The sequence below is a fragment of the Chlamydotis macqueenii genome, chromosome 3, assembly GCF_036417535.1.
Source record: "Chlamydotis macqueenii isolate bChlMac1 chromosome 3, bChlMac1.mat, whole genome shotgun sequence".
Lineage (NCBI taxonomy): Eukaryota > Metazoa > Chordata > Aves > Otidiformes > Otididae > Chlamydotis > Chlamydotis macqueenii.
The window spans coordinates 20190184-20334362 of NC_141558.1; the positions used below are offsets into that span (position 1 = coordinate 20190184).

General features: G+C 37.5%; 1 protein-coding gene across 2 annotated transcripts; it reads left to right on the forward strand.

The window, feature by feature from the left end:
* The first annotated feature begins 12476 nt into the window (after positions 1-12476).
* Positions 12477-102890, forward strand: PXDN (peroxidasin). Of its 2 annotated transcripts, XM_086744056.1 has the most exons (23): positions 12477-12801; positions 42819-42890; positions 44538-44609; positions 51112-51183; positions 57798-57869; positions 58440-58511; positions 60494-60663; positions 61973-62090; positions 64207-64376; positions 65333-65605; positions 66953-67069; positions 68285-68443; positions 70699-70811; positions 71810-71966; positions 75566-75674; positions 76089-76246; positions 80705-82208; positions 83054-83188; positions 85292-85500; positions 97715-97835; positions 100086-100218; positions 101453-101566; positions 102231-102890. In XM_086744056.1, the coding sequence occupies exons 1-23, from the start codon at positions 12572-12574 to the stop codon at positions 102351-102353; spliced, it is 4473 nt and encodes a 1490-aa protein (XP_086600182.1). In that variant the 5' UTR covers positions 12477-12571; the 3' UTR covers positions 102354-102890. The 2 variants fall into 2 exon arrangements, with proteins under 2 accessions (XP_086600182.1, XP_086600183.1); XM_086744057.1 differs by lacking the exon at positions 51112-51183.
* The last annotated feature ends 41289 nt before the right edge of the window (positions 102891-144179 follow it).

Sequence of the window (144179 nt, forward strand, 5' to 3'; positions counted from 1 at the left end):
TAACCCTGCCAACAGTGATTTTCTAGGCTACCTGTCACGGACTGTTAGGAATAATTTGTGGATTCTCTGGAGTTCACTGACTGTACGTTGACAATCACTCCTCTTGCAAATTCTTCCAAAGACCATGATCAGCCAAACTGTCTGTGGAAGGGATCAAAACAGAAGAATAAAAAGCTGCAGAACAAGTGCATAGGATCACTAAAAAGTAAAAGAAACAGGACAGAATCAGACCATAAAAAAACACAGGCATATAAACTGGAAAAGTAAGAAAAAAAATAGGAACAATTGTGCTATGGTATCACAGCTATTCTAAGAAGAAAAAGGATGCACAATATGGTGGAGCTGGAGGATGCAGGCATGCCCAGGGGAAGTTGTACAGAAGCCATTTTGTTTTTCTGAAATTCACATATTAGCACTTGCACTTATTACTTGCTTTGCTCTGCCCTGTCTGAAAATGATGCTCCTTTAGCTATATGATTTAGGCTGAGAAGCTTTAATCTTAACTTAGCTTCAAGTATGTCTTGCTTTTATGATCTGAAAATAAGAGATTCTTAACACTGAAAAATCAAGCAATGCTTCACTGAAAAAAAAAGAAAATTCTGTTTCCTACTGCTCACCAAATGTTAGGGCTGCACACACTTACTACTGAGCACATGTCTGAGGAGCAACCTACTGTACTGTTGGGATTACTGATCAACTTTCTTTCTCCAGCCCCAAAACACTGTGTGTTGCATGACCTATATTTGTGGGCACTTGTAATTTTGCTCAGGCATTCAATTTCCATTTGACAGTTTAAAAGTGAGTATCCCCCAGGTTATCTTCTTTGTCAGATCTTGTAGCATCACATGAGCATGTCGCTCGCTCCTGACTCCTCTGGTGCTGCTTGTCCTACTGTGCCTCAGCAGCAGCTCTGGGGCTGCAGGCACTGAGCGGTGCCAGGGTCTTCAGGGACACCAGCAGCTTCAGCAAAGATGTCACTGGGGTGACCACAACTCTAACTGTTTCAAATTATGCTTTAGATAACACTTTTAGTTTATGTCCTTTCTGTGGTTATTTGTCTTGAAAATGTGGCATCAATTTAAATGCAGTGATTACTTACAATGGGAACAGTACAAGTAGCTGCATGTTTTTTCCATTTCTGTGGTAATCTTGAGCTGGCTATGTTTGTTTTTAAATGTTTTTTCACTTGAATTAATATAAGTAAACGTGTTATATTCAATAGGATCTGAGAAGTGTCCTGTTAGTAAATACTATAGTTTATTTACAATGAGCTATTCAGTGACTCTCCTAACATATGGAACTACTTCTATTTCATTCTTCACTGACCACAGCTTTTATAAGAAGAGAACAGAAGTGCGCAAGTCATTACTGGATTTACATATTAAGGAGATGTAGCAAAATGAAAGCAGATTTTGAGATTTTTAACAATTTAAATCTTTCTCTGTATGGACCATGTTGTCCTTGCCTGATGCATTGTTCCTAAAGAGATTTATTCTTTGCATGCATGAAACTTTAGATTTAATTTTTTTTCTTGTAACATTAGCACAAAAGACTAGTGTGTGCATATGTGCACGTAACCTTAAATTGTGAAGTGTGCTGTCTCACAAAATCCCTGGCCATGCCCCAGAGCCCTCAGACTCTGCCTAGATGGATGCCCAAGATGTGTGAGCCTCATTCATATTTCATCAGATCAATATCAACACCTCCACCAAAAGACATGTTTAAGCCTAGGTAGAAGTAAGGTCTCCGCTCTCATATGAGTAGTATCTAACCCTTATTGTCAAAATAGACATTTCATCTCTTCTGACTACACATGACACAACACCTATTCACCTCTCATGTCTATACACCCAGACACATTTTTAGAGTTAATCTCCTCTGATTAAAAATGCTGATACCCCCAAACTTCATGTTTCTGAAGAAAAGATGGATCCTGAGAGCCTTTCTGTGGTATGCCTCTTGGACCAAGAAAGAATTTATCTTTTAGCTCATATTTCACTAACGCTTTCAGTAAACTGCAAAAAAAAAAGTTCACAGTAAAATCTAATTTTGCTGCTCCATCCAGGAAACTAGCATGACAACAGTAATAGCAGCAAGTTTAACTATTTCAAGCCTGTTCAGGAGACACTTATTTCTATCAGGTGTCTATTTTTCTTATTCTCACCTCCTTAGTTACATGCTACTTTCTTAAAAAAAAAAAAAAAGTTTTAATCTTTTGAAGTTCACTTCCAGTTATTCCACTCTTTCTCATTTGCACCAGCTATGGTTATTAGAATACCTGTAAAAACAACTTCTGAATATAACTTAAACTGAATTTCCATCCCAGCAGGCAGGTCTGGAACACACTGTTTGGAAGAATAATTCATTCCAGGAGAAAGAAAGGAGTGATCTTTTTAAGCAATTGAATTTACTGTAGAACAGCTGATGCAAAATATTTAAAATTAAGAGCAAAACTGTGGTATGTCTAAAACCAGATACTGCACGATCAGCTGAACTACTAAGTTTTTGTAGTCATAACTTACGTGACTGTGTATGATTATAAGCCATTTTGAACTGACTGCCACAAAAAGACAATCTTTTTCGGGTCAGGTGGGTAAATAAGCAAGAAGCGACAGCAACATTCATGGCAAAGGCTGAGCCTCTAATCGCACGTCCTGCTTCAGGTGAGGCTGCCAGCATTGCACATGGTGTGATCTTATCTGTAGATAGGGATTGGGCAAACCGTCCTGTGGCACATCTTGTCTCCACATGATCAGAAGCTGTCTGAACAGAGGTGTTCAGCACCCTGGGAAATCATTGTTCTTACATGCTTCAGTTTGAAAATCCTGGCTAAACCTTGATTTTCCAAACTGCAATTTGAATTCACCCACTATTTCACTGATAAACATAGTTAAATGCTGAATACAAACAAATCCGCAGATAAAAGATATATGCTACCTGTTATTAATAATACTTGCCTATGAAATGATCTGTTTTAAACATTCCAGCCATGTTCCCTCAAAATCTCACTGAAGCCAAGAGAAGCTATGACTTTAATGAGCAAGACTTCAAAATGTGAGTGCAACAAGGTCCTGAGCTGGCTTTGAAGAGGATCTGCTGAGGTGTTCTCCTCACAGTAAGCTCTGCAAAGAAGACCAAAACCATTTTAAATACCAAAAGGCAGGTTTTGAACAAAAGTAGGAGTTGTATTTTTATTTTCAGAGCAACTAGAAGAGAAATAAAAAAGATTGTAGAGATGTTCCCATGTGCTCCTTGCAAGCATGTCCTCACTTCCAAGCTAACCAGTGACTTTCTGAGTCACTGACTCAGCCCTTGCTTTGGCCCCTTGGTCCCAGGAGGATCTTTGAACCCTCTCTGAGATGTGACTCCCAGCTCCCTGCTATGACTCTCTTAACCCTGAAATGCTCCAGGCCCCAGCGTTCACACGAAGGAGCAACCCTTCTTCTTCTGTACCACTGGTTTCACCTTCCTTGATATTTTTTTTTTTTAACACCACAAATTTGTAACAATCAAATAAAATGAACACCGTGACTCAAAAATAGAAAATGGAATTAGGAATCACTCAAGCATCTTCTAATGTTCTGGTTTTTAAAACTAAGACCTAAAAACTTTGTGCCTTGGAGATAAAGGGCAGGGAAAACATTAAGAAGAAAAATGAAAAAGAAAGTCTGAAATGAAGAACTAATGACTGTGTCCTTTTAATTCTGGTGCCTCTGCAAAAGTTACAAACTAAAATACTAAAAGTATGTTGGTCATTACGATCTTACAAATGATACTTATTTAATACTTATTAAAATGATTTTTTTTAAATTTTAAGTGTTAATATTTTGTACTAAAATGCCAGTCAGCTGTTGGTTTGCTAATAGATTGCTGTTAAAGAGGATAAGGTCTTTACTTGTCTATTTATTCTCCACAAAATTCTCAATTAGATTTGGGCTGCTTGAATTTAAATGTAACTATATTTCAACACAATTGAAAAAATACTGTGCAAATTATAATATACCATTTTGCTACTGGTTCAAAACATATTTGTCAGGTAAGAGACATTTGGTGCATATTTACAGTAAAAAATATTTTTTTTTTCAATGGGAAGAGAAGACATAAGTTAAAGTTTCAGATTGAAATATGATATATCTTTACTACAAACTTTTTCAAATTAATGGATCATTTTAATTGCATTGGATTTTAAAAAGTATTTGCTTTTTTGATGAAACAAAAATTAAATTAAAAAAAAAAAACTTTCTCCCTCACCCTCATTACTTCCTGACAGCTTCTTTTGGCTGTTGTTGTTCTGCTAGAAAAAAAAAGAGATAGTGAGAAGAACAGAATGAGAACTAATAATGAAAGAAAACCAAAGAAAATTTGCAAAATCAACAGGAAAAAATCTAAAATTTGCTAATTTTCTAAAATTCCCACAACTAACTAAAGTTTCAAATTATAAGGATAAATAATAGAACCCTAACTCATGTAACACAGCTATATTGTAAAGATCTCATCACTTCCAGTCAGAAGCGGACGGGAATAATTTTGCTTTCCACAGGCTATGCAAAAGGAAACAAAGACCAAACCAGCCAAATGTCCATTTTGTGGATGACTGTAGGATAGAATGATTTGTGGAGGATGTACAGTAAGAATTGCTGAGGATCTAATTACTTTCCATGCAGCTGAAGGGAATTGCATATTACGTTGATTTGCATGCAAAATGAACCAGTATTGCTGCAGGTTTTATTAGTGTTTTTTTTCTCCATTTGTTTCTTAAGCAGGTTGTGTATTTTGCTTACTCTTATCTAAGCCTTGCATCTGAGAAGACTGTTTTGCTCTCTGGTGGGTCACTTTAATATTCAAGGGCTAATAAGAAAAGAACATAGACAGTGGACATGAAATTTTAGTCATGAAACAATAATCTGAATTACAACTCAAGACCTCTGATTTCTCTGCTACTGTAACTCAGATGTGATAATTCAGGGTTGGCCACCTGGAGCAAAGAACACATTTTTGTTTTGTTCTCTTTTTAGTACTTATTTGTCTGTATTCCCCTTTCACGGGGTTGTCTTACTGTCTAAAATGACTTAATCCTAACCAGAGATCCTGTAACAAACAACAGAACATCAAAGGTGACTAAATGAGAAAGATCAAACAGGAATTAGGCAATCCAGGGAGCAATTAGAGGACATCAAAACTACCCTGAGGGTAGGACTGAGGTAGCCCACCCTAGCTGAACAGTCCTATTGACTTTGATCAGCCAGGAAAATATGGATGAGCTGAGGGAGGTCTGTTGATACCCCAAATCTCAGACAACCTAGCTGAACACATCCTCTTGCCTCTTCTTGTACTTTGGTATCTGACCTGAAAGTTTGAGGAACTGTATCTTTCTGGTTTATTACTTTAAAATACAAAAATCTATGTGGAAAAAAAATATTTTTTCTTCTGAACGTGCTGTTAAAGTATCACATTACTTCTCGTCTTTCCAGGACCTCTGTTTAAATATTACTCTGATCAAACCAAATGGTAAGTTGATTTTGTTTTAGAAGAACTGTTGCATTTCACAGGAAGCTAAGGCCATGATGACTAGAGCAGACCATTCCTGTTCCAGATTGTATCATACTGGTAAAGTTGCTAATGACTAATCGTTTAGACTTGTGAGGCATCTTACCCAAGCCAGTCACGTAGGCTCACGGTATTGTTAACAGCAAGATGGGCATTTCCAAAGGGCAAGTCAGCTGATGACACAACCACAGAAATGTTTGCTGGAGGGGATGTCTGAAGGCCTCTTGGCCAGCCTCCTGCTCAGACAAGGACTATTGCCAGCACTATCTCAGATGAGCCACAGCTTTGTCTAACTCAGTCTTGAGAATCTCTTAGCATGAGGATTCCCAGCATTTCTGGGTTACACATGCCAGTGCCACTCTACCATCCTAGTGAAAAATACTTTTACCTGATGTCCAATTTAAACTTTTCAAGTCAAAGTTTACAACCATTACACCTTGTGCTGTATATATCATCTGCCACCGCACAGATTTGTTTCACTTTATTGTTTTTCTTAGTTTCTCTTCAAAGTGTCATAAGTTGCTGTTGGATCACACCTTGCTGCCACTTCACCAGATGAAACAAGCCTAGATCCCTCAGCCTATGCTCATAGATCATGTACTCAAGGCTCTTGGGCATCCTGCTGGTCATCTGGTGGGCTCCTTCCAGTTTCTCATCATCCTCTTTGATCTGGAGAGCCCAGAACGGCATGTGTCCTTCCAGGCACGACCTCACATGCACCAGCAGAGGAGGAAAGCAGCTTCCCTTGATCTGCTGACTACATGTCTCCTGGTGATGCTCATTCTTTTAAAATTAAGAACAGAAAACATTTACAGCACTCTGGAGAGTTCAACAAGGCTTGTCCAACACTGTCCATAGGACCCTTCCTAGGGTTTGGTATCCCCATGGCTGGGAGTGGCGGGAGCTCCCCAGGGTGGCAGGGCAGGGCCTGGCAGCCAGGGCCTGTCCCACTCCTCAGCCAGGAGCTGGGCACCAGGACAGCCCCCGTCCCCGACATCAGGCACCTCCCTGGGGACAGGGACAGGCCAAGGCTGGGCTGTTGACCCTGCCTTGGGGTTGAGATTAGGCCCACTGCAGGGAACCAAGGTCTGACACAGCCCCAGGATGGCTGGACAGGGCCATGGGGATGGGGCTGGGCTGAGGTTGGGCTGGAAATGGCAGTTAGCTTAAAAGAGGGGCTAGGGGGCCCTAGCTTTCCCCACAGCATCTCCCTCTCCTCAGGGACTGGCTCTGCTTTTCCCAGGCTACTCCTGCACCCCAGTAGCCAGGCCCCCAGGCTCAGAGCACCCAGAACCCCAATGGTACCCATCTGGGAAATGGGTACAGCCCTACCACATTTGTCTGTCTTCAGAGAAGGCACTGGTTTTTATGTCTGTAAAACATATGGCTGGGTGGCTCTGATCCTGGCTGAGGCCTCCAGGCGCAGCTGTAGTACAAACAATAGCCTGGAATCTCTTCTGGGTGAGGTATGTCCTCAGTGTAGGCAAGGGATTAAACTAATAACACTCAATTTCCCCTTATACTGATATTAAGGAAAATTACTCTGTGGGAAACCAGGAGCTCACTGGTTCGAGTACACTTTCCTTTAGGAAAGTCTCTTCAGGGAGTTTTCTTTTTTTCCTTCACCATTACAGGCTAACTGTTCCACTAGGTATGTCAACTGATTGTTGAGCAAGGACCTTTGGTTTTGTACATTTTAAACATCTCGCCAAAGCTGGGATTAATATTATTTTTTTATTTTTATTTAATATCCTTTTTCTAGCATGTAGTTTATAAAGCTAGAAAGATAAAAGGTGGGTTATCCTGTTGTGCTATCTACTTTTCAAACCTGGCTTCACTAGCAAATGCAGGTTGCTAAATGTTTGACTCTTACTGTGTTGTCTGTGACAGTTGCGTGGGATAAAAAAAAAAGTGGAAAAAAAAAAAAGAAAGAAAGCAAATAGATCTAACTAATAGATCCATATTGCACAGTTATTAAAAAAAGTAACTTAGAAGATTTTCCCTAAGTATCAGATGACAGGTTAGCAAGGTCTGTTTTTCTATAGCTACACCTAACAAACTCCCTCTTTGAAAGCGAGGACACATTAAAACACATTATCCAAAAGAACAGAAATATCTGGCAAATTATACTGGCTGATTTAAGATATGATAAGCGTCTTTCCTTGGACACATACACTAGCATCAGGTAGCCTGGCTAACGTGAAGACTGAAAGATACTTCAGAGAAGCTTTTCTTTTTTTTTTGCCAGTTTATACAGAACCTATTCCAGGAATTTCTTATTATAAAGAAACTAACATTTTTGTTCAGGTGATCTGCAAGATGTGAGGCAATTAAAAATACCCTAGCATGTTCTAGAGAACAGTATACTCTTGTTTGAACTTGGAAGGAATGTTTTTCATAATGCAATCAGTGAAGGAGTAATTTTCCCTGAAATTCATATTATATTCAGGAAACAAGAATGGCAGCTTTTAAAGACATCAACAACATCACTTTCCCAGCTGAGAGGAAGAAGGCTATGTGAGTCTGGATTCTGTGGAGACAATACCCTCACTCTTTGCTGGGCCAGCAGATTTCATGAACTCCTGATTGCCCATGGTCAGAGAAGAAGTTACATTGCCTCTGACTGATCTGACTATGAAAAAGCATGAGGTATTTTAAGAAGTATGTATCTGAGGCATAAGCTTTCCCGGATAGTTGAGAAAAGCTTATGAACAAGCATTTACAAATTTAAATAATTTATTTAGCTGGAACCTTGAGTTTAGCACACTTGTTGACATGCCATCCAGCTACCCCATGACATTCACTTTGCATATATAATAAAAATAAAAGGCACACTTATATGCATTCAAAACCAGTCTGAGTTTTGCTTCTGCCTTTAAAAATTAAAGATCAGATGTGTTTATGCTTTAGAGTCTTGTGCTGGTGTAGTATAATAAAAACATTTTAAATACAAGTTTTTACAGTGCTTTTTCATCAGTTACTTTGACAATCTGTTCCTCTTAACTGTTGCTGTTATTGTTGACCAAAATGGTCCTAAATAACAAACTGAGTCATGATTCCGCGTCTGCCAAAGTCAATGCAAAGCATTTCCATTGTCAGGTATCTGAAGACATATTGAAATGTCTTGAATGCCTCATTTTATATCCAGAGATAGAATGTTAACATGGAGGTATAAAATAAACTGAAGAGGAATTTGAGCTTATATTTCTTGTATCTGAATTTTTAGCAAAACAAAAGTATTAACTATTTGATCTTTTAGAATTTTTTTCTTTATTACTTCAGCAAAGCAAAACCCATAGAAGTAAATTACTGGTATGGAATAAAACCAGCAAGTGGCAGTATTTGACAAAAATCTCAGAGGTAAGAAGCAAACTTAAAAGCCAGTGGAGATTTACACTATATCTAACTATAAGGTAAGCACTTCTCCTAGCATTCAGAAAGAAAGATCTCTCACTTCCAACATAAATATCTTAATATTTTTTTTGTTAGGTCAAATCCTCAACTAAAGAAATTGGAAACAGAAGACAAATTTCCCATGGATATTTATATGCAGGGTCAACAAGAATAACCCTACACATTTTAGAATAATTCTTCTATGCAAACTGGCTAAGAATAGAAAGATATATCAAAACCATTTGGAAGTCTTATTCGTCAGAAGCCTTTCCTGCCAGCAATTTAGAATAGCATGCAATCAATACTAAAATCATTATACAGTCCTTTTTTTGTAGTGCATTTAATAAAAGAAAATAAGACCTAGATAAACCAGGAAAAAAAAAAGGCACCTGTAATTTTAAATCATATCAGAGGTGCCAGAAGCTAAAAAGGATGCCTGCATTATTGCAAAGTACAATTATGGAATGATGTCTGTATTTTCAGCACCAAAAACATGCACGGACCAGAAGACCAAGAGTTAAATTAAATTAGTAGCAGAAGTTTTTCTCCAGTCTTTAAAAACTACAGTGTCATGAATACCACAAAAGATCACCCAGAAGCTTTTGGGCCTGACTTTCTACTTACTGAAGTCACTGAACTGTTTGTCATTGTTTTGAGCTACAGCAGCCCTGAATAGTTTGTGGCTCAAGTTTGCTCAAGACAAACTTCTTACTCCTGTTATTTTATTACACAAAAACACTTCGTGGAATAAAAATAAAGAAACAGAAAAATTTTGAGGTTGTAAAATAAAACAATAAAAAACTTAAGAAACACCAGAAATTTGCCTTCTCCCTTGTGCAATTGCATTAAAATCGTTTTCAGTTACTTTATAAAAGACATTTTTCCACAAGTTTCCTACTTGATTTAGTTCAAAGAATAAATCATAATCTGGGGATGAAAACTCTCTTATTCCAGAAAGTTTGTGAAGAATAGTTAAGAATTTGTGAGGACTTCTAAAAGTTAGCTTAACTTACAACACATAATAACCTAAATATCTTTCCTATGCAGCTTTAAGTAAAATGGATTTCCTTTTTAACCCACTCTCTAAGCATCCTTTTAAACTCCTGTACTACTGGAGAAAATCTCTTGAAAGCTTTTTTGGATCTTCTTATTCACCTCTGCAAATACTTCGCAGTCTGCTCATATTTCTCTCTTTGCTTCCCTGTCAAACTACCATTTTATAGGCTGAAAACAAGCTGCAGTTCCTGGCCTCAGAAAATGTAGCCTTGAATCTTTAATCAGTGCACTGACAAGGAAAGAACTGACTGCTGTCTCAACATCTCAGTGAATGTCAAGTTGATCTGCATTATATTTTAATTAGAAGCACTAATATTCCATCCAGTGTCTAGTGCTGAGCTAATTGCATACTCTACCGGATTCCACAGGGCATGAAAAAAGTCTAACTTAAATAACTTATGAGGCATTAATAAGCCTGGAGGTTACATGTAACTGAAAGTAAATGGCCAGAATGCTATATAGCAGGTTAAGGCTAAATTGCCTAATTAGAGTGAGAATATCTATGCGCTTTTAATCTCACTCTGGGAATTATGTGTGTATAGAATAAATACTTCTAATGTATAGTACAACAATCTAGGAAGTCCTCAAATGCTAAAATAAATTCAGAACCATTTTAATTTTCTATAGAAAACACCATCAATTATTTTTTAAAAGAATCATCATAAAGTACCAAAATGCCACAAACAAACTGTCACCGTATTTTCCTAAATGCTATGAACATCCTAATTCAGTGATACCTCTATATTACTGTGTTTAATTGTCTAACCTCAGATGTTCTGCTGCTTTTAGTACGGGCACTGCAGGATGACAGATTTACAACCGCCAGCATTCTCTGACATGAGTGGCATTTCCGAGACAAAAACTTACTTGGGCCAACACTTGCACTTTGCAGGTCAAAAGTGCCTGAGCTTTTCCTGGACCAGGAAACAAACATAATTTTCAGATTAAGACACGCATATATGCCAACACTGATTGCTAATGCAGAGGAGGATACACATAGAAGCTGCTTGCCGAAGCGACATTAAGGTGACAGACATTTTAACCTGCTGCTTCTGAAAACTCTCACAAGTCTCTCCAGGCTCCCAGTTTGCCAGCCTCCAGCTCACTGGGAGGCTGAAGGATGTTTTAAAGGACTCAGGACTCCTTAGAACAAGCAAAACACTTCTATGCTTCCATTAGCTAACTGCTTTTGAAGATATATGCAGTCATGTCTGGCTTTAGAGAAGAGAGACATAGTGACTCGGGAAAAACGTAGTCAAAGAGTACTTTTGCAGAAAGAAAGTTACAGATAACGACTCATCTTAGCTTATTTTGATTCTGGGCCCATCAATAATTTCTAGCACTTGTAATACACTCCCAGGCTCTAATTTCCTACATGAGGTGTTTGACTTGGTATTAAAAAAAAAAGTAATTTTCTGACTCACACGCTAAAACTAAGTCTTCACAGTGAGGTTCAGAGTAAGAATTACTATAGTTAAGTTTTAGCACACATTGTTCCTTGAAGAAAAAGGCACCCAGGCATCCCTGGAGAAGTGCCATGCCTTATGTCTTGGGTGGAACTGGGGGTGCTGGCACCCATCATTTGTAAGAGAATGTGTTGTTGTTACACTGAAGAGGTTAGTTATGATCCCTGTTATTGTCATCACAGAAATGACATTACAATGTTTTCACCTGGGATAGTCAAAGCATGGAGAGGGTTGGAGAAAAGGTATCAATCTACTTTGGATCTGACACCAGAGAATGACAATACATTCAGGGCAATGTTAGAAATCTCAAAGGTAATCTAGTTCTGTGTTCTCATGCAAGATCTGTTTTGAGAAAGTGTTGCGATCACGGGAGCTAAGGCTGCAACCATCGTTCTTTTAAGTACAGTTACGTTCTGGTGGTCCTCTTACACCTCCCTGCCAGGGTACGCACCTACCCAAAACCATCAACTGAGTATAATTCAGGGCAAATCCGACAGATTTTCCTGGCTCAGCAGTAAAAGTTGCAGCACTAAGAGGGAACAGTCCGGAGACTCAGGTCTGAAGTGAGCCTTTCAGACCAAAGCAGAAATGGGAATTAGTTTGTTGAACCTGCTTCTTCCCGTCAGGGTTTCTCTTTTCTTTTTCCCTCATCTCTGCTCTTTGCTTTCTCTCTCTTTTCCTCTCCTTTCTGTCTCTTCCTTTTCCCGTCTCCACTTCTCTCACTTCCCTTCATCGTCCCTTCCTCCTCTCTTCTCTCGGGGTTCACGCACTCCTCCGCCTCTGGGGGTGCCTTCACTCCCTCCCTTCCCGGGGCGGGAGGCGAGGCCCGGGGAGCGGCAGTCCGGTCCCCTCCGCTCGGGTTGCGCGGCGCGCCGCTGTCCCCGCGGTGCGTGCGCGGGGCGGCGCGGAGCCCCCGCCGCAGGGCGGCCGCCCAGCCCGCTGCCGGCCGGGGCGGGCCCACCGCCGTCCCCTCCTCCAGCCTGCGCGGGGGGACGGGATCGCCCCGCCGCCGAGCAGAGCGGCAGCCGCGGCCGGGCAGCGGGCGCGACGCGGACGTGCCGGAGCCCCTCTCTTCCTCCTCTTCGTCCTCCTCCTCCGCGCCCGGCAGCATGGCCTGGCGCGAAGCGGCGGCCGCTCCCGGCCTCTGCCTGCTGCTCCTGCTGCTGCTCCGCAGCGGGGGGCTCGCTCCCCCCGCCGCCGCGCAGCCTCCCCCGCCACAGCAGCAGCAGCGCGGGAGCGTGTGGTGCCCCAGCCGCTGCCTCTGCTTCCGCACGACGGTGCGCTGCATGCATCTGATGCTGGAGAGCGTCCCCGCCGTGTCCCCCCAAACCACCATCCTGTGAGTAGCCGGGGGGGGACGGGGGGGACGGCCGGCAGGGAGAGGGGCGGAGGGAGGGCAGCGGTGGAGGAGGGGATACCTGGGGTGGGAGGCACTTTGGATGGCGGTGGAGCCTCAGTTCTTTGTCTGCGGTCGGGGGAGGACCCGCGGCTGTGGCTCTCCCCGGGCGGCCTCGGCCCCCTCGGCACTTTCGCCTCACTGCTGGCGGGGCTCGTCGGTGAGCGGCTCGGCTCGGCAGGGCAGGGCAGGGCTGGGCTGGGCACCCCTCGCCCCGCTGCCCGCTCGGCCCCGCGGCCGGTCCCAGGGGGCGGCGGGGCCCCGGCGCGCTCCTGCCCGGCCCTGGTGGCGCAGGGGGCGCGGGCGAAGGGGGGTGTCTGACCGGTGCCCCGGGCTTTGCGGGGGCGGGTGGAGGTGGGAATTCTGGTTAACCTGCGGGCAGTGTGTCTGCAGCTGTACTCCTCTCTAGAAGCATTTCGCTGGTTCCTCAGCACCCTGCCTAAAGGCGTAGGGCTCAGTGTGGCACTGCCTGCCCGGTTCTGAGACGCGGTGAGGGTCTGTGAGCAAATTGAGACCCCTGGGCTCATCCAAGACCAACCTGGCTCAGCCTCCTGCCAAGGACTGAGGATATGCGAACTTAAAGAGTTCCCTGTCCAGTTTTGTAATTCAGGCATTGGTGTGTCAGCTGAAGTGTCCGGCCATTCCTCCACAGGGTCTGCTTGCTATTTTGGGTGGGATTGCGTTGGTAATAAAATTCAGTATTGACAAGGATTAACATTTATTCTGTTCACATTGATTTGACTGAGAAGGTGACCCTTCCAGCCATATTTGCCCGTAATAAACGCAGAGATCTAAAGGAACATCTCACGCTATTTTGTGCCAAGGCTTACTGGGAGGAACGGATTTGTTCCACTGACCCGCTTATACGCTGCCTGGGCTCCGGCGGCTCTTGGCACCGGCCCTGGCCTTCCCCTACACACATGCAGCCGTGGAAGCTGAGCAGAGCTTGGCCCTGGGAATTTTCTGCGGGGCCTCCTGTAATAAATGGACTTGTGACTTCGTCAGATATTTTCAAACGGGATCTATAAAGCCCTGGTGTGTTTTAGCTTCCAAGTATTATTTAATGTGAAGAGTGCAGTCATTTAACGTTCACCGAGTCCCTCTTTGGCAAGAAGCGCAGGCTTTTGGCAGAATGGGATTAGTCCTGCAGCACTTGTAAACCTTTTAGGGAACAATACAGGAAGTGGGTGGTTAATGTTTCTTACATTTGAAACAAAGTACATTTGCAGAACACCTCTTGCTTTGAGATTACAGGAAACTGTGTAAAGCTGGTTTTGTGAATCCTCTTAAATGTGAAAAAAAAAAAAAGAAAAGAAAATCTTCAGAGTATGGAGTCAAGTCGTAATGGCTTGATTTCTTGTTAAAGGTAGAAGGGCCTCTTGCAAGAGTAGAAAGCAGTAGATTAAACCTAACTGGAGTGGAGCTCCCCTTACAGTGGGTATTTAAAATCCTGCAGCGAGTCTGAGGAAAGTGTGTGAACAATGCGAGCATTGTACTTGTCTAACCCCACCAATATATCAAATTGTCTAGTATCCCAAATCTGAATTATCATTCTGATATAATGCAAGCTGCAGTCCAGCAAAAGTAATGAGAAGGAAGTTAAAAACATTTTTTTTTTTCAGCTTGACAAAGAATAGTAATTCTCAGAATATGCCTGCAGATGACCAGCATTCTTCAAAACGTAATTGTGGCCTTGCTTGTCATCTGGTAATGGGTATTATCCTTTTTCACTAACCAGCTAGGGGACTGTTATAATACTTACTACATCTGTAAATGCACAATTACTCCTTCTGCTGCAGTTCTGCTGAATGGACGTGAATGGGGAGGAGAGGGGCCAGAAGACAGTCAGGGAATGTGAATCTCTGGGACAAAGAATGATGGTACAAATTATTTAGTAATCAGTAGTCTGAAGGTGCCAATTATACATAAATAGCTTCCCTATTGTATATAAATTGCCTGCCTTTACCTGTAGGACATACTGTCAGAATAATTATTACATGTCTGAAGTACTCTTTGAATTACCAGATGGTTTACCGCTCGTTTTTACCCTACTCTTACACAGAAGTGCAGTTCTACACAGCAGTTTTATGATTCATGGAGGTAGCCCATCACCCACAGAGAACTGTCTGCACTCAAGAATAGTCTATTTTTTAAGCATGAAAATAAAAAGCAGTTACTTCATGTCTAGTTTGACTCTTACAGTTTGTCTTTCCTGTGGAGTCTGTATATTAAATGTAGTTTCTTTAGCAGTTATGTTGATAGCTAGATAATTAGAAATAATGAATTAATTAATGGACCTATTGGAGCGAGTCCAGAGGAGGGCCACGAAGATGATCAGAGGGCTGGAGCACCTCTCCTATGAGGACAGGCTGAGAGAGTTGGCGTTGTTCAGCCTGGAGAAGAGAAGGCTCTGGGGGGACCTTCTAGTGGCCTTCCAGTACCTCAAGGGGGCCTATGGGAAAAATGGGGAGAAACTCTTCAGCAGGGCCTGTTGTGAAAGAATGAGGGGTAATGGTTTTAAAATAGAGGGAGGTAGATTTAGATTAGATATTAGGAAAAAAATTTTTACGATGCAAGTTGTAGAACACTGGCACAAGTTGCCCAGAGAGGTGGTAGATGCTCCACCCCTGGAAACATTCAAGGCCAGGTTGGATGAGGCTCTGAGCAACCTGATCTAGTTGAGGATGTCCCTGCTCCTTGCAGGGGGGTCGGACTAGATGACCTTTGAAGGTCCCTCCCAATCTTAACTATTCTATAATTCTATGAATTTCAATTGAACACCTTCTCCTTTAAAACATGGACTTACAAAATCCTGCAAAGTGTGTTGCTGATGAGTTAAACCCATTTTTACTGGCATTAGTAAATTCCATGTTCACGTGTGTTTTATTTCTTTCTTAGGACATAGATTGACCGTGCAAAGTAATTTTGTAAAAAAACATCACCATAAGTTTTTTGTCATTTATAAGTATGTAGTTATATTGGTTTTTACTGAGCACTGGTTCTGAAAACTGCCCCATTTTGGAAACTGAGTTAACTTTGCTCTACTTCACATATAATTTGTAATATGGATTAAAACAGCATGGGGCCCAGACCAACAGTGCAGCCAAATGTTTTTCTGCACATATCAAAAATGTCTACTCCTAATCTCAGTCTCCCTGTTGGAAACTGTTCATAATGTTACTATTTGCTGACCTTGCCAGTGCTACTTCTGGCTGTACATTTTCTCACTCTCTCCTGCTTCCCCCACTTTCTGGCAATTCCCCCTTCCCTGCTGCAGGCTGGGATCCACGGCTTAGATTTCTTCTTCAGGGTGGATTCTGCCAGCTTCGAAAGTGCTCGTGGAGCCTTGAGTGAGCATGTGGTTTCACCCAGGATGAGATGATTGCCAGGCTGTTTGTAGGACTAGGGCCAGCATCCCAGTCAGTTGGTCCTGTGCTGACTTCCCTTAAGAATGGAGACCCACCTCCAAAGCCGTTTGCAAAACTGCTTCATGTCTTAAGTACAGTCTTGGAAGTTTCCTTTCATCTCTGACTAAATATAGAGTGCTTATGTATTCATGGAAATTGCTGAAGTGTATTTATATTAGACCATTTAAGTGGTGAAGGAATGTAAAATTCTGGATACAGTACAATTGTCGTGCTCTCTTCCCAGAATTGTATCCTATCTTACATTTATTTAGGAAATTTCTGTGTTTTCCAGTCATTTCTAGTTCATGGTGTTTGTAATTCTGACAAGTCCTTTGAGTATTGACGCAATATGTTACTATTAGTGTCTTGCCTAAACATGACCAAGCTCCAAACCTGTCTACAGGACTAGTTACACACACTTAGACCAATATTACAATTTGTTCACAGTTTTTCTTGGCAGCACATGGATGCTCTCTGATTTTTTGGTGGCTGTGCAAGTGTAATTGGATTCACTACAGTTAGGTCTCAAAGACAGAACACGAATAGAAACTAATGTTCTGTTGTAAGCAGAAAAGGTAAAAATTGACAAAAAATAATTGTCAGAAAAGAAAGTGAACTTGATTTGCACTAAGAATGACATTCAAATTATTGAGGAGAAAATTTTATTTGGAAATAAGTCACTCGTAATAATATTTGCTATGGGAAATTATTACTTTGGCTTGCCTGCATGACTGTTATGAATAAAACACCTTTTCAGTATGCGAGTATAATTTTAAGTGATCAGACCTTAATAGGACCTTTAAAGTTGCAGTCATTGCAGGTGAGTAGCTGTTGAAGGTAGTAATTGTAATTAAATTGAAAGCAATGTCTCAGTGTTGCTTGTTACTGCTTTTGTTTACATGATTCCAACATATTCTACAAATTGGATAGTTTACAGCACAAAGCTTTTTATTTATATATTTATTTTAGTTTCTAGTTTGTAGTATAAATGTCAAGAACCCATCCGAAGGGAAAGGGGAAAGTATTAATTGTGTAATTGTATGGTGAGTTTCAAGACAGCTGTATAAGAAGTACTTACACTTTTTCCATAGCTCCATGAGAATTTTTGTGGAATCTGCTGTACACTCAAAATGCCAGTGAAAAGCATGACTGATGCTTTTCAACAGCACCTATCTTAATATAGTTTAAAAAAAACCCGCATGAATTACACAAATCACACAACTATTTGTATTTCACATGAATTATCAAAGAGATAGGGATAATGGAAATGTAATGCCATTTTTCATTTTGGTGTTGATTTGTGATAACACTATGCCTCTCAACAGAGGCATGTAGGGAAAATAAACGGGTGATACATATGAATTCTGTCCATGCAGGAGTCTCTGGTCTATCATAGCAGAATGATGCATGCTATTTGCAGATCTGCTGTTTGCAAATAACGCATTATGAATCAGCACCATTCTCATCTGAAAAATGCAGGATGCTTGCTTTCGATCAGATCTCTGAAACCCTCTTAGAAAACTTCCAGTAGATTAAGCAGTTAAGACAGCAAATAAATACACCTCAACACTGTGAAGGACAAAGGATTGTAGTCTCAAATTTGGACTGTGAGTAAGCTCGATCACTGCTGAGCATCAATTTACAGATAGGCAGTAGTTGAGAGAGATGACACTGGTATACAATTTTAGTTAAGGCAGAGATTTGTATATACTTAGTGTTCAAAAAAGAACAGATACTGAAGGTTTACTTGAAGTGTTTGAGAATAATGGAATACAGAAACAGATCTTAACAGACTCATGGCTGGGCAGCAAACTGCCTTAGATGCCAATGATTTGCTTGAATTACGCAAAGCAGGGGGAAAGTATAAGATTATTTCTATAAAAATTATTTTAGGTCTTCCAAATGAAGAGGAAGACCAAGACCTTCTTTTATGACCAAGTGCACAATTCAACTTGAGATTAAAATGCCTACATTTAGATCTCTGTACACAGGAGTCTACAGCCATCTTTGGTGTCTGAGCTTCCCTTCCAGTGAGTAGCAACTTAAGCCAGTACAGTACATAGTGCCTGGAGCAGAACTCAGCTCACCTGAAAGGGAACACCTAGATCTTGATTCATTTGCTAACTATGGTATCTAGCACCATTTGCTTTCCCTTGAGAAAATAATTTCTAGCCTCCAGCTGCCTCTCCAAAAAGGACACAGGTCTCCCACTGGACCTGTGTCAAGCCTGCTTGCTCCCAGCAGATGTCTCAGATAGCCTAGGACATCTAAACTGACAACAGGCACCACTGTTCAGACAACTGAATTAAACTGCTGCTGTCTGGGCAGTTTATTCATTCTCCAGCCTTCTCCACCATGACTGTGTTGAGTAATCTTCTGTTGACAATAAAAGGAGTTTAAACATCTGTATGTAGATGTTGATATTTATTTGTCTAAATAAAAGCTTAATGTATTTTTCAGAAGAGATTATTTTTTTTAGTATTCATGGCAGAAAGAAACTACTTGCCAAAATTGGGCTAAAGAGTCATGCACAATACAGGAAGTAACTTACTTGGAGTATGTTAGTTGTTGCTAAAAGGAGAGTGTTTGTCATCCATTAAGCCCTGTTCTCTGAGTACCAACAACTCACATGGATACAGCAAGAGATACCAAACCTCCCCAGCCAAGTGGGAAAGTATTTTTTTGTCACCTCAGTGGCACGTTAATCCTCATCAAATTTTTTGTTGAAGAATGGGAAAACATGTGGAGCAAAATCATACCCATTGTTTCCTGAAAGTATCTTACTGTATAGTTAACACAGTGTCATCAGACGAATGCATTGTCTTGTATTACAGTTAACAAATATAATTTCTGGGTTTCATATTTTTTTACTAAGATGTATTTTTCACCAGTAAATACTTATCATTTGAGTGTTAAAATGCTAAATATGTATTTATTTACATAAATATGTCCATAGTGAGTAAAATCAAACATCCATGTGACCTAGTATCTGTTCTTTGAGGGTGACTGAAAGGGCAGCTTATGAACAGTATATAATGTTTCATCCCTATAATAATTTGCAGCTTAGGGATTTTCTGAGCTAAAGATTATTTCCATATTATATATAAATCTTGATGGATTTCTCCTTCACAAATTGCTCAATCTCTTTTTTTTTTTTTTTTTTTTTTTTTTTCCCCCTCAACTAATTTAACTGTTACTTACACTGATAACTTTTGGTCACAAGGATTACTACACAAACTACGTGGTGAAAATTGCTCTCTTCTGTTGTTTGAAGCCTGCAAGTTGCTAACTTCACTTGCTGTCCCTTCCATTTCTTCTGTTGGAGGAGATAGTGAATACTCAATCCCTCTCTGTCCTCTCAATGCCAGCCGTGATTTTACGACCTTTGACTGTAAGCTGCTCCATTCATTTCTTTTTAAAGTTGAGGAGCCTTCTCATTGTAAGGTTGATGTTCTTAACTTCTCATTATCTCAATTGCTCCTTCCCTGCTCTGCTGTGTTTTTAGGTGAGGGAATTATAACTTTCCCCAGTATTTACCTGGACAGATCTGGTATGTGGGCTAACTGGGGATTTATACAGCAGCATTACACTTGGGGATGTTGGTCGATGAGAAGCTCAACATGAGCAGGCAATGTGCGTTTGCAGCCCAGAAAGCCAACTGCATCCTGGGCTGCATCAAAAGAAGTGTGGCCAGCAGGTTAATAGAGGTGATTCTCCTCCTCTACTCCACTCTTGTAAGACCTCACCTGGAGTACTGCATCCACCTCTGGAGCCCCCAACATAAGAAGGACATGGACCTGTTGGAGTGAGTCCAGAGGAGGACCACAAAGATGATCAGAGGGCTGGAGCACCTCTCCTATGAGGACAGGCTGAGAGAGTTGAGGCTGTTCACCCTGGAGAGGAGAAGGCTCCAGGGAGACCTTCTAGCAGCCTTCCAGTACCTAAAGGGGGCTTATAAGAAAGATGGGGAAGGACTTTTGACAGGGACATGTAGTGACAAGACAAGGGATAATGGCTTTAAACTGAAGGAGGTTAGGTTTAGATAAGATAAAAGGAAGAAATTCTTCACTGTGAGGGTGGTGAGAGATTGGAACAGCTTACCCAGAGAGGTGGTGGATGCCCCATCCCTGGAAGTGTTCAAGGCCGTGCTGGATGGGGCTTTGAGCGACCTGGTCTTGTAGAAGGTGTCCCTGCCCAGGGCAGGGGGGTTGGGACTAGGTGATCTCTAAGGTCCCTTCTAACCCAAACCATTTTATGATTCTATGATCAGGATCATCTCTGTTTTTATTTTCTGTTCCTTTCCTAATAATTCCCAGCATCGTATTTCCTTCTCTTGAACTGTTGTTTTCATGGAATTATCAAGGGTAGCTTAAGGTCGTGTCCATTAGTAGTATTCATCAGTTCTAGGCCCACCATTTTGTTTTTAAAGTTTGTTTTTCTCCATATACATTACTTTGTATTAATATGCATTAATTCTGCATTTTAATAGCCATGCATGGACTGTTGACAGGTCCTTCTGCTGCTCTTCCTGGTCAGACTTTGTTAAAATAGATGAACATCATAAGCAAAACATTGTTCTCTCTGTTGTTCATCCCTCTTCTGCTTATGAATAAATTGAACAATGCAGAACCCATCACAGCTCTCCGTGAAACTCTACTGATGACCTTCCCCCATTATGAAAATTCACCATTTACTACCCACATCTCTTCATATGCTCATCTGGACCGTGTAGGATATTTGCTTCCTGGCTGTTTCAAAAGATTGTGTTCTAATTCCCAAAGCTTTGGGAGTTTGGACTGTGGGCAGCACAAGATTTTTTCATTTGTTCTACTGAAATGTTTTAGAAAGCCGTGAAGATTATATAAATCAGTGGGTCACTTGGTAGTGTTGTGTAGGTCTTCAGTGGAAAATCACAGTTTTAAACATTTTTCTGTCTTCCTGATTCTGCTAACAGCTTCAGTGCCTCTGCTGTTACTCAGTTTTCCCAAACAACAGCAAAACTAAGTGACGAGTTATGTCAATTTTCATCATTACTTTGGGGAATTTAGGGACATGAGAGACATTGAATAAGAGATTTTTGAGTAGCAGAGACAAACAAGGGATTACTCACTGGAAAGAGTAAGCAATGGATGCTTGGACGTGAGTAAATATACTCTTTCTCTCCTAATTCCCAAAGAAGGCTGATGAAGAAATAACGGGGAGATGCCTATCCCTTGCATCATCAGGAGGTTCTGCTGCTGAGACACAAGGAGGGGAGTGACCGTCTCGTCTAACATTGTGGTAAACACATGACTAAGAGAAAAACATAACTAATAAATATTCCAGCCTCCTGTTTTTCTGCCTAGCTCTTACTGACTTCTTTCCCAGGTGAGGTCATCCTCATGAAGAGATGAGATGGAGATGTCATTAACCAGCAGAAAACTTGGTCATTCAGTTATTAAATAAATGTTAGGCTGCTCACCTATGCTTATGGATTGGCTTGTAAGTGAAAGTCCAGCAGGAAAGAAAAATAGAAAGTATAGCCAGTGAACAAGAGAACAGAGCTCAGGGTAAAGACAGAAGGAAGCTGTGGGGTGAAAACAACATAATATAATAGAAGAAATTGGTATTGCTATTATGACATGAAAAAATATCAGACAACTATTCAGAAAATAACAAAAGAAGAAGAGAAATATTGCGTTACATGTAAAATTGTGTAATATTTTATTTTTTAAATTACAAAATATCCTTTTACTGGAATATTTTACTATGTGTAATGGGTAAAATGAAAATGCTAGATTAATGTTTTCAGGCCCCAATTTTGTTTTGTGCAATTGAAAAACAAACTGTAAATTTTCACCCGTCCTTATTCATCCCTCAAAAGGGTATTTTTTCCAATTACTTCTTTTTGGATTTATGTTTCTGAGACTGTCAAAGCTTATTGTAGTTTGTTTACAGTATTTTTCCCCACTTCATGTATTATTTTGTGATCGGATATTTCATGCACTCTAGATCCTATCTCACAAACGTGAACTTATGCTTAACTTTATGCTTAACTTTGTATACGTGAGTAATCCTCAGGCTTCTAATTCTTCCTGGGCTTGGGCATTTGCTGAGTTTCTTTCCAGCAAGCCAAAATGTTTACAGCCTTAGAGGCTAAGGCTTCACTTACAGAAAAGGTCTATTTATAAAGGTGACATTTAAAATCTATATCACACAAGCTAAATATTTATAGTTGCTTGTCTTTCCGGAGAAGATTATGTATAAATATAAGTTAGTATTTTGAATACTTGTGTGTATGTCTCTGTTTTGATATATATATACACACACACATGCTATATATATTGCGTGTATGTGTGTGTATATATATAGTAAAATGGAAACAACTGAGCCAAATTGTCTTTATCATTTCTTCCATTTGGATTTGATGAAGAAAAAAAAAAAACAAAACTAAAACAAAAATAGCTTTACAGGCTTTATTATTACAAACATGGGCAGAGTTTCAAGACGATCCAAAGAGATGGTGCAATGAGAGCTGGCTAAGCTGTAATGGAGTCACTAAAATATTTCCTTTTCCTTCCTTTACTTATCAGGCTGCCAAATTGTATTTCTTTTTAGTATGGAGTTATTACTGTTGCTAATGTGAGTCAAGTGATTATTTTAAAAAGAAAATTAAATGTATGTTTAATTTATTGCAAATAACGAAGATTCTCAAACTTCTTGAGAAAGACACGCGAGGGAGAGACCAGTGTGGGCTCTCAGCTTCACATCTTTTAGTTTCATCTGTATTTATGCAGGTTCGCAAAGATTAGGACATTGAAGAGTTTGTGCAGTGCCTGGCATGGTTTCTTGAACCTTGTGAAAGTTCGTAGTATCAAAGCTATGAAGTTCATTACCGTGTAGTGTTTTCTCTTGTGTTTTTCTGAGTTTTTTTCTGTTTTACTAAGCAAAATGATGAACATACATATTTAACTCTAAAATTAGTTTTAACATTTAACTAACGTCTGTGACATTGCTCCCTTTCTGTTATGCTGTGGTGTTGTTCAGATTTTCAGATCTTTTATTCTCTTTCCAATTGCCACTCCCCAGATCTTTCAGAAACATTTTCTTTCAGCATTCTTTCCTCTTAAATCACTTATTACAACAGTCTGCTCATTGCCTGGCTGGTCTAAAAAAGGAAAAGATTATAACTTCATACACATTACCTTAACTAATGACTGTTTTTGGTAAGCAGGATGATGGCTGCTCTGTGTCAAGTTACTTGCATTGTGTTAGCCAGACTGATGTATTGAATAACCTTTTATTAGCCATATGGCTGCCTGTTTCCTTCATAGGAGAAAAAAATATAGAAGAAGTGAGTCCATGCTTGTTTTGACTTATCTCCAGACAGTGTGAGGCATAGCTGGGGCAGCATGAAATTCAGTGCAGACTTCTCAAAAGAGTTGAATTCAGAGGCTTACAGCCTCTGTCCAAGGTCCACCGTGCTCTACAGAAAGTAAATATTTTGTTTTTACATGGTTTTGATCGGATACTTCGATATAAAATCTCACTCTGATATCCTGTGGTGGCTTCTATTTAATGACTGATTATCATGCTAGTGAGATAAATTTCATGATAATCAGATGAAATCTGTCATCAGTATTCAAATCTTTAAAATGTGTCTGAATCAAAGTCTTGTAATGCTTTATTATGGTGAGGAAACTTTTTTTTTTTTTTTCAATAATATTTTGGAAAATATGTGAGGTAATGTGTGGTCTGGTGCACAGATAACTAGTGAGCCTTCCAAAACTGAAAATAAATACAAGTATATGCCATATTACATTGTCTGCTAAGATAATGTAAAAATCTGGAGCAGCAGTGTGATGGTGTGACATATGTATATAAAAAATAAACAGTGATTTATTTGCTATTGGGAAGCTGCCTATCAAAGCAGGATGCCTTTAAAGGGATATTTTGTTGCTCTTTACAATAATAACTAATTTGGGTTCAAGAAAAAGTTTTTGAAGGCATTTTGATAAACTCTCTGAGAAATTTGAGAAGTGACAGTATTTAAAGTTATTTTTTTAAAGACATAAACTGAATCATAAAATTCAGATCTTTGACTTAGGTAGCATTCTCTGTCTCCAATAAAAAAGGCCCAGGCATTTGGTTTAAAGTGCCAGAGAAAGGACAGACTTCCGTCCGGCAGGAAGAGCTGCAGAGCTGTGACAGGGCTGTAAGAGCAAATGAGAGCAATCTGACGATGTGAGGAGGTCGTTTGCTCTGGCCAGATTCAAGTCATTAACTTTCTGATTGAATTTTATTGGCCTGGGCAATGCTTAAGTAAGTGTAATAGCACCTATGTGTAGGGGGTAGAATCAGCTAAAGTAAATAAATTGAAATGTTCGCTCATTAGACTTGTATGCATAGATAAAGCATGTTTTATGTGTAGATTGAAGACATAGCTGTCAGGAGTGTAAATAATTACTACCAAGCAATTATTAAAAGTCAGTAAAGAGCTTTGTTAGTATGGAAACACCTCCTATACTTTATTTAAAGCAATTCTTAAAACTCAGGCTATTTTTTTTCTGAGTCCTCTCTGAATAAGCTAAATCACTTGAAATTTCTAAAATTTTGAGGCATGCTGAAACATCTTTCTTGATTCAGTGAACTACAGTTTTGAAAACTTTACCAGAAAATCTACCAGTCTTCCCATTAGGACAGGAGTATTTTCTGACATATTTTATACTGTATCAGCTTCATGTTCTTTCTGAAGCAGATTTTTTCTTTTTGACGTCTTCTATTTTCCTTATACATTTTGGATACATCTTGCATGTGAAGATTTGCATAACAGTAGTGGAAATAGAAGAAATATTGTCTAAAATATAAAAATAGTTTGAGACACAATATTCTTTGGAGATTTCTAACTGAACAGTTTAGCAAAGTAATTTAACTGTCAGAAAGCGAGATTTATAATAAAAAAATATCAACCAGCAATCTTTATACCGGTCATATCTGTATAAAATATATCTATGCATCAATGACTGCAAGATATGACTGTCTGTCAAAGAAATGTACTTCAGATAGTACATGGGAAGCTTTAAATTTTCAATGAACTTGCAATGTGAACAACTCTTAGAGAAAAGACATCAGAGGTAAGTAAATAACTTGTGTACAGCCCACACGCTCAGGTACTCAGGTGTATTATGTAAGTCTGTTTTGTAAGTCCATGGCTTGTGTTTATAATCCCTTTTTCATCAAAGCAAGAAATAAGAACTAGTTGTGGTTTGCCACTCACCCTTCAAGAATATCAAGTTGAATTCAAACTGGTTTTGTCTTTTCAATATTGGTAAAATTCTGAATTCCCACTATATATATAAAACCAATAATTTCTGTGCAACACAGATTCCTCAGGTAACAGTTTTACATTACCTTTAATTTACATTTTTTTTTCTGTGGATATCCATGAAGAATTGTTTTGTAATAGCATTAGCATAGAAGAAGTACCTGTCTTGCTTGTCATACATTATTTATGACAGAATTTGTATCCTGGTGGGTTTTTTTATTTGTTTTGTTTCAGTCTTTGCCATAACTACCTTCCCAAACTCTTTTTCTGAAAATCAGAAAAAGTATGTATCTGATTATTAGTCTACAATAATAAAAACATCTTAGTCTGTTCCTTGAAGTAGAATTTGCATTTATAGGTTCCTTAAATATTAAAATATATTTTATTTACTTATTGGCCTTTGTAGGTTGACTTTGCTTTGAAAATATCCTTATTTTTCTGAAGGAATATTTCATGTTTCAGGAGCCAATCTTTTGGACACTATAAAAAAAAAACCGTGCTTTTGAAAGAAGCTGATGATTGGGTTGGAATTTATTTTTATTTTATTTCTTTAAGTTTGAGCTTTGGAGATAATTGGACATAATGATAGATGCCTGTAAAATACATTATTTTTAAGATCTGGACCCACGTGTAAGAAATTTTTGATAGCATCAGGATTTGAAAAACTTGTTGAATGTCTTTGTTGATTTAAAATTTGGGGTTTTTTCCCTCTTGGTTGGTGTCTCTTTCATTCCATAAATCTGCTGGTTTTAACTGCATAGTGACAAAGCTTCAGTGGGTGGGAAATAAAATGTCCATTCAGCTCAGCCTTATCGCTAGCCCTGTGGTTCGGACATGGGAAGGATTTGTGCCTCCAGAGACCAGAGCAAGCGTATAAGCTCTCAGGAGAGATTTCAGCAACGACACTACTGTAGTCGCACAACCTCTGATGATGCCTGAGGAAACTTTACCAGTAGAAATTTATGCGCTCAAGAGGTTAAGTGCTAGGTTTGTGGCTTGCACTCCTCCGCATCTTAAATTCTACTTAAGGCGTCTTAAGTATTTGTGGAAATCCCAACCATAAATTGGCATTTGTATGCCTCTGGACCAGAGGCTATATTTGCACTTCTGACCAGTCATACAGCAATGATAGTTTGACTGTGGGTCCAAGAGGATTCTGTTTCAGGTGAATTTAAAATTGGGTGAATAATATTTGTGGGAAATAGTTTTTCCACTGGCTTTTAAGCCATATGTATGGCAGTGTTCTTAGTCAAGTGGAGTATTAGTAGCTTATACATTTCCAAGACATCTAAATATGTATTTTTGGGTAGTATAAACATTCTAAGAATCTATTATTCAAAGCTGAAAAGTAATTGGTAGATATATCTGCTTATTGAAACTAATATTTTTTTTTTTAACTTTTGGCTGAAGGTACTACACAAACTTTTTTTTTTTTTGAGATGACTATTTATACTCTATATTAAAATAAAATAATAAGTAATGTTTTTAAGTAGCTGGTCTATTTATTTGGTATTAATGCTAGTATGTACCTACTTGTTTTGTTTAAATTTTCTGTTTTAATTTACAAAACAGAGATTGTACCCCTTTGCAGTTAAAAAAACCCAACACAGAAACACCCTGTGAGCAGTACCTGGGTTTCTTTTGGCCCTTGGGTGGCAACAGTAGTGGCTTGTTCCCGCCCTTGACCTTCTCAGCCAGTTCTCAGAGTTAGCTGAAAAATAAACAAGGGAAAAACATTTGGTTTCACTTGAATCATTTCCTTGGTTTTGTGGCCTGGGATGTCCATGGCCATCGTGAAAAGGCCTGTGATGTCCAGGCCACTCGTGAAAAGGTGGCCTGGCAGGTGGCAGGAGGGGAGGAACTGTTTCCTGAGGCAACCTGTTAACCGGCCCCTGGGGCCTCACCCGAATAGGCCTGCCCTCCCAGAAAACCTTAAAAATAACCCCAATTTGTGATACAACTTGAAGAGCCAGGTTCTGCACACACAGAGGACTGTAAATGCCCCTGCTGAGACCTCCTTGCAGAAAAAGTCCACTTCCACTTTCCTTGTTGGGGAAGCAAGAGCCACCTGATCCTGCTCCATGCTTCCCCAAGCGTGCTGCTCCCACCCAGCAGCAAAAGCAAATGTTCTTCTTTGAAAACGTTTAGAATTTTGGCTTTCCTGAATTAATTTTTAATTAATCTTCCATGCATTGAATTGTCATGCTAGGTATTTATTTTAAAACATTTGATTTTCCTAAAAGGCAGATTTGTATTTCATTTAATGTTTTAGAGATATTTCTAGAGGTTTTTTTTATTCATTCTACTTTGGCAAGACTCATCAAGTGTTTTAACCTTTACCCATTTTTTGCACATACACATAGTTGAAAGCATTTTCCTTTCTGTTGGAACAGTAGGAAAGGCTCCTTAAAAGGCGATGTTAGCCATAATGTGTTAATGGGAAGCCGGTGAAGTAGCTCTCCACGTGGCCCAAATGGTACTCAGATGGCCTGAGTGGCAGCTAGTTTGTAACTGATAAGGGGTGATGAAAACAAGAATGTAAGTTGCAACATGCTCAAAATACAATAATCAGATTGAATTATTACTGTAAAAATGGCATTAAACTGTGAAGACTGAAGTAGTACAAAATTGACTTTGTTTATACTCAGGAATGAACTTTTTGGGCCTTAGGAACAACATGTGAGTGTGTAAAAACATCTTCAGTCTAAAAGTGTTTCATGCTTTTTCTGGTATTTTTAGTACTTTGTTAATATGCTGAAATAATTACAAACATATTAAAAAGTACTTTCTAATTAATTGTTGACTTAATACTGCCAATATTAGAACTGCTAGGAAGAGGATGCAAAAATAAAGAAAAAAAAAAAAGCAAAAAATTAAAGCAAAATAGATGTCCTGAGGCTACTGGAGTTCTAAATAACTAATAAACACACACAAGACTAGTAACACTTATCTGAAAATTTCAGACACATCTGTAATTCGCAGCAGTCTAGTTGTCAACATCTTTTTAATCTGGTCAATCCGGATTTACTTTGAGTAGAGAAAGAACAAAAGAACTGTGCAGGGGAACAAGTTGTAGGCATTGTAGTTCATGTAGTTCACGTAGTTCAGTCCTAATTAGTTCATTAATACATTAGTTCATGTGGTTCAATCCTAATTTTGGCATGTGAGGTAAAATGAAATGGGTGTTGATTGATTCTACGTGTTGTCGGATATGATTAAAATATACTTTATATTAATATATATTCTATTTATTCTTTTGATGTGTTCTGTAAGATAAATTTTTCCCTAATGAGTCAGAAGCGGGAGTGCGAAATGAGTAGTATCTAAAATGGCTTTAATTGTTTTTGTTTATAATTTTGATATTGATGTTAGGATGAACATAGCAAGAAGCAAAAGGAAGGAATAATGTCTGTTCCCAGAGATTTCCTTCACTGAAAGTCATTCAGTCATTTGAAGTCGAATGTCATCTTCTAGTACCCATTGGTCTTTGTAGGCAGAAAGCAGCTTCACTTCTCCCAAAGACCAGAATGTGCAGATGCCTGTGCTGAGGCTGTCTGTGCTGATGAGGAATGAGGAGATAAATATCAGAGGAGTCCCAATGCAGCCCTGTCACTCCCAGTTCTTGTTCTGGGTTTCCTTTGCCAGAAGCAGGAGGAGCTGGAGACAGAGCAAGGCTCTGGCAGCCTGTCGTTAACCTCAGGAAGCAGAAAATACAGTTCCAAGACCTGCAGCCTTTCCAGTGAGGTGACCTGGGATTTTCCGTAAAGTGGAAGCCGTGACTTTGTCCAAAACTGGGAAGTTGATCTGCAGCCAAATGATAGAATACCTGGATTTTTGTTTTTACTTTCTGTGCAAGCCAATAGCGCTTTCCATATTAATAGGAGAATGCCCTTGGCGTTCTACAAGAACAAGTATTCAGATAAATTCTAACAACACCTCTGAGTCTGTTTGAATCTAATATGGCAATCTCTGTACTGGAAATAATTGGAAAGTGCATAACGGTTGGAAATACGTTCCGATAAAATCCGCCTAGTAGAGGGGGAAGTGTGACGCATAGATTTACAATGAATAAAGGCTTTTGAGTCAAATTTAGATGTTATTTTTAGATTCAGTAATTCCTTCAATTTTCCACATCCTTTGGCTTCATGTTGATCTTGTATTGCAAGACTTCTTTTTGAATTGAAAGAGACAAAATGGGCTTTCTTTAGTAAGGTCACTGGCATTGCAGATGCTGGATGTTATTTATTGGTATAATAAATATAATGCAGGCTCACATGCACTGCATCAATGAGGCTTCCTGCCCTGAGGAAAGAAAAGACCCCAAAACCACACTGATGGGGAAATCACACTTCCATACTGGTGTATTAGTTTATCTGCCCAGTCTGTTACTTCTTCCCCAGCCCTCACTTACATCCCTGTTTTCAACTGTAGGATCTTCTGCTGCTGAGGGCTTATTGCCCCCAGCTGTGCGCTGATACTCGCCCAGTGTGGGCTGTACGCTGCTCCCACACTCCTGTAGGACAGAGACTGAAGTGTCAGAGCTAGAAGGCGGCTGAAGAAGCCATCTGACCTCTTTCACTTTGGTAAAATGCAGGTGACTCTTCCACATCAGTGCATATTTTCTTTTATGAATATACATACTCATTTGCTTGCATTGCGCCTGCATCCGTTGTCCTGACAGTAAAGAAAGAAAGAACTAATCTGCTGTAGAACAAAAGCAGGAAAACTACAGAGAATTGAGAGTGTATTTTCCTGCCCACCTGTATTTGAAGTGTTAGGATTTTATTTATTTATTTATTTATAAATCTTTAAGACCTTCCGTAAAAAAAAAATTCAAGTATGAACTTCAGTGCTTAACTCCTGCGGACCCATTTTTAAGCAAAATGGTTAATGCTGCTCCTCACTTACAGCTGTTTACTTCTAGTGAGCAGAAGCTGAGCACACTCAAGCTGGAAGCAGGATGAGACTATATTCTTAACAGTGAATATAGTTATCTGCTAGAATGACTAGCAAGTCATTAGGTTTCGCTTGAATCATGGTCTTTTTTGAATCACAGTTTTGTATTTTTCTCAAAGGGATGGTTCAGCCCTGACAGCCGTAATTGCCTCAGGACAGGAACTTCTGTCCTGTTGTGTGACTTGTCCTGTGTGGGAGGTGAGGGGATGATAATGTTTCTTTCTGGCTTTCAGTTCGTTCTTCTGAGAATATCAATATTTCATGGATATAGAGTTTAAACTTAAGCATCCCTGTGAGACAGAAAAGTGCAGAAACATTATTTATTTTGCAAAATGGTAGACTAATTTATGACTATAGCATAAAAGCAGTATTTCTGTGGGATTTTTCACAGTAGTAATTCACACAACCATTAACTACAGAACCAAAGGAAACTGTTACTGCCTCTGTTTCAGTGGTTCACAATATGCCATAAACTAGTCAGCTTCCCTTTTTGGTGTCTTCTTTAGCCTATTATAGAGGAGAAACTTTTTTTTTTTTAATTGAAAAGTACAGTTGAAACAATAAATATTGAGAAGGAAACTGAGAAGAGATTGCACCTCCAATGTAACTAATCCTCTTAAAAATATTTCAGTGTCTCAGTAGCTCTTTGCAATAGAGACTGTGCCAACCATTAGTGCACTCTTTGCTTTGTCCAAGACGTCAACCATCACGTATTTGTGTTAGCACAGCACTCAGGAGCAGCTGTCGTGCCCAGTTTTACTGGGCGTGGCACAAATGCAGGACAAGAAAGCAGCCCTTTCCCAAGGTTATTTCTGTTGAAAATAATCAGTAATGAATCATATGGCTGTACTGTCAACAACCTTTTCATTGTTTGGTTTTAGAATTACATCCCTCTGAGAGGAATAAAGACCTATTTCGCCTTTTCTTGATATTTCTTCACACTGCAGAAATAGCATTACATCTCTTTGAATTCTACCCATACTGTTAAAAGGAGGAGGGTTTGGTTGTGGGTTTTGGTTTGGTTTTGGGTTGCTGTTGTTGTTTGGTTGGTTTTTTTTTTTTTAAATAACATGAGAATTAGAAACAATTATAAAATAAAATTTCTGATTTCAAAATACAGTATTTCTGTAGTGGAGAGATTTTGGAATGTCAGTGTGGATGAGACAAAGAGCCATGATCATGCCAAAGTAAAACTTCCATGTATAATTCTTGACAATTAAGCCTGTATGCCTGAAACTTTGAACCAGCAAATCCCGCTTGAGTCCTAGTAATGGCACTGCACAGCTGGTTGGAAAAATTGGCAACAAGGGCAGCAGAGGGATCTACAGACTTAGTAAGACAATACTGTATTGCTTTTCAGTGAGTTCACATTTAAATGTTTTCCTTTCAACTCTAATGGCAAAATAATTGTTAGTTAAAACAAATCCTTAGCTTTTGGGCAAGGCTATATCATAAGCTCTCCATTCACCAAAGCAGTACCTGATAAATGTATTTTTTAAGGCTCATAAACTCAAAATCCCTTTCAACAAATCTTAGATATTTGTGTAAATCAGGTATTATTTTAATTACGTAGTTGACAGATCATCCAGATTTAAGTCTTTATATTTTTGTAAGCTTGGTTTTATGATCAAAGTGAGTACTGCCGAATGTTCTACAGATTTAAATATTTTTGTGATCTACCGTTTACTTTTGTTACTAAAATTATGGCAGACTAAATATTATTGACTATGATACCCACTCACCCAGTAAGAATTATGTTTTAGTTTCCCAGCTAAAAATGCAGTGTATTCTCGATGTAAATTAGAGAAAATCACATATTGTACCTAGTATTTAGACTGGGGAAGAATTAATCCAGAAAATGAATTACCAAGGAAAAGGAGAACGATGTAATTTTGTTTGTAAAAGAATCACTAGGGCTAAATCTTAAAACCAGGCCAAAAAAAAAAAAAAAAAAAAATATCTTGGTTCCTCTGGTGCTCTAGAAAATGTTACGCTGCGAGCAGTGAGGATTGCTATAAGTAGTGCTATAGCTGAAAGTGGGGTTTGGTTTTATTTTTTTAAAGTGGTGGCCTTCTCTTTGTTTGTACAACAAAGTGACACATTTTTTTACAGGGCAGTAGTTAAAGCAGCATTAAAGTGCCGTTGACATCATCCAGTTACTGCACTGACTTGATTATATAACCTCTTTGTGCAATTTTCATGCTCTGCTCTGTTTGAATGTTTTTACTATGCTGATGGCTGTTTTTCATTTCCTGCTGGGATGACCTTGAATAAAAAAAGAATAAGAATAAAGTAGACGTAAGCAATGTAGTCTTGCTGGCATTTGCAGATCTTTTGTTCTGTGTTGAGAAACATAGTAGTTTGGCATTTATGGTATAGGTTATTTCTGCTGGGTAGTAATTAATCTTCAACAGTTAAAAAAATAAGATTTTTGTCTTATTTTGTTCTTTTGAATTTGCCGATGGCAAAGTGATCCAATTATGACAATTCCTACCTTATTAAAACATCTGAAGAGAGATAAACAACTGATAAATGCAATCATAATTCTTTAACTTAATTATTAATGTAACCTATTGAATCTAATAGATATATGAATCTAATATTTATCTGTAAAATTGCACTCTCTTTTTTTTAAGGGAAAAGGAGATTAACTAGTTTGTACTTTTTTCCAGATTCAATATATATCACACAGCTGAAGGAATTGTTATTTTTCTTTTTTGTCACTTCTTGTTGCCAATCAACATGCCATAACTAGCCTTACAGATGAATAAGATGAATGAGAGTGCATTGTCTGTCACATATACATCTTTTTCAGACTTTTTATATCTCTCACTGTCAGAAAGTTACAACAATGAGAAATTCGTCCTTTGAAAGTAATTTGCATTATTCTTTCTGATTCTTACCAAACCAAAGCCGCTACCTCCTTTTAATTTGTCAAATTAAAGTAATAGAGATTGTATTACCATAAAGTTTGCAATCACATGTAGAGGAAGAGTTTTAGCTTTAACTAGTTTTTATTAGACCTTTTAAAAGTGTCTACCTTTGAGGCAGGGAGTTGGTCAGGGGCTTGTTCTTTTATGATCCACACTTAGCATTTGAGAACCTTTCAGTTTTTAAGATACTCAATACAATAGTATACTTTCAGATATTTCCATTTTGCTGCTGTGGTGATTTTGCTTATCTGAGAAAATATCTCTGAATTTGAATTCATTTGTGTCCTAAATCAATACTGAAGTACTGGTTAACCCTTGAAATAAGGTAGTGAGATACTTACCTTCTTGATAAAAAATCAAGATTTGATTTAATTGGTAAAGGCTTCAGTATTTTTCTTTTTAATGAAGATTGATAATAGAAGTCGTGAATGTGTCAACGTAATGTTTCAAACTTCAGTGTCTTATGTAACTGTGTTGATTTTGTCCCTTTTTCTTGTCCAAGTATTTTCAATATAAAGTATGAAATCAAATGCTTTCAATATGATAGATTAATACAAACTCAGATCTTCTGAATTTGAGTTTAAATGCATTGTTCTAGTTTGCCAATGGTAAATCTGATACTTTGGCTTTATTCTGTCTTGATGGATGCTGGTTTTGGAGAAACTTGGAAGTCCTACTTTTTAAAAAAATTATTTTTGTTTCTTTCACTTAGTCTGATTTTCATGTAGCGTTTCTTAGCATGAACGTATGAGTGGGATTATAATCTATCATATCTGAGAGCAGAACACTGGAAAATAGTTCTCCAGAGCACATTTAATAATTGTAAGTGTAACATGGTGGTTAGTTTATTCTCTTGATTGCATCTAACATTATTAATCGAAGTAACAGAATATTTTCTTTTTTGGACAAGAAAACCTTATGACAAATGCTGTGAGATTATAAAATGATTAAAGGGATCTTCTAAAGTTTGGAAATGTAGGTGATATGAAACAGTAGGTCTACCTAAAAAGTACTAAGACATAGTATAATTTCACAGAATTATTTGAGGTTAGTACAAGCAATGAATGCTTGGTTAGAGTAGCTGCTTGTCCTCCTTAGCCTCAACAGAGAAAACAGTAACAAATATATGTGTTATTTAAAATTTATTCTTTAATCTGAGAAGGAAATAGAACCAATAGCCTATTTTTACATTGATCCTTCTCAAAATCAGGAGAGCTATAAACAGAAGATGAAATTACACAGTATGCCTAAAATTTGCCATTTGCATATAAAGTTCTCCTCTCAAAGATTTTTTAGTAATAGAACAAAAAGTGTCCCAAGCAAACTAAGTTATCTCCCTTACTTTAGTTTAAGATTTTGCAGATATCATTATTTGGGAGGTGTGTTGGTGATTCTAGCTGTTAAAGTAGGAAACTATTTCCTCATATTACATTTCGTAAATCTTATTGTTACACCCTAGCAAACGAGCCTTCAGTTTTATTTTTGCTTTCATGTCTATCCTGCAGCCAGGAAGATAGCAGATGGATAACCAAAATTCTGAATGTTTTCCACTGTCTTTGCTCTTACAAAATATTTTGTTTGAAGTTAATGTTCTGAAAGCTTTTGCATTCGGATTTAAGTGCTTTAGAATTAATTCATAGAAGACTGTGTGTAATAAAAAACTGGTGTAACCTTTAAAAATGGCAAGAATATTTGTCGTACTAGATTTGAAATCTCTGTAATTGCAGCATTTCTGTCAGATGTGTAACATGTAGGGTTCTTAGTTAATGCCCTGATGGTATGCTTTGCACATGTACATTGTGTAACAAGATAAATGTTTTTTAATTAAATCATCACATTATGCAGTGTTTCTGTATCCATGTTAGAATTGGCTAATTATATGTGTATGTATAAAGAGAAATGGCTATGAATGAAGCAGTAGCTTAACATGTTATTTTTTGGTTTTTCTTTTTTTTTCACTAAATATTTTAGTATAATGGGTTTGTGTCATGATTTTTTTTCTGACACAAACTAAAATTGAAAAAATGGAAAGCCATTTCCTATATACTCTGTCGGTAACAATGAAGGGATCTCAGGGAAATCCTCCAAGCCTAATAAGTGACAGGGTACCCAGTCTGCAGGCAGAGAGGAGAAGGGCATGGTTGGGATGGAGCAAGTGGAGGAGAAGCCCAGGTGTTCCTGCTGCTGCAGCAATTTTTCTTGAAGAATTTGCCCATTTGCCCCGCTTAGGACAACACCTTTTCTATTAGCTGCTGATTAGTGAGTGCTTATTACTTGGCATCAAATAGGTTATCGTCAGTGGGGCGATGACTGGGGGACAGCTTGTTTTGGTAATGAGTATCCACAACTTGATCTGCAGGCTGCCACCTTTTGAGGTGCATGACAGGGGTACATGGTGTTATCTTGGCAGCCCTGCTTTAAATCAGTTTGATTTAGAACAGTTAATTATTTTTCTTAGTTTAATGAAGCAACAGAATCTTGAAAAGTCAAACATTTGTAAAAAGGAATCTGAATTAAGAGTATTAAAGTACAGAAAGTCTAATTTTTTGTAAGAGTAATGAAATGTAAAGCCTTAACTCTCTGTATGTTGTTTTGCAATTAGAAAACAAAAGAATAAGGGCAAACTGCGCTTCATGTATTTTTAATAAAAAAGTTACAGTTTTCATTTCAGTGCATGGTTTGTTCTGAGTAAAAACAGTCCCTTCTCTGAAAAGGTTTCCTGTAGTTCAAACAGAGAATGATATGAAACTTATTTGATTGACTTACAAATCCTTGTTCTTTGGTTGACTTATAAATCCATCTGAATAGAGGGATATAGATTTAGATTAGATATTAGGAAAAAATTTTTTACACTGAGGGTGGTGTTACACTGGAACAGGTTGCCCAGAGAGGTGGTGGATGCCCCATCCCTGGAAAAGTTCAAGGCCAGGTTGGATGAGGCTCTGAGCAACCTGATCTAGTGGGGGATGTCCCTGCTCCTTGCAGGAGGGTTGGACTAGGTGACCTTTGAAGGTCCTTTCCAACTCTAACCATTCTATGATTCTATGATTCTACGACTTCTTTTAAGTTGCTTGATGTTTAAGGTCAATGCATTTGACAGCTGTCTTGTTTGCTGTGTATCCTGTGTGATTTTCGTATCCTGAATATTTATTAATGCCTTTTAGAATTTATTGCATTATTTATTTTATAAACTACTATTTTATAAAGTTGCAATGAATTTATATGCCCAAATGTTGCCTTGCCCCATCAGGATGTGTTAACAGAGAACCCCCAGGTTTCATGACTGTGTGCTGTCAGTGCAAATTTTAAATGGGGTGTTCTGGTGTGCCAGGAGCTGCCATGGGAGCATTGGGTTGTACGGAGCAGTAACAGCTGCGTAATGTTTTTTAATATTTATATATTTAGCAGTTTTCACTGTGTTTAATTAGATAAAAGTATTGTTAAAAGTTAATTTTCATTGCTAAATTGGAAATAGTTTACTGTTGTTAAGAACGGGCAGTCTAAGCAGGGGAGACAAATGGATGCAGTTAGTTCAGATAAAGAATTTATTAGGAACAGAATTAGGTTTTGTCCAGACAAAAAGTGTCTGCAGCACAGTTCTCATTTGCTTTGTCACAGAAAAGAAAACATACAAATATTGTGTTTATTTATATGGTGTACATCTAGATCTTACAGCTTTTTATAAAACCTCATTCACATAACCCTGCGTAGGAAGCCTGCTAAGCAACTGTGTATGTGCACCCCGTTTACCACATACTGCTTGGCACACGTCCTGACCCATGGCTGATCACGGTGCTGTGGGACCTCGACCGGTCCCAGGCGCTGGAATGCGACTCTCAGTGGTGTTCAATTTCTAAATTGTCAGCGTGCTCCCTGGCACGTTCTTGGCCCACGCAGCCTCACGCCCTGCCGAACATTTCCTGGTTGCATTCCATGAATTAGCACAGAGCAGATAACACAGGGCCAGGAAAATAATCCTGAGAGTATTCAGTTTCCTAGGCATCTTCAACATGTTGTTTTGTTTGTGTTATTCAGGGGAGATGGAATGCTTCAAAGTGATAGCCTTAGCTTCTGTGGAAGTTTGTGTGGCTGAAGTGTATTTTTACAATTTAAATCATTAAGCTGTGGAGGGTTGCAAGGAGGTGGAAAATGGTAACCATTAGTATTTAGGATGTTTTCGTGAATTGACGGAAAGACAAATTTTAGGACTTTATGTAGAAGGTAAATTTCATTTTCGTTGTAATGACTCTTCATTTTTTACATATGTATATATATGTGGCTGTGTTTGAGAGCTAAGAGATAACGCTGTTAGCAAAGTGTTTTGGGAGGTCAGGCAGAATTCTCTGAAGGAAGATGCTTAGGTAGAGGAGCCCCAGCTAAGAGAATTCAATACAAGAAAGCAGCAGTAGCATACTCTTCCCTAAAAGTATTATTGTGTTGTTTATGTGTAATTTTATGGAGTAAATCTCTGCTCTGCTCTTGTGAAACCCCACTTGGAGTACTGCGTCCAGTTGTGAAGGCCCCAACATAAGAAGGATGTGGGCCTGTTGGAGTGAGTGCAGAGGAGGGCCACGAAGATGATAAGAGGGCTGGAGCCCCTCTCCTATGAGGACAGGCTGAGAGAGCTGGGGGTGTTCAGCCTGGAGAAGAGAAGGCTCCAGGGAGACCTTATAGCCGCCTTCCAGTACCTAAAGGGGGCTGACAGGAAAGACAAGGAGAAACTCTTTAGCAGGGCCTGTTACAATAGGACGAGGGGTAATGGTTTTAAAATAGAGGGAGGTAGATTCCGACTGTGCATAACGAAAAAATTTTTGACAATGAGAGTGGTGAAACACTGGAACAGGTTGCCCAGGGAGGTGGTGGATGCCCCATCCCTGGAAACATTCAAGGCCAGGTTGGATGAGGCTCTGAGCAACCTGATGTAGTTGGAGTTGTCCCTGCTCCTTGCAGGGGGGTTGGACTATATGACCTTTAAAGGTCCCTTCCAACCCAAAATCTTCTATGATTCTATGACATTTAGGTTTGGATTATTACACAAAAGTTATTATAGTACCCTAAAATCCCATGCCATCATCATAGTTGTTTGCATAATTTTTATTGGTTTTCCTTTATTATTTAGAGATTAAGGAAGGGAAAAATAACAGCAAGGAACGGGTGTAGACTCCCTCAGTCTGCTGTTTCAGCCTCTTGGTGCTCTCTGGCCAGTTGGTGGAAGTCAGGCTCGCTGGGCCCCGAAGCCTAGCATACAGCCAGGATGCAGTCACTTTTTAAGAGCAAAGTGGCGAACAACCAAAAACGTGAAAGAGAAATTAATGGGCAGAGAACAGGATTTTGTGAGTAAAAAGTCATGTGGCAGCATGGTTGGGCAGGAACTAGTCTGAAAAAAAAGGGGACAAGAACCCTCATCATGCTGATTAACAACAGGTTATTTCAGCAACACAAAATGTCTTTGAAGATCTGGTTCATAATGGCCTGCTTGAGCTACCCTTGCTCATTTTTCAGTCTAATACAGTCCTCATTCCTGCCATTCACTCTCCTGGGGGATGTTTCCCTGCGCTCTGCTTGCTGTTACGGTTTTGCTCTGAGCTCTTTTCCTGTGCCCTGAAATGCAGTTGGTTTCCATAAACTGGACATAGGGTCTGTACCAGTGGAGGATGACTTGTCAAGCCTGAGAAATGGTCCTGTTTACTATGAAATGTTTTTTTTTTTTTTTTTTTCTACAATGGTATGGCAGTGGTGACTGAGGCTTATAAATTATTTTTTTTTTCATCATCTACTGAAACCTTAATTGGCTTTGAAAGAATTAGTGGCTGTCTGATTCTTCCCTGTCTCATTACTGTTCAGTTTTTTCCACTTCTCAGGGATTTAAAACTTAAGGCTTTTTTCTAATCTTAAACATCTTCCAGAATAATTGCAACCACTCCAGATTTGCCAGCATCTGCAAACTTCATAAGCTTATTATTTCTTCTACCAACCTTATCTTAAAATATTTAATACCTTATGGCACATTTCTGTGCAGTTCTACTTGATACAACCTTTCAGCTCAGTAATTAGTCTTTGCTTATCCTCTTTTTCCCTACCAGTTGAACACTTGGTTTGCAGAGATTTCCTCTGAACTATATTTCTCTGGTTTGTTTATGTGAATAACCTGTATCAAACTCCTTAAACTAATATATGTAATGTAATCTCTTGGTTTATTATCCTGTTATAGAAGGAAATTAAGACAGTTTGACAGAATTTCTTCCTGAGACATCTACAGTGGTTATAACTTAAATTTTATCTTCTGTGTACAAGAAATACCTTATGAAGTATAATTATTAATTTAGAGAACAAAAGAGACCGTGTGTTCTTTATTTTGAGCAGCATCTGTGATCTACCTTACTCTTTATTTGGGGGGATTTTGTGCCAAAAATTAATGAAAAAACTTAGGGTTAACACTTAACTTAGTGTTGCTTCTTTTGAAGAAAGAGTTCTCCTTTGAAGGAATGTACCAACATCGTAATCCTACATTCTAGTAAGATTAACATTGTTTTTTTTTCCTCCAATTTTAATGTAATTGTAGTACTAACTTTAAACAAAACATATAATTAATCTTTATAAAAATATATTGTTGTCATTATAGCTTTCTATGAAACATTTTACTTACAGATACCAAATGCATTGGACTCTACAGAAAATTTAGGTGCTGTATTTTATTACAGCTCATTTTTAATACCTTTATGCAGAATTAAAACGGGTAGGGTTTCAAACATGATGTATTATTTAGTCTTAACAACTTCATTTGAGAAGGGTAATAGTGTCAGAAGTTGGGATAAAATATCACTATTTGCAGCAACAGCAAAAAAAAATTTTGATTGGTGTTGCTAATCACTAGTTATCCTAGTGAGTTACTGCAGAATGGATTTGACACATCAAATTGGTGCTCATTTTGATGCTGATTCAGAGGACCAGCTCCTTCATTGCATTCATGAAAGTTACATACTTATTTATCAGCTTTGCTTCGCTGTAGAGAATAGGCTTGCTTTTCATATGGACGAATGTATATTCTTTTACATCTAGAAAGACGTTCTGCATTCTGTCTATGCCTACTTTGAGTAAAGATTTATTTTTAATTGTGGAACTTTAAAAACAAATACATTTGAGAAGTCTTGTGTTGTTTAGTAGCTAAATATTGGTAGTTGTAATGATACTTCGAGGCTTTTGAAAAAATACTCCCTTTTCAATATTCCATTCATGAATATTGGATTTTTACACTTTTGATTATTTTAATAAAAATTAAAATGCTTCCTTGAAACATGATAAACTTTCAGATAATCTAGAAAAAGCTGTCAGTAAAGTGGAATGTCATGTCTGGTGATGCTTACAGAGGGATCTGTTGTATCTTCTCTCAGTGCAGGCTATGACGTTCAATGCTTGTTTAGAAAATCTTGGCACCTGAGATTATATGAGTCGTAGGCAGCATCTCTTTCTTATCAGGGACATGTGTGTTTCATGTATGATAAGTGAGTATTTCTTTTGTGGGTGGTGAACAAAACATAGCACTGTTTAGCTTTAACTAGAGAAGGTGCTTTTGTAAAGAACAAATTCAAGCTAGGACAATTTGTGCTTTTAAATCTGGAAATCTTTGGTTCAGCTGGGACTTGAGTAAGGGGGCTGGCCTGCATGTCTACAGGCAGTTTAACTACACATCTAAATAAGGGATAGCAGTTTGCATCCCTCATTTATTCCAGTCACTGATCAAATATTTTGGTGGAGTGTAATGCAAACAGAACCACATGGTTAATCCTTTCCTTACAATGAACAGTAGGCCACATCCTAAACCACTTATGTAGAAAAAGTCCTTCTGAGGCTTTTATTCCAGAGCTGAATAAGCCCTGATGGGCTGATTCATGAAGAATGATGCTTAAGCATGCTCTTTGCAAAAGACTTCAGGCAATTGTACCCCCAATTACATATGACCTCGGCCAGTGGGGTTATATGGGATTAGTATGCAGCTGACTGTCTGCTTTTCGATATTTCCGTTGACTAAATGCCAAATTCCAGAGAGACTTCTTGATAGCATATTACCTGTTAAAACACAGTACTTATTTATGTTTTAATTAGACTTGGTTTTGGTGCAAAGATTGAAGTTATGACAGGTTTGTGTCCTGCTTTTTGAAAGCAGTTGATAAGTGTGTGTTCTAGGAAGTGCAGTGAGCGTGCTCACAATCTGTCAGATGTTACTGACTTTCTGTTTGCCTCCCTTCTGTGCACTTGCCGGAGACTGTAAGGTCCTGGTATCCATGGCCTGCTGCTGGGGAAGAGGACAGACCTGCTACCCTCCTTACTTTCCCCTCGTCCTGCTCTTTCCTCGCATTCCCTATCTCCCCTCTATGGCCTCCCACGGAAGCCAGTTCAGTTTGCTGATCAGGCAGAAAATTATTTCCTGGTTTTTTTTTTTTTTTTCATGGATTTGTTGCTGGTCCTGACGAATTGGTTAAATCAGTTTCTGAGCCGCTGGGAACATGACAGCCAGTGCAAACGAGCAGCAAGACCGTGCGGTTCAGAGCCAGGGAAGGATGGGAGGTGGGCAGAGGTGGAAAATGCTGCTGCCTTCTTTCAGCAGGAGAGAGATGTGGGGCTGGCATAGCCATGGCTTCATATGGCCTTTCCCCACGTCCCCGCACTGTTGCCACCGTGCACCCTGCCCCTGCTCGTTCTGCAGCGCCTCGCGTGAGAAATTGGTTTCCTTCATCTTGGAGATGTTCTCATTGAGCTATAGATCTACCTCAGGAAACTGAAGATGGTACAAACATAGAAAAAACATAAAAGATGGTAGAATTAAATAAGAAAATAAATAGCTGGATTTACAGGTTTTAAAAGCAGGAAAACAGAAGGCACTTAAGCCTCCTTACCCAAAACAAAAGAATGGAGTAGCTTGAAAGTCTTGAAAGCGGTCTCTTTCTTTCTGAGCTTTTTTTTCTGATTCCAATTGTTCTGTATCTGTTTAATTACGAGCATTTTTAGTTTCTCTATTATTTGCAAGCAGCTTTTAAAATACAGAGGCAGGTCAATTTAGTGAAATACAATTCAACATCCCATTGCAAGTTGCTTCACTGTGGAAGAGAACATCCTTCATGACCAGAGGTTCAACCTAGATACAGCTTTCAGCATTGACTGGTGGGGCTGGATTTGGTCAATCCTCTGCTTAAATTTATCAAACAGTGTTTGGATTTGTTTTGCCTTCTCCTTTAGTGAAAAGCTATAGTTTATGGGTGGAGACTGGTCATGATGGTCAGAAAAGACTCATACTTAGTTCAGGTTTTCATATTAAAAAATATGCAGATTTTAAAATAACATTTCTTTTTCTTTATTCTACAGAGACTTAAGATTTAATAGGATTAAAGAAATCCAGCCCGGAGAGTTTAGACGGCTTAAAAACCTGAACACACTGTAAGTTCTTTTTCAGCCCTAAGGCCCTTTCCTCTTTTGATTTAATATGATTAAGTTGATAATGTGCCAAATTTGCTCACTTTTTACAGGTAAGTAGTCTCACAAATTTCAGCTGTAGTGTTTACACAGGTGAGAACGTGACATTTAGGCCCAGAGTTCTTGAAAGCAAACCCAGGTATATGTCTATTAAAATAAAAAAGGAAATTATTTACATCCTAATGTTTTATTAACATTCTTTAATTGGAAATATGAAAAATACAGGCCTTTACTATGTATTTTTTTCCAAATTGTGCTAAATTACTTTAGTGGAGTATCGCATAATAAATCATAGAGATACAACAAAGCTATTCAAAGGCTCAGATGTGCAAATGTGTTGCAGTTACAAAATATTTGACAAACTCTAATGTTTTGAACTTTCATATTCTAATGTGCTCACCAGGACTGCAAGAAGTTGGAAGGTTTTCTTCCTACTGAGCTTCCTTGTGTCTCTTACCATCTCTTACATCTCTCTTGGATGTGTCTCTTACCACATACATTTGTGAAGAGAATTCCATATTTTCTATAAGACTTTTTACAAAGCCATGATGCCAATAGTATGCGTATTGTAGTTTTAACTTAGTATCTCCTTTGTCATTCCTTTAAACATCACTTTTGAACAGATGAATGCATTTTTATCTTCTCTGCTATGTTAGCAGACATGAGGAGGAATTATGATGGACAATTGGTCTTACTTTTAAATGTATGTAATTTATGATTGTGAATTTGACTGTTTTCTAGAACACAAGTAGTGCATGAACTGAAATAGAATACAGTAATATCAGTGAGCTTTGGACTGTTACTATCTATTTATCCTGCAAGCACATAACAAAAAAATATATTGAGACATCTTGTACTGTATATTCACACCTGAAGAAACAATAGAACTTTCCCCCAAAAGTATATTGTCCAAATCTGTGCTACCAAGACGTTTTTACTAGCTGTTCCTACTCCCAGTCACCTTTGATCATACCTCTGTCTTCAGTTGATCCTTGGTTTTGAATTACAGTTTCTGTCAGATATCCAGCCTCAAATTTTAACTATTCAGGTCACTGATCTGAGATCCACAAGTCCCAAATAAAGACAAGTTTCATGAAGTCTGGATTCCCTTCTCTTCATAAAATTAGTGCATAAGAGATGAGTGCAAATCTGTGAATATAGACAGTTGTGTTCCTGGGTGATGTAAAGGGCGCAGTACACAGAATATCACTAAGAAACATCTAGGAGAAGTCACTTCAATGCACCTGTTAACGAAAAATATTTGTTAATGTTGATTTTATCAATGTCAACTGTCTGTGTAGACTTGGGACCAGGATTTTTTTTTTTTTTTGCTTCATCTTAATCTCTCAAAAAGCCACATAATTTCAGGTTTTAGATTTTTTTCATTATTTCTGTCTATTTTTTTTTTTCCCCTTGCAAGACTGAACAGCTGTAAGTAAGTAACTTTTTTTTCTTATAACAGTAACAGTTACTGTTGGGGAAAAAGGTTTTTGTTGTTATTTTTTTAAGTTTTCCTTTTAACACTACACTTACACCTGCTGTTACACATTTTTTTTTTTCCTCCACTGTTCATGTATGTTAAAATAAACAACTGTTTATTTTTCTTTACAGGCTTCTAAACAACAATCAAATTAAAAGAATACCTAGTGGGGCATTTGAAGACCTTGAAAATCTCAAATATCTGTAAGTTAATTGAATGGGGTTTTTTTGCATCACTATGTAAATGAAATTCTTCAATGGGAAATGTTTTAATTTGAGATTGTGTTTTAATCTGACTCACTGTCTCAGAAGATAAACTGCTTTGAAAATCTGTGAAATGAATTTACGGGGTGGGGGCAACTATGAATCTTTGTTTCTGTAAATAGATGCTTTGGTATTTGCTAATATAAGACTGATATCTGAAGGCAGTACATTTTAAAGGACTTAATAATTGCAGTTTACTTCATGCAATTTAAAAGATAATTCAAAAATTTTAAAAGGGGTATGTTTAAAGGTTTAGGAGGTCACCTCTTTAAAGGTTCACTGAAACCTTCATAGAAGTACTTTTTAAGTTCGCGTTTTGAAAAGTGGTTTAAAAGCAGCTAGGACAAGATTTGTGTTTACAGAAGCCTGTAACTGACATAAGCTTTTTAACTATTCCTAAATTGTTCACTGGATGTGGTATAAATTTGTAAGGGAAAAATAAAGTGGAACATAAAATAGAAGAGCACCTGTATGGTTGGCTGTAAGGTCTGTGTCTTCAGGACAATTTGTATATTTTAAGAGTAACTCCTCCCATTTTTAGCAAACATACCAAGTATATTAATTATCTGAATAAACAAAAGGCATCAAAATTTGTTATTTTTATCTGAAAAAAATTACTTAAGTTGAATAGTAAGTTGTCATGGATTCTCAGCTAAGGTCTGGAGTCCGCCTTATCTAATGGCATATAGAAAAGTTTTGCTCCATTGTCTTGAAGAATTGATCGTTGCTTGAGTACTGTACAGAAAAAAGAATGGTTACCTTGAGATTTCATTGTTTTTGGAAACAATTCAGAAACTTAATTTTCCATCTCATTTTCAAGAATGCAGCCTGAATAGCTCTAAGGAGTTGGTAGAAGGAAGGAAAATAAAAATAACATAAATTTGTGCAGATGCATTACCCAGTTTTCCATGCTATGTTTGAGTACATTTCATGGTCTTGATTTTGTGTATTGTCTTTCAGTAATAAAATTGTTTAAACTACATACAACTGGAGGAAAAAGAATAGTGAACAGACTATCCCCAATGAATTAGTAAAGTCCACTGTGATTGTATTTGTTACAAGGTGTGTTTGTATGATGGATCTGCTACTGCAGTACGTAAGATCTACTAATTCAGGATGGATAACCTTCTTTCCCTAGTCACCAATTTTGCAGAAATACTACTTAGTTCTTATTAGTTCTTTTTTTTAACATGCTTGCCTTTGCCTAGCTGTAGTAAACCTGAGATAAAACTCAACTCTGCACTCTGTTCAGTTCAATAGAAGAGTGAAAAGAAATAACTGAACTACATACATAGTAATGTTTATATATATCTATATTGTTGAGAGGAAGATCTTTCCCTTTTCCTTTTGTTCCCTGAAAAAATTTGAATATAAAATTCAATGTGGTAGTTCATTCAACTGCAGAGAGCTCTTCTTGAAAGCCATCCCCCATTTTACTAAAATAAAGTGTTAAGATCTATTTGCCTATTTCAATGGCCGTGATATAAACATTAAGCCTAAAAATGTAGAGCCTTAAAGTTATAAAAATGCTGGTACTGGTCAGATGTCAATACGGAAGGCTCAAATGTGTCAAATACAGTTCAGCTGTGAAAATGTTAGCTGAGTAAGTATATGCTAAGTGTATTCTATGGAACAAAGGAAACAAAATGGACTATTTCTTCCAAATAGGATCAACTGAAATATAAATTAGGAGGATGGAAACCATATTATTCATTAAAAGTAAAAAAAAAATATTCAGAAATTTAATATTATGTGCCAAATCATCTGGAATATTTGAGACTTTGAATGGCCTGATCATGTGGATATTTGCAAACCTAACTTGTATTATCCCATTTCATAAAATGAGATCATTAGTCCATGGTGTTATTTGTGTTCTTATGAGAACTGAAGTACTAGATTGCAGATGGTTCTGAAAATGTATAATTTTGTGAGTAGTTTTAGAAAATCTGTCATTTCTCAGTGGCTTTAGCAAAATATCAGTATATGAAATATAAAACTATTAGTAAATGTCATTATGTAATAATGTATAAAAATACTTGTAAATATATAGTTATATATAAAATATGTAAGTATAAAACATAATACAGTATTAAAAAAAAAAAAGCCTGTGTCTGAGAGATAGATGTCGAGGCCTATTCCTGTATCTCTGCTGCAATTTTTGGTGTTTTAGCCAAAATTATTTCCAGGAAGTCTCAAAGAAGCCCTGGGATTTACAAACGCTTCTTTGTACTGCTTGTTTCTGAAATTGTGTGTAGAGTTTTGAGGTACATATGTTTTCAGAATTGTCTGTATGGAGAACAAATTTTGACAGAGTAATAATATTTTCTCAATTTTCTATGCATTAAAAATATTCCTCATTATAAATGTTCATCCTTACATTATAAAAAGGAAATTTTTGCACATATGATCTTTGAATCTTATTTTTCAGGTTTATTTGTTTTCTTATTCTTTATGTAATTGAAGTTTTTACAGTTCTTTAAACGGTTTTGTGTGATCTTGCTGTGCTGTTGATGGTAATAATTTGTCTTTGAATTAATATACTGAAAGTTGGAAAGAAATAGATGTCTTAATTATTGTTTTGCTATGAAACCAAGAGGATACTTTTTCTTTCTGCCTTTCTGTCTGTCTGTCTGTCTTATTTCATATACCTTATTGTTGGCAATATGGTTCTTCAATAAGGATCAAAAAGGCATTAGTAGCTTGGACCCCATCCATAACACAGTTTCTTTCTCCACTTCAGTGATTCTGTATAATTTTTTGGTGCTATGTTCCCCCTTCTGCAAAGGACAAAGTAAACAGTCCTGTCTAAAATAAACTTAAGACGTTATCTTCATATTAGCAAAATAATTGCTAGCTTGTTTGCAATTTGTTGCTCCTGATATGTATACATGATGTATATGGTACACTGAATGTATTTAATTGACTTCCTGTGAGTTATTCAGTTTACTGACTAGAGATAGTAGTACAGAAAGATAAGAAAAAAAAAAGCTTCCCAACCTTATAATATAGATGCAGGCAGATTTGTGGAAACTTTGTAGGATCATCCTTCCTGAAAGTCAACAGTTTATTCTCCAAGACAAAAGATACTTAGGAACTGAAGGGAGAGACATATTGAAGTTTTAACATGTAGGATATTAAAGATATGGAAGCAGCAGTGGAAAAATGAGGTTAAGATAAAAAGAAAGGATTTAGAGAGGAGATATGGAAAAATATAAAATATAGGCTAGTGATTACAAACAGCTTTCCAGATAAAGAGATACTTGATATTTACAGAGCAGTAAACTAGAAGTAGGTGTGAAAGAAGTGAAGGAAATAAAAATGGAGAATGAAATTACTTCGGCAACAACACCGAGACATGTTCCCTTAGTAAGAAATGGAGAGATGAGGAATCAGACATGGCGACAGTGTGATAGGCAAATGATAAATGGAAATTAAAGCTGCATGAAGTGTATCCATTTTGAAAATATTGAAATGGAAGATGCAAGATTTGTTTTGCTTTTGGTGAATGAAGTAATTTTTCTGTATAAATTTCTGTTTACTGTATTTGACAGGTTTTACTCAGCACTGCCTGACATAGCCATTAGTTTGAACATTTTTTTTTCTCTTGTTCCAAACAAATATATCTGGATCTTACTTTCCTTAAATCACATGACTTGTAATACGTTCATAAAAAGCAAACAAAAATTATCCTCATAGGGGATATCAAACTTTTAAATTAAAACTACTTTTTTCTAATTTTCTGATAACTGGTTACCTATTTTTTTGTTTATTTCCCAAATATATGACCAGTACCTTTGACCTCTATCAACCTTGCTTGCATTTCTGGAAGGAGCTTTTTTTTAAAAACTCTTTTGAAAACAGTTAGTAGTAATTGTCAGAAAATAATTTACTGTCTTAATAGAAAACATCCCTTGTCATCTTAATCCACTCTTTATTCCTCCTTCGAAAAAGTCTAATGGTTCAGTTGTATAATAGAGCTATTAGGTAAATCAAATGATAAATTACTTTGTCCCTAATTGTACTTTAAATTCATTTTCTGCTAATGTGAATTGGATAAATTTTGAGAAGTTTTTTTAGTGCAGTGTTTGCAACGTTTCACTTGTTAGGCACAGTAGCATTTTAGAAAGGTATAAATATCTTTTTTGTGAGTGCTGCTTAGTTGTATTTTGTATTCTGTTACTCTCTTCATTAGTCAAATACATATTTTTTAGTCTTTCTGTTAATGTCCTCAAGGAAACATCTACAGAACTAAATGAAAGTGCAGTTAACACATCTGTCGTAGGACGTACGTTTTTGTAGCCTTGGGGTTTCTCTGTGGAGGGTGAACATATGGACTGAGGTGAGTTGAATGTCCTGCAGCTTGAGGGTTTTCTGATCAACATGGAAAAGTTGTAGTTTAAAGTTGAGTCCCAAATAAAGTCCTACCAGCGTGGCTTGGTAAGATCCAGAAGTGGACACGAAGGGCTACACTCTTCTCTGCAGTATGGTGGTAAAAGTCTGCAAAACTATGAAGCCATTATCCTGGTCTTCCTCTAACCCACCCTTGTGTCCTAGTTTTGGCTAGGACAGAGTTAATTTTCTTCCTAGTAGCTGGTGTAGTGCTGTGTTTTGGATTTAGGATGAGAATAATGTTGGTAACACACTGATGTTTTAGTTGTTGCTGAGCAGTGCTTACACTAAGTCAGGGACTTTTCTGTTTCTCCTGTCCTGCCAATGAGAAGAGTGGGGGGGTGCACAGGAATCTGGCAGGGGGCACAGCCAGGACAGCTGACCCAAAATGGCCAAAGGGATATTCTATACCATATGACATCATTCTCGGGGGTGGGGGGGAGAACTGTGAGTGAGCAGCTGTATGGTGTTTAGTTGCTGAGTGCCTTACCTTGTCTGCAGAAAGTAAACAAAAGTTATATCAGTGCTTCTGCTAAAACTTTTTTTAATTTGGATTAATTCAAACTTCTTGAATGAAATTCTTCGAATGCCCACAAGAGATACTTCTAATAACGGACCTCAGTTAAGTTTCTTATCCCACTCTGATTCACTGGTCTAATCAGAAGTTTAGCACTCAGAGGAATAAGAGCAATTTCCAAACTGCCAAGTGAAGTGCTTTAAGAAAGGTAAATAGCACTTTGGCTGTTCAGTCTTTGAAATTTTCTAAGGAGTGAGAATAAATGGTGCATTTAAAATTCTCACTGGAAAATAAGATAGGAATTTAATATCATACAGAGAGGGGAATGAAGGAGAGACAAAACTGTAATGACTATGATATTGAAATGAACTGCCACCAACTCCAGCAGAGCCCATATTTTGTGTTGCATTAAAAGATGTTTACAGTATTTCCAGTAAGTTACTGAAAACTGTAATAATAGAAAAGCCCAAACCACTGCTAATAAAATGCCTCCTAATAAAGCCATTTGTGGTCCAAAGTCTCTTTGTCCCTTTTCCACAGAGATCCATGCCTGATTAACTGAATTTCAAACCATTTGTCAAATAATTGTGAGAAAGTTCTTAATGCAAACCTGTTCCTAACCTACCACAAAAAGAGAGTGACTGACACTGAACCTCAACAGTGTTTTCGTTTGCTGCCGCCATGCAGAAACTGCAGTCATCAGCTAAACTGTGTGGTTTTTATCCAACACCTTCTCACTAAACCGCCCTTACTGTTAAAAGCATGATGAATGTGTGAGCACATACACTGATCCATCCTGATTTATTTTTATTCTGTAGAAAAGATGTAGACAGCACACGTGAACATACTGGTACTTTGCTTATGTTTATTCTGTTTACATTATAGAGGATCAATGGGGCCCTACTGTCCATCTTTTACACAGTGATAAAAGAAATACAATGCTGTTTTATGGATGCAGTGCCAATATTCTAACTTGGGTTTTTTTTTTTTTTTTTTTTTTGTAAATATTCAAAAGGTGACACAGGTGGAGTTATAGAAATTCTCACTGTTTATTCTCCAAGTCCAGTAAAAAGACTAATTCCTTCATAATTTGAATATTTGTACCAGTATCCAGATGAGATATTTTAAAGAACTTACGAGGCCAGTGGCATCCCTAGTGTGTTCTGTTAAAGGCTCTTCTGATGCAGTTCTGTCCCATTAAGTTGAATTTATTTTGACTTTTGGCAAGCCCATCAAGAAACTGAGGGACAAAGAATCAGTAAGTAATAACAGTGAGCACTGGGAAGCCCAAACCATACAGGTGACAGGACCTACAAGGCCCTACAAGGCCCCAGACTTTCGTCTTTTCTGGCAAATATTTGGGATGAAATCTCAATTACATAGTATTTTTATGTGTATGTGTTTATTTTTTGTTTTGTATTTTTTTTTCTAATATGTAGTTGAAAAACTGTCTTCATGTGTCAACTTAATTCTTCTTTTCCACCTTCATGTGGCTCTTGTTTGTGTACTAATATTACTGATTGTTTCTTGTTTCAGCTATTTGTACAAGAATGAAATCCAGTCAATTGACAGGCAAGCATTTAAAGGACTTGCCTCTCTAGAACAACTGTAAGTGCCTTTTCTCTTCTGTGCTGTCATCTCTGTGGTTCCCCTGCAGAGGAAAAGTGCACGCCTTGATCCGTACATCCTGCCTGCATGCTCTGCATGTCTGCACTCCCCGGGTTGTTAGGCAGAGAGCCCCGTAATCATTTGCATGTGGAAAAACAAAATTGATCTCTGTGTCGAATTCCTCATTTCTATGTTTGTCTTTTATTTGTGATTTGCATTCCCAGTGTCCCCATACATTGTTACATAGCTTTGACGAAGAAGAAATATTATTGTGGAAAATGTTGAAAACTAGTGTATATTGCTTAGAGAGATTCTCATTTAATTTCTGTAGGTTTTATAACATTGCAATTCCTTTGACTGCAGCAGTTGCTTTGTTTTATGCCAGCATAACTAAAGCTGAATTAGTCTCCTGAAGTTTAGCCCAGTTTTGTTATATTTTTAAAAAATATTTTAAAATGAAAACTTTACTATTACTGATACATATTAATAATTGCCATATACAGATGTCTAAAAAGAAAGTTCGTTGTTTGTAATGTAGATGTTTCAGTAGCGTCTTCTAAAAAGACTGATTGAAATAGTACTGCTTCTCCTGTATAATGACTGAAGAATAATTTCTATTGAAAAAGAATGGAAAATGCATTGTATTGGTTCCATTAAGTTTAAACATATTTTATTTTATAATCAGAAAGCATTACTATACATTCATTGTGGTAATGTTTAGGAAAACAGAGCTATAAATGCATAGTTATTTCACAGTTTCACTGCCAAGTAACAATGAGCTTTGTAGCATAGAAATTTGGGGGGCTGAACATCTTTCTTCTAAGACCAACATAAATTTTTAAACTCCTGACAGTCATCAGCTTATTACAAATTCTCTAGGATATGTACCAGTTTCCTTGTTACTATAAACCTCTAGTAGATATTAGTGGACGCAGTGTGTATCTGAAATAAAATGACACCTCAGATGGGTACAAAATCATACAAGCTCATTTTAGAGGGCAATAGATGCTTTTTGAAGGAGGAGGTTCTTTACAAAAGTGATAATTATAAAACATATAAATATGTAATTTGTTTCCTTAATGCCTTTCTCTTCCACTTCCTCCTACTCTAGAAAGATTACTGCAGCATATTGACAGCAACTGGTAGGGCTTACTTGCTTGCTAATAGCATTTCTTATTTTCTGTGTAGAACTTGAAATATTGAGGCCCATTTATTAAATTACTCTTGCCTCCAACATTGTATTCTTCCACATGCCACAAGCCTGATATGCCGCAAGTGGCAACTGCTGTTCTTTTTTTCTTTTGCTCTACTTCCTGTTGATCTGTGAAATGACTGAAAAACATAAATCACTTTGGAATATTAACACCTTCTGAACGTACTTTTCTGCTAGGTTGCAGTTAAGCCTCCCTGCCTGCAGTAATATCACACTGTGTCAGCTTAACCTCTAACTTGAGACATCAAGATTATTCTGTATGAAATTAAGTGTGAAACAAGGATTGAGTCTTATCTCTCCCTCGGAAGCGTGGAAGTGGAGCCTGGCACATCACTGCTTGGTGCCTGCCCTTGTGTCATGGCATCCGTTGCCGCAATCAGTGCCTGCGGCTGCTCCGATGAGCTGCCGGGAAGGGTTGCTGCCCTGCTGGGTGCACATCAGAAAGCTGGCTTCTTTTAGAGCCCTTCTCCTGGGTAGATCTTAAAAAGAAGGCTCACCAGGTGGGAAAGTGGGAGCACAGGAAGCCAGTGGCACACCTGGAAATAAATTTAATGGAGGATATTCATTGAGATTTGTAGTTTATGAAAGTTGTGAGAGATTTGTCCTTTATACATCTTCAGCATAAAAATAAGTTCTGACTCTACAGGGTCTCTTTTCTCACATTATCTTTGGAGAAAGACTGTGTTCACAAGACAAAGCTTAGTAATTGTGAACAAATTCCCAAGTCCTCTGACTTCAGTCTGAGGCTGTATTGATTGCTCAGTACAATGTTTCCACATTTGAGGCTCAAGTTATCAAACGCATTTTGCTACTGGCTGTGTTGACTCAGCCAAACGCTCATCTCAATGCTCAGCAGAGTTCTCAGAAGGAGATGCTGTGGTCCACATCTCAGGAGAGGACTTGATTCATATTAATTTCTTGTACTCCAATGAAACAGGATGAAACTGAATAGCAAAGCAAACACTTTCCTGGTTTGTGGCTGGGTTTTTTTTGAGATAAACTGTAAATATAGTTTGATTTAGGAGGCTGGTTGCATGTATAAGGAAAGAAAAAACCCAGTATTTGTTCCTGCTGGCAGGATGCTGCTTAAACCTCCGCAACAGCATTCTTAGCTGCTGATGTAGTAGAAATGTCTTTTTCTTCAGAAATTTCTGCCAAGGGAATAAGATCTTTGAATCAGATCTTGAAACTCGCTCCTGCTAGAGTAAATTCTGCAAAAAACCTTGGCAGTTTTAGATGAGTTTTAAACACTGAGTTTTTAGATCAGTTTTACACACTGAGCCATGCATATTTCGTCACCTAACTCTACAGTCATGGCAGGGCATGAAGGGAGAAAGTCAGCCGATGAAAAGTAGCCTCTTAGTACCAACTTAGACCCTGTTAAATCTGCAAGACATATGTTTGGGTCTGGCAAACGCAACAGAAAGCTGCAGGAAACTTGCATTTTTTCGGAGCAGCAGCCGGAAGGCAGCCAGAGCATCCGAAAGGCAACAAAAGCTGCCTCTTTCTGCTTGTGCTTGGACAAATGCTGTGGCCTCTGTATGCCTGTGCTTACACAACTGAACCCCACCTGAGATGTCACAAATACCTGGCTTGGAAGGCCACCAGTTTGCTGTGTGTGGATCCTAAGATCGAGCTCTAAATGCAGTCTATTTCAAGATGTGTGCACATTGCTTTTCTTCCAAATATCTCTTGTATTTTTTGAGATCTCAGCTGAAGAACTGTTTGTATAAGGGACAAAAAGTGTTCTCTACAGTCCTTATCTAGTGGGATCCCTAAATACTAATGGAATTATTTAAATCTGTTTACCTAATTTTAGTGGAATACTAATTATGCATTTTCTTTTAACTTTCATATTAACGTACTAATTCTGCTCTTCATAAGCTGCTATTAGATTTATGCTATAGTTAGTGTACACATGTACGTATTTTGGGGGAATTAATAGATAAAAATGTTATCTTACATATAGTGGTGCAGCTTGTTATATTCATTTTATTTCCCTCAATTCAAATTTCAGTAGCTTTGAAATGTTACTTTGATTTTTTTTTTTTAAGTTTTATATTAGAAACATTTGATTTTTGCATAACTGTATGGGAGCAGTTATGCACATTTAACACATTGGAGCCTGATTAAAGTCTCATTGCTGCTAAAAATACTTACGGTAGGGAATACTGCTACTTTAAGAGCATTTCATACTGTGAACATAAAAGGTAAAGACCTGAGAGTTTGAGATTATGTCCTGAGTATGACTACCTCTAAAGCAAATTTACAGTCCAAGAAATTATCATATTAATTAAAATATTAGAAGTCATTTTAAAAAGCACTAATGTGATACATAGAAGAAAAAATGTAAGTGATAGAATGTGATTAAATGTAGGTTGTAAAGCCAAGGATATATATTTTTTTTTAATTGTAGACTTACAATGCAATCTGGTTTCTGCATCTGTTTTTTTTTTTTTTTTTTTTTGAACTGCACTTGTTGCTAATTACTTTTTCCACCTTGTTCTGTTCATGAATTGCCTGGCAAGTTGCTCAGGACTTTTTTGAGGTCATAATTTAAAAACCTAGAACACCCAAATATCTTGTCATATGAAGCAGTTAAGAATACTTTCCAGTTGGACTGATTTGATTTGATTTTTTGAGCTACTTCAGGCAGCCCGATTTCTGAGGAGGTAAAGTTAACTGTTATAATGCGCTTCAGTGTCTGAATTATTGTAGTTGTATCTGTGATGATTTGAGGTTGTAAACAAGGCAAGGCTTATAAAAGAAGTATTGTTTTAATTAGACTGATTAATTTGGTTGGAAAAACAAGATAAGTTTTCAAGCACATAAAGTATTATTTACATCCCTAATCATAGTAGTCTTGAATACTAAACAGCAGTTAAGAGCTGCTGCTTTGAATTTAATGATGTATACATCACTTAAACCATCTGGGAGATGTTTTTTTTTTCTCTTTACTAATCTCACCTCTGATCCATGGACCTGAAGAAGGGGTTGTGTGCCTCAGTCTGCCTGCTTTTAGCAATGTTTTTACGATGCGAGTTATAGAACACTGGAACAGGTTGCCCAGAAAGGTGGTGGAGGCCCCATCCCTGGAAACGTTCAAGGCCAGGCTGGATGAGGCTCTGAGCAACCTGATCTAGTCAGGGATGTCCCTGCTCCTTGCACGGGGTTGGACTAGATGACCTTTGAAGGTCCCTTCCAACCCTAACCATTCTACAATTCTATGATTCTATGATTCTATGTTATTTGATATTCTAGTAAGAGGTATGACTTGCATCTACAAATCTTGCCTTGTCAATGCCAAAGGAGTACAAGAGATTAATTTATTGGGAAGATAAGGACATACATTTGCAAGGTGCTCGTGAATCGTCAAAACGCAAGTAGAATTAACAGAGTTGAAAAGGAAAAAATCCCTGTTGGCTGTACATGAAGTAGTGTATGTAATTTTTTCCAAAATCAAAGCTACTTCAGAAGAGGCAACAAAGCCAAACCCTACAGTTGTATCTGTATTTTTTCTTTGTCCTCTTTCACCACAGTGATCCCCAGCTTGCCGTGCCCCCTCCCAAAAGCTGCTGATGCTGGGGAGGTGAGTGAGCAGAGCCCTGGCTCCTGGGAAGCTGTGCTTGCCCACGTCATGGCCAGGTCCTGCCTGTGGGGCAGATGCTGGCCCCGTCCTGCCGGTCTATTCACAAGGCCAGACCTGGCTGAGGTCTCTCTTCTCTCCTCTGATGATTCAAATGAACCTTGCAGGAAGTATCTGCCTTCGAGATGTCTGTCTTTTTAATTTAGACGAAATTGCCTGGTATTTTCCAAAGGGAGGTGAAGACTGGCAGGCGTAGCATGATTGTGCGCTTCTTGTTTCCGTATACAAACAGGATCATACTCCCTGCTCACTACAATTTGTGGCCATGCGTTGCGCTGGCAGTAAGCAGACTCAACACACCGATGTGCCTGATCACATCCGTGCTGATTTATTGGCTTTTTCTGTGGTCTCCATTCACTGCTCCCTGGCATCGCTTGCTGGCTCGTGCTCGGGCTGTGCTGCTGCTGGCGGGGGATCTGGGAGACTGCCAGGCACGTGCCTGGCTTCCCCGCCGCACGCGCCTTCCAGGGCTTGCTGCAACAACTCTTCTGCCGTAATTGCCACTTGTTCCCACTTTCCTCCCTCTGCAGCGGCCATTCGGCTCAGGTTAGGGAACAGAACACGTGCGTTGTTTCAGTGCAAGGGAGTGCCCGTGTGCTTTTACTTTTCATGCCGGAGGACTGTTTTTTTTTTTTTCACGAGATTTAGGGGTCTGAGATGTTATCTGTTTTTAAATGATGGGCTTTTTCATTCTCCAGCCTACAATGATTTCTATATATGCACATTCTCCAGATGTTCCTGAGTTTGTCAGAGGTCAGATAGGAAACTCTAGGAGATTTGGATACATTTGGATATAATCAGGATCCAAAGTCTATCAATAATTTTCACAGTTCCTTGTGCAAGTCTTACCAATTAAGTCTTCTTATCATCTGCAAGGTTATGGAGTACCTCCACAACCTAGTCAAGACTGGAATAAGCCTGCCTTTGCGGTCCATTTTCACATCAGTTACAGATTAATCATCTAGTTAATTATCTTGTTATGTTAGACCTTTTCGGTTTTACAGGATTAACAGCTGTGTAATATTTGTTGCTGTGTAATATTAATAGCTTACATAAGCATCAACAGAGCATCAAACAGAGCACAGCTGTGGTGGTTAATTGTAACCCAGTTGCTGGGAAGCCCTTTGTCTAAAAGCAGTGCAATCAAACTTGGTTTTATGTTAGGAATTTGTTTGGCTTTTGAGAGCGTTCATAGCTTTAAATGCCAGGATTCAGGGACTAGAGCAGGTTACTTCTCAGCATCTTTTGAAATTTTTCACTCAATGTGATAGCAATGAAAATAATTGCCCACCAAAAATGTTATTCTGCTGGAAACTTTACATATTTTCTAAACAACTTGCAACATTTTCCTGTAAAAATTAATAATTTTCTTTTTTCCATATATATTTTTTTCAGATATGCATACTAATGAGAATTGAACTTGACAAAAGAGGGTTCGAACTAGTATCTCAAATTTCCAAAGTAATGGTTTGCAAACTATTTTTTTTGTTGCACAAACATGTACAGGCACACAAACTGACACACATACACACACTCACACTGTGTAGTAATCTGCAAACCCTTCTTGTTAGTCACCTCTTGTGTTTCTTAGATTCAAGTACAGGATTCACATGATAACAGAAGAAAGTTAAGCCACAGCTTCGCTGTCACCATTTAAATGTGTCAGTGTGTAAACAGTAACAAACACTTTATAGTATTTCAGCTTCATTAAGAAAACTGTTTCAGTATTTTTCTTTTTGTTTAACATATTTTCAGGTATCTGCACTTTAATCAAATAGAAACGTTGGAACCTGAATCCTTTACCCATCTCCCAAAACTTGAAAGGCTGTAAGTTTGTTTTTCTTGGGGTAAGATTTGCAAGTTAGATTGCTGCTTTGTTTTAATTAAATCAAATATTTGAAAGTGGAAAATAATATTTTTATCATTCCCATAGATTATTTTTAATCTTCATTTTATATTGTAACTACTACGTAGTCTTTGCCAAGAGCACCTTGGGTCAGGCAGACCTTAGAGGCATGCAGAAGTGAGTATTGCCTCTGGTATATTTTTCTGTTGCAAAACTGTTTTCCAGAGAGCTGTGATTGGTGTTTGGCCTAAAATAAATGTTACTTATATTATGACTTTTCTTTTTTGTTTGTTTTGAGTTTCTCATTTGAATGCTTATGAACTCCCTTCCTTTTGGTTACTTTGTCTTTTTATGGCTTCTTTTTTACCCATATGGACACACCAAATACACCTTGGAGGCCACTTAAAAAATAGCCAATGAATTTCTGAAAAAGGTTCATTTTTTTTTTTTTAATTTTGTAAAATTACTTTCTCTTATAGAACTTTCAGAAGAATGTAAATGAAATGTCAAAATCTGAGTGATTATGTGCATATTTCTGTGCTTTTTAACAGATTTTTGCATAACAACAGAATAGCTCACTTGATTCCTGGAACATTTAGTCACTTAGAATCTATGAAGAGACTGTAAGTAAATGGAATTATTATTGAAGTAAAGAAAGTTAAAATAATCTAATTATACTTATCTTGCAACATTTATCTTCCTTGAAAGACCTTTCATTGTGTAATTGTTTTAAATATTAAATAGTTTTTCCTCAGCTGTGCTCCAGGTGTTTACATACCTAGATTGAGACCATTGCTACATATACTACTGTCTTTAGTGATTGCCTAAATCCTTTTGTTTGTTTCCTGTCTTGGAATTATTTGTAGTCGTATGATCTTGTTTTGTAGACTGAATAATATACATGGCTCCTTCTTTTGTATGTTTTTGGTTTTGTTTGTTTGTTTGTTTTCCTCCCTCTTCTCTATGTCTTACTGGGTGATCCTTCTATGATCTCTTTCAATGTTTGATTATTTTGGCATTTTCTTTTAATTGTTTTACTTGTCCTTATCTGATGATAAAAACATGGTTATAAAAAGGTGCTTGGTGGTTTGAGAATATAAGTATTACTTTTCAAAGCAACTTCAGAAGCCAGTTGTTCTTTTAATGCCATTAACTTGGAAAATTAGAGGCTTCTTAGTCCCTCAGTAGCATCTGAAAATTTGAACTCAATAAAAGTGCCATAGTAAGGTGACTTTCAGAGAGTTTTCTGTCCCTCACTTTGGATCTCCACTGATCTAGGATAAACATTCTTTAAATTATCCAAGACTGTCATTTTGAGAAAGGCAATCATGCATTCATACCCCACTTTCCAGGAGGATGGCCGAGGGTGTGCTGTGCAGCAAGTCACAGCGCCGACTCTACCAGGAAAAGAGATCGCAAGGGACATAACAGCAAAATGGTCCTGCTGGTTTAGGGCAGTCGTGAACCATACCTTTAACTGTGGGCAAAAGGCAGAATAAAGTATATTTTGATGATGTATGCACCTTCCAGTAGTAGCTGCTTCACTTATACCTCCCTTAAATTCCTGTGGAGTTCAAGCGAACAGAAAGGGGTGCCTCATCACATAATGCCTGAGTAAAAGGGAGTTTTAATAGTGGCTATTTGAGGGACAGGACACTGGGCTGGACTGACATGTTGTCGTCTGACCTGGGACAGCGTATCCCTAAAGGTCACATCGTGACTTTCATGTTCTGGATTTAAGTTCTACCAGTAACATCTGATATACTAGGAGGCATTTGTACAGTAATTTTAAAAATAGTTTTGCTTGTTCTTGCCTGTTTTTCATAGGAGAACAGGGAAGAAATAATATCTGGGCATTTGTACAAGGGATTAAAAAAGTAGTAAAAGACAAAATGATCAAAAACTGTACTGCCCCCAAAGATACACCAAACTGAGGTTGCTTTGCCATGCAACTTTATTTCTAATCTATGTGTAGCTATATTTAATAGTACATATTTCTGTGCTTAATGTTTTTTTTTGTCCTTCAGGACCCTCCACCAGAAAGTGCAGGGCCCTTCACTGCTGGAAAGAAAGTCAAGAAAATTTATGGGTTCTTGTTATCTGCAATAGGCAGATATTTTATGAAGTTATTGCCCCACTGGACTCAATGAGCATAATGCTTAAATAAAACTGTAGGTCTTTGCTTCAGTTGCACGATGAGCAAAACGGGAAGTTATAAAAATGTCAGATTAGTTGTGAAGTTACTACAGTAATAAGTATTAAACAGAAAAAAATATGGGGAGAATAAGTTCCTTATTTAAGCAAAGTTTGTATAACATCTAAATAAAACCTGATTCATTCACTGAATGCTGGGGTTAAAAAAGAAATGTTATTCAGCTGCTTGCTATGTTGAACACAGTTCAGCCCATGCAGTAAAAATAATATGCATTTTTGTAATAAAGGTGACCAGAATGCATAGAAATAAGTAACTGTCCCCTGTATTCCATATTGCCCCTTGACTGTGTTCACAGATAAAGATGCTGCTGGTATTGCAGAGCCATTTTGATCCTAACAAAACAGTTGGAGATGGCTAATGGGTGTTGTGGCTGCTTCTTGTTTCGTGCAGGCGTTTGGATTCAAACGCTCTTCACTGTGACTGTGAAATCCTGTGGCTAGCGGAACTGCTGAAGACGTATGCCGAGTCAGGTAACGCTCAAGCAGCAGCTACCTGTGAGTATCCACGAAGGATCCAGGGAAGATCAGTGGCCACAATAACACCAGAAGAACTTAACTGCGGTGGGTTTGCCACTTCCTGCTGGCTTCTTTCATGTGCCAAATATACCTAATTTGTTTGTTTGTTTGTTTTGTTAGAATTTGTTGTTCTGTTCTCTTCGAGAGCACTGATCATGTCTGGTCAATATCAGTTATTTCCAGAAATCTCCCTGTGTTTCTTCTCTGTTTTGGTCTGCTTCTGGCAGAACTGATTGCTTTTATCCATCAGCCTATCTTTAATGAAATAAATATAGCCATTTTTGAAATTTCTCATTGAGGAACTGAATGAGATTATCCAGAAAGAGCTTATTTTTCCTTTTTGTATTTCAGTTTTGATGATAAAAGGATTGTCAGCTAGGGTCTTTGGTGTTACGTTAATACTGTTTGGTGTTCTTTATTCCCTTCTGTACAATGGAAAGAGAGGAAAGAAGCTATACAGAGTTGCTCCTAATTTCATAGATCTTGTTGTTAAAACTAATTATATTATTGGAACTGGCGTCAGGCCACTGGATTTCTTTTTTACTCATCTATACTTACAAGAAACAGCCTGTACAGGCACTGAAATCCTCTGTCACTGAAGGATTAATGGACAATAACTTTTATTGTAAACCTTTTCTTTGTCTGTATTCCTTCAGCTTAGGGGTGCAAAGGCTTAGCTCTGCACCTCTTCTGTTCCGAAATCAAAATGCAGATTTCTCATCAAGCTGTAGGCATTTGCCTGCCCAGCCACGTGGTGAGGCCAAGGTATAAAATAAGTAAATTATCCTTTTAGTTATGTGTTGGATATAATTCTGATCATGAGAACTATGACTGTAAGCATCTTCAAGGTTCTTAAAAAAGATACTAAAAAGGAGATTTGGTGCAAGAATAGTTCACATGGCATCCTACCAGCTCTCTACACATCTAAGGAGCCTGAATATGGAAACTGTAGGAAGCAAGCTGGACAAATTGTTCTGTAGGAGGCAAGTTAGGCACTGATACTTATCTAGAGGAAGTTATTTTAAACAGCACTTGTGCTTGCTGCTTTAAAGTTTTTCCTTCATAAGCAAATTGAGTCTCTGTTCAAATAAATAAAACAACTGCTTTAGAACCTGATACAACTTTGTACAATCCATTTCCAGGTCCTAAGGAACAATGGAGGAGGTCAGAAAGCCCGCAGTCACTTTTTCATACGGAAAAGTGCATTTAATCCTGATTAAGCGTATAAATATTTTAAGTTAAAACACTTGTGAAAAATATTTTTCTACAAGGTGTATGGAAAATTTTTTATTTACCATTCTTTAGTAGTTTTAAAACAAGTAACACTTCCTTATACGTTTTATTGTTGATACAGAGAGGCCAAGAATTACATCAGAGCCTCAGGATGTGGACGTTACCTCAGGGAATACAGTGTACTTCACTTGCAGAGCTGAAGGCAATCCTAAACCAGAAATTATCTGGCTTCGAAACAAGTAAGTTTAGAAGAGGAAGAGAGAATCTTAACATACGTATGTTTGTCTGGGTGTGTGGACATTTCTGGGTGCATGTCCACACGCATTACATGCTAATATATGAAATAGTTGATGCAGAAACATTATAATTAAGAGAAATATATGAAGTAATAATGGCACATATATGTTTTATTAGTAACTCTAAACACTTAAGTGCTGATAACTTTAGAAAATATTGATTGATGACTGTGATGTTATTGGTAAGATTTTCAGCTGTAGTTATACCTGCAAAGTGTCTCACACCTGTAAAACTGTAAATCCGTAAGTACCAGGCAATCCAATATAGGTATGTTGCACATGCAGATTGTGGGTTTTGGTAGTGTTTGCATACTCTGTGCAGGTCTGTTTGCGTTACATTTTGAGGCAGAGCAAAAGCTACTTTTTTAAAGGAGTCCAGCTGGATAAGAGGTTTCAGAGAAAGTCTTCCTTGAGTCCCAACTCCTCAAAGGCGGCTTTTCTCTGAGGCGTAGCTCCATTCCAGACGAGAGATATATCAATCTCCTGTCTCCTCAGAGCAGTACATGGAGAATAGGCAACTGCTTATATCACGGGACTGTAGAGTAATTCAGGCTGGAGGGGATCTCGGGAGGACCCCAGTGCAGCCTTCTTCTCAAAGCAGGATCATAGCAGGTTACTTTATCCGGTTGAATCTTAAAAGCCTCAGAGGATGGAGGTGGCACAAGCTCTCTGGACAACCTCCTCCACTGCTTCTCTTCACTGCTTAGAGGATGAAGGGAAGGGCCAGTAAAGGAGGTGAGTCTTTCAGCAGCTCAAGGGCAAGCCTACTGCAGAGCTTGAGCTCTGCCCAGTTCCTGGCTACCTCCAGCACAGCTGAACCAGCCACGTGGCAGCGCATTGTCCCCCCTTAAACTGATGTGAGTTTACAATGGACATGTGAATTGTGAGTTCACTGCTAGATTAATCAGGCTTTGGCTTAATAATGCTGTTATACAAATGGATAACCTGATCTGGAAAATATGTTCCCTCACATTTTATATTAGCAAATGAACCATTTTAGTTTGTTAGTTGCTGATAAAATGGAACAACGTGAAATCCTGGTTCTGCAGCTTTGTGCTGATATCAGTGAGAACGCCATGTTCAGCAGGGATGCAGCGTTTATGGAGTATGTCAAGAGCAGAGCCTTGAACTTGTATGGTATAATTATTTCATTAAAATTTTCTTTGGCTTATGTACTTTTTGTAATAAACAAAGAAAACATGTATTCAGAATACACATATGAAAGAGTTTTAAGAAGAAATTTGAGCTTGGGGTGTGGGATTATTGACTCTGGCTTGTTTCCTGGCTGCATGAATGAGAGCAAAGCTCTTTGCAAGGTAGTTGAATATGGCAAGATTTCAGTCAAAAGCCGTTGACCTGTTGAACAGTATGTTGAATAGATCAGCAGTCAGGCTGGGTTTTGTACAATAGGGGGTGAGATCTCATCCCTGCTCTGTGCTTTCTTTATCATGTAGTGAGGAAAGGAGTGAGAAACAGTTCCTTTAATAAAACCCCCTAACTGTTCCTAGTTAGTATCACAGAAATATATCCATGACATAGCCTGAAAACCTGATCTTAACTTACATTTCAAGCCAGTACAAACTACAATTATATAAATTATCATTAGTGGTCCTCAAGCAATCCAGACAGAGAGTTGCTTTTATAGCAACTAACCCCTCTCCTAGTAGAAAAAAATCTTGAGTGTTGAACTTACACTATATGCTTCCAGCGGAAACATTTTACATTGATTTGCCAGTTAGAACAGCCTTAAAAGAAAATGAGTCCAGATATGTGTATTTCCTTCTCTTTTTTTTCCTGTAAACTTTTACTCATAAAAAGATTTTGGCTTTTCATTTTGAAGATGTAATACTTGCATAAGTAAAATTGGTTCATTTTTTGTTTTTCCTCCTCTTCTTCTCTTTAGGAGAAAACTAAAAGTTCTATTATTTTACTTAGCACAGTAAAACTTCCCCTCCACCCCCCAAGATATTTTGGCATATATGTTTTGGGTTTCATTATTTGGCAGTTTTCTGTGCTTGTGATTTCAAGGTTTAACTCCAGCAGATTCTTTTCTTCACAGTAATGAGCTCAGTATGAAAGAAGATTCCCGTCTAAACTTGCTAGATGATGGCACGCTAATGATTCAGAATACTCAAGAGACAGACCAAGGCATTTACCAGTGCATGGCAAAAAATGTGGCTGGAGAAGTGAAAACTCAGGAAGTTACTCTTAGATACTTTGAGTCACCAGGTAAAGAACAATGAGTCAGAATTTTGAATTTAGATAGAGAAGTGTTTTGATGATGAGATTGCTGAAAATAAGATGTTTTGGCTCTTGCATGTTCTTGACACATAGATTTCTTGTACTTGGTCATCTTAAGAACTAGATCATGAAGTTATAGTATCCCTAGAACAAAAATGCAAATCAACCAGTTAATTAATGTATTTATTGTAGTATACATTTCTGATGACAGCAGTGTAGGCTGTTTGTAGAAGGGTTAGGAAAAGAGACTGTTGCATTGCAACATTGCTCAGTGCAGTAATGTTCTCCCTGGATACCTGAAAACCACAGGCTTCCAAACAGGCCACTCATAAAAGCTTTGGCACACCCTGTGCAGCCATCCTTGCTCAGGAGTTTTTTAGCCTGAATCTCTGTCTAGCCAATGCTTCGTGTTTGCAAGCACTAAATTCCTGTTCAGGACTATAGTGTTTTTAAATTCCAGACTTTGCTGTGAGAAAATTTTGTTTCGACACTCAGCATTAGGTAAACTTAAAATGTCACTGCAATGCACACAATGTAGTTGGGAAGTGTTGCTAAAATGTAGCTTAATCTGTTTTGTCTTCTTGTGTGCTTACGGCAATTTTTTAGCCAGTTTGTTTTCTGGGTCTCATTGTCTATACCTCTGAACAAACCTTTATAAAGAGATCAGCAGATGAGAAGGAAATGTCTGAAAATTGTTTTAATGTGAGTTAAGAGAAAACATCAGTGCAATTATATAAGCTTTTATTTTTTTTATCTATTGATAGTCATAAGTGTCTGCAGTTGGGTTAGGCTTAAAGCAAGGCAGAGTTTGCATCAAGATTAGAAGTATGTTGGAACAGAGCTGTTAAAAAAAAAAATTAGATTCCCCAAACTATTGCGATATTCAGAAAAATTAGTGCTATGTGAGCTAAAAGTCATATTTAGGCATTGCTCTTTTCTCACAGCCCGGCCAAGTTTTGTGATTCACCCGCAAAATACCGAAGTGCTAGTTGGAGAGAGCGTTACCTTGGAGTGCAGCGCAACTGGGCACCCTCAGCCACGGATTACCTGGACCAAAGGAGACAGAACCCCTTTACCAAGTGACCCTCGTGTCACGATAACTCCATCAGGAGGACTTTACATACAAAATGTGAAGCAGGAGGACAGTGGCGAATATACCTGTTTTGCAACTAACAGCATAGATAATATCCATGCGACTGCATACATCATAGTCCAAGGTAAGTAATGTTCGACTAGGAGTGGCATGCTGTAAAACATAGTAGGAAGAGTATATTACTTTAAATTGTGTAGTTTTGTCTTTTTCTCTGAATTGTCAGAACTGAACTAAAATCATAAGTTTTTTTTTCTTTTAATTACATTATTCTAGTGTAGTCCATAGGAAAGTTGCTATCCATTTCACTCAGAGCAAGATACTACATACTAATTCCCTGAAAGTTCGGTTTTATTGATTATTCTCAGAAGTTAATCATTGGTGTTTTGAAATGTTTATTTCTTATGTTTTGTTTGCCTATAGGAATAAACATACAGTGACAAATTTTGTGGGGGGGAGGGGGATTCATTTATTTTCTGTAACAGGCAACAATCCTAGAGATTAGAGTTTGTGCCTGGAGCACGAGAAATGGAGATTTGAGTGCAGATCTGTACTGCTTTCTTTTGTAGACACTTCAGTGAATGTGGGAATATTTTCTACTGAGTTTCATGGAAACTGTCACTCTGCCAGCTGAGGTGTTAGCATAGCTTTTCTGTAAAACAAAAGCCAAAATACTGTAACTGACTGTGATCACAATAATTTTGGCATTGTGTGTCGATAGTATGAATATAAAGTATGTCAAGAACAATATATCAAAAGCCTCCTATATATATGAAGAATTTTTTTTTTTTGCAAATGTTTTCATGCTGGGACTTTTATTTGCAAAACATTCTGAGTAACCTTTAAATTTGTTAAAGTTTCTTTCTGTTCTCATGTTAAGATCTCTAGTTGGCAAACAGTTTAGGTTGCAAATGCTTTGTTAATGAGTTCAGTTTTTAAAGCTGTACAAAACAACTTGTCCATGTATCTTGTTCATTTGTTATTCACTAATGGATGATTGTGTTTTGCTAGCTGAACACATTACTTCTCACACTGATAATGCCATGATGTTACTGCAGAAATTGGCTGACACTCCACTCACTGCTTTCCTTTTATGTAAAGAAGAGAACAAGCAACTCAGGATTGTTTTGACTACACTGCATTTTCTTCACAATTTAGCTGAGAATTTTTGAGAGAAAGAGAAGGAGGTATTTTTAATCCAGGAAAGACTCTGTGTTTGATTCTACAAGTCTTACCGTAACTCTTATTTTGGATCTATGGCAGTAGATCCCAGAGGCCTTCACTGACACCAGGAGCAGGTTGTGAGGGAGATGTTAATGTTGCACAAGTGGCTGCCCTATACCAGTCACAATATAAAACATTCCTATTAGCATTTCTTTTCCCACAAATATGAGATCTTCAAGTCACTGTCATTTCAGACAGTCATGCATTTTTTACTTGTTTTTTTTAAACCACTTTATTTTCTCTTCTGTAGCTCTACCTCAGTTTACTGTCACTCCTCAAGACAAAACAGTGATTGAGGGACAAACTGTTGACTTCCCTTGTGAAGCGCAAGGCTATCCCCAGCCTGTTATTGCCTGGACTAAAGGAGGTAAGTGTAATCCATTTTTACTGTTAAATTGCTAGAATAGTTTAGCTGTCATTTTGGATCACTAATGCTTTGAAAGGAATTGCATGTATTTGTTTGGATGCTTCAGTCTCTGAAGGAAAGAGTTAAGAAAAAACTCTCTTTCTGCTTTAGCTAGAAAAAGCAAGATGTCCCACAGAAACTAGCTGCCCAAACATTTTTCATTATTAAATGAAAAAGAGTCACTAAAACATATGTCTCCATAATAGATTCCTAATAATAGGTGTTTAAGAAATAGACAAATCATGTCTGGCAATACCTATCACTGCCGGTTTACTGCAGAAGAAATGGAGGTGACTGTCATTAACTGGAAATCTGAAGTTAGGTAGGATGTTCTTTCTTCAGAAACCAGAACAGTCCAACCTGTAAAGGGCATCCATATAATGGCATTTCTGTCACTTAATGTGGATTCATAGGAACACTGGGGTGCACTCTGCTGACTGTTTTATCACGTTGTGGCTGTAAAGGCATTATGCCAAATCCAGTACGAAGAAATAGTGTAGTGGATGTTTTATCAGTAAGTAAGTATTCCAATTGAATCAAATGAAATAGCTCTAGCAGGCAAAACAACTCTTAGGAACTTTTAAATTGTGGTAGATAAAGCAGATTTTTAACAAACTCTTAATCATTTAGATGCTGAAAATGTCCCTTTTTCTCCCTCTGCCAAGATTGCTACAATCAATTGAAATGTCCAGAAAGGAAGAACAGGGTACAGACACTATTGTGCCTTGTATTTCATTTTTATTTATTCCATATTTTCAGGCCCATGTGTCTGTTTCTATGGATTCTCTAGATGGCCTAGATAGATGAGATTAATTGTGTCTTACACACATGGCAATAATATGAAATAGGAATTACCAACAGTAATACCTGTTGGTGGTGTTCTTACGATGCCTTCTCATTCGAATGCTTTATCATGGTCCTTAAAAGAAAATATTTATTTCTACCACAAACAGAGAAGAGATCAGGATTATGATTGTGTGCATATGTATGTTTTGTTTGCTTTGTATGTTTATCTTCTGCGAAGTAAAGGTTTCAACCTTTTTTGTTTTTTTAAGAGACTTTATTTTTTTCCAATTTTTATCAAATTTAAAATCTTCTGGATTTCCCATTTTCCGACACAAAGGGACTTTGTTCTGCACTGCTATAAATAGCAAATGCTCTTGCTCTGTGTTTCAGGAGGCCAGTTGTCTGTTGACAGAAGACACTTAGTTTTATCCTCTGGAACCCTAAGGATTTCCAGAGTTGCTCTGCACGACCAGGGACAGTATGAATGCCAAGCTGTCAACATTATTGGATCTCAGCGAATTGTCGTATACCTGACCGTACAGCCTAGAGGTATGTTCTCCATGTACAGCTGCTGGGAAAAAAAAAAAAAAAAAAAAAAAAAAAAAAAGATTTAAGCTTACACTAAAATACACAGCACTGTGTTTGATTTTTTTTTTCCTAAAATGTAAGATTGAGAATTAGTTATTTTTGATGGCACAAAGTGTTAATATTAGGTAGTTTATCTTTGTTTAGAATTAAAACAGCTTTTGAAACAGAGCTTGAATAGTGCTTTGGTTTATCTTCAGGACTTTTGCTGCATTTTACAATGATTTTAAGTTGCTGGTTTTGAATTATAAGGTGTCTTATTAGTTTTTATAAATTAAGCACGTGGGACAGTGTGCCCTGATATACTTTGTTCAAAGTTACTTAGAGACTACATAAGCTTACAACTAAACATGGCCTTTTTTGATAAGAGCTTGTTAAAATGAGGCTATGTCTTTTGTTGTTTAAAAAACTTGCTGTTCAAGTATTGCTAAGATTTCACATTTCTGATAGTTATGTCTGAGTATTTGTATTTTTAGATTCCAGGTGTTTTTTTAAATAAATAACATGTATGGATACCTATCAGTATTTGTACAGAATATCATTCCTGTAGAACAGTCTGTCTTCTGTGAAAGAGATTTATCGGATTTAGTCTTTTTTTGTAAAGAATGGAGGTTTGCTACAAGCATTTCTGTGCTTGGGAATATATTTTGTTTTGTGAAAAGTCTAGTTTTTTATAAGACTCTATGCTCTTAACTAAACAGTGTTGTTAACATAATGTTGATGTTCAGAAACAGAACACTTTATTTTACAACAGCAGTGTGGCCTTAACAATGAAAAGTCAGTCCTTATACTTAAAATAAGCAGATACACCAAAAAAATCCCCCAAACCAAAAAACCCACCACTCAATTTTTCCTATGCTTTTCTTCAAGTGAATTCTAAGTAAGCTACTTCTAGGATTAATTATAATCATACTAATACATATTATTTAGTTAAGTACTTTGGTGTTTAACTAAATTCTAGGAGATTAAATATTTAATTCAAAGCATTTATTGTTAGCGACCTCATTTTAAACTGTATTTTAGTGCAAGGGGCTCAGATGTCTTCCTGAGCTTAGATGTTTGTCAGAAAAAATACCATTGACTTTTCTTAGTTTTTAATAGTACTGGGAGATGGATTTGTCAAAATTGCGATGTTTGGGGGTTTTTTTACCTCTCTAAAATTGTTGACTAAAATTCCATAAAACAAAACTCAATTTTAAAATTTTTATAGCCTTTCAGCTGTGTTGAACTTCACTGAACTTGAACAAAGTTTAATACAATTATTTTTGTGTAACTGGGGTTGCAAAATCCAGTCACCAAAAGATAGCAAATACAAGATTGAAGGCTTCATATGCAGCCTGAAATTGGAGTCCTCCATACATTCATTGCAATGCTATTTTCAATTATGCAAGAAAAGAAAACTTCTTCTTTTGAGCTTCTAACAAAAGGACTGTTCATCTGAGAAATGTCTAGTCAGTGGTCACTGTGGCTAAATCTGTGCTAATGAACACAGTTTAATGGTCTAGGTCTGTTTGCTGGCATGACATGGCTCACATCCACAGAGACAGACTCTCTTGCCTCCCCGTGCTGGATGCCTGCCTCTGGATGCCTTATTTGAAACAGTTTCTGGTCCCATTAAAAAATGTGTTTGTTTTATTCACACTGGGTTTAGGTAACTGTGTGCCCTGTGTCCTTAAAATTGAAGGTGATTTTTTTTTATGTTTTGAGGAGTAGGGCTCACTGGTGTCGGGGAGGTAGGAGCTCTGTGAAGGCTTAGCACCTCCACAAGTTGGGCTGGGGATATCAAAGTTGAATAAGTTGTGAAAAGTTTTGCTTTTGTCATCTAAGAAATCTCTGTTGTTCCTATTTAAAAAATGAGAACTTAAAAAAATGACAGAAGTGGGTGGGATATTAATTCTAGTAACTTTATTCAGATTTAGCTATTCACGGAAATTTTTTTCAGAGCTTTTATTCACAGAACTTAAGTGCTTGTGGCAACTAGTAGCCTGTTTTGTTAGAAGTTAAGAATATTTAAAAATGAACCTGAAGCAGACATCAGGAATAAGGAAATTTATCTCTAAGACAAACTTAGAAGCAACTAAAAACTTGCAGACAGAATAGGGTTATAGATTAAGAAATGGTGGGTAACTGAAAAAAGTAAACACTGCTGACCTCATTTTAGATTGTCTTTTGCACAAGTTGTATTTTGAACCTTCTCAGTGTGTCATTTGTTTTTTTAGTGACTCCTGTGTTTGCCAGCGTTCCCAGTGACATGACGGTGGAGGTTGGCACGAATGTGCAGATCCCGTGCAGCGCTCAAGGGGAGCCAGAGCCAGTAATTACGTGGAATAAGGTACTAGGTGTTTGTTTGGTGGTGGCAGAAAGGCAGTGGCCTTTCGTCTCTCCATAACTTGCTATTTAAACTGCATATTGTTTGCTCTGGTGTCTGAAAACACTACCTGAAGTTCAGTCAACAAATCTTTAATACAGAGCGTGTCTATAGATACCAAACCTGAATTTTATGTGTATTAAAATATATATATATGGTTGTGCAAATTGTTATATAGACCAGCTAAAATTCAGGCCTATGTATTTTAGTGACAGTTCAGTGCGAATACCCTGTTAATAGTTGCACTTTCAATGATATTATAGGTACAAAGCAATAAAAAGATATTGTATTGCTGAGCCTTTTGACACTGTTAGGTTGACGCTTTAACCAGGACATGCTTTGGTAACTGCTTGGTAACCTCTCTGTGGCTTTGATTTCCATTGGTGCAATAATTGTTATATCAAACTACCAGGTAGACTTATTACCAGAGTTACTGGTGAATTAATGGGTTGCTAATACTGATCTTCAATTTTCCTGATTATCTTCTTGTCTCCAACTAGCAAGCATTAGAATAGGTACCTTAACGTACCTTAAGTTGCTTCTAAATGTGCTGTGGCACGTGAAGAATTAATGCATATAAAACTCTTGACATCTTTTTTAGTTGGTTGATTTTGAGTAACATCAAATATATATGTTCTCAAGAGGTGCTATCTTATTTTAGGGTCTTAAATTTTATGTAGTGAGTACCTATAACTATTAAAATACTTTGATTTATAATAAGGAGTACTTCTAAATTATACAGTGTATTTATTTACTTTTAAAAGTACACGCAAGTAATTCCTTCTGTCTACATGACTGTGTGAGTTTTTTATATGTTTATCTAAATCTATTTGATTATTACCTTGGCATACACAATAGAAGTATAAAATAAAATGTAAAAATAAAAGAGGAAAAAGAAGACAAAAATTCAGATTTGAAAACAAAGAGTGTTCAGAATAACTAACCATTGTGCTTTGCTGCAGGATGGAGTACAGGTAACTGAGAGTGGAAAATTTCATGTTAGTCCAGAGGGATTTCTTACCATTCGCGATGTTGGAACAGCTGATGAAGGTCGATATGAATGCGTTGCCCGGAATACCATAGGATACTCCTCTGTTAGTATGGTGCTTAGTGTTAACGGTAAGGTGTATGAAACAGAGGTATGAGTTAGCAATTAGAATAAAACTAATAATCTTAATTTGTAAGATGCGAAAAAGTTAATCAAATGTTAAATTCCTTCTTTTATTCGTATTTTTCTTCTTCTCTTATAATACTCTCTCTTTTTTTCTCTTCATTTAATTTAGACAACAATCTGCACACATGTGAGTAGGATGGGAATACATCAGCCAAAATGTCTCTAGGAGTTAAGCTTCAAAACAAACAGTCCAGTCAGTCATACTACTTTCCTCTTGAGATATTATTTTGACCTATTAGAATTTGCTAGTTGAATACACAATCTAATCTTTAGGGTTAACTTTACAAAAAGTCCTGTGGCACCTTTAAAGGGGCACTTAGACCACTTGGTTGAAAATTAGGCTGCAACCATTGTGAAAAGATTTAGGAAAGTGATAATAATCTTAAGAGGCTAAAGGAGAAAACATAAAGAAAATGAGAATATTTGAGTTTATTCTAATTAATTTGAAAGTAATAATGGCAAATAATAGTTATCAATTATTAATACGTAATAATTATTAATAAAGCAGCCAAAGAGGCTAAGGAAATAACTTTGTTGCACAGATTGACCCTAATGCTTTTCTGACTTACGCAGTGAAGCTGCTGATTTTTCAGACTCATTTTGATTGAATATATTAAGGAAACTGATTTTTTTTGTCTTTTAGAAGAAAATATGAGGAGATATTTTTGTATAATTGAAAAATTAGTATTGAGCAGTGATTCTTTAACATATTGGATATTATTTTGCAGTGTTATATCTGATGTTCTATATTTTGTTAAGTAAATTAATAAATATATATCAGTGTTTTTTCTAATCTATTGATTACCATGATATCAATCACATGGTGTTAATAAAACGATGATGTTCCCTGGTTTAAGTTGCTTTTAGTAGACTGTCAGTCTATCCCCTTCTCTAGCAAAAATACATATATGAAGTCTGCAAATGAAAAAGTCTATAAAAATCAGTTAATCTTGGTTACTCTGGAGATGCACAGGAAAAAAAGTTTTTTGTTTTAAAAAAGAAGAAAAGATTAGCCAGATCTCAAACCAATAAGAGCTCTGAAAAATGAAACCACGAATTGAACTGTAACCCCACTGCACATCAGTTTCATTCACTTAGTGCAGATGTGAACTGCTCACTCTCATCTGCTGAAATGAGGAAACTACAGAACTTGGTGCTAGCTAATCTGCAATATTTAATTGTGATATGGTTATTTTTCTTGTAAACTGTAGCATCAATAAACCTAAAATTAGTGAAACTACCCTTGATTAATCTGCGTTCATTCTGAACTGGTAAATGATGTTTCTCCTTAAAACTAGTGGAATATCAGATACTGTTTCTTTATGGTTGCTATAAAAATGAAGCTGTCAGAGAAGCAAGGAGGACAAGTGGACAGATCATAAATACTGGATACTTGCTGTCTGGACAGTATTAATAATGGCACAGCCAGAAATGCCTAAAAACTTGCATATAAATGTTTCTTTTAAAAAAAGTTAATGTTTTATGAATGTTCCTAATGCACAAAAATCTTTTCTTGACATTGAGAAAGAATAAAGAAAGGCAAGCATATAGAAGCAGGGGGGCAAGTTTTGCTGGCTATAATATTTTAAAGACACTTTTGCCATTCTCTTCTATCCTTTTCTGTTGTTTTGTAAGAGTCTCTGGATTAAGTTTAAGGTAGGATGTATCTGGATTACGTTTTGTGGTTAAAAAAATTGTTATTTTACCTCACACCCTCCTCATCCCAAAAAAGGTATTGTGTGAAAGGCTTGCAGGGAGCTTGAACTTTTAATATTTATCACTCTAAAAGGTGAACTGCTGGCAGCAAATAGTACAAACAGAAATATAGTACAGTGTAGTAAATATCTGAGCAAGGTTTAGGATTCAGCCTGCACATACCATTAATGAAAAAGATAGCTCTGCATAACACGTATCTAAAGTGAACACCGAGGTTACGTCTGTCATTGACCGCACTAGGGAAGGTAACCTGCCACTGGATTTTTACAATCTGCAATGCTACAGTGTAAAGATGGTTCATGCTGCACAAGTGCTCTCTGAAACAACTAAAACAAGGGTAGCAAAGCTGTAAATGATATTTCTCTTTAAAATGAGTACTTTATCATGTTTCTATATGGTTGTTATGAAAATGAAGCTGTCGAGCCATAAGGACAGTTGGCAGTTAGGACAGGTCAGGGACTATTGCCCGTAGGCACTGTGAAAAGGGTCACTCCATTTTGGATGCTGGGCGCCTGTTGTGAGCCGCCCAAGGCAGCTGGCCTCAGGGCAGAGAAAGGGGCTTCAGCTACAGCGAGGGAGTGCCAGGGGCTGTTTTGTTTGATGGACTAGACTCTGAAACTCATATAGACACAGCTTCAGCTGCCAGTTATGAATGAACAAGGAAATATTGCCTATAAAAGAAAAAAAAAATGAAAAGCTTGCAAACAACAGTTTTTATGTCAGCTGATTTTGTACATCTGCTGATTTTATTCAAGTGTATTTGCTTTGGACTTCTTCCCTACTTTACCCTTCTTCCTGTGTGACTTGTCCAATCTAAACACGCTCTGGAAATTGTTAGCTGTTGCCCCTGGATGTGGTGGTTCTTGGTTTTGACTGAAAGGTAGGTTATTAGCCCTAGATACATTGTACAAACATCCAGCTGCAACTGAGTTCTGTATAAAAAGGCAGATGAATGGGCCTATGCATTAGTGAGTTTCCAGTTTTATGCAGAGTCGTTAAATAGCTTTTAAGCATGTGATTTTTAATGTAGTATTAAAAACCTAGGTAATTTTAAAGTAGAAAACAAAGTAGTGATCAAACTAAATAAAATATTTAGAGCCCTTTAAAATTAACATGTGTTGCTTACTAGACTAAGCTCAGGAGAGGAGCAGTGTTAATTTACTGTAGCTATTTGGGAATATATAAAATCTGTGGGGGTTTTTTAGTGTTATTCTTTTGTGCTTTATTCATTTTTTGGTGAAATCTCTTTGAATTTATGTGATGCATGTGTTTTAAAAGGCAAACTAAGTCTATCAGTATTTTCCACTTGCTGTAACACATTCCTGTAAACCCTTTAAATTCTAACATTGAATTGAGTACTAATTCAGGTAACTGAAATCGGAGGGAATACTTGCATTGATGTCGGTGGATATAGGTCAAGTTCTTGATATCAACACATGAAAGCTGATAATAAACTACACCAGAAAAAAAACCCCTTAGTAATCATTGATTTTTTCTTCGGTCATTTTTACTTGAAATTTTAGGACTAATTAATGGATAGTTAAATGCTGTATGCATTTATCTTCACTTTATTTTGTTTTAGAATTTTAAACAAGCTGACTTTTAAACTTACATTAACTTCTATTTAAATGAATTTTGCACTACTGTAATGTGCTTTGATGGAATTCCAAAATGGTTAAGAATTATATATTTGAACGAACTAATGCTTAAAGAACAGGGTTTACTTTGTGCAACTGAAATGATGTCGTGTCTAGACACTGTTTTATAGAAGTATCTTTTTGTGTGTGTGGCCATTTTTGCAATAACGTGTGAATTCCTCTTTCTGTAGTCCCTAATGTCAGCCGGAATGGAGATCCTTTTGTACAAACATCAATTGTGGAAGCAATTGCAACTGTTGATAGAGCAATAAATTCAACACGTACACATCTGTTTGACAGGTACCCCCTTCTTTTTTTTTGTATTGAGAAATAAAAATTAATTTAGTATATCCTAGAAATAATGGAAAATTTATTAAGAAAGAAACCAGTTTATTATTTAAATGACATTGTTAACATCTGGTTAGTTCTGGGAATACTAGCATTTTAACATGTAATGATTCCTGTTGTTTAAACACTCCTGTTGAGACCTCTATTCACTGCAGCAGTTTTTCTGCTGAGATAATGTTTATTAAAGGGCTATTAAATGTTTAATTGCTACTAAATTATTAAATATTTTTTTTGTTTGCCTTCCATTTTGAGATGAGTAACCAAGGTATGTACTAATCGCATTGCTAAACATTTAAATGATTTGTGTAGTATTGTTATTTTGTAACTCTTGTATGCACTTACTATTTTTTTCAAATTATCTATCAGTCGTCCTCGTTCTCCAAATGATTTGCTAGCGTTATTTCGATACCCAAGGGATCCATACACTGTTGAGCAAGCAAGAGCTGGGGAAATATTTGAAAGGACATTACAGCTTATTCAAGATCATGTACAAGATGGTCTAATGGTTGACCTGAATGGAACAAGTCAGTACTCTTTGCTTATTTTTCTGTGTTGAAGTGTATTTGCCTTCTTAAGTCATTGTACTTCAAGAGACATTTATTTAGCAAGTCTGGATCCCAACTGCAGAACCATTGCATTGAAATAAGTGGAGTATTTGACTTTGCAAAACTTTACCAAGTATATATGTTTACCCAGTTCAGTCCTTGGTTTGCGCATTGCTACATTATGGTGTGACTGAGTTTGTTTGAGCTCTCCAAGTACAGTGTTTTTATTTTTCCTTATGTTGATATTTAGGGGAAAATTCATATGCAGATTCTTCTACTGGTCAAATTTAGTATAATGGAAGTGCATAATATGTCCTCATTGTTAACTCCCTGTCTGTTAATCCATTAGGACCATTGTTTCTTAGCAGAACAGACTTTTCTGTTGTGTATTAAAAATTATCAGTATTTTGTTCATGTTTCTTTAAGTAAAACCATTTAGTGTTGGTGTGCCTTGGCAAGGAGAAGAGATGATATAACAAGAAGGATTTGTATACTTTACAAACCAAGGTTTCTGCATGTACCATAATAGTATTCAAAGAATTATTTGCCAGTCATTCTTTAAATGGGTATCAAACTAAGCTAAGTGTTTCCTTTAGCACTGATCTGATTCTACTTTTTATAAATAGCAGAAAAATGAAAGGTTTAATACTTCTACCTTTTAGTTATTGAAGTCCAAGTTCAAATGCATGAAGCCCAACTGGAGCATATACAACTAATGTGTGTAGATATGTGTGTGGATAAGCTTGAGACATAGGACTGAAGCATTTGGAAATAACGATAGAGTTTTAGGAGACCTTTTGAGACTTGAGACATAGCCAAAGGCTACACTGAAAATCTAGAGGAAATATTTTTACTTGTTATATTCTTTTTGATGTTTATAATTCAGTATTTATTGTAACTTCCGAAAACTTTAACTCTGACCATGAACTAGGGAAGTGTTTATAAAACTAAAGACTGCAAGCTTTGTGGAGTACTGTAATATTTACTAGTAAAAGAAGCTTGTTGCTCATTACAAGAGCTGAGTAAATAATTTGTGATGAATAGTTTACCACAAAATCTTCTTCAAAATTCTTTGAAGGCTTGTGTTTCATAAAAGCAACCTGATTTAATTTGTTTGTCTGATTAGATGCATATGCAAGCATATTGAATATAATACTAGGAATATATGAAGTCTGATGTGTGAGAATTGCTTGACTGCTTTGCACTAGGATTTGTAGTAGCGAAATTCAATCACGTAAAGTTTACCAAAAATTGACATTAAAGCATACAAATACAAATTAATGGACACAAAATCAGGCAACTTTCTATGATACTGGAAATCGTGTTCACAACCAGAGCTTGCTTCTCAGCCCTGCAAAATCCATAGAAACCTGGCTTTTGGAGAAACTTGAATAGTAAAATAAATCTGGTTTTATTTAAATAGCCTAATGCTCAGATTTTAGTACTCGTATTTGTCCTTATTTTGATTTATTTCAAAATGCAGAGCCTAATGAAAGGTGTTATATAGCACTTTTGCATTGGGAACAGTTGAGAAACTTGACAGTTTCCCGTTTGGAGACTTTTTTTAATGTAAAATCTTGGAATATCCCAAGGAAAGACTATGGAGCCAAATTTTCCTCTGCAGTGACAGACTGTATATAACGAAGGGAATTGCTGCTTGTGAGGTTCAGATTGGATGTTAGGAAACAGTTTCTCGCCAAGAGGCCAGTGCGGCACTGGAACAACTTACTCAGAACAGCTGAGGAGTCTCAGTCCTTGGAGGTTTTTAGCTGAGCTGATCCAGTGCTAGAGACGGCCATGCTTCAAGCAGGAGCTTGATCTGGTTAAGAAGTCACCTCTCATCATATGTCTGTGACACTATGAAACATCTTCCTTGCAGTTTGAAAAAACTGTAGCTAATATAATGTGAATTGAGTTTGCCAGCTTCTAAGCACTGGAAATGTTCAGCACCCAGCCTTTCAGAAAGCAAAGCCAGAGTTAGTTACCCCTACAATATGAGGGGTAATTAAGGATCTGAGACTGCCATTTTATGGCAGCCTCCACTTGGCTCAGAAAGCCATCAAATCTAATCCACAGATGAGATATTGCGTCCCACCTGAATTTCTAAACAGAGAAGCTGAACGTTTTATTTTAAATTGGTAATGAAGGTCGTTCCACCTAAAACATTCATAGTCAAGTTTTGCTCATAATTTGATTTCAGAAATGTGGGTGGCAACTGGGATAACCACAGCAGACAAATGTCTATGTAAAGACATAATAATGATCATAAGGAAAGAACTCCATGATGAATGAAGATAATTTAATAAGGAGTGTTGTTATAAAGACGATATGTTTTCTAGGTGTAGTTTTAGAATGAAACTGCCCTAGTAGTAGCCAGCATATTCTAATATCATATCAATAATATCCTCAAAGAATGTATTTTGCTGCATTGCCCAGTGGCACTTACAGGTTTTGCTCTCTGGTTTGTTTTTCTTTTTCCGAGTCTGGAGTATTCCATAAAATAATTTGTGTATGTGTACAAGAACAGGTTAGTTTTGCCTAATGCAAGCACTAAGTCTCTAATATCTTTGCTTTGACTTGTAGACCATGCGGAGTGCACGTAGCCTGAGGATAAGAAAACGTAGATCCCCTGACTGAGCACAGGTCCTGTCCCAGCTGAGCAGCTGGGAGCAATCCAGTCCCTTTCAAGGCAAAGACAAAGAGGGGCTTTAGGTGGTTTGTTTGAAATTGCCCTGCATTGTAGAAATTGGCGGAGAGCCAATGTGTCTAGCGCACGCGTATGTGCTGAATGTAGATGTAGGTCAGGGTCTTTGCAGGCACGCTGGGACTGAGCCTGGGACTAAAAGGAACATTTCCCGACTGTGTGCAATTTGCCTGCACCAACCTCTTGCAAAACTGCATTCAGTTAATATTCTTGAGTGACTACCATCATGGTGGGAACCCCATGAGCCCGTGGGAACACAATACTGCTATACACACCCTCATTTCCTTTTTTCCTTCTGCTTTTATTCTACTTGTTCGGTTTTACTCCTGACTGCAAGCTTTCCAGATCAAGAACCATGGTGGTGTATGATGGTTCCTAGTTAGCTAAGAGTACATCTACACTGCTAAATACTCTGCCTCCTGGGCTCTCTCCTGGATCCTGGAACCGTGCTCATCCACACCGTGTATCAGTCAGTAATGGAAGGTGTGCCTATGCTTTGGATGAGCTGGGCCTGTTTGAATTGAATCTCGCAGTTTGTGGTATGGTCTTGGAACAGTGTGGATTCTTTTCAGATTAAGGGAAAAATGTGATCCGGGGCCACAGTCAGTCCAGGAGAACAAAGTAGAGATTTTCAGAAGGAAATCTACTACTATTGCACAATGGATACAGTAGGGATGTCTTTCTCAGGATCAAAAATGTCACTCTACAGGCACATTTCTGTTTGTCTACACAAGTTGATAATGTAGATATAGGCTAAATTAATGCCTTTTTTTTTTTCCCGAAATGAAGTCCAGGTGTTTCTAAGAAAAAATCCCTTTTAGAATGACTCTTAACAGGCAGCATGGACAAGGCACAGCCTGACTGTTCTGCTATTTGCAGTCACCCAACACTGTACTAGGCCTTGTGGCCTTCCGTCCTTCCGCATACTGTCATACCACAGCAGAGATCATGCAACACATAGCCTTAGTTTGAAGTTATAAAAACATCATTCAAATGAATTACGGTGTGTCTTTTGTATATATTATTTTTCTATGAACTGAGAAAAAAAAATGCAGGAAAGCGATAAGTAAGCTGTAGTCCCAGAGGTGAATGGTGTGGATTGCAGAGGAAACCTGTGCCAAGTGTTATGCAAACACCACTTTTATTTAGAAACTAGTCTTGGGTAGTGTGAATACGAATTACTCCACACCACTTGTCCTAGATCACTCCTCTGTTTAGCTGTATTGTCTGCTATTTTTTGGGTGGTTTTTATTGATTTTTTTTTTTTCTTGAAATTCTGCAACTTTCACTGTAGTAAAGCAAAACAAAGTAGTTCAGTGAATTATCAAGTCTCAAAAGATTCTCTTGGAATCCATGTAAGTGTTATTGACACTTTTCGAAATGCTTTTAGTAACATGGGGAAAATTTTCCCATTTATCTCAACATGAGGCTTTTATTTCTGAAAATATCTCTGCTTTCTTAAGTGACCAAATAAGTAATGAGCTCCTTTTGTGAACATTTTATAAAAGTTGTACTTGAATTTGCATTTTATAAAGTTCCCTCCTGACCTAATAGTGATCATTGCTCAAATGATCTAATGTTCTTATATACATATATGATTATTATTATTTTTAAATAATGGGGATATTTAATCTGGTGGAAAATGCAATATAATAACATTTCAAAGAAGTTCATGATCTGTGAATGAGTCTATGAAGGCTTTGATTTTCTCTCTATCTCTCTTCTGGTTTCAGGTTATCACTATAACGACCTTGTATCCCCACAGTACTTGAATCTGATAGCTAATCTCTCAGGCTGTACAGCCCATCGACGAGTGAACAACTGCTCAGATATGTGCTTCCACCAGAAGTACAGGACACACGATGGAACCTGCAACAACCTTCAGCATCCAATGTGGGGCGCTTCTCTGACAGCTTTTGAACGTCTGTTAAAGTCAGTATACGAAAATGGATTTAATTTGCCTCGAGGAATTGAACCCAGGAGGCTCACTAATGGCTACGCACTCCCAATGCCTCGCTTGGTTTCAACAACTCTAATTGGAACGGAAACAATAACTCCTGATGAGCAGTACACTCACATGCTCATGCAGTGGGGTCAGTTTCTTGACCATGACCTTGACCTCACTGTGGCTGCTCTAAGTGAGGCCAGGTTTTCGGATGGTCAGCATTGCAGTTCAGTTTGTACAAATGATCCTCCATGCTTTTCAATCATGATACCACCAAATGATCCCAGAGTTCGAAACGGTGCACGCTGCATGTTTTTTGTACGCTCCAGTCCGGTTTGTGGAAGCGGCATGACATCTCTCCTGATGAATTCTGTGTACCCACGAGAACAGATCAACCAGCTGACTTCATACATCGATGCGTCCAATGTGTATGGCAGCTCGGACCACGAAGCACTAGAAATCAGAGACTTGGCAAGTCAAAGGGGTCTTCTGAGACAGGGCATCGTACAGAGATCTGGCAAACCCCTTCTTCCATTTGCCACTGGCCCACCAACAGAATGTATGAGAGATGAAAATGAGAGCCCAATTCCCTGCTTTTTAGCTGGTGATCAGCGTTCTAACGAACAACTGGGTCTTACCAGCATCCACACATTGTGGTTTAGAGAACACAACAGAATTGCCACAGAGCTCCTGAAACTCAATCCACACTGGGATGGTGACACAATATATCACGAAACACGCAAAATTGTTGGTGCAGAAATGCAACACATAACATTTAGCCACTGGCTACCTAAGATCTTTGGAGAGGTAGGCATGAAGATGCTTGGCGAATATAAGGGTTATGATCCCAGTGTTAATTCTGGCATAACTAATGAGTTTGCAACTGCCGCTTTTAGGTTTGGTCACACACTCATTAATCCTTTTCTGTATCGACTGGATGAAAACTTTGAACCTATTCCACAAGGCCATCTACCTCTTCATAAGGCATTCTTCTCTCCATTTCGGATTGTAAATGAAGGAGGCATTGATCCACTTCTAAGGGGATTGTTTGGTGTTGCTGGTAAGATGCGTGTCCCATCACAATTACTCAATACAGAATTAACAGAAAGACTCTTCTCCATGGCACGTACTGTGGCTTTAGATCTGGCAGCTATGAATATTCAGAGAGGCAGAGATCATGGAATTCCTCCCTACCATGATTTTAGAGTTTACTGTAATCTTTCTTCAGCTCAGACTTTTGAAGATCTGAAAAATGAAATTAAGAATCCTGAAATCAGGGAGAAACTTAGCAGGTGAGCCTGAGGTGAAGAAAAGCAATCAATTATCTAAATGTGCATGCAAAATTAGTAGTTAAATGTCTTAACTAGAAGAAAATATCTGTTAAGAAAGGAATAAAGGGAATTTTTAAGAAACTTCCATCTGTACCAGGAAATAGGTGTGGAAAATTCCCACATGCAGATCATTTCTCCGCTTCTACATCTCTGTGAACAATAAGAAGTTAATATATTCTGTATGTGTCCATGAAATTATTAATTTGAAATATCTGGTTTTACAAATGCTGTTAAATATAAATGTTGTTTTACTGTAAGGTCATATTAAATGCCAGTCTTATGCGAGTATTTACATGTTTAGTTCTATTCATTCCGTACACTAAAACAAATGGGAATATTGTTCATTGTATTTTCATGTGGACATCCTTCATTACCAGTAATCTGTTCTTCTTCAGGGTGTCAGTGTTTGAAAACAAGTCTTCAACTACCTGCCACCCCTAGTTTATCTACACACAATCAAAGACAGAGAATTAGTCTCAGATACAGTAAAAGAAAAAGTGCACAGAGGGGCAGGAAAGAGAAGCTATTGAAAAAGAAACAGTTCTAAGAAATCAGAAGAAAGCTAGTAGGAGAAAGGAAATTGTGGGGTAGATTTGCAGACCCCTGTGATGTTACTCACATATACAACCTACATTGCAGGATTTCTTGTATATACACTCAAAGCTTGTTCACAAAGTATGTAGCACCATCACTGTCATTTTTACTGTGAATTTTTCATATCTCTTGCCCTTAGTTTTACCACATACTGGTTATTTTGTAAATGTAAAATATTTGATATTAACTAATTGTGTTTTTTCTCTTTATAGATTGTATGGTTCCCCACTGAACATAGACCTATTTCCTGCTCTAATGGTAGAAGACTTGGTTCCAGGGAGCCGACTGGGGCCAACTTTGATGTGTCTATTAACCACACAGTTTAGGCGCATTCGAGATGGAGACAGGTAAATTGATATACCATGGAAACCAAAAGGCATTTTAAATTGAGAATGCTTGGTAACAGTTGCAATGGCTTGTTTCCAAATCAAGCTGCATTTTTTTTTTTTCATTTCTGATTTTAATATGTAATTGAAAAAGATGAAGAATACAGGCTTAAAACATTGCTGGAAGCTATGATTAATTTATTTTTTAAATCTGTTACTTTTTATGGGGAGTATGTCATACTCAGGTCTGAAAAGCACCACAGCCAACACAAAACAACAAGTTCCCTTTTACCAATTATTTGACTCTTTCTGAAAAATTGATATTATGCATCTCCTTTCATTGGTATTTAATTATTTTATTGACAAAGGAGTTGTGGTGGCTGAGACACTTTTACCATCTCCGTTACTTAAGCATAGGTTGGAAAAGTATCACTCTGGGTATATAACTCCTATGCATGTTTCAATGCAAGCAGTCTGTGCACCAAAAGAGTGTTAAAAGCAGGCAGGTTATTCCCAAGAACACAATTTGATAATTGTTCTTAGATTACTTTACATTATAAGCAATTTCTCATTTTCAGTTTCTACAGTACTTGAAATAAGAAAATGGCTATTGCTGTTGTTACAGCAGCCAGATCTCCTTCGCATACTTTCTGCACACTCGTTTGCAATCTGAAAATGAACGTTTCCCTCATTTTAACATAATTTGTGACGTAGGATCCTGGTTTTTGCATGGCACTAGGGTAGAAAGACTTATGCTGATTAGTCCCATCCTAGTGAAAGGGAAACAGAGGAGGAATTAGGAAATTAGATTTGATTCATTTTATCTAATGTCATTTGGTTTTGAGTTAGGTTTTTTTTTTTTGGGGGGGAAACAAAATTTAGAAAATATAGGCAAACATTGACTATTTAGGAAATGGGATTCTGCTGCCCAAAGAATACATGTGTTTTGAGGCAACATGCCAGCAAAGAGTAAAATATTACTAGACATAACGAAAGCAACTCTTCTTTGAAAAGCCTTTACAATGGGCAGAGGATCAAAGCTGCCAACACCATGCAAAACAAATGTCCCTGTGCAGGGAAAAGGAGTGATGTTTGAAGGGAGCCTAACTTCATGTCAAGATGGAAATTTCAGAATCTGTTTTTCTGATCCCAGTACTTGGAAATACATTGTCCACTGTCCAATGCCTTCTGAAAATGATACAATAAGTAGATAAAATGAAATTTGTTGATCATTCTTCTAAGTTTAGTATAAAATTGTCATTGATTTTTTGTAAAGGTTAAAGAGCCTCGTACTTATTTTTGGTTGAAATAGGTGATAAAAAGTATCAATGTAGAATTATAACTTTACAGTTTTGTGAGATGTAAATGATACCACAGTGAGCAATTAGTATATGTTAGAATAGTGTAAAATGTTTTCAAATCCTGGACAGTAACTTAAAATATTTTCTTTTACAAGTGCTGGCTTGCTTTTCACAGTAATTTATTATTAATTTTTTCTGTTGATAATAGGCTTTTTAGCACTTTATGTATGAAAAAATAATTTATTTGATAGTACAGTGTTTCCTGCTTGAATACAATTAATTAACCGATCATATATTAGTCAGTCCCTGAATTACTGTAGTCATTAAAATAGTTTTACAGGAAAAATTTCCTTAGTAAATTAAACAATCTCAGTTATCTTGATCATAAACTAAATATAGATTAATACTATATAATTACTATATTAATACTTCCAATCTCAGCAATTCTATCAAATTTTTTTTTCATACCCATAGAAAGTTTCCTGGAGAAAGAAATCTGTAGTAAATTAAGCCTCTACATTAAATGAAACCTAAACTTGGTAGTCTAGTGCCATTTTAGATGTTGGAATTGGACTAGAAGAGAAGTCAAAGGATTTGTTGAAGACTTGGGCCCTTTCAGTGTCAGCATGACACCAAGTAGGGCTGAAGTAACACCAAGCACTTACGTTTAGGTATCTAGATCTCTCCCTCAGATACAATGTAAATCTGAGAACAGGATTTATGGAATAATTAATTTCAATCTCAATATAGTATTGCAGTATCTCTGGAAAACTGTATGTTTTGTTTTTTCACTAGCAAACTTGTCTTTTCTGTGAGATTACAGGTTATGGTATGAGAACCCAGGTGTGTTCACACCTGCTCAGCTGACTCAGATCAAGCAGACGTCTCTTGCCAGAGTTTTATGTGACAATGGTGACAACATAACCAGGGTGCAACATGATGTCTTTAAGGTGGCTGAATTCCCACATGGATATAGTAGCTGTGAAGATATTCCTAAACTAGACCTCAGAATGTGGCAAGATTGCTGTGAAGGTCTGTATATGGGTGGATTTGGGTGTATTAATGTGTGCTTTGTTTAGTGTCAGTACATTTTATTTTAAGAAAATATTTGACTGTTGTTCAGTTTTTGTTAAGATGTTGCAAACTCAAAGCTGGAGAAGAACATTACTATTTAACTTCCCAATAGAAGAATGAGAGATTATTTATTTATTATTTATTGAAGTGTCTTCTTTGAGATCTTGTCTACTCATCTGACTTTGTACCAAGGGTTGAATTCTGTCTCGGTACTGATCAGCTGTGATGCTAAACAATTTGAGATAACCTTTTTGTCTTCATTAATTGCAAGGCTTTAAAGGGGAGAGGTAGAATAATGAGGTAGAATAATGTTCCGTGCTTATTAGTAAGGGAATAAGATGTAAGGCAGTTACCACAACCCTTGTTAAGTGAGTAATAATTCCAGATTTTATATGAAATATAAACACATTCTAAACATATGTTTTCTTCCTTTTGTGGATAAATATTCTTGTTCATTGCCATCTCCTTAAAAAGTCAGGACAGTGGGATGATTTGCTTTTCTTTAGAAGTGAACTTTTTTTCTCCAGTGTCGTAGTTCAGCCCTGCTTGGAACAAAGCTACGCAGTCTCTCGCTCACTTCCCCCACCCTCTGAGGGAATGGAGGAGAGTTAATATAACAAGAAAGGCTCAAGGTTTGAGATAAGGACAGGGAAAGATCGTTACAGTTACCGTTATGGGCAAAACAGACTTGACTTGGGTAAAACTATTTGTTTATTATTAAAACCAAAGCAGGATAATGTGGAAGGAAACAAAACAACTTCCCCCCACCCCTCCCTCTTCCCGGGCTTAACTTAATTTCAATTATCTCTACCCGCTTCCCCCTTCCTGAGTGGCACAGAGGGGAATAGGGAATGGGGGTTCTGGTCAGTTCATCACATGTTGCTTTACGCCTCTCCTTCCTCCTTGGGGGAAGAACTCCTCACATTCCTCCTCTGCTCCATGGCGGGGTTCCTCATGCAGGCTACAGACCTTCATGAACTGCTCTGGCACAGGTTGTTTTCCCATGGGGTGCAGTCCCACAGGAACCGACTGCCCTAGCGCAGGCCCTCCACAGGCCACAGCCTCCTTCAGGCATCCGCCTGCCCTGGTATCGGGTCCTCCAGGGCTGCAGGTGGATCTTTGATCCTCTGTGGACCTCCATGGGCTGCAGGGGGACAGCCTGCTTCACCATGGGCTGCACCATGGGCTGCCGGGGGATCTCTGCTGGGAGTAGCATTACTCCTGCCCCTCCTTCTTTGCTGACCTTGGCGTCTGCAGCGATTCCTCTCACAAAAAGTTCTTCACAATCTGCTCAGGCAGGCGCCTCTCAGGTTCTCTTCACATCTCCTCTCCACTTCTTGCGGCCAGGCTGGGCCAAGTCAGGCCCAGACAGCCACCCGGCAGGAGGCCAGAAGGTGAGGGCAGAAAGGCCCACAAGGCTCGCGCCTCCCACTCTCTGCCTCCACTTCAGCTTCTTCTCAGCTCCTTCCTTTTCTTTTGTTAAATTATTTTCCCCCTTCTTAAATACATTATTACAGAAGTGTTATCACAGAAGTGTTATCATGGAACATTGTGTTACCAGCTGGCTCAGCCCTGGCCAGTGGCAGGTTCGCTCTAGACCCAGCTGAGTCCACCGGACAAAGGAGAACCTTCTAGCAGCTTCTTGCAGAAGCTACCACCATAGCCCTCTCCACTAAACAAAACCAACACATCCAGAAAAAAGGTTTACTTAGCTTCATGAAGCACAGGACACTTAGAATCTCATGTTTCTTGGTAGCCTGTATGTTGACTATGCAGATTTTCTGCATGGCCTCTCTTTAGCCATCATCACATCAGACTTCACTGCATCTGTAACATAGAAGATCCCTTCCCAAAAGAATTTTCTGGAATACACAGACTTGCAGAATGATTTGCAGTATCATTAACAACCAAGTAGTTCAGAGGACAATGACCTCTCTTTATTGAGATCTCCTTGACAGTGTTGTTATCATTGTCATTTGACAAAACTCAAATTACATGCTGTGGTTGAAAAAGTACATTTAGGAATTTTGGGACCTTCTCTGTGGAACTCTGATTATATAGAAATTGCTGTTAAACAGATTACTAGCTGGAAAAAACTTGCTCTTATTAGAGAGAGTAATGGTACTATCAGTAGTCAATTATTAGACTCTTATAATTTACCCAATAAAAACCTAGCTTTCAATACCAGTATCTTGTAGATTTCCTGATGAAAGGTATCTAGATCTTAGAATCTTAGAATAGTTTGGGTTGGAAGGGTCCTCTAGTCCAACCCCCCTGCAAGGAGCAGGGACATCTTCAACAAGATCAGGTTGCTCAGAGCCCAGTCCAACCTGGCCTTGAATGTTTTCAGGGATGAGGCATCCACCACCTCTCTGGGCAACCCGTTCCTGTGTTTCACCACCCTCACTGTAAAAAATTTCTTCCTTATATCCAGTCTGAATCTACCTCCCTCTATTTTAAAACCATTATCCCTAGTCCTGTCACAACAGGCCCTACTGAACAGTCTCTCCTCGTCTTTCCTGTAAGCCTCCTTTAGGTACTGGAAGACTGCCTTCTCTTGTCCAGGCAGAACAACCCCAACTCTCTCAGCCTGTCCTCATAGGAGAGGTGCTCCAGCCCTCTCATCATCTTTGTGGCCCTCCTCTGGACTTCCTCCAACTGGTCCATGTCCTTCTTATGCTGGGGTTCCAGAACTGGACGCAGTACTCCAGGTGGGGTCTCACGAGAGCAGAGTGGAGGAGGAGAATCACCTCCCTTGACCTGCTAGTCATGCTTCTTTTGATGCAGCCTAGGATGTGGTTGACTTTCTGGGCTGCAAGTGTTCATTGCTGGCTCATGTTGAGCTTCTTGTCCACCAGCATTCCCAAGTCCTTCTCCTCAGGGCTGCTCTCAGTCTATTCTCTGCCCAGCCTGTATTTGTGCGTGGGATTGCCCTCACCCATGTGCAGGACCTTGCACTTGATCTTGTTGAACTTCATGAGGTTTGCACAAGCTTACCTCTCCAGCCTGTCAAGGTCCCTCTGGATGGCATCCCTTCCCTTCAGTATGTTGACTGCGCTACACAGCTTGGTGTCATTGACGAACTTGCTGAGGATGTACTCTATCCCACTGTCCATGTCGCTGACAAAGATGTTATACAGCGCCAGTCCCCTGAGGAACACCACTCGTCACCGGTCTCCACTTGGACATTCAGACATTGATCACAACTCTTTTGAGTGCAGCCATCCAACCAATTCCGTATCCACTAAGGGTACATCCATCAAATCCATGTCTCTCCAGTTTAGAGACAAGGATGTCATGCGGGACAGTGTCAAATGTCTCACACAAATCCAGGTAGATGACATCAGTTGCTCATCCCTCATCCACCGATGCTGTAACCCTGTCATAGAAGGCCACCAGAGTAGTCAGGCACGATCTGCCCTTAGTGAAGCCATGTTGGCTGTCACCAGTTGCCTCCTTATATTCCCCATGCCTTAGCATGGTTTCCAGGAGGATCTGCTCCATGACCTTGCCAGGCACAGAGGTGAGACTCAGGAGCTTGTAGTTCCCCTTGTTTCTCTTTTTAAAAATAGGGGTTATATTTCCTTTTTTTTCCAGTTGACGGGAACCTCACTGCCATGATTTCTCAAATACAATGGATAGTGGCTTGGCAACTTCATCCACCAGTTCCCTCAGGACCCACAGATACATCTCATCAGGTCCCATGGACTTATGCACCTTCAGATTCCTTAGATGGTCTCAAACCTTGTTCAAGGCCAGGCTGGATGAGGCTCTTAGCAACCTGATCTAGTTGGGGATGTCCCTGCTCCTTGCAGGGGGTTTGGACTAGATGACCTTTGAAGATTCCTTCCAACCCTAACCGTTCTATGATTCTCCTACAGTGGGCAGTTCTTCATTCTCCCAGTCCCTGCTTTTGACTTCTACGACTTTGGTGATGTGGCTAGAGCCCTTGCTGGTGAGGATGGAGGCAAAAAAGACATTGAGTACCTCAGCTGTCTCCTCCCAGAGAGGGCCCACATTCTTCCTGGTCTTTCTTTTGTCCCCAGCATACCTAAAGAAGCTTTTCTTTTTACCCTTGATGTCCCTGGCCATATGTAATTCTGTCAGGGCTTTAGCCTTCCTAACCTGATCCCTGGTCGCTCGGATAATGTCTCTGTAATTGTTCAGGCTATTTGTCCTTGCTTCCACCCTCTGTAGGCTTCCTTTTTCTTCTTCAGTTGATCCAGGAGCTCCTTGTTCATCCATGCAGGGTGTCTGGCATTGTTGCCTGACTTCCTCTTTGCTGGGATGCATAGCTTCTGAGCTTGGAGGAGCTGCTCCTTGAATATTAACGAACTTTCTTGGGCCCTTCTTCCCTCCGGGGCTTTTTCCCATAGTACTTTGTCCAGCAGATCCCTGAAGAGGCCAAAGTCTGCTCTTCTGAAGTCCAGGGTAAAGAGCTTGCTGCATACCCTCCTCGCTGCCCTAAGAATCTTGATCTGCAGCCATCTCATGGTTACTGCAGTCAAGGCTGCCCTTGAGCTCCACATATGCATGAATAAAGAACCACTGGATTTTATTTCTTAGAGAGAGGTCACCCTCTTCCTTTAGTGTCCATTTAACTTTTGGTAAGATATAATTGTTCCCAATGACAGAGAGTCCTTTGGTGATATAGCTCAGAATTTAAGGCCATAGGTAAAGTGTAAACTGATGGAGGATGTACCTTCAACCTGGTACAGATACAGTAAATACTGTGAAATGGCTCTAACTAGTGTGACTTTGCCATGAGAACAAACTCAGGTATCATTAAAAATTGAAAAAACTAGATAGAGATTTGCCATTCAAAGACATTACACAATTTGGCTTTTAAACTGACTACTGTATTGTAAACAACTGACTATTGTATTGTAAACAATTCTGTAAATAATAAATCGTCATCTAAGAAACTTCTTCCTTGGAAGACTTGGCTCAAAATATCAGTTATCTGTGTGAGACTAGGAGAGATAAATACTTTAGATCTCAATGAAATCTTGTACAATTTCACCCAGATATAATTTCATTCAGGTCTTACTCTAATTTTTACCAGGGATTTCTTTTTTGTTTATTCAAAGTTTTAAAACTGTATTTACTAGGTTTGCCATTCCCAAGTAGATTATAATAGCCTATGAAAATCTAGATATGGCTGACTCATTGTAATTTTAGTGCAAAGTCTTCCAGAATCTTTTCAAACTAACCCTGACATATGCCAGAAGCATTGAGAGAAAATTAATCATCACTCTTCAAATGCTTTACCATAAGCAAATAAATAATTTTCTACCAGTTCAGGTTAAATTCACTTTGCCATGGTTCATGCAACTTGGTAGATAGTTTCACAGATACTTTAATTGTATCGATTCAGAAAAATTGTAAAGCTATTCTGAGAAATTATGTGTTGATTCTCTAAATGTTATGTTATCACTGAGCCTTCTAGAGCAGATGTTATCTTTGGAAACTCTTTAGAGTATTCTGCCTTTCAACAGCCTAGCTTATATTTTCATTCAAGAATTTTACTACCAGAGAGTTCTACCGGATGCAGTACAGTTAGACAACTGCCAAGCAAAAGAAAGGGTAAATAACTAAGGTTCTTTTTTAAAAAAATCTGCATCTCCTTCTTCTGAACTCTTCTGAAATCTATGCAGAGATTAGTGAAGAAAAAATGAAGTATGCATGGCTCGAACTGCTTTCTTGCATGGATGAAGGGATGTGATATTTTCTGTGGGAATTCAAGGTTAAGCAATTAATTTAAAAAATTTCTTTCATTCTGTGGCACTGGGGACTCCCCATTACTCTGAAGTGGGAGGTATACACAGCACATATTCAAGAACAGCATTTAAGTTAAATAAATTTACCTTAAGTTAAATACATTAAGTTTGTTTTTTCCTTTGAATTTATATTTGCTGTTTGTTTATTTAGAAGGAAAAAAATATACCAGTCTCCACATTTAAAATACTTCTGATTTTTTAATAAATAAATCCTCCTCAGTTAAAATTTAGAATACAGAATCCTGTTCATTTCACTTTATGTATGTTTAATAAGTGACCATATGTTCAGCTGTTTCAGCTTTGTTCAAAAACATATCTGTTTTTGTTATCCTTCCTGTTTAGGCTCAAGTCAGAATTCTTTTCCATATGAAGAACAGAAAAACTTCTTAGTTACAAAAAGTTACTTAGATATCTTTGGTAAAGCTAGCGTTTATTTCTTCTAAAGCAGAGCATTATTCCATTATATAATAATGATACCAGATTACCTTTAGATTTCGGATAATGAAACATACAACAGAATTACTAGTTTATGGTGGGAAAGAGAAGGGGTTCCATTGAGGTACACAGGTTTTTCTTCTGGTTTTTTTCACTTTCTACCTTTCTTTGTCAGTAATGGCGAGTAATTACTGCAGCTTTTTATTTGAACGAAGAGCATCTAAGCTTCAAATTTTTCAAACAAGAAACTTATAGTGCTTTTTTCAGGCTCTCTAGTGCCAAAAAAAAAAATTATTTTTTTTTTTTAAGTACTTAGTATGGACTTCTATGATTACTCTTACTGATTTCGTATCTCAGTTCTGGACCCAAAACATAGAAAAGATAAACCTCTCTTCCCTCAAATATAAACATACTGTTAGGGATATGCCAAAAGTTTTTGGGAGATGAATTATGTAATAAAAAAATAAAAAAAGACTAACAATTAGGTGCAAAGATGTATTGGCTTAAATGGAAACATGATTTTACTCCAAATATGTAAATTTGATTTGTTTTCCATTGTGAGTGTTTTAAATTTTCACACATTTTTTTTTTTGTTTTGCAAATCAAAATGAAAAATTTCTTTAGCCTTTTGTTTTGTGTCAAACAATGACCCAGTGAGGAGCTGATTCAGACAAGATGCAAGTCATCTTCATTTAGTCATCTGATTTAGGAAGACAGTTCTTTACTGGTTCTCAGTTAGCAACTGACACATCTTCTGTATCAGATATTATTCTTTTTTTTTGTTTAATTCAGGAAAATAGATTTATACAAATTATGATTGAACATGTTTAAATCCCACTGAATTTTATTAGAAGAGTTAAGACACATTCTTAGTCTGAGTGCATTTATACATGGTCTTCCAGTAGGATAGACCTATGAATTCCTGCATTTTAAGACCAGGCCAACAATTACGCCATCCATTGCTTCCATACTGACCACATTAATCTCTTTGCTTCCAGAAAGCCATCAACTATTTGCTGTAACAATTGTGCTTTTTTCTAATTTAAAAATTGTCTAGCTTTTACTTCTAGTATTACATCTTCTAATGCGCTTCTCATTATGCCCTTTCATCGTCAGTGAAAATACTAAGCAGCACTGGGCTACGTACTAAATGCTGTGGAAAACTTTAATGTTTTAAAGTGTTAACAGCAATGTCAGAGTAAGACCACAAGATCTTTTGTGACAATGGAAATTCTTTAGCAAGAGCTCTTCAGAAAAACAAGATGATGCAATTTATGCCTGAATATGTTTTCTCTTTACACAGATCTTGTAGTTTGTTTCTGTTGGGTAGTATTTATTTTGCTTTATACATTCAAATGTATCTTCTAAAACTTAAATTTACATTTAAAACAGTGTTTCCTGTGTCTCTGTCCATTGGCTGTAAAACAAACATGGGTAGGAAGGCATCCTAGTGGAGGTGACCTGGTGATTTCTGCAAAACTAGGCAGTCAGAGCCTTTCCTTCTCCTCTGTAAACTATTACTGCCTTTCTAAGACACAGGTATCTTCACAGTATAATGGGCAGGTCAATTCTTAGAGTCCTTTTCAAACTTCCAAATTCCCATCAAATTTTAGTCTGCCTGAAATTGTTTTTCTCACTGATCTTTGATATTTGTATTCCAAAAGGTGCATGTTTTTAATCTACTTTTTTTTTTCTAAATAGTCCTGTTTAATTTTTTTGCTGAGGATGTTGGATTTGCTTTGGTTTGGTGTTAAGAACCTAATGGTTCTCCTTTATCATCCTTTGGGCTGTCCAAAACCTGTTGAGATCACAAAGACAGGATATGTTTTAAAATGTCTTTAAATGGCTATCATTAGCCATATATTAACAATTTGTATAGTCATGTTCTGTAAATTATCTGCATATTTGCTTTCTCAGTGATGTCTGTGCCTTTTTGGTAGCATCAGTCTCAGAGCTTCCAGGTCAACTACAGGGAACATCTTTATTATTAGAATTCTCAAGTATGTCAACTGGGAGATGACAGTCTAAGTTGTCACTTCATCTTCTACCTTCTATGTCATTATTTTTGTCCAGATGTTTAAATGATGTTTATGCAAAATGCATCTGTGCCAATCTGAGCAGATTACTTTTGGATTTTAGACCAACATATTATGTTTTTTTGCTGATATTTCATTTATTGTTTGCTATAAATTCATATTCAGCAGAAGAAATTAAGAGGTGCAGTGTAATGTGAAGGGATGTGGCCTATTTAGCAATAACAAAACCAGTATTTTGAGTTAGGACTTCATTGGAGGTGAAAAGTCTTTTTCCTATGTTGTGTAATTTTTAAGTAGCTGCTTTGTGAAAACATCTACTCAAAAAAATCTTTTGACATTTCAGACATTTTAAGTGTTTCTCCTCCCCTTTACTGCTCCCATTGGCACAACTAGGAGTTCTTTAATACATGGAAATTCTTACAGTAACAGCAACTTAATTGACTACATTACATCTCAGAAAACTGAAGTATAATCAAACAAATAGAAACAATAGTTACATTATATGTGCTTTTCTTCACATTCCTTTAGTGTCTCAAGTTGTTAATTCTCCTTGACCTAGATTTTGAGAGATGATTGACTGCGAATTAAGAGTGCTCAATACTTCTAAATGTCAGGATTTTTTCTATCCAATTTACATTATAGGTATATTTTTAAAACCTTGTGAGACATAGAATCATAGACTCACTTAGGTTGGAAAAGACCTTTAAGATCATTGAGTCCAACTGTAAACCTAACACTGCCAAGTTCCACTAAACCATGTCCCTAAATGCCACATCTGCACATCTTTTAAATACCTCTAGGGATGGTGACTCCACCACTTGCCCGGCAGCCTGTTCCAATGCTTGACAACCCTTTTGGTGAAGAAATTTTTGCCAATATCCAATCTAAACCTCCCCTAGTGCAACTTGAGGCCGTTTCCTCTTGTCCTATCACTAGTTACCTAGGAAAAGACTGACACCCACCTCCCTACAACCCCCTTTCAGGGAGTTGTAGAGAGCTATAAAGTCTCCCCTCAGCCTCCTCTTCTCCAGACTAAATGATCCCAGTTCCCTCAGCTGCTCATCATAAGGCTTGTGCTCCAGACCCCTCACCAGCTTCATCGCACTTCTCTGGACACGCTCCAGCAACTCAATGTCCTTCTTGTAGCAAGCGGCCCAAAACTGCACACAGTATTCAAGGTGCAGCTTCACCAGTGCCGAGTACAGGGGAACAATCACTTACCTACTGCTGGCCACACTGTTCCTGATAGAAGCCAGGATGCTGTTGGCTTCCTTGGCCACCTGGGCACACTGCTGGCTCACGTTCAGATGGCTGTCAACCAGCACTCCCAGGTCCTTTTCCAGCAGGCAGCTTTCCAACAACTCTTTCCCAAGCCTGTAGCATTGCATGCGGTTTTTGTGACCCAAGTGCAGGACCCGGCACTTAGGGGATTTTCTGAAGATGTGAACATGGTTTCAATATACAAATGGATTATCTTGACACTTGTAGTGTAATGTAGATTCTAGAAGAAAGCATTGTCCATAGAGAAGAAGAATTACTAAGTTGCTCTTAAACATTTTGTACAGAAAATTAATTGGACTGGGTATAGCTAATTTGGGAAATTTTAAATAAACTGAAAAAAACAGAAGTTTAGGCTTAGTTTTCCGATTTGCTGTAACTGCTAAAGTATTCTTCATTTAAAAAGAAAGATATAAACTTCTTGGTTTAGGCTTTCTGAAGGCTAGAGCAGAGAATTCTGTCTTGTACCTCGCTGCAGTGACAATCCTCTTCCTTGTACCTGAAATTGAAACCAAGAACAAGAGTTGTTCATTTGGCAAGTTGAATTATTTGAGTCTTTAAAAGCTACAGAAATGTCAGGTCTGTGTACTTGAAGCTGTCACTGAACATATGGTTCTCATATTTACCAGTATAAGGTGATAAAAAACCTTCCCAGGATTTCAGACCTTTGTTTCTGAAAACCAGCCTAGGAATAAAAAAAAACAATGGGCCATTGTGCTATTGTACTAAAAATATATATATATATATCTATATTATGTTAGATGACCTTACCAGTTATTAAACAAAGGAGGACAGCAGAAACCTTTCACAAATAGCTTCCAAGAGAAACTAAAATTTCTGTGACACACAGGAAAACTTTAAGCAACAGATTGCTTTAAAAAAAAAATTCCTCTGACTAAAACTAATTCTTTTCTCCAGTTGTCCTTCAGAGTGTGACCCCTTTTCTCACCATACTAAATATAGAAGTGTCTAAGGGTGATCAAAAATGCCTTCATACCGAGCGTCTTAGAGACACAGTGGTCTATTCCCATCTGAAAGATCTTAACTTCTGAGAGAGCAGCAAGAAGATTATGTGAGAAACAGCAGAACACACAAGAAGAATGAACAATATGTTGGCAGTAAATATAATCTAGCTCTTTGCTAGTGCTGTTGTTATAGGAGGAAGGTAATAAATTTACTCAAAATTGGGACAAGCTGCAAAGAAATAAAAGAAAAGGAGAACTGTGTAAATAAATTGTGTTCAAGAATGATCTGTAGGTATTGGTTATGAACTGAAAATCAATCAGGATTTTTTTTTTGTCAGTCTTTTTTGTTCTTATTATCTTAATTGATATTAAGCCATGGCCAGACTAAGTTTTTCCTAGCAGGGAAATTGTAATAGTCTAATTTAAGTAAAAGTTCAATACAATTAAAAGTAGTTCAAGATACTTGTTTTTGTATAATCACAGAGCAGCAATGGTATTTGTTCAATTTATGTGAGACAAGAACTTTACATCTGTTTCTCAAGTTGTGCAGTTCAACAGTGTTTTTTCTTGACTTGAAATTTGTGCAATAATTTGTGCAAATACTTTAAGTATTTGATCTAGCTACTGCTAAGTTCCAGAAAAATACTTTATAAAATGATATTGACTTTCTGAATAAATTTATTCTGGTGCAAGTTAAGACAGATATTAGGGAAAATTACTTCTTCCCCTGTACAGTTGCTTTCATGGCTTATTCTGCTCATACCAGGCTTAGCTGGGATACGTCCATGGGATTCTGTTTTTCTCTTTCCCTTCTGTTTTCTTAGCAGACTCTCTGCTTCTAACAGTTGAACATGCTGTTGGTTCCCGCTGCAGCTTGGCCCATTATAACTTTTTGTTTTAAAGCTTCTGTGAACAGAAATTGTCTCTTCTTGTCATTGTCTCTTCTCCAAAGTAATGTTCCAGTTTTGTCTTGTTTTCCTTTTCTTTTTTTAAATGGGACTCCTTCCAAATACTCACTGTGTTTGGAAGGCTAAATAAAGTGGACTGAAGGAAAGACATACTTCGTCCTGTGAAGACATCCTCTTAGGATCTTAGGAGAAGATTTCTGTCGTGATTATTCTCAGGCTTGAGATTTTCACTTTACAGTGGGGTCTTAGGGTCCAAGTGACTGGTAATACCTTCAAATCCCTCAAATTTGGAGGTAGGGCTGGTCAACCAGTAAAGTGTGTTTGCAAATGTTCTCTCTTTCAAATGCCAATAATAACAAATAATAATGCCTGGAATAGATAAGGAAGCAACAGGCTGTTTTTCCTATCATGATTTTTCTCCATATGTAACTACTCCATTCCAAAGCAGAAAATAGTTAAAAGTCAAGAGAGTGGAAATTCCAGAACTGAAAAGAATAGTTAAAGTAGCACTGATATATTTGTGAAATAATCGTTATTCCTTTGTTTCCTATGAAAAAATTGGTCTGTGAGTAATCAAATTCTCTGCATTCAGCTGGCTTAAATGTTGTATCGCTGAGACATATTCAGCTGCCATCAAACTGATTCCAGAGGGATCAGACTGAATATATGAATTGCCTTTGCCAATTCAGAAGATACTGTAAAATCATAATAGTAGTATAACTGCTGAATTATACTGTAGTTTATAAGTGTAAATTCTTGTCTAATTTCAGACTGTAGAACTAGAGGACAGTTTAATGCATTTTCATATCACTTTCGGGGAAGACGTTCTCTTGATTACAGCTTTCAGGAGGACAAGCCTTTGAAGAAAATGAAAATCTCCAAAACAGTAAGGTGAGATTTACTTTTTTTTAAAGAAGTATGAAAAAAATATTTGTTTTCAAAATGGAATGAAGTTGAATGATTTCTTTGTAAGAGCATACCACTTTTTTTTCCAGTGTCTGCTTCCTCAAGTTTATGATTGATGTATGTCATTCTGACACCTCTGCATATCTGCTAATCACTTTTTTTTCAAGCTCAAATTTGTGTAAGACCCTTTGTAAGCGACACAATGTAGTGCTTTTGTTCTTCCTGTGCTTTTAATGAAAAAACTCGGTAATGAAGTGTAATTTGGGGGATTTGGAATCCCACAATCCTACTGTGCCTGCAGTAACCAAACTGAAGTATTTCCTTTCCTCCTTGGAGCTGCCAGGACCTCCTGCAGAAATAGGAGGAAACCAAGTGTTGATAACACTACTAGCATATAAATTTGTGATAATGGTAGGGATTGCTTCTAGTGCCAAAATACTCAGAGCAGAAATGTAAGAGTGCTACAGACAATGTTGTTTATAACTCCCTAATCCTCAAAACACTGTAGCAAGGAAGTAAGTCACAATATCAGTCACAAATAATCAACTGCACAAGGTCCCTGCAATTTCCAGGGAATCAAAACTTATCTATGAATTAGTGAAACGAAATGAGTTCTGCTCAGACCAAACATTTCTTGTGAAGATCCTTCATGAGTGAATTTGAGACTCTCTTGAATTATAGTTCTTTCCATGTGGCATGTGTTATTTTAGCAAATAAAATTATCTACTTGACTGAGATGACAAGGCAGAGTCTACCCACTCTGGCAATGAAAGCAGCTAGACAGATATGCAGACAGGTAAATTTATTACAGCAGTTTCAAATACTTCAAACATTCAAATATTACAGCACTGAAGAAACACCACTATTACATTTTACTTAACAGAGAGGAAGCTGTCCTGAAGTAACAGAGCCTTTAGGTGTTTAGGATTTTAGACAAGAGAAGACAGCAGCTAAGTATAAGCTTACTTATAGATGATAGAAAGAGAAAGGTTCCTTTGAAGTAATCTGTGAAGAAGGATGTTTTGTCCATCATTTTAAGTGAACTGTTAGAAAGTTTTAAATTTAGAAAACAGCAATTCATTTTTTTAAAGTTGCTAGTCCCATAATTCTAAAACAGTAAAAGAGTTAAACTAAATTAAAGTGAAAGCAAGAAAAAATAAAGACTTTTATCTAAGAAGCATCTTGTTTTCATTAACTTGCAGTTTAACTGTGTTTCAGAAATGAAACTCAAAAATTACAACAGTCCAATTCCTAATTAGGACTACAAACCAGTGAATTTACAATACTTTATTTATAGCATAAATAAAGCTAAAGCAACTTCAGTCCTTTAACATTCACATCAGTTCTCATGATCGTTGTTGTATTTAAATTGCATTTGTGGTGAAAAGATCTTTTTCTCCTTTTTAATAACTTGAGCAGGCGGGGAAGATTAAACTTTTTATTATATAATAGCAGCTAGTTTGCTTGAATTTTGGCATCTTATGTTGTTTAGAGTTCTTTTTCTTTAATTTAGATGAAAAGCTATGGGAAACTAAGTAGCTTGAACACCTGCCAATAAGTGCTGTTTTAATTTCTACAGAAAGATTATAAAACATTAGCCCTATTATATGAGAGAGGATTTCTTTGCTAGTTTATTCTTTGGGTATCCCTTAGCTCTGGAGAAACATGCTAACAAAATTGGAATGCTTGTATGGATTCAAGGATCTTAATTTAATAAGTGACTTAATAATTAGTGTTATCCTTGTTTTTGAATATGTATTTTCTTAAATGGTGCCAAATAATATGTTATTAGTTATGGGCAGTTCCTTTGATAACTGTTTCCCATCAACAGATTGAATTGATTAACACAATTTAGTGGTGTACATCTCTTATCAGAGAGGACTTTTTGAGATTCTCACTTTTGTCTGCTTTCATATTGGAGGCTCAAGAGATTTCCAGTGAATTTAAGGTGGTGCTGTACATTGTCACTGATGACAACTTTGTCCCCCTGCATGAAATACATACATTATTTTTCTAAGCAGGAGAAATTACAACCGGCTAGTGATATTTACAGTAATCCACAGCTCACCTGACTTGAGTCTTTCTTCAGCAGCACTGACTCTGCTGTTGTGGTTCATACAGTTTCTACGTTTGTTGATTGCTCTTCTTTTAAATTTTTTGCTAAGTGTTCTAAAACACCTAGCCAAATGAAAACGAGTTAGATGAATATCCTGACTTGGCATTCATTTGTTGCAGTTCTTTGAAACAGAGTAAATATTTTCGTAATGCCACATCAGCATCTAGTGAAAACACAAACATGCCTGCAGTGAATGACTTCAAAGAATTTGTTTTGGAAATGCAAAAAACTATTTCAAGTCTCAGAAACCAGGTAAGGTGCTATCATGACTAGTTTCTAATTGTAGATTTAATTTATAATGTTTTCCTAATATCACTCCTTTTATGTTTTTAATATTTAGACATCCACTACAGCCAAAACCCACCACATAGTATCTCAAACAAACACAACACAGAACATGGTGTGTTATTATTCTCTATTTCTATGTTCTTTTGAAATCATACTGAAACATTCTACAATTAGACCCTCTTGAATTTTCAACCTGAAGCCTTGTATACCATCATATACTAAACATGGGATTACTTTCTCTAAAAATTTGTCTGTAGAGTTAATAAAATATTTTTTTCCTATCTGAAATTTATAGAATCTGTGTAAAATTATGATTAAAATGAGACTTCATAAGCAGTAATGTGCCAGACTACAGCTGTAAACATGGTTAAGATCTAGATTGCTTAGAGAAGACTTTTACAGTGTGGCATAAATAAACTCTTTATTCAGAATAACTCAGCCGTAGAAGAATTCAGTTTGAAAAATGTATATCATCTAGGACAGACAAATCCAAAGTAGGCCAGAATGTTTGCCTAGAATAACTAAGTTCGTCCAGAGTAGCATTTCCATGTCATTTATAAATAGAAATAATGTACTTATTTGCATAGTAACTTGATTTCATCTTTGATGGCATTATTTAATCATTGTTGTACTCATCTTCAGTGCTCCCATTTTGACAGTAGTTAAGTTAAGACTTACTACATTTCAGTCAGTTCTTCTATCTTTTTTCGATGTAAAAAAGACTGAAGGATTGTTAAAAATTGTGCCTTCCTAAATCCTGTTTCCAAGAAGCACACAATCAGCAAGATAAACTAATTATATAACCCCTTTTTTTCATTATTAAAGAAAATGTTGAGAGAGTAAAAAATCCAAGCAAACATTTTTAATAATTTTTTTTTAATTTCACCTCCTTTTCATTTAGACATTTTTGAAAGTTTAGATTTGTCCTTCCATATATGTCACCTGTAGTTTGCTTCTTTTTGTACGCTCTAGTTATATATTCCAATGGTAGGAAAGATGTATCTTCTGTTAGTTTTTTTTTGAAGGGCTGTTTCTGTACATATTATGTTTCCAATCTTTTACCATTATGAAAACTAAGTAGTGAGAAGAAAACCCAGACAAGTATTTATCATGGATTATGTATGTAAGAGAAAACAGAGAATATCTTACACAAAAATCTTTCTTTGATTCAGTTATTAACTTTTTAAAATGTTTTCAGATTAAAAAACTTGAATCACGCCTCAGTAAAACTGATTGCACTGATGAAAAGGGTAAATCATATTCCAGCAATGAAACCTGGAAAAGGGACCCTTGTACTGTGTGTGAATGCAAAGTAAGTATGTGGAAATCCATTTTGAGATATAAATTACATTAGGCTCTGCTTCTAAAACAGCAGTTCCAGTTTTGTGCCTGCTAATTTCTGGGTAATAGTTGCTAATTGTTTTTTTAATGGATCTTCAGTTATTTGGTGCAAAAAAAATTATATTGTTCTGATATCCCTGCCCTTGACACTGGTTTTCAATCCAGGCTTTATATACTTTTATTATATTTCCATTTTCATTGATGTATAGCTGTACTAGCAAAATTAACTGCAAAATGAGAGACTTTTTGAAGAAGTCTACTGAAGTGCATAAAAATCAATAAAAGCTCATCTACCTTAGTACTAGATTTTAATTTTATTTTATCATGGTGAAATTTATTAAAAAGTAGTATAAGAAATATTTCAATGCTTGGTATCCCAGAGTTTCATGCCTGAACACTAGATAAAATGTGTATTCTGCTCCATTAAAGATGGTATAATGCAAAGAGCCTTCTCACTATAAGTTTATGCTGAAATACTATGTGGACATAATCATAGTAGCCAAGATCTGAGAGAGAATGAATGAGAACATGTTATTCAATAAATGAAAATATGAAAAATGTATTTCTTGTTTGGAAAACCAGAACAAACATGCAGCTAAATATGTTCTGGTTTTGTTACGTTTTTCCTGACACAGGTTGGTCAGATTACCTGTTTTGTAGAATCATGCCCGCCAGCTGACTGCGAAGCACCTGTGAAGGTTAAAGGAGATTGCTGTCCAGTCTGCTTAAAACAAAATATTAATAAAAAGAAGCCATAAGTCTGCTTTTTAAAAATTTAGGGTGCATACTCCTCAAATCATATCAATGCCTGCTGATGGCAAAACCAGGTAACTACAGTCTTAACAGCAGCAAGAAATCAAGATTTACATTATTCTAATGGTGCTGTAACAGTATACCATAATGTATAATTTCATTTTCTGCTCATGAAGGTAATCACAATGCAAAAATTAACAAAAGGGAAATTAGCAAACAGGTCAAAGTTAATTGTGTGTTAAACTTCTCAGGTTGGACAAACTCAAACTGGTGCTACTTTGAAAGAACACTGTCAGGTAATTTTAGGTACCCAAAATGACTGGGCTTAAGACTTAGTCTAAAATTAACACTTTGTTTCCTATCTTTATTTAGCAACATTAAAAGTTTACTATCCGTTTCAGTACCAGTCTGACGTGATATTTAGCTCTTTGTTATTATTTAGTAAATACAGGGAAAAGGAAAACACAAGGTCACTGTGCCCAAAACAATGTCATAAAGGGCCAGTGTCTGCAAACACATATGCATGGAAATTCTGTTGAATCACGCTATCATTTCGGCATCTACGCCAGTAAGGAAATAAAGAAAACTATGTCACACCTTTCAACATCCTTTCATTAATTCAAGGAGCAAAATTAATAAAAATTTTCAAATCAAAAAAGCTAGAATTAGTAAGGAAATATAAATAAATGTAATTGGAAGATACAAAAAACAACGGAATATATATTACAGGTGTAAATGACAGTGTTCCTCATTCTAGGAAAACATACATGACAGTAGCATTCAATCTTAAAATGAACATAATCCTTTTTGTCAAAACATATGTAATTGCTTAGCAACTTTTTTTTTTTGTTTCTTTTATTTTAAATCCTTGTAACGTGACCATCCAGTCCGTTCTAAAGCATGCTTCTCTTGATCTCAGATCAGCTCATGTATTTGTATGGCCCTGTTTTGAAAATGTGAAAAGATGTCACATGCCATTTTGTATACAAAGATTCCTACTGATTCATTGTGCACATTGTCAATAGACATATGTTCCTGATTATATTGTGGCACTGTTTGTTGAAAAAAGAACAATCAAAATCAAGCATCATGATTAATTGTGGATTGACTACTTTTTCTGACAAGGTATTGATTTTTTTAGTTTTTTTCCAGTTTCATCTAATGCATATATATTTTTACCTCAGTATTTTTATCATTTGTGTTAAGATGATCTGCCAATGGACTTTATTTCCCATTTAATAAATGTTTAACGTTATAGAGTATATGTCTACACTAGCATTTCAGAGTTGTGTATTTTTTAGAATACAAACTGCATATTTTTTACCAATAATTATATTCAGTGAAGGACAACTATCATACCTCATTTTACAGCTTTTTTGTGTTTATTCAGAATTGCTTCTCTCCCTGAACACTTAATATGTTAGAATTTATGTCTCTGTCCTTAAGTTCTGAGTCAGGACTAACTAGAACCAGTGCTCTTCTTTAGTTACAAAGTTCACTGACTTCTCAGTTTACTGTTCAAATTTAAGGAATGGAGACTCGGGTATCAAAGAAATCTGCACAAAATTAAGCATTCTCATCTTAAACATTTCAGATTATGCAAACAGACCGAATACTTAATAATCGCATGGTAGATCATATACCTGTCTAATAACTAACCTAGCACAACAATATGAGTTCCACTATAACATTTTGGCACATAATTTCTCTGATTACTAACATTAATAATTTCTAATTTGATAAATTGATACCATGACACACATTCAAACTTCTGTGTATCTTTAAAGCTTAATACAGAAACTTGTTTTATACTATGGTAGGAGCAATATATACATGTGAGTGGTATGTTAAAGATGTGTGGTAGAGATACACATGGAACTACAATTTATATTTTTAAAAATATTTTAATTGATTTTATATACAATGTTTTGACTTATGTAATTTTCTATGCTAATACTTTTAGAAATTGTGCGTGGCGAGCATGTTTGAGTATCATATGGCTCCTAGAGGCTGTCATTCCTGTATTTCTTTGATACTCTGGTATTTTGTTGACTTTTGTTGAGAGTCCAAACCACATGTCTCGTCCTGTAATTCCAACTCAGATGGAACTCCCATTGACCTATAGCAGGAATTCCTCAAAGAGGAAGGATTGTGGAGCTAAACCAAATATAGTTTAACTGTCTAAACAGTTAAATAAGGCAGTAATGTATCCAGCTGGTTACTACTTGCATTCTTTTATTCCAATTTTCTATTAAATAAACTTTCTCAAGATTTCCGCTTATAGGAGAAGAGAGTTTCCATTTATACATTATAAAATAGTACCTTATATCAGATTGCTCCTTTTCTCCAGCCTCCAGAGTAAAATGGGAGGTTTTCTTCATTGTTCACTGTTTATTCTTATGGTATATAAAATGGGCTTAGGAGTCTGGATATGCTTAAACAAGTGTAATATTGAGTTATTTTCTGCCATCCATCTGATTATAAGCCATTCAGGAAAAAAAACAGGTCTTTATCCACAGTTTAAAATGTAATCAGTCGTGGGTGTAATAATTCAATTTTATTGCAGTGTCTGCAGAATCAGCATTGATTTTAACATTTCTGAAACAGTGGCCAATGGCTAGATGACCATTTCCTCAGTATCCACTGTGAGAATATTGCTGTAATATGTTGCAAACTTTATATATTTATTTTCTTTTTTAATGTTACCTAAAACGAAGTCTTTGTTGTTTTTATTTTAATCAGTAAATTTACCAAAGAACTGTTTGCACTGTATAATGAATGCTTTTCAGTTAAAATAAAATGGGCCACATTTCCAAGTAAATTCCAAGTGATTTCTTCTCAATAAATGTATTGATTAGGTTATTTGCTGAAGATTTCAGTGTGTAGGCTTTTAGCAAAGATCCATGTTACTTATGCAGGATTGTCACGATCAAGACTCCATTTCTGAAAACTAAACAATGAGCTAATGAATCACATAGATTCAGTAGCATCTTTAATATTATAATGCATAGAATTTAAGTATTCACTTTTTTCTTCTAGGTGATGGGAAAAAATACACGTGGACTCAGGTTATTTTAAAATATATTTCTTTCTTAGTACAAATGTGTATTTGAAAACTCTTAATGTTGAACATTTTTTATCCCAATTTTTGTGAGAATGTCATTTTATTTACACTCAGCCTGTTCTTACACAGTTTCTTCACTTCCTCACATCTTCAAATAGATCCAGTCATGACTTGCCTTCCAATGCACTTAATTCTACATTTATTCTTTATTCACATCATTTCACAAATGGACATCCAGGTTCATGCAATCTCAGCTCAAAATGAGTCTCCTGTGCAAAAGAGATCCTCTTATTTACCTCATCTTGTTTCTCCATCATAGGATGTGAATTACTGGTAATTTACTCTCATCCTTTGGTGAGGTGTTAGGATCTCTAGGGCACTGGGTCAGTTCCTTTGTTAGATCCACCTGAGATTCATCTGTTTCTTCATGACTCCATACAGTAAAGCATTTTGTGATACGATATTATCACAATTAGGATATTTCTAAATTGCCTTACAGTGAAATGGGAGAAGTTAAAGATGGACTCCAAGACACAGAGTTAAGAATAATTTTTAGGTTGCAGTTGATTGTGCTTTCATGATAGCTTGACTTAGAGTATTGCATAAAGCAAATCTAGAAAGGCAGAACTGCAATAGGTTCATTTATGTATTTTCCAGGAGGCTGCTAAAATGTTCTGTTGCTCTTCCAGGGTGCTGATAAGCAATATTCAGTCACTATCCTATAAAACTTTTAGGGCAATCAGTTTATTTTTTTCTTCAAATTCAGATAAAATTAGTTTGACAAAGTACTTATGTACATTTTTCTAGTAACTTAAATGGGTAATGCAAGCTTCTTTTAACAGGCATAGTTTCTAACTTCCTAAGCCTAATGTAATAATACTCAAATATTTGCATTTCAACAACTTTTTTTTTTTTCGATGAGACTAAAACAGGCATAGACTTGAAGAGAAGATTTTGTTTCAGTAAATAACTTTGTGTTAGTCCAAACAAGACAACAGCCAGGGTTCAACACAGTTAATTGGCAAGAAGTTTGCTAAGTTATTAAAAAAACAAACCACAAAGTTTAGACATTTAGAATAAATTTCTTGGGCTGATATATTTTGAGAAAGATTCAGTTCTGTTTGAAATAAACTGAGTAAATGGACTTCATTCCTTTTGGTTGATTACAGCTAAGAATCATATGGTTGCAGTATGATTAAAGTTGTCTTTATAGGGAATGATCTCCCATACTCAGGAACTTTGTTTTGTAAAATAATGTTTTGCTGACATAGTGTATGTTATTAGATGATCTAAAATATTTTTCCTTATGTTTTCTTTTTAATTCCCCACTAGTTTAATGCTTTTTTTTTCCTATAGTATTTACCAAATGATAAATCCTTGCAGTGAGATTTTTAGATGTGTTGGGGCTGTTCCATGACGTCAGTTTTGAAACTGGAATAAGGTATGAAAAGCTGGTGTATTTGACTAATTTTCTCAATATGTCTGCATTATTCTGTGGTCATATTATTAAAATAAATTAAATGTTTTGCATATGCAGGATAATACAATTGTAAAATTACTAGTGAAAAGAAAGACTCTACTGTCCTCTCATGGTCTCTCTCATCTACAGTGTGGGATTCAGTGAAGAAAATTTCAGAATTCACTACACTAATTTTTGTTAGTACAAGAAAAAATTAGATCTGATATGTGACAAAAAGCTTGTTAGATAGAACATGTGAAAAGAAAATATTAGTATGAGCATATGCACATATCTCATTAATACTGAAAGTTTGTCAGGCTCTCAGTGGAAGGAAACAATGTTATCCTTATTAAAACTAATGAGAACCATTAAATTACTCAACATGTAATAAATTACTAGATAGTAATACCATCCTAACCAGCTTTGCATTATGATGTACCTAATCAGGAGATTGTACTGAGTCATTAAAAGGCAGCGTTGTCTGCTGATACTATATTTTAAAGCAGACATCCTAGCAATAGCAGACTGTTATTTTGCAATTACCCTGGCTACTTAGCTTCCTTTTTTCACACTTAGCCTGCTGTGACATGGCAAGGAAACCTCTGCACCTCCAACATACTTTTCCTTTTGTTTTCACCCCAACATATTTGCTGTCCCCTGGCAGTGTGATGAATGGTCCTTTCACTGCGCTTTCGCATTCCAGCCTGGTAACAGAGGGAGCAGAGTACAGATCAGATATGTCTTAAGTTACAAGATCTGGCCAGCTGTGTTTAGCTGAAGAGCTATGAGCTGAATATCTCTGTTTAGATTCAGAAATAGAACAGAACAGCAATTCCTGCGATAAAGGAATAAACTTAATTGTTGCATTCAGTAAAGATGTTTGTGTCTACTTGATGCCTCCCTCAGTGATATGACTTTACATTCCCACAAGTCACATGCTTTAAAAATGTTGCTGTGTTGCCAAAATAAATCCCATTACCTACTTCTATCTTTATGAGATGTTGTGTATTGTTAACCTGGCTTGCAGCCACTCCAAGGATCAGCGCACTAAAGTGCTTCATGTCTCTTTTCATAGAGATTAGCATTTAAGAAGTACCCAGAGGGAAAAAAAGTAATCAGGAATTGTCTGAGAAAGGAAAAGAAACTGTTACTTTGTTTTGGTGGGGAGAAAAAAAAAAGAAAGATTTCATCAAGTACTCTTGATTTTTTTCAGGCAGAATCCAACATTTCATCAGGAATATAGGAACTGATTAAATATACCAAAGCAACATATATATTAGACTGCAACCGAGAGTCCCCAGGCACTGGGAATCAGTTCCACCATTTATTTGAAGATCACCTTTTCTTTTTTTTTTCTCCTCCGTGCTTTCACAGCTAAGGGACTTAAATATGAACTCAAGACAACAAGCCAAAACATTTACTGGGGCAAATCATCAGCCTGACCCCTCAGAACAGCAGGTCCTAGCTGGTGAACAAGGACTTAGAGGCCTGAATGGGACGCTTTAGTGGAAGGTTCACAGTTAGCCAGTTAGAAATGTTAACCAAAGGGGCATTCTGGGTTTCCTATCCTTTTCCCATGCCTAAGTAGATTTGTCACTGTTACAGATTTCCATAATACGGGTTTCACAGTTCTGAGGAACTCTGCAAGGAGACACCAAGCTGAGTGCTCGCTGTCTCCTAAGTCACACTCGCTGTACAAAGCCATCTTCTTGCTACACATGGGAGGCAAGTGTGACAGCTTCTATACACAGGGAACCGTTCCAGTTAGTGAAGGAATAGTCAAGCTGTTTTGATCAAGGATTTTCTTTCCCTCTGGGTGAAACTGAGTTATTTTGCAACCTACGCTTTTATTTAAAACCTCAAATGCTGTAACAGAAAGTAAAGACTTTTTCTTTTTTTTTTTTTAACGAAGCTTTGTAGAAAGGGCCTTCTTGAATGCAGTACAGCAGACTGGAGACATTGTAAGAGCAGAATAAATGTTTTCTTTCAGCTGAACTGACTTGGCATTGTTGCATACAGCCTTACTTGTTGCCAGGCTATTCTCTTATATTGAGAGTATTTAAAGATTGCCATGGGATTATTTGTATTTTCTTTTATATCAACAATGAAATCAGGCAATAACAAACAATAGCTGCCTTGAGATCAGAAAATGACAGCTTGTTTCTGGTGCAGGCAAATGTTAATGTGGATTTTAAAACCTACATCTTATGTTCCCTCTTTTTTTCCTGCAGTGGAGTGCTATTATTGCCCTACATCTCACCTCACAAGCAGCAAATATTTTCAATTTGAACTTCAGGTGTATTCAGGAAACATGTCACTACATTTTTAACATCAAGCATTTTGCACATGAGGAATGACAAAAAGGGGCATAGCTCTTACCTGTTGCTTTAGATAAATAGACCATTAAAGCCTGGAGAAGTCACTGCAGTTCTGTCTAGCATCTGCACAGCATGTTAAACTCAAGTCATCCAGCGTTTCTTACATTAAGACACTGTCTTGTGTTTTAATAATGTAATAATAATAAAGACATGCAGACTTGACTGGAAATTTTAAAATGTTACTTCTACATCACCATAATGTAAATTATAATAGTAGGTTACTTACTGTCACAAAGAATTTCAGTCTGCAGTAGTTTTTGTGTGAATGTGCAGGTGCTGCACTGCCCATCCTGACCGTTAGTTTCACTTCTACTTGCAAACTAGATCATGTCTCTTATTTCTTATTTTAAAAATTTTAAGGTTTTGTGGAGGCACATTCAGAGTTTAAGATGACTCTTATTCACTAAATGATGCCAAGAATTCATATTCAGCCAGATCCTAAAGCTGCTGTTAACTATTTTATAGCCCCCAATTATGTGAGTAGGAGTCATATTCTTTATCTCCCTATGTATGATTTTGTATTTAAGTATGTTGTACTAATCGAATAAACTCAGTCTAGAAAACAATCTAGATGTTTGTGTAATTATTTTGATTTTCATTAAAGTAATTTACCTAAAATTTCAGATTATGTAATCTGATACAGATGTTCTGATGCACCTACAGGTGAATCCCTCTCTGACATTTATTGTAGCAAAAATCAGCCAAATACAACTGATCTCAGTTGAGAGAGCGAGAAAGGAAAGGAAAAATAAAGAAAGGCTGAGCTGCTGCTTCCTTTCTGTGGTGAGAAGCTCTTCACAAAAGGAAAAAGGCTGGTGACAGTTACTGTTGTTTTTTCCCCATCTGCTACTGTTTGCCTCACTCTTGATACACTATTTAGAAGTGCCACAGCTTTGAGAGAGAGGCTTTGATGTGAAAGTCAGGATTTACACTGTAGTAACATACTGCGTAGGCTGTGTGTTCCTGGTGGTAATCTTGTCTCTCCTTTCCCTTTCAGGCCACAAGCTTGTCTATATTGCAGCCTGTAGTTCTGTCTTTAATTTAAATTAAATTAAAAAAGAATACCCCACACTTATGAAAGAGCAGAAGAATATGGTTGGGGAAAATGTTTATATTAGAAGTTTAAAGAGTTTGGGCTACATTAAGCTATAGCTGTGGTCAGGAATTTTGCATATTTTAGTGTTGGATTTGCACCACTGGAAAATAAAATGCCTGGTTGGCTCAGTGAACGGCCATGGTTTGCAGATGTGAGAACTTCTCAGGTGCCAGTGAAATCCACCACAGCTCTGGAAAATTATTCAGACACAGATGAAGACCTGAGTTCATCCAAGCCTTGGTGTCTTTATTGAGACTAACCCTGCAAGTAAGTACTAGTCTTGATGGGTTTTCTGAGAATTACTTGTTTGCAAGAGGGTAGAAAGGAGTATTTCTCTGTTCTGTTCTGTGCAGAATTACTGATAATGGGTTTGCTTCTCCTTTAGAAACACTACAAACCATTTTACCTGTCTTCTAGAAGCATTCAGATTAGCAGTAGTAGATAACTGTGGCCAACTGAAACCCCATAATATTTATTTTGAATATTAGAATATTTATACCCAGAAAAGTTGCTTGCATGTTTTTTAAAGTTAATTTCTACTTAAAATGGTAAGAATAAAAGGGATATTTTAAAATAGAAAAAGAAAATGCAAATACCACAACAAGCACACATTTATTTTGTAAACCGAATTTTGACTGGTTGACTGCTTATTACTAGAGTACAAACTAGAGTGTTCATCCCAGACTTTACAGAAAATGGTATAGTTTCACAGATTCTTGCAAAGCAAACAAGATAGAAGTACTAAGTCTGGTTTGAAGAAAGCTGGCGACAACGACTGTGCCAGCTCATTTCAGCTGTTTTAAAATCATGTTCTTTAATTTTCCTATGGGATTATGGAAAATTTAAGCAGTTGTAATTTAAGACTTTATTAAGGAATGATCTTGCAAAAGTGCTGTAGAAACTGCTTTCCTAAATTATTTTTCTATTTTTTTTCCTATCTTCATCCAGCCAGGTGGCTTTTTTTTTTTTATTCTGAAATTCTGTAAAAATCTCTTAACAGGAGATAAAAGACAGGGCTGGAATCTTGTCTCTGCTAAGCCTATGTGGTTGATTTACTTACAAATCTTTCCTAATTAGATTGTGAGGGATAGTATGTGATTACAGTTTAAGGACAGGATTTCCCAAAAGGAATTCCTTTTACAGGAGACCATCAGGTTTGTAATTTTATTTTTTTAAAAAAGCCTTGATGACATTATCGTAGAAAATATTTTTTTCAATTTTTTAAGTTGTTTTTATTACACAAGGTCCATTCCTGTGACTGCCTAGCTACAAGTGAAATTGAAATCCATGTAAAAAGTAACTTCTGTGTTTTTGGCCAGATTTCAGGAAATCATTCACTCTTTAGAGAATATCCATAACTCCCCCAGCAGATACAGCAAATTCTCCTAGGCAGCTTGCCAGACTGTCAGGATGATGGCTGCTATCTCAGATCTCAGTTAGCACATTTTGGTCTTCAGTGAAGATTCCCAAAGCTCGTTACATCAGTCTTGGCACAGCGCATCAAGGAAGCATGCACAGGATCATGACTTACATGAATGCATTTCTCTCTCAGGCCCTGAATAAAATCTCTGGCAATCAGGCAGAAAAAAAAACATACTTCCCTTTCGTCTTGTAAACCTGGGAACTGATTAGTTAAAATATCTCTATGGAATACATAAATTTCCAGCTGTAGGCAGGAAGAAAAGTTCCACTGAATATGGTATTCCTTTATGACATGTATTTTCTTTTAATTATGAAATATTTTGTATTATTATGAGTTAAAGTCTTCCATGACTGTAGTGATTATATGTACTTATTTCTACCATGCATATGATATTTCTTATGCCTATCTGGTGATATCTATAGTCCACATGCCTCTCTCTTACATGACACTCGTGACCCTGCACCTGAAGAAAGGATTCAAAGTCCTGTCCAAAGTATTCTGTCAAAGGAGTTGAAGAGAAAAACAACATTTATGGTACCACACTGACTGGTTTAATAAGGGAGATTAAAAGACCTTTTGCCAAATGACCATTGTGAAGTGACCAAATAAGACAATTCACTGTTATTTTGAAGGAAATATTTGAAAAAATGGAAGGAAGGGTTTGTTTGAGGTGGTTTACATAGAATGAAGTTTTGGAGGAGAAAAAGGGTTGAGCATTGAAGAACTCTATTCAGTTCCTCAGAGGGTGGAATAAGTAAACCTCAAGTAAACTGAAGAGATTCATCTGTTCAGTTCATGGTAAAATTTCCACAAAATTAAGTGCAAGATGCACAAAAATAAATAAATACATAGCTGATTTGCAAGAATTGCAGCATATCTAAACATGTCATACCTGCTTTTATTTTTATACTGATGTATTCATCAGTATCTAGAAAGTTCCATGCTTTGTGAAAGGAATACCATCATGTAAGAACTATCTGCAGTATTCGAAATGGGGGTTTTTTAGGTGATACGGTGCTATTACTGTGTTACTAAATTGTATACTCCTTTGCTAATGATATTAACATGACAGTATTATCCTGATTAGGATAATTAGGATACTTGTTCCCAGTATCTGATATTAACTTAAGTATTTTTTTACATATTGATCCATATTTTAGTTAACTGGCTTTCCTATTCCCTGTTACAATTCTGTTTCCCTGACCTGAAGGCAGCACAGACCTGTGTCCTAAGAAGTGGAAATATGCTGTTTGGGAGTACTCTACAGTCTATCTACAAAATCAAATATATATTTTTTTTTTAAAGTAAATGTCAGAGGTAGAATTAACTGTCCAAACCAGAATAAGAAAGAGAGAAAATGTCCAGTCAAGCTGAGTTAACCCAAGCAGTTAAATGGAATTTAGGAGATTTTACTGTTAAACACATCAAAAAGGGTTGTGTTTTGAATGAGTAATTTAAAAGGGTTTGGCTGCAACATGTTTGTAGATTGTTAATCAGAAGTGCTCTAAAGAAACCATCTGGACTGCTAGATGGTTAGAAAGGATGCGTGGCTAACAGAGTTGCTGGCCCTCCTGTCTCCAGAGTTGCTGGATATTCTACATTGAAACTGTTTGTCATCTTGGTCTTAAGAACATATTCTGGACCAAGCCAGAAAGAGGGAAAAATATCTCTTAACCAAGGTCTGGCTGAATTTTGAACAGTTAATTGAAGGCAGGATGGCCTTGAAGATAAGAAACAGGATGGTTTTATTCTTGGATTAGCTTTCAGCATGCTTGGGCAATTCATTTAATCTCTCAATGTTTAAGTCTCCCATCTGTAAAAAAGATATAATAATAATACAGGCCTTTTAAAAGTCTTTTAAATCTACAGAAGCTCACCAGTGGTCTTTTATGTCTCAGAGAAAGCTTACTGTTGTTCCTTCTTCTGTCTTGTTTCCTGTTTGTTTTTCATTTTTATTCTATCTGCCTTTGTTTTGAATACAAATTTGCTTTACCAAATGAAGCCAAATCTGCCATTTACAACACCTCCGTGAACTTTTAATCAGAAGGGGAAGCTGAGCCTTAGATGATCTGATTACTGTAGAAGTTTTCCAGGTCTGAGAGCGGCTGATAATGCCATTGCAGTGCCTGTCATTTCCCACCAGCTGCTCTGCAGGGGAGATTAAGGGTTAGAAGTGACATTCTCTGTCCTGCTCTCCTTTCCTTTCCTGTACACGAAATTAGGCACATGGAGAATTAGTAACAGCAAGACCATACTCATGCGTATCTAATTCCTGTCAGATAGCCTATACCCTTAAAAATAAATCCTCAAATCACTTGAACCTCAGATTGCTCACCCAAAATTAAAATGAAGGAAAAACATCAGTTAATACAGTTTGAAAATAGTCATAGAACTATAGTTCTATAGAACCTAGAATAGTCCTAGAATTTCAGTGAACCCCAGTGAACTTTCTCTTGCTTAGATCAGATGAGACATGCTTCTACTTTCTCTACGCACTAGAGCTTCAGCCATGCAATGTCCAGTCTTCCTCAGTAGGGAGTTTATGTCTTCCAAGTTCTGCATCACAGACATTTTGATAAATTTGTAGAGATGCCCTCTTTCATAAATGCACCTGATGAAGAGCAGGATTCCGCTGCTGAATTCAAAGTCTTCTGAGTGAAGATTCCTATATCTTTACAGGCATGAATTACATTTTCATTCCCATCCCCCCCAAGCTTTCAGTTTTAATTCCATTTAAGAGGTTCCGTTAGACATTTCCCTGTAAAAAGTTGAGCAGAGGTAAAACTAAGCAGGGCATTTCCTAGATACACTTTTACTCTCTGTCAGTCTTCAAATTCCCTACCTGATTTGCCTGGGTGGTTTTATTAAGTCATATGATAATCACCAGTGAACTTGTTACACTACGTCAAATTTTCTGAACGACCATTAATTGCTTGATGTAACATCAAAAGTAAATTTATGTTAATATATATACTTCATAAGAAGAACAACTTTCTAGTCATCAAGATACTGTTAACAGAAAATACTGTGTACAATAGTAGACAAGGAATAAATATGGTCTTTTTCAAGTAAGTGGGAATCTGTCTAAAGATACCTACTTTATAAGAAATACCACTAAAATTATGGTCAGAGAAAGATATGAGATAAAAATCTCGTGGTATGAAAGGTGAAATACCACATGGGTTTTATTTTATTTACAACTCTGGAGCTTCACCGTTTGCTTTTTCCACGTTTCTGTAAAATAAACCAAGTTTCCTATTTTTCAGGCATGTTTACAGAGTCCACAAGAAAGAGTTGCCTTAGTGCTGGGCAAGACCAATTTTGTGGGAAGGACAACTATTCCTGATTAGTAACTCTTGTGTCTATATGTTTATTGTTTATTTTTTAAATTGTCAACATGGGTATTTTATTACAGTTCAGTAAAAACATCAGTATTATTTTTACTGTGATAGAAGAAATAGCAACACCAAAAATCTTTTGATTACATCACTTTGGGCATTTCAGGAATTTGTTGTTATGTAGGGATAAGCACTGCCCTCCTGTTCTTTTAGAATTTGTTTCAAATTTGGACTTTGATCACAAAGATCACGTTTCTAGTAGCCTCTTGCATTTCTAATGGTGAAACACATTGCATGACTGGGTTTCCACAGTTCTCATTTCCATGTTACAGAACAGCATTTTATAAGACATTCCAAATGAAAGGCAGCATTAGTCTCCTAAGTTGCATTAGCTGTGGAGTGGTCCCCACTGGCCTTCCCAAAGTGCAGCATTGGCAATTATTTTTACAATACTGCTGTAATTTTGCAAAAACATAAACCTCTTATAGAAATAAGGATTTATTAACACAGGATAATAATTTCTGTAGATAAGTATTGAAACCATCCATAGGACCTTACAAAAGAGATGTATGTCTAACTCTCACTGAGGAATAGGGTATCTTTGAAAACTAACAGACCTTTGCATCTAGATAGTTGGTCTAAATCTCCTGTTTAAGAAGAGAGAAGAGTAAGAGGGTTGTCAGACAAAGGGATGTATTCTTTCAAGCAACTAATTTGACTACTTGAATACAAATTACACTAGTAGCACAAGATTTTCCTGCCTTTTCAAGTGTAGTAACTTTTCTGGTTTAGAAAAGCTGCTAAATATAAAAGTCATGCTATTATTTGATTTTATATGATGGTATGAATATCCAGTATCCACTCTTTGAGGACGTTCTGGCGTACCAGCTACTCTTCCCATTTTTGTGTCATCTGCAAACTTGATGAGGGTACACTCTGCCTTATCATCCAGATTGTTAATGACATTAAACAGAATCCATCTGTGTTCATTTATAGCTAAACTCATTCATCATAGGGTTCTGTGGCTTTTTGGCCCATGGGTAAATAAGAGGTCTAAATTGCAAGTGTGAAGGTTCTAGGAATCAACAGAAGTCAGCACACCAGCTGGCTAATAATATGAAAATATGTCTTAAAATGGAAAAACTTCCTTAAATAAATATTTATCTTTAAGGTACTCAGGTCCTGCAAAAAAAAATCTGAAATCTAAGTCTTGGATATTAAGCCTAATATAATGCATAATGGGGGTGAAGAAACTGAAAATGGGATGTATGAACAAGAATATGCTGAACAGTGAGCAACCTACACTAACCCAAAGGGACACCCTGAGAATAAGGTTATGTATTAAATATCACCCCTGTCTGGACTTTATACTCCATTTACCATGGAGTGCAAAACACCATTCCTTGTTCCAAGGAACAGCATTGAGCATACACTTTAGCCATCCTTTTAAAACAATCACTTCTGTGAATATACATTTTACCTCATATATAAATGAGAAAAGGCATGCTACTGCTAATTTTCAGCTACTTGCTAACACTTAACTTAAAACTCTACTGAGACCTTATTTTTTTTAGTGCTTTTACAGTAATTTGATGACTTGTAAAGTGGCAGAGGAGTACTTGAGAGGCTGAGAACTAGGTGTTGTCTAATATTAACTGTTCATGGAATGAAGGCAGAGAAAATTTACAGCAGTAGTAGTACTGTCACTGTGGTGACTTGAGAACAACTTTATCCCAAGGCCAGGCTGCTGTAAATGCAAGAACAGCTTGCATTTGTAAGCTGAGATGCAGCTAACTGCAAGGTATCAGGATGATGAAGCTCTGTATGACAATAAATAAAACAATGCCAGGCTCCACACCTGCAAACTTGAGTGTTTTGTTAGAAAGAACCTGCACACTTTCAGCTTATTCCAACTAGCACTTTCTAAAAGTTAGCATAATCAGTTTTATAGGGTGTCAGTTTTTAGACATCTAAAAACCAGTAGACTGGATGATGCCTGGGATAACTGGTAATTACATGAGCTACTTGAAGACTACATTTCTACATAATTCCTATGTTATCTGACAATCCCTATTTGGGTCTTGCCCTGCTGTCACTTCTCTGATGCACCCTTCAGCTTTCCTCCTCTACGGCGCTGCCACCTTGGTTGCTTGTTTTTCCCCTCCTTGCATTCTTAACTCCTTATATTAATCCTTCTACTCCCAATAGCTTTTTATCCAAGTCTGCTCATCTCACTCCCACTTTGGCTCCAAGTTGGGCTTAGCTGGAAGAATAAAGCATGTCAAGAAGCCCCAGCAGAACAATTCTGAGCCTAACATAAGCAGACATTTCCTGTATACCTGATACCTGGATTAGTTCCATGATACAAGGATGACAAATGGCTCACTAAATAACAGGCTTCATAAATACATTATCATGTCAATGAAATGTTTCATAGCATTTCTGAAAAGGCAATAAGAAGTTAACTGTAGTGCAATTCTCTGCTGAGCTTCACAGTCAGACCTAGTTCTAGGTCCATGTAAGATGCTAAAAAACAAACCGGGGCATGATATCATCACCAGATGTTGGATATATAACTTGATGTATTTCTTGTGGTTAGAAAGCTGAAAAGCTGATCGAATCGTTATTCCCCTTTATGTAAGAGCAATGAGACATCTGTTAGAAATTGCACTAAGACCTTTGGGATTTTCAAATGCAGCAATGCAATTTTGCAGATGTAGCTAATTATACATTGCTAGATAATGAAGATTTAGGTTTTGGGGGTGAGGGGAGCAGAATGTATTCCATATTTTATTTTCTTAGTATTAGAACTGAATGTCTTCATAATTCTTGCAGAGGACAGGCTTGAAAAGGAAACATATTATTCAGTTTATTTTTTTTAAGAAGTGCCAACTACTTCTCTCACATTGATCTCTTTACACAGCATTTGCCGTGTAAATGCCACAGTATTTCAAAGAAAGGATGAACTGACTGTGGTAAAGAGTTGGCCTTACACAATGGCCAGTACACAAGAACAATGAAAGAATTTTGTTAGTGATGCGTAAAAATGTATTACAAAATAATATTTTAATCATTGTTGTTCAATCTCTAAAATGCAGAGACAAAAGAACTTCAGCTAAACTTGATATTCTCTTGACAATAGATGCAGATTATTTTCTTTGAAATTTAATAGTTAAAAAAAAATGCAAAAAATAATTTTAGTGGAAGATACAGGGCTAAAATCTAGTTTTCTTGAAATCCCAGTGTATATGTCCTAGAGCTAAGCTGCAGCATGTAAAGGAGAGGTAGACTCAAGACTGTAAAGCCTGCAAACACAGCTGGTCAGAGAGTTGTCTCTTTTAGAAGAACATTATCTACCCAAAGATATCATTTTTAGGCCTCCAGCTTGGGATGTTTGGTGAGGCAACTGGTTTTTACATTTGCTGCTGAAATGTGTATATCTTGGACAAAATCTCTTGTCTCTGACAAGTGTTTTTTGCTGTATATACTATCTCTTCCTTATTCCCAGCAGTAATTAAGAAACACCTTACCTCATTTATCTAACAAATTTCAGGTCAATTTGTGAAAACAATTCAGACAATACCTTATCTTAATGTGGGAGAGCTCTGGTGAGCCTCCAAAGACATTTTAAAACATTTTTTAAAAGTAAAAAGTTTCTCCTTTACCACCTGAGAAATCCTAAAGTCAGCTAGACAAAAGTATATATGTTTTCAATTTTTGCCAACAGGAGAAGGCCGAGATCAGCCATTTGCTCAAACAACTCTTGTCACCTGATATTCTGTGGATATAATGCAGTAACTTGGTAGTTCATAGCTTATCAATGCAAAAGGCAAAGATAAATCAGCCAGCAGTCTCGTCCCTTACAGTCCTCAATTCCATAGATTGGGATAGTTTGCTTGGATGATAAAGAACATCATGGCTGTGCACGTCCAGCCTCAGTCCTCCAGGGCAGTGACCATGGGAGACCTTGTGGCTGAGAGCTCTTCACAATTGTGAAGATTTACTCGAAGACAGAAGAATAAGAAGAATCTGAGACAAAAACTGAGGCAAGTATTTGATATGTGTAATAGCATGGGCAAAACTGAGGGATATTATAGGGCTGCTTTAAAGGCTTGAACTAAATATCCAGGTTCTGTAGACTGGTCTGTAACAACCCATGGCCTCTGTACGTAGGAAGATACACTATAGACACTCATTAACAAATGACAGCTACATAAGAGAAGCTCCATCTTGAGCCAACTTTGGCATTGCTTGTCATGGATGCCACCACCCTCTGAGGCCACACGGCCATGTATAAGCAGAGCAGCAAATTAAGCCCTGTGAGCCCTCTGCAGCTTAGCAGGGTCTCCTCGGGTGCTCCTGATCTCTGTCTAAGGCTCTGCTCCAACCAAAAGTTGCTGTTGGTGGATGAAGTCCACTCATTCTGCTCAGAGGCTCAGAGTTGCAGGACACAGGGTTCCTCTTTTCACCCTAAAGACAGACAGATGCTTATCTTTCAAAGGAGAGAATGAGGATTATGGAGTATTTTGTCACATTTCATCATATTAAGGGGAAGCAAAGGAAGACTTCAGCAAATTATATGACTCATGATATTTGTATATGTGAAATAGCTTGCCTGTTAATTTCAAATCTCGAAAACATTTGCAACAAGCTGAACATCCCTCTGTCTGGATAAAAATCGATTCTCTAGGCTGCCACTGGAACTCGGCCACTTTTTTTTGCAGAGATCTTTTGCTCTCAACCTCAAGTGTGTACTTTAAGCTTGTCTTTCCCAGTAAAAGAATTTAAGAACTTAAAACAACCTCCTGAATTTCCTCTAACTCCTGCTAAAGCTGTCTAGCTTTCACTAAATTGCACACAGATTTGAGATTTTGCTTTCTTCAGTTTCAGGTTTGCAGGACAGGTCTGAAAAATACATAACCAAATCCTTAATGTCCCCCCAAAACAGGACACTAGGCAAGCTACTGTGTGTTAATTTTAAGCCTTGCAAGTCTCCTGACATTTTTATTTCCTTGAAAGAAAGCAGCAATTATATGTTTAGCCATTTGTTTTGCAGCTGAAAAAAAATAAGAAATAATTTCTCTCTTATTAACCAGACCAGTGTGTGGACACCAGGGAGACCTTACAAACCAGCTTTTCTCAATATTTTACTTTCTTCCAGGTGGCTGAGGAAAATAATGCATCTGTTCCAAGTCTCAGCAGACCCACACATTACCGACATCACTGGAGCCCTAAACCAAACATGTTGTGTAAAGCTGGAAATGTTTCAAGAGTTCCCACAATTATGAATTCATCTGATATTCACTTGAGAAACGTAACAGCTTGGAACAAATTATCTTTTCTAAACTAGCTGTAGCTAGATTTTCCTCTGAGTGTATGTGTGTGCAAAGGGGTAAGAAGGCAGTGGGGTAGACAGATGGGTTGAACAGTGTCCTGTGCTGAGCCAAAAGGGACAGAGGAGGTTCCTGGCAGCCCAAGATCTGTGACTGGGAATGAGATAATAAGTTACCAGTCTGAGATTTTACTCTTCTCTGGTGGCTTGAGTTGTAGTATCCATTGATTTAAATTGTCAGTGAAAGATACATGAGGAGAGAGCAAGTTCACAATAACTCAAAGCAGAACCCTTCTGCTAGAATTAACTCCCTTGCTTACTTTATTGAAACTATTTATACATTATTTCATCAGGAACATCCCCCTTGTGACACACTTCACATTTTCAAGGATGTCCTGGGAAATCGTTATGACCTCATGGTAGATATTTTAGCTTGTTTCTACCTGGGGCACAGCCAGTATCATTCATGTTCTCTGTGATAGGGCATTTAATAGAAGGGTTGTTTTAGGACTTTTCAACAACATTTTGTCCCCATTTAAATATCATACCAGCCTGTTTTATTATGGCAACCTCATTTTCATGTTAGTTTTTCTTATTCGTTCATCTTTATGGATGACAATGTTTAAGCACTTTTATCTCTTCAGAAGTGTCTATACTTTTAACTGTCCTGTTATTATTTTGAGCCATAATACAGTAAAAATTGTTGTGTCAAATAATTGTGTTGTATCAACTTAGTATTTTAAAAAAAATCACTCCTTGTCAAAGATCCAGAACACCACCATTGCTTAGCAGTATACTTAAAAACACCTGTTCTTAAGTACTGTAGATAATACCTTTCTGAACATGAGGAAAATGATATGTGAGGGATAGGACCTAAGGGAAATGGCAAGATGCATGAGAAAAACAGAGAAAACAGGGAAAAGAAAGAAAGAGAAACTGTTGTTTTACTGTATAGAATGGCCTAAGTTGTTGATATAGCAAAGGCACTTTTATGACTTCTTTTTAAAGGTAATTGTCTAAATTATTTTAAGTTGCATAGCTTGAACTGATGCCAGCCTGTCTCTATTTAGACTGTTTCTTATTTTTAACTTATACCTGTTTCCAATTTATGTTTTATTGTAACCTCTTTTCAGTCTTTTTGTATTTATTTTCCCTTATTTCTATTCTTCATTAGTTCCCCTCCTCTTTTTGGCCAGGAAGTGTATGACTGGGGAGAGTAATGATCTTCAGTCTGCCTTTGTAATACTTCCTTAAGGCTCTCTCTCAGCACACGCAGGAGTGAAAAACAGCCCTTCACTTGGATACCTCTATCGGGTGCCCAGCTCAGGAAGTTATCAATATTTGCAGTCCTTATATTGGTTAATAGTGAGCTCTCATAATTCAAAGATCTTTCTCTTCTCTTGTCATGGTCTCCCCATGGTTCGTTGGAAGTGACAAAGTCCAGCGTAACCGGAGAAAGAGTACAACTTTGTGAGCCCAGCACTTTTTTTACTGTCTAAATATGTGTTTGTGTAATTGAAGCAACACTACTCATTCTCCTGTGACCCTGCAGATCTAGGGATTTTCACTGATTTTATAAGGTACACTGACAGACTTCATGCTGTTTGGGATGCCTGCAGCATCCTGCTAAGAGTAGCAAGAGGTGAGTTTTGACAAAGGGGAAAGGAGATAAAAGGATTACAAGAATGCATATGTCCTTGCTTTTAAGCTTTGTCAAAACTGGATCTTGCATCCATCTTCTTCCTTCTGCTGCTAACAACGTTCTTTCATGGACATGACTTTTCTGAAATCTGTGTTCTCCAGTGAGAGAGAAGTCGTGTTGGCAAGTAAATAAATGCAGCAAAATTAAGCAAGGGGGATTTGGATTCCCTGCTTCAAGATAAGAGTGACAACAACAAAAATGACTAAAAATTTCTGCCTCAGATATAAAAGATGAAAAATAAAATTTTTAGATTTGGAGACCAAATTTGTACATGCTCTTAATATTACCTAGAAGTAGACTACCAGATGGACATGGACGTGTCCTGGACAGATCCTGTTTTTCACCTGAAAATGTTACCTGAATGCGATTTGAGGATTACGGGGATATGTGAGGACTATTTGGCTTATGTTAGCCACTAACTATAGCTCCTACAATGGAGGCTAGAAGCACATTGTGTATATTGGGACTGCTGTATTAACTGTATTGTGCATACCGTTCACTGATATCTCATCTTTTTGATGGACCTGACTTATTGCAAATGTATACTTCTGCTCAGAGAGGTCAATCTGTGCATCGCATAAGCAGTGGGCTTCATGTGTCCTGGATCTGTGTCCAGCTTATTCTATTCATGTTGTGGAGCACATGTGCATGTACATCTGCTTAGGAGATGTCAGTCAAAAACTGCCTAGACAATGATTTACCTTACCTAAGACATGAGGAAGGGAATTTGCAGCCCTTCTGGTCTCAGAATCTTCAGTAGTTCAGTTACATCTGTTGCTGAATTCTGGAAGTGGTATACAGGAAGGAAGAATTTCTTTATTTAACAAACAAAATGCATTGGATTTTTTCTTCTTCCTTTTCAAGTAATGGGAGAGAGATATTTCAAGGGGCAATGACTGCTGAGAATGACAAAGTGAAGAATTTCTAAATTTGTATTTAGAGCAAGTGTTTCCTAGATCAGAAGCATAACATGAAGGGTCCCTTTCAGTGGTGGTCATTGCTCTGGTAAGCTGCAGGAAAGAGCTCTTTGACCTTTACAGTGTGAGACAAGAAAATACTTATAAGCAATCACGTATTTTTTAGAAAAGACTCTTTTGCTAGTTTAAGCACTGTGGGATGATCAATTAGTTATTTAGACAATTATTAAAATCAGGTATAATATATATCTGGCTATGAATTGTTCATTATTACAGTTATTAATATATGTTGTGTATAACATACACAGTTTAAAATGTCTGGTAGAGATATGATGTTCAAATGTAAAATCATGTTATGAACTTCAATTACTACACCAGGCGTTCATCTTCCCCAGCTAGTTCCTCCAATTCTCTGCTCAAAATTCATGCTCCAGATCCTCTTCCTTTCCCCTGTGTTCCTCGGGAACATTTCCTTCCTGCTCTCTGAGATCTCTACAGCAGAAACAACATGATTCCCTATCTTCAGTATACCAAGCTGCTCTTTTATACATTCAGTTAGGAGCAATTCATATTTTTTTCATTTGTGAAAATTCACATAAGATAATGCTGTGACAAGCAATTCAACTTAGTGAGCTCTGACAGGAATGCTGCAGATATGTTATGCAAATGGTAGTAAGTATTTCTGCCCTGGAGTAACGAAATCCCACTCATGCCTGGCAGTGGCTTGGAGGCACCTCTGAACATGATGGATGTTGGGTGCTGAGCAAAATGATGAGATGGTCATGGGAGAAAGTGAGAATTTAAGAAATTAAGAAACAGCAGCAGAGCCACCTACAGTGCTTAGGAAGTATTTGGAGAACTGCTAGTATGTGGTAATTTTATTACGATCATTGTATTACTTAGAGCCATGGGATTTTGTTCAGAGGATATCCAATTAAGAACCCTGAAAGAGGAGAGATTAGTCTGCGGAAGCCTTGGCAGTAGCAAGGAAATATTAATTACAGGCTGAAAATTACCTCTGTACCTCAAGTCCCACCATGAAACCACAGAGCCTTGGGCCAGCTCTTTATTTTTCATCCCCTTTGTGACACTTGGATCTCTGTTTGCATACTTAAAGTTATAATGACAGTGTACGTTATTGCTAGGAGGCTGCAGAGATCATGCCTTTTCCTTGCTGTAGTCAGGAAGGGTCTGTTTTTCTCATAGCATTTTTTTCCACTTGTCCTCAGAACAACTTATTGCTCCAGTGGTTACCATAGGGACTAGAAAGACATTCAGCATATTCTTCCACAGTGTTTTCGCAGGCTGCGCTACGAGCCTGCACAATTCCAGTAGTGTGACACCATGTTATCTTTATTTATTCAAGACTTATCTCCTTTCTTAAGGAAAAATGCATTATGAATTCTGGACAAGTTCACAAGAAGCAACAAGAAGCACTAGATATCTCATTAGCTCATTTTTTTTTCCATTTCTTTCTTCATTCTTTAAAAATATTTTTTTTTTAAAGGAAAAAAGAAAAGAAAATAAGTCACTTCAGCCCTTGTAAAAATCTCTGGATCTAAAAGTGGAGATTGCCCTAAAGCTAACAGAATTGTAATTACTTTTCTCTTACCCTCTTAGACCTACAAGACATACAGATGTAATCAAGATTAGAGAAAGTTAACACAAAGGCCATTTCATTTGTGTTCTGGGAGTAATAGAACAAGAATTCTTCCTTGTTATTAGTCATTAGATCAAAGCTACATTATACAGGAATGTTGTATTTATGTTCTAAACTTGGATTTCACTCAACAAATGGCTTTAAGCTCAAGCTTTGGTGATTAAATTAGATACTTAAAATCTGATTAGGCACTTTAATGAAAAAAAAAATTGCTTGACCTATGGTTCACTTTTATTTCTGCCCTATTTTACTGCAAAAAATATTTTTTTTTCAAAAGTACCCTGGTGAAATATGGTCCAGCTTATTTTTCACTGCACCTAATCATTTATATGTCAAGTCATTTTGGATGTTTCAGTGCTAGAGCAAAGATGCAAGACACTTGAAACTGTCCTCTGATTGGCCTACAAAATTTCAGGGATCTAAAATCACTCTGCAGTTCAGAAACTCTTACCCTATCTTTGAAACAGTGCCCGCTTTAAGTGGAAGCTAGTTGTAAAACCATTCTGTGGCTCAACCAGTAAAAACTCTATCCCTAGCATTGTGATGTTCTTAAATGTTTTCCTTAAATGTGCTAGGCTGTGGCATTGTAATACATGGTATTCTTATCCCTTTGGAAATAAAGGGAAATTGAAAAAGCTCCAGAAAGTCTACAGTCCAAACTCGTCCCTCTCCCTGAAGCTCATTTTCTTATGTGAATAACTGTATGTCTCAAGCTAGATGTTCTCTGAAGCTGACCTTCCCTGGGTGTCCTTTGTAAAGCCAACTGCGTTTTTCTTCTACTGTGGGGACACTTTAAAGGCTGTTTGTCAGATGGTCCAGCCAAGAGAGAAGAAATAAGGCTTCATTTCTGGGCATGGGTCAGGAAACAACAGCAGACCCAGCAGAAATCTCCTATTTACAGAAAATTTCCCCTAAGAAGGGAACACTTTCCTAAATACACTTACAAAAGAGATGTGACTGTCTAAAGTGCACTGAACTTCTAGCTTTCCCCATGCAGTCTCCAGGCTAATGAATTTTAGCTCTGCACTGCAGAACTATGCTGTACCCCAGCTAGCATAGCCTTTCCTGCTTCTCTTCCCTATTTGAGCCTTACAGCATATTTTGCCCCTGGATTGGAATACACAGCATGTGTTTGTGTGGAGATCTTCACATCTTCAACATTTGCTGGACACTCAGCAGGAAGCAAGTTGTGTGCTTAAGCTGATAAGCCCTCACATCCCTGACTCTGTGAGCTGTTCGCACTATGAGGTTACGTGAGAATTCATGCAGGCTTGGATGTGACGGGCTTCTAAAAATATCGCACTCCAATGTACACGCACACTGACGGCAGAAATGCCAGACATTCCTCACTGCTCAAGGCTTTCTATTGAATGTGTGTGTGTATGAAAAAGAAACTAGTTCAAGGAATAAAATAACTTCCCAGTAAGACGGTACTGTAAGAATTCATTTAGCAGTTTTTTTTGCTAATTGTTCATAGATCTTTTGGTTCCAAATAATCAGCAGCTGTAGCCTGAAGTACTATAGATCTTCTCCTGCCCTTGGCTATTCAGTCAATTTGACTAACCGTGAAAGAAATCAAACGAGTGACTGAAGCAGGGCTACAGTCAAATAAAATTTGCTATTGAAACAAAAGTGAATCTGCTTCCCTGACAGACTTTCCATGAACAAAAGGGTATTTGTTTTCCCTTTGGTACTCACGGTGGCATGGCTTTCATTAGAAAGTTAGCGGGCCAAGGTTACAGTTTTACTGGATTGCCAGCCAGCTTTTGCAGCCAAATGGTTTAAAGCAATCCATGAGAGCACAGCTGTCTCATAGTACAATGAGGTGAGGAACACATGATGAATAGCTAAGTCTGTGTCTTTAGGTGAAGTGGGGAAGGAGAAGAGATCACCGAGGCTATTGCAGAATGCAAGTAGTACAAATTATTCTGAGAATTTGCTGTCAGTTAAATGAGCTATGCATCTGATAGTGCCTGAAAGAACAGATGGGTTGAAACTAGGATGTCACATCCAACTCATCTTATCTGTGGCCAAGAAGGGAGGGGAAACATTTGAATTCACAGCTTCAACATCACTCCTATGCTTATGGTTTCCAGTAAGATCCCAAAGCTGGAAAAGCCTGCTTCCCTTTTGAAACGCAGCCAGATTCTCAAAAAGAACAACCCTTCTCAGGAGATTTCATGAGATTTATGGCCAAATCACATAACTGTTAAAAAAGTTTTTGGCATGGCTGGGTCTGCCACCAACCCAAACTGTAATTCTGGTAAGCTTAAATCTTCAAGCTTAAATCAAGACCAAAAGTCTTTCATTCAGCCCATATTTACTAGGGAATATATCTGATGTTTTGCTGTTGGTAGAATTGTCTATGTTTGAATTCAACAGTAGTGAACAAATCATCGCAATTCAATAAATTGAATTTTATCTGTCATATTTAGGGCTTAATAGTGCTATGTGGAATCAATTATTTTTAAATTGTATCATTAAAAACAGTCAAGTCTGTGTTAAATCAAGAGTATGTTATTCTTTGTTCCTTCAAACTTTCCAGAGCCCTGAGAGAACCCACAGACCTTTCTAGCCCTACTCAGATTTTACTGAGCCTCCCCCATGCCTGCCTGTAGGCACAGAACCCCATTTCAGCTCATCCCAGGGCTCTCTGTCCCTGCCCAAACTATTCTGCAACTCTGTCTCTTTGCAATCATTTCCATGGCCCCATCTCTTTTTTTTTTTGCCTGATGGGATCCCTGGTATCAACCATGGGCCTGGAGTTCGGGCTGTTGACGAACCCTGCTACCAGCCCACGTCTCTGCCCGTGGTGCTCAGCTCCTGTGGGACTGCGCCTTGTTGGTGATGGCACGGCTTGCACTGGATCACCGCCTCCTATGCCCTTAGGCAGCAGCTGGCCCTTGCTACTCCCTGACATCAGATTTTAACAAATTAATTTCTTTTTTTTTTTTCCTTTCAGACAGAAGTACATTTTGTATACAACTTTGCAGCACCATTTAAATCTCAGCTGACAGTTACACTCTGATGCTACCTTTAAAGAAACAGAGAGATGGTCAAGCTTCTTCATGAAACGATTTGTGTAGCGTGCCTCTGTTTCTGACTCAGTCAGCTCTTTATGTGGTGTAAACATTTTTTGTATAAATGCAAGCAGATACTCAGTATAGGGGAAAAAAGGTCACAAGATTTGTCAGTCCTCCATATTTGGCAGTAGTTCCATGTTTCCAGACAGCCTTCTCCTGCCAAAAGTCTAGCTCATGAGGGTTAGTTAGTTAAGCAGTAGTGATAGACAAACTTGGCTGCATGGACCCTGCTCCTGATGCAAACACATGGGAGAAATAAATCATAGTAGGGATCAGCACCAGAAATGGCCTTCTGTCTTTCTCTCCTCCTTGTTCTCTTCATTACTCTTAAAGGCAGAAGAGATTAAGTCATGCTAAGTTTTCTCCTTCAGCCCTATCTAGTTTTCTTTATGTACCATGTTTTTAAGACCTCCAGTCATTGTTGCTTGTCTGGAGTGATCCACATTCTTCTTGATCTGCACTGCCCAAAAATGGATGCTGTACTCCCACTGAGGTCATACTACTGACAAGTAGAATGAAAGAGTTATTTCATGTGTTTTGCAAACAAAACTATTCTTTATCTATCCCAGTATGGTGTGTTCTGGTTTTTGCAGCAGCCTAACATTGAATCATTTTCAACTTGTGTCTCACTGTAGTTCAGAGACCTTTTCCTGTAGCACCAGAGATCATAATTATTCATCCTGTCATTATACAGCTGGTTGCTCTTACTTTTGTATCGAACTTGACATTCATTCTTGCTGAATTGCATTGTATTCTTCCCCAGACAATTTCTCTAAAACTGCTCAGTGATTCTGCTGTGAGCCTATTTTTAGAACCACTCTCGTTAGCGGACAGTGGCTAAAGCCACTGTCACTGATGCCTCATTACCACAGGTAAAGTTTGCAGTGCCACTTCTGTCACACTGCATTAGGGTAGCCCAGACACTGATGGCACCAAAGACATCTCCATTTAGATGCTTGGGAGTAGATATCTACAGGCATTTTACATGCTTAAACTTCCACTGTAGGCAACGTCTACTGCAGGCAATGAAGATACTATTCAGTGTAATTTCTGAATATTTGAGGATTGTTTACTTAACCAGCCCATCAGCACAGTGGTTCTTGAGTGCCATCTGAGATGCCCTAGGCTGACCCAGATGTCCACAGCAGAATGACAGAGGGTGGACAGGAACTTGGGGATGTCTGTGCCCTGCCAGATGGCAGCAAGGTGTCAAACAGGAAATCCTAGAACCTTCAAATGGCACTGGATCCCTCTGATAAACTGAATCAACCCCTATGCATTTAATAGATGGGGAACTGAAGTGCTCTCCAGACTCCACTGACAGCACACTGTAGAACTCCATACACTGTAATTGGAATTTAGCCTGTCATGCTGATAGATACTTACGCATTCTAATTGCAAACTTAAGATCCTAATATATACTAGCAGGAGGAGGAACTCCATTGCTGAGAGGGGAATGTTCTTTTTCATCCTCACGTAAGTACAATGTAAACACTTTTTTCACAATTCCTTCCTTCTCTGAAAACAGAAAATGGAATGCTGAGATTACAAAGGAAAAGGCAGAGATTTCACGAAAGTCCTAGGACATGCTGTCTTAGATGAGGGACTTTCTCCTAGTTACAGAGAAAAATTAAAATCTGTAATGAATGGTAAGTTGAATTTCCTTGTGAGCAGCATTTAAAGGCACAAGCTGTTCGCACACATTTAGTGAGGGGTACACAATCTCAGCTTTGCTCAGTTGAGTTACTTGCTAAAGTCTAAATAATGACTGGGAATTTTCCTTCAAGTGCAATGATCTTTTATAATCTAAGATCAATTTGGTCTTCACTTGGTAGAGAACTTCAGGAATGCCCAGTGTTCCCTAACATTAAACATTTTAAAATATTCTGAATTTTAGTCATTGGGGTTATTTTCATTCTAAATGAGAAAAAAAAACATTTGTAATCAATTTCTGGATAGCTTGTAGTGTTTCAGTTTCAGGGATGATAGCTACAAGCTCCATAGTTTTCTGGGTAATGCTTTCAGGATATCTCTTTCATGTAATTATTTGCTCACTCAGTTCTTCAGACTCATTATCGAAATATCTTAATCCTGATCATCAACTTCAGAATGTCCCTAGAATGGACAGCAGTTAGCTAGATGTCTGGCATGTACAAAGCTCATATAGAGTGATTAACTTTAAGCTTAGCTGATCACTCTGTATTTTCTTTTGTATCACTCTGTCCAGAAATAAATTATTTTCATCTTTCTGTCACACTCCTTAAAACTGAAGGAAAAATCATTTTTCCAGGGCAAAGCATGGAGTTCATAGAAACAAAGTTTTGTTCTTGGTCACTAAGAATTAATCTTCCATAAGAAATGTTCCAGACTATCCGAGGGAGGTGTTGTAGCTGGCCATGCCTGGTGTGAGGCTAGAACCTGTGTCACAAAGAGGAAGCAATGGGTGACCGTGGTCAGAGACTGCATTCTGTGAGGAAAAGCAGCACCTATTTTCTGAACAGCCCTGCTGTTTTGAGAACTTCACTACTTACCAAGGGCCTGGATATAGAATGCTGCAGAAAAATTACTGAGGCTCGTCTGGTACTAAAATGACTTCTCTTTGCTACAGTGGATGTTGTTTCATTTGATTTTAGCAAGCCCTTAATGCAATTTCACATATCATTCCTACAAATTTGTTCTTGTATGGACTGAATGGAAGGAATTCTTTGGTCTCAAAGGACAGTGCTCAGTGGTTTACAATCTAACTTGTGGCTGATTACGAATAGTGTTCCTGTGGGACTGACGCTGAGTTCAGTCTCAGAACTTGGACATCCTGGGGGACAGCAAATTGTACAAGTCATCTCTGCATGCTTGCAATGCAGGACCACTACATACTAGGCTGCATTAGTCAGAACCTAGTTACCAGGTCAAATGAAGTGAATATTCCCCTCTACCTTGCATTCATTAAAATTGTATGAATGTGGACTATTGTGTCCAGCTTGGGGCCTTTCAGTGCAAAAGAAGTATTAATAGAGTGGATCAAGTCCAACAGACATCTGTGAAGATAATAGTGGTCTGGTGCATAAAGTATAAGAAGAGTTTAAGAAGAAAGATGGACTTATTCATCCCTGTGAAGAGAAGGAAAAGGGGAGATAATAAATTTTATATTCAACCACCTAAGGAGAGGAAGACAGATTTAAAATCTTCTTAGATATGGTCAGTGAAAGGGAAATTACAGCTGGATATGAGTATAATATTTCCATTGTGACAGTGGTTAAGCACTGGAGGAGGCTGCCCAGAAAGGCCATGGGATCTTCGTCCCTGAGGCAGTCAAAACTCAACTTGGCAAAGCCCTCAGCAACCTGACCTGGCTTGGTAGCTGGCTCTGGTTTGAGGAGGTGGTTGGACTTGTGAGCCTCCAGAGATACCTGCTGTCATAGTTTAGCCCCACTTGGGACCAGACTACACAGTCTCTCTCTCACTCCCCCCACCTCTCTGAGGGAATAGGGAGAGATAATAGAAGGAAAAGACTCAAGGTTTGAGATAAGGCCAGAGAGAGAGTCACAAAGTTACCGTTACGGGCAAAACAGACTTGACTTGGGGAAAACTATTTGTTTATTATTAAAACCAAAGCAGGACAATGAGGAAGAGAACAAGATAACTTCCCCTTACTCCTTCCTCTTCCCAGGCTTAACATCATCTCTACCTCCTTCCCCACATTGAGTGGCACAGGGGGAAAGAAGGAATGGGGGTTCTGGTCAGTTCATCACACGTTGCTTTACACCACTCCTTCCTCCTTGGGGGAAGAATTCCTCACATACAGTCCTTTGTGAACTGCTCCAGAGTGGGTAATTTCTTCCATGGGGTGCAGTCCCTCCAGAATGGCTGCCCCAGTGTGAGCTCTCCACGGGCCACAGTCTCCTTCGGGCACCCGCCTGCCCCAGCGTGGGGTCCTCCACGGGCTGGTGGATCTCTGCTCCTCCATGGGCCTCCATGGGCTGCAGAGGGACAACCTGCTCCACCATGGTCTTCACCATGGGCTGCAGGGGAATCTCAGCCAGGAGCCGCATTACTCCTCACTCCCTTTCTTCACTGACCTTGGCGTCTGCAGCCGTTCCTCTTACCAGAAATTCTTCACAATGCACAGGCCCATCACATCTCATCTCCTCTCCACTTCCTGCAGCCGGGCTGGGCCAAGTTGGGCCCAGACGGCCACCTGGCGGGAGGCCAGAGGGTGAGGCCTGCAAGGCCCACAAGGCTCGTGCCTCCCCTCTCTGCCCTTGCTTCAGCTTCTTCACATCTTCTTCCTTTTAATTTTTTCATTTTTTTCCCCTTCTTAAAAATATTATTGCAGAGGCATTATCAGGGAACATTCTGCTGCCAAGTGGCTCGGCCCTGGACAGCAGCGGGTCCACCCTAGGCCTGGCCGAGTCCACTGGACAAACAGGAGCAACTTCTAGCAGCTTCTTACAGCTTCTTACCGCCGCCCCCCGCCCCCGCTCCAAATAAAACCAGCACACCTACTAACCAAAATTATTTGACTCTAAACAACATGCAAACCAAAGCAACGCTAGATTTTAATTTCTTTAATATTGCTTTCACACTTTTAATTAGGGGACTGAGGGACAGAAGAACAAACAGAAGGGTAGGAAGCACCAATAACTGAAGCTAATTTTTTTTTTTATTGAGAAAAACCCCAAAAGTCCATGGCAACAGCTGACATTTAATTAATTCAAACACCCCTAAGTAAAATTAATAGCATTTTTTTTATCAAACCTCTCTATCAAGTTTATGGTGTATTTATTTCTTATATGACACTTCATTACTGTCAACCATGAATGGAGAAACTTGACAGATGGCAAAAGAACAGCAGTTCACTGGTAGAACTGGGAACAAAATATGTTCTTCCCTGTACAGTGCTCAAAGCTTTGGACAATTTTGCCTATTTCCTGTCAGGAGTGTTCTTTTTTTAACTGCTGTCAGTTTTAATGGATACTCAAAACTAGGTGAACGCTGTGCATGTTCACATGGTCAGCTTGCTAGGTCATGTTAGAAAGCACTTCACTGGCCAGTGTCATTGCTGATGTTACTTCTAATTTATTGGTCTTAAATGACATTCAAGTCATCTGAGTCCCCATATTCCAGTAAATTTCTGATTCTGAAAAAAAAAAAAACCAAAGAAAAAGGAAGGCAATACATAGACTTTGTTTTTTCTCCCAAGATCCCAGCATAAAATAGAAAAGTGAAGAAATAGCCAATATAGGAAAAGGCTCTTCTGTTCCAGCTGCTCTATTATGACAGCTTGAGTCCTTGAACGCTCTGTCTCCTGTTAAGCTATTCCTTTTCCTGTCTTATTTTCTCTGACCTGACAGCTAATTTGCTGGCTCCCTATTCACTTCTGCCTTCCTTCAGACTTTTTTTCACAGCCTGTTTTGTAGCTTTGCTATCCTTTCTGCTCTCATTTTTGGATCATGATGGTGTGGATACTTCTGGCAGGTTATTTTAATTAATCATGTCTGTGCATCCAACCTGCTTTACTGTAAGACCTCTCTGAGGAAAACATACAGTGGGATTCCATTTTTCCTGGCAATTTTTTTTGAGCTTTAGTAGATTCTCAGGAAGTTTTGACAGGTCTGGATATCTTACTATTTGACTCTTTGCTTTTTCATTTGTCAGTCAAACAGAGAAACCCAAAAGCCAGTCACAGTTGGTTGACTTGCACAGTGTACATGACTTATTTGGATTTATATTTTTTCCCTGTTGGCTGAATGCATTTCTTATAATTGACTTTCTGACTTGGATGCGTACACCAACTTGTTTCCCACCTTTTGCATATCCATTTGTTTGTACGAACATACATGATGAAAGATCATAATAAACAATGGGTACAAAACTGCCAAATTCACGATGTTAAAACTGTGAATAATTGTGGGAAATGTTTGTGAAGAATGCTAATAATAGTGAAAGCAACAAAAGATTATAATTATTGTCAGACAACTATGTGTGTGTTTCACTCCAGCAGTGGCTGGAAACAGATGTTTCAGCCTGGTGTAACAGGCTGCTGTGGCAGATACTACCTATGGAGAAATTCCTTCTCCTTCAGCAGCTGGAACCTGGTTCATACTTTAAAACCTGAGGACTTATATATCAGAGAAAAGCTGTCTGAACCTTTTCTGTCCTCTGGATAATTTTACTGTTCTTACAAAGGTCCAATACTTTTTGGAAAACAGCTAAGCTATTTGGCTCCAACAGTGTCATGTCTGAATCTTGTCAAAACGTATTCACTCTTCACAGCCCATAAAACATATGGGAATATCTCATGACACAGAGTAAATTCAAATTAACAAAATTCATGTACTAAAAACAAAATAAAATGCAGTTTTCAGTGCAGAGAAATTCTGGTAAAGTTGTGAGCTGGGATAAAAGGAAGATCTGGATTTCTCTGTTTAGCACACAGTAAGTGAACAGCATTGGAGCAAAAGTGATGACTCAGTATTGTTAAACAGAAGTATTAACATCAGTCCCCAAAGGAAATAGCTTGTTTTTAATCCCCATATCCAACTCCCACTTACAACAATAACAGCTACAAGTGAAGATCTGGGATAATAAAAGGTTGTAGGTGTGCCAAGATGATTGCTTCTTGGAAAATTAGAAAATATATGCACTGTGGGTAATGTCAATTTTCTTAATTCTAAAAATATTGATCATATAACCATAGAACCAGTTAAGGAGCATGGGCTTCACTATCAAAACATAACAGAAATGTATAGATTTTTGGAGGAAAACAGAGAAGGAAAACAGCTGGTAAAATACAGTACTTTGCTGAAGATGATTGTTTCAGATATGGAACTCTGATAATTTTGGATGAGATCCATTCCACCTAAAACATCCATAGCAATAAATTAAATAGAGCTATAATAATTCCAGTTTGCAGTTTGGATGAAGCCACCCTCCTTTGGTGCATGTTTTATTTTAGACTATTAACAAAACAAATAAAACTTTCCTGCAAGCAGCCAAATCTCTGTCTTCACTTTGTCTCACCTGATTACTTGAGGAACACCATAGGAAAGTGATGACTTCTCAATTACTCTCCCAGCACAAGATCTGGCTTACTTCAGCACTCAGCATTTTGCCTTCAAAAGAGAATGGGAGGAAAAGAGCTACTCCATGCTTGTGTAGTTAAAGATTCCTCATTTGAACAAAATTGAGCCAAGAAGTCAAGTTTCTTTCCTGCTTGAGTTCTCTAATCATTAATCTGTTAGGCCAAAGAAAAATATGTCCACAGTATGGTTATACAGCCTGATTAAGAAAAAGCCAAGGACAGGCTGCATCCTTGCTCTGTGTACTTATAAAGGCAGACGTAGACTTCTAAATCACCCAAAGTCTTAAGAGGAAAGTGGGCTTGGTGTATGTCACTGGAGCTGCAGAAGGTGCTTCTGCTGGTCAGAAAGGCTGTCCCTTTTCTGGTTTAGGGAGGTGTCTTCATCCACTAAATGGGGAACTTAGGCACTGACTTTAGACAGGCAGACTTCAGGTTCACTAAAATCATACTTTAAATGCTATTCAGGTAGACTGTGCCGTGAGTTCATTAAATGTTCGTTTCATACCTATACTATTGTCATTATATGGGAGCCATCAGCAGGAAAAAGTTAGCAGCTCCCTGCCTAGACCACTCTAAGCTTGAAAGATAAAATAGAAAACTACAGGTTTCAAGATTTTTGTATACTGTCCCTTAGAAAGCTACTAGATTTGTTTTGCAGTGCTGGCAACTAATAAAGCCAGGGAAAAAAAAAAAAAGGAAGACAGATCAAAATGACTGAGAAATGTTCAAGGCTGACTCTGAAAGAAACTTAGTTTTTACAAAGGAAAAGGGCATGTTATGGCTAATAAAACTTAATAAAACTTATCAGGATCTCAATATGAAAAGTGGACAGAAAACTGGGTCTTATAGTACCAGAATAATTAAACCCAAAGCAAAGCTTGAGAATAGTCAAATAAAGTGACTTTGCTTTGGGAACAGTTAAAACTCATGGCAAAAAATCTGAGAGGATATTGGCTCAGGATCTGAGACATTAATTCTGAGTCTGTCTTTATTTGATCTAACACAAAAGGCTACATATTTATTAGGAAACTATGTGCCTGGGACTATCCTCTGGCACTGAGGCCAAGTGGCATGTAAGGGAATCCGTTATCATCTTAGCCACCAAAGCAGGGTGGCCATCCCTTGAGGTCAGTCCCTGGTCTGCAATATCACTCAGGACATGCCTGGAAATTGTTTGATAGAGCAATTGTTGGCCCAGGATAAACAGTGCCAGGGAATGTTCTAAGAATTTAACATGTTCAGGTTCCAGTGCCCAGGAATGTTCCCTGGCACTGCTTGATTTGTTAACACAAAAGTAGCCAAAAGCCTTTTGCTTTGGACACTTAGGATGACACTTGCGACACAATTAGCAACCGACGAGAGCTGTAGAAAATTCAAGCATTCATAGGAGAGAAATAATACAAAGGAACGGAGAAGGTGATAGATGTGGGGAAATATGAAAGTTGTGGTTAAAAATGTATTTTTTGTTTGATAAATCACTGAAAAAAAAATAGATACTGATTAATCTCATTTGAAATCATATTTTTCTCTGAGACAAAGAATAAGACTATGTTTTTAGGACTATCAGTCTGACGGCATTATGCCTGTCCATTCTGAAGCATTACTGTGATTCCTTCCACACATTCAAACAATACTGGCCATCTTTTTTTACATTTTCTGTATCATTTTATGGATGTACCATTTCTATAGAAAAATAGACCTATGGAACTTTAATTCTTATGTACTGAACTGTTCTTTCTCATAATCCTTATTTGTCTTGGGGATTAATTTTTGGTATTCTTTTCTTTCTCATTTTCCATTTTCTAATTTATATTTATCAGTATTAGTTTTCACAATTTTCTAGACGTTGCTCTGGTTTTATAGTTATATTCTCATTTTGTTTGTTGAGGTTTTTTTAGAAAGATTTCTTTCATGCTTATAAGATTATGACTTTCTGGGTATGAAGCAAAATATTCATAATATTGATTCCCAGTTATGATATGATTTTTCTGCTTAGATTCTTTCTGCCAGCTGACTTGACTCATAATTCTTTTCAACTTTGGGAAATGTCTCCTTTCAAAGCACTAATTGCATATATTACTACTTGGCTTGAGGAAGCAAATGTAATCAAACTTATTTTTTGCACTTATACTACCATTAATTTTTCCTTATACAACAAATTCTTCTTTATCTCTCACAATGGGTTTTCACTTTCTTGGCTATACATAGAATCATACAATGGTTTGGGTTGCAAGGGACCTTTAAACACCCCCCTCCAAGGACCAGGGACATCTCCAACTACATCAGGTTGCTCAGAGCCCTGTCCAACTTGGCCTTGAATGTTTCCAGGGATGGGGCATCCACCACCCCTCTGGACAACCTGTTCCAGTGTTTCACCACCCTCATTGTAAAAATTTTTCTCCTTATGTCTGCTCTGAATCTACTTCCCTCTATTTTAAAACCATTACCCCTTGTCCTATCATAACAGGCCCTGCTGAAGAGTTTCTCCCCGTCTTTCCTGTAGGCCCCCTTTAGGTACTGAAAGGCTGCTATAAGGTCACCCTGGAGCCTCCTCTTCTCCAGGCTGAACAGCCCCAACTCTCTCAGCCTGTCCTCATAGGAGAGGTGCTCCAGCCCTCTGATCATCTTTGTGGCCCTCCTCTGGACCCTCTCCAACTGGTCCATGTCCTTCTTATGTTGGGGGCTCCAAAGCTGGATGCAGTACTCCAGGTGGGATCTCACGAGAGCGGAGTAGAGGGGGAGAATCACCTCCCTCAACCTGCTGGCCATGCTCCTCTTGATGCAGCCCAGGATGTGACTGGCTTTCTGGGCTGCAAGCGCGCATTGCAGGGTCATGTTGAGCTTCTCATCAAAAAGTACATTCCCAGTGAATGAGAGAATTACTGTGTAATACCTGCTGAAATTTCAAGGATGTTTAAGTACTGTCAGCATCACATTTTTGCGTTTCATGCATATTGATTTCTCCATGTAATAGGTTTCTTTTCATGATTTATTAGGCTGATGTTCACAGAGCTGCTCATCCTATTCTATAGAGTAAGTTGGAGATTTTTCAAAACACGATAAGTAATATCCCATCTTCTAAGCATTGATTCTTAAACCGTTAAGATTATTTTTGTTGAAAAGAGTTACTTGGCTAGACAATGAGTACAATTATTTTGGTGACATTTTTTTTTTCCCCTAGATGATCAGCGGGATTACTGCTTTTACAGTGTAAATATCAGATTCTGCATTATAAATAACACTATGCTGAAAAAGTGCAAAAATCACAGGTGTTTCTGACTGATTTTGCTTGCAGTAAGAAAATATCATAAGCAATCCAATTTGGAAGTGCTCCATATACAAGAACAGGAGTGGACTTGGCCAGAAAACACTCCTGAAGGAATTTTATTTAGATATTTAGAAAAATCAGGACAACCACCCAAAAGAAACTGTAAATTAATTGTGAGCTATAGTCATAGCCAGACCAGGAGAAATAAAGCTAATAGATTTGTTCTTTTAATATATAAACCTGACTGTGCTCTGGAAAGTCTCAGACTGCGATATTTAATTTGCTCCATAATTGCTGCTGAATTGCTAGCTCCCATTCACATATTAATTCTTTGCAAATTTTTTTTGGTGCAAAGACTCAAGATGTTCAGTCTTGAAAAGGGCCCAGTCTTCAAAGCGCAGTTTGTCTTTCCCTCTCACACATATTCCACGAAGATTTTTTTTTTTTAATGAAACAATGGGAAATACCTTTCTCATTGTGAGATTTACTGCTCCTTAGAAATATCTGACAGTTAACCTTGGCAGTCATTTTATTGCAGGAGGATGCAAGAAAAAAAATTTAAAAAGTTCTGGGACTCTGCTCATCTGGCAGCTAAAGGATTCCAGCAAAGCCTTGCTTGGCCTCAGGTTGAAAGCATGAAAGTTTTAATTGTTCATGTGAATACCCTAAACCAAAGCGGAGCCTGAAGAGGGGCGTTTGCCAATATATCTGCCTGAGAGAATATGTATGAGAGTTCAGCTGTTCTTGTGAATGTTTCACTCCATTTTAGTCGTAAAAAAATGTATTGTACTCCTTTAGATTCATTGACTAATTACACTGTATTGTTATTAACACAAATTGGGTAGTCTTCCTCATTCATTATTTTTCCCAGAATTCTAAGTGAAATAATGTAATAGTGTGGTTTCCTGTTGATTCCTGATATAGTTTCTAATGATTCACAACAAATTTACAAAAACTGATGCACATTGATACTACTGGGAGTACTTTCATTGACCAAAATAGGCTGTGAATCAGGCACAAACTGTAAACATAACATTCTCAAGAAATCTTTCTAGAAATTTTAAAGAACATACAAATCAATCTTAAAGCTGAAAAACTATAATATGTGGCAATAAAAATATAAAGATGCAGTAGGAGTCATCCAGTGATAATTCCATGGAAATCAATGGACAATGACTTTTAAAGTTCTTTTTTAATAGTATTTTTAATGTCCTAACTTTTCTTCATTTCATAAGACACTTGTTTTTCCATCCTTTCCTCAGGAAATCTATACAGACAATCTTACTATAGTGCTATCATAATGCTGTCCAACCATGACTGCCCTTATATTCACAAATATTTGTAGCCTAGAAAACATTTATCCAGAAGTCTATCTCAAGTCAAGAGGAGGTCTCTGCACCTTGCACAGGTAAAATGTTATTCTGTGAAGAATAGCAGCTATGTGCATAGTAGCAACACAAGTAGGAATATATACTTGGGCAATTATCAGGCGAAGCTCCATGATTCTGTGTAATGTGAACCTTAGCATAACCCACACTGGGCACCAGATAGTTGTGCAAACAGCTTGTGCAAACAGCTGTATTCAGCAGTGTCCCACTTGTGTGTGAAGTGATGGCTTTCCCATCTCTGTGATGCATCCAATCCAATGAGAGCAGAATGAACTGAAAAATCCAGTTCTGCGTTCTTGGACAGGAGAACTGTAGAACCAAAGAAAATTGCAAGCGGATTCTTATGTCAATATTTGCAGTGAGGTAAAGTTTATACGAGCTGGAGATCTGGACTATGTATTTTAAATGTTATATTTCTGCTACTTTTTGTGACTCTGGGCTTTAAAACGCATTCTCTGAATGTAGGTCTAGCAGGGCATGACATTAAGCAAAGCTGAAGGACAAGGGGCTACACTAATTGTAAGAATTACTCCCCTTGGCAGACTTGTAATCTTGGCAGACAATCATAGGTTTGGTTTAGGAGTAAAGCAGAAATGAGCCTGATGGTGTGCCAATATCAACTGGCCACTTTTGACTACTCCTGCCCTCAGGATTTTTGCATAGTTACATTTTTGTTACATTAGCTATAAAGCAACTTGTGAACACAGTAAATAGTTAACTAGAAAAAAAAACTCCTGTCACCTGTGAAAAGTGTTAGTTCAATTTTATTTTCAACACATCAAAGAAACAACGTTTAAGAGCAGCTGTCCCATAAAAATAGGTAGAAGAATCTACATTAAAATAATTTGTGGGCATATTGTATGAACTCAAAATAAAAATTGTTGAAATTGAACAACTAGCAGCAGAGATTTGCTGATAATGAAACAGGTTAAAGAACTATGGAACAGAGATTTCTGTATATTTCCAAATTCTTGACCATCTGCTGTTTTTCTTACCTGTTTGATTTCAGAGTTGAAACTTTTAGTGAATTGCTGCAATTGAGATTTTTAAATTAGTGCATCCCAGAGCCTTAGGGGACACGCTATTATTTACATTAACAAAATTACACTAGTGTTATTTACAATAATAGACATTCCTGCTTAAATGGGAAGGTGGCAGGTATCTTAGAGATATAAGAAGAGGAACTCTGTGTGAAGCAGGCACTTCTTCTGGCATTATACAATATTTTTATGATGGATGGAAAGCTAAAATATTTTGAGATCAGCTTTAGATATGTTAAATTCACACCAGAAATAATCTCACTGAAATTATACATAGAAGCAATCAGTAGCAATCCCTTGAATTTACTGTAATGCTAGTCTGAAAATTATTTTCTTTTTATGTTTAATTGCTAAAATACAGTTTACACCTAATGAAAAGGGCTTGCATTTCTGCTGGTCTACAGAGTAAAATTTCTGTGCACACCTTTTGGCAAGAAATCTCTTTTTCTTTTTTTTTTTTCAATAAAACATTGCCATGGATAGTAACTTTTCAAATCTCTTACAAATATTTTCTGCCAGAATGGCTTAACTCCAAAAGTTTTGCAAGTAGATGTTTTTGAATGTTGCCAGAATTAATTCTGAAGTCTTCTGTTAGTAATATAGATTCAGTGCAGAGAATGCCATGAAAAGTTTTAGCACATTGCCTCCTGTATGCCTTACTTTATTAGAGAATGATGTATTGCTAGATCTTCAGTTGTTATAAATCAATCTATTAAAATCATGAGGATTTTTGAGAGTTCTGATCTACTGTCTAGTAAATCCTTGGCTTGTCCACTAAAACGACAGATAAGTTTGCCAAGTTGGATCAATTGTCTTTATTTGAGTGCTTCTGCTTTGCTACGAGAAATGTGAGCCTACATTATAGATCCAAAATGTACTGTTTGGTTCCCCAGGTAAAGAATTTTCCTTACCATTAAATTACCAATTAATTGTCCCCTTCTCTTACAATTATACTTGGGTTTTTTTTCACCCAATTCATACAACTCAGAATATCAACCTCTGTCACTGTTTGTTCTGGATCTTGACCCAGCTTCTATAGAAGTCAAGGACAAACTTCCACTGGCTGCTGAGACAGAAGATCAGTCATCAAAAACAAACAAACAAAAAAACCCCAGCCTTGGAGTACTAGTTCTTCACAGGGACATGCAGGAGAAGATGATCACACAGCAACAGTGGTCATTATATAGAAGGGTATTTTTTCTGGGGATGAAACAGTTAGGATGTTTATGAGAGCTTTTGTCATGTTATATTCTGGGGTTAGCACGCTTTTCTATTGCAAAAGTCCTTTTATTAGCTGGCTTCTTGACAGGTAGGATTTTTGTTCCCATACCATCTTGCAAATTTCCCTGGAAATATTTGTTACTCCAAACTGTGCCTGAACATTTACCTGTTTTTCCAGTAAGCAATCTGTGTTGCTAAAGGATTTGGAGAGATTCATCCTATAATACCAGTACTGGGTAATCGGTCATCCAGACAGTGTAAGGTGGTGGTCAGTCCCACCAGTGTAAAGACTTAGCACTTAACGTACCATAACTGGTGAGTGGGTGTTGGCTGCCTTTGCTATAGCATATAAGATGCTATACTTTTATTATAGGGTACACAAGACATCATTAAAATATGACTAAGACCCTATGAAACAGAAAGATACCAGACTTCCTATGGTTAAGAATACACACAAGATGGTTATTTTTTCATGTTTATTATCCTAACTGGGAATATTTGGATTTCTGTTTATCTCTTTGTTATCTGTTGAGTTCTTCAGATTTGTGGAATGCATGTTTTTTCTCCACATATTCTTATAGCCATGCATTTCTACTCTGTGGTGAGAACTCACAGTTTTATCACATAATGATTATTCCCTATTCATTGTGGACATGGCTTGTTTCTAGAATACAATTTTGCCACCTTTTCTAATAATTTTTTTTTTCTTTTGCTCTGGGTATCAAAGCTAAGTCTTGCACTTAGTGCTGTGGAACTACTCCTTATTAGAGAGCTCTACTCTAAAAATGTTTTTTTTTTTCCCATTCTCTTGCAACCTTTGTCTCATTAATTGATGCTATTACTTCAATAGATTCAGCTGACTAAAAGATGTTGTACTAAGATTTTTCTTGAAACTAAATCTAGTCTTTCCATAGCCAGCCATAAACTGGTAACAGATATACTACAAATTCTCATTTTTACTTTACTGGTTTAGGATTACACAGTTCTTTAAAATTTATTTTGCTCTTGTTTCAGCTTAATCTCAGCAGGTTTTTCTTTTTCCAGTTTAGCTCCCTTTTGCTTTTGCCCTCCATAAAGACACGAACATATATACAAATTCCTGTTTCTTTAGCATAGTCCATTGTACTAAATGCAGACATTTTTCTCATTTTTTTCTCAGAGGAGAATACATTTTTTATGAATTCACAGAATTTAGAGCTGAAAAGACCCTGGTAGGCAATGCTTATAGGAAGTTATTTTCAACTGATTTGGAAGAATTACCTTAAGGTGATTTTGGAGCAGTTCTTTACCACTCACTGCTCAATGGCGTAACATACTTCTCTAATTCTATCAATAAATGAACTGCATCTCAAATTAAGAGTCAATTAAATTTTTGGTTGTTGTGCTATCATTTCTTCATAAGTTGGGAGATGCTGTAATATTTTAATTAATAGATAAGAATGCTGTTATTTAGTCCTGCTTTGTGCTGTTTTCATTTGCACATTTATCCTTACAGTAATTTTGTTTGAGTCAAAACAGTTTCAGATTTTTCAACATTTATCCTGGGAAGATGATATGACATAGCATCCCGTAGGAAAAGGATATCTATGTGAGACACAAAGGATTTGCTTATAATCACTTTGCAATCATTCTGGACCACAAGCCTAGAAAGGTAAGCAATCTGTTATTTTCATTAGGAGTAACACAGACAAAATAGTATGTGAAGATATTTAGGTAGAGGTTTTTTTTGTTTTTTTTTGTTTTTTCTGAAACCAGTAGTTCTGATGAATGTGGGAGACATTCTGTGACTTGATTCACATATATTTTGTCAGAAACAGTCTCATAGTTTGAGGGCTAATCTCATTTCACATGGTGCAGGGGGGAGGGTAATTTTTAAGTGCAGTCAGTAAAATGACATTAACTACAGTGAATACACATATGCAAACAAACACAAAGTTCTGTGTGAACTGATCCTCAGCTTCCTGTGGGAATGACATCTTCAATGGATTATATTTGAGCCCACTGAGAATCAGTCGGGATGACAGCTGAGCTGGAAGCTATAAAGAATACTGGCTGCCGTCTGGTTTCATATATGTTAGTGATACCTATACTTAGCCTGCTGTCTGGGGTAGAGACAGTAAAATTGGTATGAAGGACGGCTGTAAAGTGAGCCTGATGTGTGATTCTTCCAGGCAGTTGTAACATTATTTTGAAGATGCTTCCTGAAATGTGTTTTCTATTTATGACCTGTTTTATGGCTCAAGGACTTTTTTATTCAGTTGTTAATACTGGTTATTTTCATGCCTTATGCTCCGTGCATTTCTTGATAGCAAGGTAACTTCTTAAAAGTAAAAACTCTAAAAGTGTAGGAATTATGTGAGTGGAGTGGCATTACCAGGTTA

Bases quoted from the DNA above. Each gene is read 5' to 3' on its own strand.
- PXDN (XM_086744056.1), top strand. From the start codon at position 12,572: ATGGCCTGGCGCGAAGCGGCGGCCGCTCCCGGCCTCTGCCTGCTGCTC. The intron at 12,802-42,818 runs GTGAGTAGCCGG...TTTATTCTACAG, and splicing joins TCCCCCCAAACCACCATCCT to AGACTTAAGATTTAATAGGA. The intron at 75,675-76,088 runs GTACCCCCTTCT...ATTATCTATCAG, and splicing joins CGTACACATCTGTTTGACAG to TCGTCCTCGTTCTCCAAATG.